This window comes from Sus scrofa, chromosome 16, assembly GCF_000003025.6.
Source record: "Sus scrofa isolate TJ Tabasco breed Duroc chromosome 16, Sscrofa11.1, whole genome shotgun sequence".
NCBI lineage: Eukaryota > Metazoa > Chordata > Mammalia > Artiodactyla > Suidae > Sus > Sus scrofa.
This window is the reverse complement of record NC_010458.4, coordinates 61433237-61577415: the sequence shown is the minus strand read 5'-3', so window position 1 is coordinate 61577415 and position 144179 is coordinate 61433237. Positions and strand designations below refer to the sequence as shown.

The 144179-nt window shown below is 36.0% G+C and overlaps 1 protein-coding gene across 3 annotated transcripts; it reads left to right on the top strand.

The window, feature by feature from the left end:
- Nucleotides 34041-135794, top strand: GABRG2 (gamma-aminobutyric acid type A receptor gamma2 subunit). Of its 3 annotated transcripts, none has more exons than XM_003134087.4 (10): nt 34041-34664; nt 63670-63821; nt 65334-65401; nt 70334-70554; nt 73606-73688; nt 75623-75760; nt 121891-122043; nt 129690-129895; nt 131943-131966; nt 133352-135794. In XM_003134087.4, the coding sequence occupies exons 1-10, from the start codon at nt 34558-34560 to the stop codon at nt 133625-133627; spliced, it is 1428 nt and encodes a 475-aa protein (XP_003134135.1). In that variant the 5' UTR covers nt 34041-34557; the 3' UTR covers nt 133628-135794. The 3 variants fall into 3 exon arrangements, with proteins under 3 accessions (XP_003134135.1, XP_003359873.1, XP_020932372.1); XM_021076713.1 differs by lacking the exon at nt 34041-34664 and adding an exon at nt 34687-34818; XM_003359825.4 differs by lacking the exon at nt 131943-131966.

Genomic DNA, 144179 nt, shown 5'->3' with positions numbered 1-144179 from the left:
AGCTTTTTACCAGTGATTAGTACTTTATTTTATGGATGCATCATAATTTAACTTTTCACCTACAAAAAGACAACTTGTTTTCATCTAGTTTTTGAAAATTATGGATATGATAAATATTCACATGTATATTTTATGTGGACATATATTTTCAAATCAGTTGGGTGTTTATGTGAGTGATTGCTGGAACATATGGTAAGACTATGTTTAACATTCTAAGAAAGCAGCAAACTGCTATCCAGAGTTATTGTATCATCTTGTATTTGCATCGGCAATGAATTAAAGATCCTAGAACTCTGAATCTTCACCAACAATTCGTATTGTTAATCTTGGATTTCAGCTGTTCTAATATGCATTGTGGTGACTCCTTGTTTGAACTATTGTTACCCTAGTGATGAATGAAGTTGAACCTCTTTTCATATGTTTATTTACCATCTTTATATCCTCTTTGATGAGAGGTCAGATCTGATGTTTTTCTTATTTTTAATATCTGGATGTTTATGTTCTTATTTTTGAGTTTTAAGAATTCTCAGCCTATTTTTGTGTCCAAATTCTTTATTGAATATATTTTGCAAATATTTTGTCAAATTAAGTGACTACATTTTATAACCATCTCTTCAATAGAGCAGAAAGTTTAATTTTACAAGATCCAACTTAGGTTTTTTTCTTTCCTGCAATTTGCTTTTGGTTTTAAATAAAAAAATTCATTTTGGAAGTTCCTGTTGTGGGTCAGTGGAAACAAACCCACTAGTATCCATGAGGATGCAGGTTCAATCCCTGGCTTACTCGGTGGGTGAAGGATCTGGTGTTGTGGTGAGCTGTAGTGTAGGTTACAGACACAGTTTAGATCTTGCATTGCTGTGGCTGTGGTGTAGGCCGGAGCTATAGCTTCATTTCAGCCCCTAACCTGGGACTTCCATATGCCACAGCTACAGACCTAAAAAAAAAAAAAAAAAGATAAATGATCACACCCAAGTTCACGTAGATTTTAACCTGTTTTCTCTCAGAATTTTATAGTGTTATATTTTATATTTAATTACATGATGCATTTTGACTTAAATTTTATGAAAGGTATAAAGTCTGTGCTGTTCAGGTCCATTTTTTTCATTGGGATATATAATTTTCAGACTGTTGAAAAGATTGTCCTTGCTCCATTAAATCATCTTATGCCTTTATCAGAGACCAGTTGACCATATTTGCATAGATTGTTGTATGTTAGGTTCTATTTTCTCTTGCAAAGATCTGTGTATTTATTGTTTTGTTAATATCACACTGTCTCAATTATAGTATCTTGTGGTAAATATTGAAATAAATGTACTTTCTTGAATGTTCTTATGATATGGGTTCTTAAATGATGTGGGTTATTCTAGTTCCTTTGTCTTTGCATATAAAGTACAGAATTAATATTCTAATTGCTAGAATTTTGATTGGGATTGTGTTTAATCTATAGATTATTCTGTGATAAATTGATATTTTAATAATACTGATTCCAATTTATGAACTAGAATAACTCCATTTATTTAGATCTTTAAGTGGTTTATAGTTTTCCATATGCAGACTACATATATTGTTTGATTTATACTTTAGTATCGCTTTTAGTTGTTACTATTATAAATGGCATTAACTTTTTAATTTTAAAATCCCATTGTTGTGGCGGTTTCTGTCATAGCTCAGTGGTTAACAAACCCGACTGGCATCCATGAGGATGCGGGTTTGATTCCTGGCCTCGCTCAGCGGGTTAAAGGAACCTGCATTGCCATGAGCTGTGGTGCAGGTCGCAGACATGGCTTGGATCCCACATTGCTGTGGCTGTGGTGTAGGCAGGCAGCTACAGCTCCGATTGGACCACTAGCCTAGGAACCTCCATATGCTGCAGGTGCGGCCCTAAAAAGACAAAATAAATAAATAATAAAATTCCATTGTTGGAGTTCCTGCCGTGGCTCAGCAGAAAAGAATCTGACTAGTATCCATGAGGATGCAGGTTTGGATCTCTCGCCTTGCTCAGTCAGTTAAGGATCTGGCATTGCCATGATCTGTTGTGTATGCCACAGACGTGGCTCAGATCTGGCATTGCTGTGGCGCTGGTATAGGCCAGTGGCTACAGTTCCGATTTGACCCCTAGACTGGGACCTTCCATATGCTGCAGGTATAGCCCTAAAAAGACCAAAAAATATAAATTAAAAAAATTCCATTGTTCATTGCCCACTTATAGAAAAGCACTTGATTTTTGTATATTAGCCTTTTATCCCACAACCTTATTTAAGCTTATTACTTCCAGGAGGTTTGTTTTGAATTTTTTGTTTTGTTTTTGTAGATTCTTTGTAATTTTCCACCTCTATACACATCATCTCTGAATAAAGACCAGCTTTATTTCTTCCTTTCATATATATTATATACATTTTATGTTTTTGTTACTGTGTCCTATTAGATAGGATTTCTAGAACTATGTTTGATTTGAGTAATGAAAAGGACACTTTTGCATTGCTCCTGATTAAGGTAAAATCATCTAGTCCCTCACGACTATGTTAGGCATAGCTTCCCTCTGCCTCTCTTTATCTGGAAGAGATTGCAGAAAATTAGTGTTATTTTTATTCCTTAAATTTTCAGTAAAATTCACCAGTGAAACCATTTGGGCCTGATACTTTACTGAAATGTTTTAATTGTTGATTTAATTTCTTTAGTAAATGTATGGCCATGGTGGTGTTGGTAGTATTCAGTTATTACCCTTTCATTGTTCATGGGATCAGAAACAACAATTCCTCTTTCATTTCTGATTTGGAGAATACTTTTAACTTCCTTTTGCCTTTGTTAGCCTGGCTAGAGATTTATGAATTTCATGGATTCTTTCAAAGTACCAGTCTTTGGTTTCATTTATTTTCTCTATTGTTTTCTTGTTTTTAATTTCATTGATAGCAGCATTAATTTTAAATATCCCTTTCTTCTACTTGCCTTAGGATTAAATTGCTCTTTTTTTCCTAGTTTTCTTAGGAAAAATTTAAATTCATTTTAGATATTTCCTCTTTCCTAATATATGTATTTAAATCTGTAAATGTCCCTCTAAGAATTATAGTCACTGCATTCTACAGTTTCATTAGTTATATTTTCATTTAGTTGGTTGAAAACTTTTTTTATTTTTTGGTGAGTTCTTCTTTGACTTACGCGTTACCTAGTACTCCATTTAATCTCCATATGTTTGGTGATTTTTCCGGCTCTTTTTTTTAAATTTTTTTAATTCAAATTTTGGTCTGGGAGCGTATTTTGTATGATAGGATTTCTCTCTCTCTCTCTCTCTCTTTTCTTTCTTTCTTTTTTTTTTTTTTTTTTTTTTTCAATTTTGGCTACCCCAGGGCATATGGAGTTGCTGGGCCGTGGGTCAGATCCAAGGAACATTTGCAACCTACCCCACAGCTGTGGCAACACCAGATCCTTTAGCCCTCTGTGCTGGGATGGGGATGGAACCTGCATCTTGGTGCTTCAGAGACACAGCTGATCCCTGTTGCACCACAGCAAGAACTCCTCTACTTGTTTTATTTGCTAATGTGTGTGATGCTGCCATACCAGAGCATCTGATATCCTGGTGGATATTCCACATGAGCTGGAGAGGAATGTTTATCCTGTTGTCGTGACCTGGAATACTGAGAATATTCCCAGCTGTCAATTATATTAACTCCATTGGTAGTATAGTATTAGTATAGTATTCAGTTTATCTATATCCTTACTAATTGTCTGCCTGCTTGATCCATGAACTACTGACAGAGTAGAGGCTGAAGGTTCCAAATGCATGAGTAGATTTGTCTATTTCTTTTTTCAGTTTTTTCGGTTTTTGCCTCATGTAGTTTGACATCTATTGCTAAGTGCCTGCACAGTTAGGACTGTTACATGTTTTTGAGAATTTACTTCTTTATTATATGCAATGTCCCTCTTGATGCCTGATAATTTTCCTTGTTCTAAAGTCTACATTGTCTAAAATTAACAGTGTTTCAGCTCTCTTTTGATGACAGTCAGCATAGCATATCTTCCTTTTCCCTTTTAACCTAGTTAAATCTTTACATTAAAAATGGGGTTTTATTAGACCATATATAATTGGACCGTTTTTTTAAACTCATTCTAACAACTTTTGTTTCCAGATCATTTGCATTTAAAGAGGTATTGCTCCAGGGAGTTGCCTTCATAGCTCAGCAGTTAATGAACATGACTAGGATCTATGAGGATGCAGGTCCAATCCCAGGCCAGGCTCAGTGGGTTAAGGATCTGGCATTGCCGTGAGCTGTGGTGTAGTCACAGATGAGGCTGAGATCCTGAGTTGCTGTGGCTGTGGTATAGGCCAGCAGCTGTAGCTCTGATTCTATCCCTAGCTTGGGAACTTCCATATGCTGTGGGTGTGGCCCTAAAAAGCCAAAACAAAAAGAGAGAGATACTGCTCTAGTTAGATTAAGGCCTACCATGTTTGAAACTGTTCTCTATCTTCGTCACTTTCTTTTTCATTTTTTATGCCTTTTCTGTTTTTAATTGAAAATTTCATGTGGTTCCAGTTATCTCCTCTCTTGGCATATCAATTATACTTTAAAAATTAATAAGGTCATATGATTTACAGTTTTAATGGAAGTCCTCTGATACACATTTAAAATGATAACTGATATAATTGTATTTACATCTATTTTTTTCCATTTTTCCCATAATTGTATTTTCCTTCGTTTATATTTTGTCACATATCTGTGAATTAATTTAGTATTTTAACTATTCCATTTTATGTCTTAGCTTTTACTAATGTTTTCTTCTGTTATTCATTTTATTCTTTTAGTGATTATAGATTAAAATATGTATCCTAGATTTATCGCATTATTTCTTGAAATAGAATGAGTTCATTACCGCTTCCTAAAGAATGAAGGAATCAGAGTTCGCTTCGTGGCTCAGCGGTTAACAAATCCAACTAGGAACCATGAGGTTTTGGGTTTGGTCCCTGGCCTTGCTCAGTGGGTTAAGGATCCAGCGTTGCCCTGAGCTGTGGTGTGGGTTGCAGACGCGGCTCAGATCCCTCATTGCTGTGGCTCTGGCATAGGCTGGCAGCTACAGTTCCAATTAGACCCCTAGCCTGGGAACCTCCATATGCCGCGGGAGCGGCCCTAGAAAAGGCAAAAAGACAAAAAAAAAAAAAAAAAAAAAAGAATGAAAGAAGCATAACATTTTATCTTTTTTTACTCTCTCATTCTTTCTGTGAAATATGATTTTAAATATATTATAAATTTCACAAAATATTATTTTATTAAGTAACTAATATTAATTCATATGTACTGTCATGTTTAACTTTCTAGTCCTTTTTCTTTATTTCTTAAAATTCTATGAGAATGGAAATTTGGGATCATTTTCCTTTTACCCGAACACACCTTTTTGCTAATTTCTGTAGTTTAGCCCTGCTAGCAATAAATACGGCAAACATATCACAGTTTTTTATATTAAAAAAAATTGTCCTTCACAATATTACTGGAGAATATTTTGTGTAGCAATTCTGAATTGGCAGTATTCGTCTTTGCTTTTTTACCCTGTAAAGTTTCTCTTTTGTTTTTATAGATTTTGTTAAAGTTTTGCCATCAGTCTCAGTTTTTTCTCCCTTTTGTACTATGTATTTTTCATCTGGCTATATTTATTTAAGATGTCTACTTTTTGGCTATCTCATGCTTAGGTTTGCTTCTTTGTAGCGATTATGTATAGGATTTGTTGAATTTCTTTAGAGTGTGGATTGATTTTTTTTTTTTAATCCTACTAGGAAAATTATTGGACAGTATTTCTTTAAATATTATTTCTGTCCTGTTATTACTCTTCTATTTTCTAAGACACTCAAAGTGTAAGTATGTTACAAATTTGGACTGTGCCTTACATATTTCTTAGAAATGATTTTTTTAAATCTTTTTCATTTTATATTCTACTTTGGATCTTTTCTGTTAATTCATCTTTTAATTCACAAATCTTGTTTTCTTCTGTCTCCAGTCTCCTCTTAAAAACCACAAAGAGTTCTTAAGTTCAAGTGCTATATTGTGTAGTCCTAGAATGCCCATTCAATGTTTTGAAATAATTTCTGTGTCCATTGAAATTATACATTTTTCCTTACTTTTCCATGTTTTTCTCAGTAGCCTTTAACATATAGTTATGCTGATGACTTTTTCTCCAATCGGTAATTTTTTTTTTTTTTTTTGGTCATTTTAGGGCTGCACCTGCAGCATATGGAAATTCCCAGGCTAGGGGTCAAATTGGAGCTACAGCTGACAGCCTAGCAATGTCAGATCTGAGCCAAGTCTGTGACCTACACCACAGCTCATGGCAACGCTGGATCCTTAACCCACTGAGCAAGGCCGGGGATCGAAGCCACGTCCTCATGTATAGTAGTTGAGTTCATTACCACTAACCTACAATGGGAACTCCTCCAGTCAGGATCTTGATCACCTCAGATTATGCTATGACAGAATCTTTTTCCCTCTTAATTACCCGTTACTTCTTTCTCTCCCACATTCTTTGATTTAACGTGCATTGGGCCTCCTGAAAAATATGTGGTGGTTTACACAAACTTTTGAAGCTCCTCTCTGCTACCCTCTTTTGGGGGGGCTAGTTTCCCAAATCCCAGCTGTCTGGGCAGTCCTTAGTTCCAACTCTGTGTTCTCTGCTGGATGAAACCACTACCCTCCGCTTAAAACCTTTTTCCTGGCACCACATTTTAGAATAAGGGTTGACAAAAATTTTAATCAGGGTGGTGGCTGTAGTTTGTTGATCCATGTTTACAATATCTTCTCAAGCAAAAGCCAAAGTAAAAGTGGAGTCTAACTTGTATGCATCCCTTCTCTGAATAACTTTCCCTGCCATCAAGAATACACAAAGCAGGGCGTTCCCGTCATGGGTCAGTGGTTAACGAATCCGACTAGTAACCATGAGGTTGTGGGTTCAATCCCTGGCCTTGCTCAGTGGGTTAAGGATCTGGCATTGCCATGAGCTGTGGTGTAGGCTGCAGACGCAGCTCAGACCCTGCATTGCCGTGGCTGTGGCGGAGGCCAGCTACTACAGCTCCGATTAGACCCCTAGCCTGGGAACCTCCATATGCTGTGGGTGCAGCCCTAGAAAAGACAAAAAAAAAAAAAGAATACATAAAGCAGTAAACAACTTATTTTTTAAAAAAATACCCTTTGCAGCTTTTATAGTCTATTCCTTATTTTTCAACAGTGAGATGTTCCAATGAGAGCTACATGACTTTGTCAGGATCAGTCTTCTCTTATTCTTACTTCCATTTGAAGTTTATAGTTCAAGTATAAAAAAGTAATTATCATTTATATTGTAATAGTAAGTTCTTTGTTGACCCCGTAGGCAAATTTGAGGCACCCTGTTGAGAGAGTAGGGGGTTGGGTCTAAATGAAAGCAAATTTTATAAGCAGTGAGGGTATCAGGCCCTGCCCAGGAATTTCCACATGCTGTGAGTGGAGCCCAAAAAAAAAGAAGAGGCAGCCTTCCCAGAGTGTAGTGCTTCAGGGCTTAAATAATAATGTTACTGGATAAGAAAAGTTCCTTAAAGCTTCTATCTTAAGATAGAAATCATTTTCCTTCCAGATGTTGTTTTCCAAACCTAACAAAAAGAAATTAAGTGATATTTGTCCTAAGCAGCAAGAAAGAAAGAAAGAAAAAAAAAAAAAACCTTAATTAGAGGCAGTACTTATGTCTCAAGGTCATGTCCAACTGTAATTCAATTCACATCCTTCTCTCCACTCTGGTGATGTTTGTGGATGTTAAAAATAAAGCCAAGTTACTTGTATTTACCAGAATTGCATTTGTACAATCACAAACTTATTGCAAGTAAATGTCCTTGATTTATCATTTACCTCCAGTGAGCTCAATCCAATATTAAATAAAGAATGCTAAATTGACACAAAGAGACATTCCTTTCTGTAACTGCCTGAGGTATTTTCATGCTTTGAAATATTTCCAAAATAGAGGTGGTTATATTGCCTCTAAGAAGAAAGTATTTAAAATCTCTCTAAGTATAGTGTCAACTCCTTACTTGTCATATAACTGATGTTCCCATTCTAAATACAAATTCTGACATGTAGAATTTAAAGGACATTGAGAAAAATTCTAGTTGACATTTGTTGCAATTGATGACCTCTGAACAAATGAATTTGCTTAGCACAGGAAGGAGCCCCACATAATCCTAATAGAAATCCTAAGAGCTAATACTTATCAGATACCTAATATAATATCAAATGCTTTTTATAGGTTATCTGTTTTAACTCCCTCAATATTTTATAAAGTATTATCCCTGTTATGTAGTGAATGAAACTGTGACCCCAAATATTTAGGTGATCCATCACAATTCTGAGAGATAGTCAGTGTCAAAGCAGTGTTCACCCCGTCTTCTTTTGGACCGGGAACTTAGGATCTCAATGTCTTTGCCGTTTTGCCTTCCAGCTAATATGATAGTAATGCAAATTTAATTCAAGAAGTTTGTGACTAGGAAACAAAATTATAAGTTCAGAGAGAGTGAAACCACTCTAATCTACTTCCACCTCTTGTGTGTTTTTTTGGTTGGTTGGTTGGTTGGTCGGTTGGTTTTTTGCTTTTTAGGGCCACAGCTGCAACAGCATATAGAAGTTTCCAGGCTAGGGGTCGAATTGGAGCTGCAGCCACCAGCCACAACTACATAGGATCCAAGCCACCTCTGCAACCCACACCACAGATCAAGGCAATGGCAGATCCTCAACCCACTGAATGGGGCCAGGGATCGAACCTACATCCTAATGGATACTAGTTAGGATCATTACCATTGAGCCACAACAGAAACTTCTTGCAGTTCATTTTCATTACTCTCTCATTCATTAACTCATTTAACAAATTTTTATTGAATGCAGTCCCCCTGAGCAGAAGAAATTTAAAACAAGTCAGACAACATTTCAGCATAGGAAATCACATTCTAGCAAGAAAGAGTGACAGTGAGCCTAGTAAGAAAAAATGAACAAGTAATAATTTCTAATGGTGATAAGTTCTATAGAAATTATGAAAGATAGTAGTTAGAAATGGAATGAAACTGAGCTAGCACTGTCAGGGGAGAGCTTTTCTGTGGAAGTAACATTGAATTTAATGACATGCACAACTCAGCTTCACCATTTGAAGCCTGAATTTCATATCTGTAAAGCCTTGAGTTTGGTTAATTCAAATTCAGATTTGCTCTCCATTTCTTTAATATTGCTTTGGAAGAAGAGTCATTGAGCTTCTCAGATGGAGATGTGTCCTATTGCTAATATTCTTTTTAATCATGGATATGGCTTTATAGTAAGGGCATTTTCTTAAAAGGATAATTGGCTCCTGTGGTAGTATAACTTCAAAGAAAAAAGTGATTATTTTTTTTTCTATGTCTTGTTCCTTACTATTTCAAAGAGCCTCTTTTGCCATTGTGAGTTTTGTGGAACATGGTTCTAACAGTAAGTGGAGAGCGATCTGCTCTAGTGGGAGGGGCGTGTCAATCTGTGAGTTGGCTGTAACTTTCTTTCTTCCCTAATATGTTAGGAATAGCAATAATCAACCAGGAGAATAGGGGAAATATAGTCAGAACACCATCAGTCATCTGGACACTGCCATTTAGTTGATTTTCCTGAGTTGAATTACTGTTGACAGTGTGTATGAACCAAACACTTCCTTGATGTTTACTTTATAATGTGGTTGTCAAGGGGGCGGGAGGAGTGGGATGGACTGGGAATTTGGGGTTAATAGATGTAAACCATTGCCTTTGGAATGTATAAGCAATGGGATCCTGCTGTATAGCACTGAGAACTATGTCTGGTCACTTGTGATGGAGCATTATAATGTGAGAAAAAAGAATGTATACATGTATGTGTGACTAGGTCACCTTGCTGTGCAGTAGAAAATTGACAGAACACTGTAAATCAGCTGTAATGGAAAAAATAAAAATGATTACAAAATTATAAAAAAATAAATTGGAGAAATATTTACAGGGAAAAAGAAAAAAATAATAATGTAATGAAAAACAATTCAGGCTAATTTTTTTAAAAAACAAGTCAATAGCCACAATATTCTCATCACCATGATTATAGCCTGTTATATTTATTGCCCGCTAACTTTACTAGGGTAACCTCTGGGTTAAATTTTCATTTGTAATGTTTCCTGAGAGCATCAAAAAATACTGTTATGTAGATACCATTAGAAACTTGTCATACATTGGGGGGAAATAGAACAGTGCCTTCAAGAATATTCTTTGGAGGGCGAATGAAGGCTTAATGTACCTATTAAACTCTGAAATAGCACTGTAACTTCTAATTACATATTGTTTTACTATGATTCAAGGAATATTTATACTCATATTACCAAAAGGGTACAGCACATTTTTTTCTTTTGCCTTCTATTAATTGAAGTGATATAATATCTGAAGGCAAGAGTAGAACCATCTGTTCTCTTTGCTTCCTTTAATTATTTTGTGTTAGCTTTGACAAGGTGTTATTGAAGATTTATTGCAAAGAATTTCATTTCACTGGAGCCTTATTGTGTAAGCATGGGCAAACCTGAGTTCTCTGTGGCCGGTGTACATAGTTTTGAAATAACTGTATTTCCAAAACAACGCTTAAAATGTGTAAAAGACCCAAGATGTGACAGGTTCCATATGCAATGAGCCTTTGCTGAAGGCAAGATTGAGTAACCAAAATTCTTTTTTTTTTTTTTAAGTCCTTAACATCCTGTTTGAACAAGCATTATGTCTTTGTGAATTTTTATCCCACAGATGTTTAGTCCTCTATTTCTCTAGCATCTTCTTTATAAAGTCCATCAGGGATGGTTATTTGAAGAACGTTTCCTGTTTTCCCCCACTTGCTTTCTCTTTGTAATGTTGTTAAATAGTAATGCTTTCTTGGCCAAGAATCTTCTCAGGATTAAGTGTGATTTTATTTGCCTACCAAGTAATTTGTGCTAATTTATTCAATTACCTGAGATCCCAAGACTTATTCAATATTCCAACATAATTTACAGGAAAACTCACCTCCTTGTATCCTAACTCTCTCCTTCCAAAACACATGTAAGCACTGGAATTTTGCAGTGGAGTATAGGCAAACCAGATAGCTTGATGCATCTGTAGTCTAACGTCTTACTCAGAATTGTCTCTCTACATTCCTGACCTCGTACCTCCCCACCTCCCCTAAAAAGAGAAACAAAATTGTGCACACACTCACAAATGGTATTGAAGCAAAACCACTGTGAATCTCAACCTTGTAGATACAGTGAGAAAATGAGGTATTTGTTTACATATTATTTAAATGCTTTATTTTCATTGGGGGGAAAAACCTTTATTTTCCTGTGGTTTCCAGATATGAGAAGTTACGAATTTTCTTATATTTAAATAAAATGATGTTGACACTGTTAGCTTGCTGCCCCAAATAACCTTATCCTATATCTCAAATGCCATCAGTGGTAATGAAAATTACTGCAACATTTTCTGGGTAATTGTAAGCAAGTCATTTTAAATACTTTAAAAGTACACTTCCTTTGACCTAACTAATAACACTAAGGGTCTATTTTATGGAAATAAAGTATAATATATATATATATTATAATTTACAAGTTAAATTTACAATAAATGCTAAATTGGCACAAAGAGACATTTCTTGCTGAAATTGCCAGAGTTATATTCATGAAGAAGAAAGCCTGAAATATTTTTAAAATATAGGTGGACTATATATTGTTTATATATATGTTCTTATATATATGTATATATATTCATTATAATTTAACTTTTAAATTGCAGGGGTTTGGGGGGCTTGAGTTTTTGTTGTTGTTATGTCTTTTTGCTTTATGTTTGCTTTTTAGTAAATGAATCACATGGGTGGTTATATAAATATTTATTTGCCCAGCTCCCATCAGTCAAATCTTCCAGCTGTCATTAGGTAGAAGGCATTACATTTCCTTGGTCTGAATTACATGTAGGTTGAAAGTTGTACACTCAAAATTAAATATTCTTAATGTACATTTTATGTTTTATAATAACAAGATGGATCTTTCCTTCAACAAGGAAAGATTATGTTATTTTTTTCCCATATGTTAGGTATACACGCTAGTTAAACTTGCATTTTCCTTTGTCATTTTGCCTTTTAATTTTGGCATAGTTAGGGATACATAATTGACTACATATCATCATTATACATAATAATCAAAAGTTAAACCATATCATAGACATTGGCTCACTTGTTCTCTTGACAATTTATATAGGAGTCTTCTGTGAGGAATGAGTATTGATGAATGTAAATGTTTCCTAAATGATAGGATAAGGATTATGTATTTAATCAAGGTTTAGAAATGATAAAGGTTATGTACTTAGTCACTGATTAAAGCCTGTAAAATAACTGTAATACATCTTTACAAAATCATAAATAGATGATATCAAATGCTTGTGACAGGGTTGAGATGCTGGGTTATATTGCTGATTGGAGGAAAAGTTGATATTATGACTTTGAAAAATAATCTAGCATTAACTGAAAAAAAATTGCACATACCTGAGGCCCACCAATTCCATTCCTAAGAAAATGTTTCATATGTTCTCAATTCTTATATATGTGCACCAGGAGAAATAGTCGAGAATGTTTATAAATGAATTGTTTGTAACTGAAAAAACAATAGAAAATCCAAATAACACCATTAGAAGAGGTAAATGAGTTGTGATATATTAATTCAACAGACTATTCCATGGCAGAAACAAAATTATTGTAACTACACAAAACAACATGAATGAATCACAAGATGTGAATTGAGTAAAAAATAAAGTTGAAGAATAAACAATATTGTTTCAGTAAGATACATTCCAAACAAAACAGGGCATTTATAAGTATATACACATAAACAGCTAAAGAAAAGCAAAGGAACAGTAAAGAAATTCAATATAGTAGCTACTCTCAGGGTGGAGATGGGAAAGGGATTGATTACATGGAGAACCTCAGGCTAAGAATTAATTAAACTGAGTGTTGTGCCCTTAGGGGGTCACCCTGTCTTTATTCTTTATGCTTTCCATGTATTTTATAAATAATCTTTTTAATCTACTGAATACTTAATTTAAAAATCATTTAATGAAGAATGAGACAAAATTTTGTGATATTTGTGTTTAAAAATAGGTATTTATTTTGATTAACTAAAAATTCAAACCCCAAACAAAACTAAAAAAAGATGGAACAAAAAAAACTGTATATGCTTGAGCTTCTTGACATCAGGCACTGTTTATCTATGTGTCACTGATGCTGTAATGAAGGTGAGGACTCAGGCTTTGGGTCTTATTTCTGGCAAATATTACATTAAAAAAAAACCTAATAACCAGAATTGCTGTAATTTTTATTATGACAGAGGCCAGGTTCTTAGCCGAGTTCTTAGTCTGCATTTTCTTGGAGGTATATATTTACATTTTGCATGTGTGTTTGTATGTGTGCGCATGTGCACAAGCTCTGAATCCAGATCATCCTTGCATATGCCCACTTCTTTAACAACTTCATCTGTTTGAGACGCCCTCTCCTTGGCAGGAACTATGAAGTATGTCTGAGTAATTGAATGGAATCTGATTGATGATGTTATCTTTGTTATTACTTTGTGAATTGTCCATCACAAGGGAAGTTGAGCTTTCAGGCCTCAAAAAAAAAAAAAAAGTTGTAGTAATTAGAAAGTATTACAATGAACTCACACAGGTTTCAGCCTCCTGTGTTTCATATCAAATGCCCACAGTTCACTTCAATCCTTCATTGCCCTTTTTCTAGCCAAGGCTGAAGGTTTCACACAGGCCCACTTCTTTTTTTCTTATTTTTATTAGAGTTGATTTACATTGTTCTGCGGTAGAGCAAAATGACCCAGTTATACATGCATTTACATACTCTCTTTTTCTCATGTTATCTTTCGTCATGTTCTATCACAAGTGATGGGATATAGTTTCCTGTGCTATATAGCTGGATCTCATTGCTTATCCATCCTAAGTGAATAACATGGCATGGTTCATGAATGTGTGTGTCATCTCTGCATGTGCGCACTTCTTCAACCACCAAAACATTGATTCCACCACACCAGTTCTGCCAATTATGTTTTCACCAGCAAATACATTTGGGAAATACATGGACAAAGGTAATGCCTTCCTTTACTCAAGAACATTTTAGAGGATGTAAAGTCCTGAACTGCATTTTGATTTTCCTCTAAATGGAAGACATCACACACACTGTTCCTCAAATTCGTTTGACTTTGATATTTTTCCCCCTTGGAGGATCATCTCATGGGATTAGTGATTCGTGTAATAGACTTTGAGAATATGTTCATGAAATTTATTCTATTTTATGCTCTATCCTTTCCTAAAAAGGTACAGTAATTCAAAAACTTAGGCTATTATCAGTGACTATTAGTATTATGGGGTGCCAGAATTAGAAAGAAGTAAACCAAAGTTAAATTGATATATACTTACAAATTTATATGTAATTTTTATATTCTTGATAGATATACTCCAAAAGTTAGAAAGCATTTTTATAAGTGTAGTTTTTATCTTTTGATCTCTCACGTTGTTATTAAATGCTCCCTTTGCCTTTAATATTTTTTCCTTTTCCTGTTGTACCTTTCTTTCTCTGTGATCTAGACCGTAAAATATTAATCTGGCCCTCTACAGTTTTTTTTTAATTTTTTTAAGGAATCTTTGGATAGATTTGCCTTCTCTTTAATCAGGCCAAAGAATTTTCACTTTAAATATAGAAGTATGTCTCACTCAGGTTTCTCTACAAATATCATGCGACCCACATCCTACTTGGTTGTTTTTAGATTCTTAGTCCTCATAAAAATATAAGACCAAGAGGTGAGAAAAGTCAGGTGAGTGTTCTGAATGAAAAGAAGTCAAAAAAAATTTTCAACACTCCATACGGAGCCATATTTTAAGTGTGAAATCGGGAGAAAAATAACCTATCATGTTGTTATAAACGCCTTACGGGCTTTCAGAATTTTCCAAGTAACTTTGCACATAGCATTTTCCTTTTATAAGTTTTTCAAAGTTGTGTGTTTATGGGATTACTATTTTTGTGTTTGTATGATGTCTAGAAAGGTGCAAGACACAGCAAATTTAGGTAACCTATGTAGTCACAGTAACATTCATAAAATGAGAGGGTTGGATTAAATGGACATTAGGGGTTGATTCCAAATTTAATTCTGTTGGATCCTGTACTGTGATAATGTACTTTCTAGTCACAGCTTTCTTCCAGTAACATCAAAGAAATAAGGCAACAGGGAATATAACCAAGGTTCTATCTCAGGAATAGTCTTGATACTTGATATTAACTACATTTATCACTTTGATCAGTTTCTATTTTACCTGTTCATCTTTTTATTTATTTTTTCCAGGCTGAACCTGTGTCATACAGAATTCCCATGCTAGGGGACCAATTGGAGCTGCTACAGCTGCCAGCCTATATCACAGCCACAGCAACGCAGGATCCGAGCTGCATCTGCAACCTAGACCACAGCTCCTGGCAACCCCAGATCCTCAACCTCTGAGTAAGGCCAGGCATCAAACCTGCATCCTCATGGATGCAAGTGGGGTTCATTGCCACTAAGCAACGATGGGAACTCCTGGCCATTCATCTTTGGGTCAGCTAGGGTAGCACATGCTGACTGACCGGGAGTTCACTGCTTGTTCCCCACTTGCCTTGGCATGGGAAGAAGGGTATTATAGCCCCTTTATCTATAATAGAAGATAGTGGAATCTGGCCTGCTAGTACATTAAAAAAAAATTAAAATGGCATTCAAAAGCTAGATAGATTAAATAAATTAAATATATGAACTAAGGCAGATAATGGAATACTTGAGTCCATAATTCCTGGTCTATTGGTTGGATGAGGTTTATAGTTTGGTCAAATTAGGAAACTCTCTCTCAAAATGGTCCCTCTGTATTTTATCCAGCTTCAGTCCAAGCTTGTGCTGTGAAGTCTGCAGAAAATGAAGGTTAGTGATAATTTCAGCTTTGGCTAATCTTCAATTGGCAAGTATATTTCACAGTGACTCTTAGCAACTTCCACGGGAATTGTTTGCACACATGAGCACAGGACAATCAGGTTTTGGTCAAAGTATCAGCCAATGTGTAGAAATCTCTAGGGAATGATACCTTCCATTCCTTATCTTGTTCTGAAAATGCTCTGCAGACTGAGAACTGGAAGCGAATCTTTTGTATAAATGGTATGTCTCAAAAAGTTTAGGTGAACTTTGACACTACAAAACTATAGGATAGTAAATTCTAGTATTTTTATTTTGAGTCTTTGCAATATTTCTTACAGGCTACTCTGATGAATATTTCCATTATATAAAACAAGAAGCCATATCTCAGATTCAGTAAATGAACCAAGATTAAAAAACTGGAAATGACAAATTCAGAATTCCAATTTAAATGTTTCTGACTCCAGCACTCCATGTCTTAAGCACAAAGGCATGCCGTCCCTAAAGAAATTAGTAGCATCATAAATGATGTAGAAGAGGGCTTTCCTGAAGTTTTCAAATAATATTACTGTGATCCCCCCTCTATGCAAGGCTGTTTGGGCATTAATTTGCATTAATCTCATCAGGAACAAATTCATCCGTATAAAGATGTAAAACTCAGGATGCTGGGATTCTTTTCTATCTGTAATGTCTTTTTAGGGCTGTACCCATGGCATATGGAAATTCCAGGCTAAGGGTCAAATCAGAGCCAAGCCACAGCCACAGCCACAGCCACACCAAATCCAAGCTGAGTCTGTGACCTACACCACAGCTCACAGCAACACCAGATCCTTAACCCACTGAGTGAGGCCAGGGATTGAACCTGTGTGTTCATGGATCCTAGTCATATTTATTTCCACTGAGCCATGGCAGGAACTCCTCTATCTGTAAGATCTGAGAAAAGTCAAGTCCCCTTTCAGAACTCAGTTTCCCTTTTATATAATGGAAATGTCGGAGTAGATGAGCTTTAAGATGATTGAATGCTGCTAAAAATTCCATCACAATTTTTCCTTTCTGCTAAGAATATGATTCAAAAACATGGTTAATAACACAATTATTTTGTAAAATAGGGTCATACAATAAATACATGAATAGATACAGATTGATTTAAATAGGTGGTTTGATAAACTTGTGTTGACATTGAGACTTTCCAACCTAAACATTACCAATTTACAGTTTAAAGTTGTGTAATGTTCCATAGAACTCCATAGTATTCTGTCATGAAATTCATTTTGTCACACATCTATGAAAAGGCCTTTCTATTATTTCCAGGGGTTTTATTTTTTGTTTAGTTTTTATTATTTTGTTTTTAGAAGTAAAGTTGTAAAATATATACTATATTTAAATTTGATGTATTACTAAGATTTCTAGTATTGCCAACTAGGACAATCAGAGGTAAACATTTAATTTGTTTAGTTATTTTCTTTTTTTTTTTTAAGTCTTTTTGCCTTTTGTAGGGCCACACCTGTGGCAGCATATGGAGGTTCCCAGGCTAGGAGTCTAACTGGATCTGTAGATGCCGGCCAGAGCCAGAGCCACAGCAACACGGGATCCCAGCCACGTCTGCAAACTACACCATAGCTCACACCAATGCCGGATCCTTAACCCACAGAGCAAGGCCAGGGATCAAACCCGAAACCTCATGGTTCCTAGTTGCATTCGTTAGCCACTGAGCCATGACGGGAACTCCTGTTTACAGTTATTTTCTGATGATTATCCAAATCTATTGCAAAGATTTATGTTACCATTGATAGTGTTTGACATATTATCAGGCTACTTTGGGTTGCAACAAATGGAAAGTATCTTTAATAAAGACTTGTGTTGTCTTGTATAACTGTAATTCTGAGGATGAAGGGGGGCACAGTCAGATAGCTTTTTTCTCCTCCTTTTCTGATCCCTGTCTAGCTCTCCAAGATGATTATAAAAGGCTGTGGCTCTTCCAGGTGTCTGTTCTAGACCCGACACTAGTCAGAGGCAGAAAAGGATTGCTTGATCTATTTTTTTAAATAGGGGGCAAATTTTCTGCAGAATTTTATCAGCAGATTTCTCTTCTTATTAGCCTGAGTTGCGTCAGAAATCCATGGTTAAACCAATCCACTAGAAACCAAATGATTCATCAGGATTGATCCCAGTAATTTGAAGGAGTGTCAGCATATGGTACAGAGTGTGGGTGTGCTGAGAAAGACAGAGAGCTGAACAAAAGTAGTTGCTTTTAGAAATAAAGTGGGGATTGGTTGTGGTTAAGCAATCAACAATGTCTGTCACTGATACTTTCCATGTTAGGGTAGAGGCTGCACAAATCAGATGGGTATAATAGTGTCACATGGTTATTTTAATCTAATTATCCTTGGTGACTAGTGTGGTTAATTCTTTTTTCTTGTATTTATTGGCCTTTTGCTGTTCTTCTTTCGCTGTTATATCCATCTCTCATTCTTTTGGAATGAAATTATCAATTTCTCTTTTAAGAATAATATATTAACATTTTTGAATCAAATATTTTTGAAAAAATTCATAGCCTATAGTTTGGCTTTGATTGCTTTTATAGTTCACTTCTGTCATGAAGATTTCTATTGCCTTCATCCTCCTTTATAGTCCTGAATTTTCATCTTAAACCATAAGATATAAAAAATATCTGCTTATGACTATGGAAGTTAACTCTAATGCATTTAATTTGATATTTTTTGATGTAAAGTGCTATGAGAAAGTGGGGGGGGTGTGGGAAGTTGTCATTAGGCACTTTTATATTAGAATAATTGATGCATTAGAAAGCAGAATTCAGATTTCCCTTTGTGGCGTAGTGGAAATGAATCCGACTAAAAACCATGAGGTTGTGGATTAGATCCCTGGCCTCACTCAGTGGGTTAAGGATCCTGCATTGTCCTGAGCTGAGGTTGTGGTCGCAGATGCTGCTCTGACCTGGTGTGGCTGTGGCGTAGGCTGGCAGCTGTAGCACCGAGTAGACCCCTAGCCTGGGAACCTCCATCTGCCTGCCATGGATGAGGCCCTAAAAAGACAAAGGGAAAAAAAAAAAAAGAAAGAAAGAAAGAAAAATTCATTAAGAACTAAATAAGGCCTTCCTTGAGCTCCATCTCAATAGAAACACATTCCCCATCCTGTTACTACTTCTCATTGCAACTTAGTTTCTGAATGATACTTAACTTCAATTATTAGTTTATATTCATTAGTGTGTGTGTGTTTTTTTAGTATCTATCTCCCCAACCAGAAAATGAGCTCAAAGAAGGACAGGACCCTTCCTGATTTATGCACTGGGGTGTCTTAGGACATCTAGAGCACATTGCTTGCACAGGATAGGTTTTCTATAGTGTATATTAAATTAACTGAGTAAAACAAGGTCAGGTAGGGAATTATCTCATGAAGAAAGAGGTCATGGGAACACTGAGGCTTCAGTTGTGGGGCAAGTGGAAGGAAGGAACTATTACACTGTACAGATGATTTCTAATGTTTGGTTGCTACTGCATTCCAACGGTTTGGCAATATTGATCAAAAAGCCAAGAATTATAAAAGTACCCATATCCTTGGACTCAACAATTCACTATTTAGAAATGATCCTAAGGAACTAAGTAGAGAGGCAATTAAGGATGTACGTACAAGAATATTCTAACTATTTGTAATGGTGGATATTTGAAAACAGTGTAGATGCCCATTGAGACTTGTTTTTTTTTTTTTTAATGGAATATAAACATAGGATGAAATATTTTTTATCTATTACAATTAAGATTTCAAAGACTATGTCATGATGAAGGAAACAGCCAGCATTAAAAGGGGAACTTCAAGTATTTTTTTTTCATATTTTTTATTTTTTCCAGACATTTCACCTATGCTTTGGAATCCTTCCCTAATCAGCAAAAAGTGAATATTATAAAAATATAAAGGCAACAGTTCTCAGAAATAACATTGGCAGTTTCTTCTAAGGCACAAAGGATTCATTAACTCCTTATGCATTTATTAATTAAGTATGCTTTAAAAGAAGTAGTCCCTTTAAGTAACTACAGAGCATATTGGAGTTTGAATTTTCCAAGAATTTTTCATTTCTTTAAAGACTGAATCCCAAACTCTGAAATAAAATGATAAATGACTAAATGATTTCTCCCCAGGCAGCTGGAGATGACAAGGTTAATTTGGTCTAAAGGTAAATGAGAAATGTTTGAAAGCCTGAGTTTTTATGTCAGAAAAGAACTTTTTTTTTCCATTTTCTTTGCTTATACTAAAAGCTTTATGCTAGCCTAGTTGAACACAGTTTCCTCAAATAGAAATAAAACTTACAGTGCCATTGCTGTAGATTTAAGCAATACAAAATAATTTTTTTCTTTTTTTTTGTCATTTTTCCATTTCTTGGGCCGCTCCCGCACATATGGAGGTTCCCAGGCTAGGGGTCGAATCGGAGCTGTAGCCACTGGCCTACGCCAGAGCCACAGCAACACAGGATGCGAGCCGTGTCTGCAACCTACACCACAGCTGACAGCAACGCCGGATCCTTAACCCACTGAGCAAGGGCAGAGATCGAACCCGCAACCTCATGGTTCCTAGTCGTATTTGTTAACCACTGCGCCACGACAGGAACTCCCAAAATAATTTTTAAAAAGTAACCAAAACAAAATAGTTGGTTGTCAGTGGGTAATTACCTGACTAGAATGGAGATTGCAAGAAAGAAATAAAGGGAGACTATCTGAAAGCAGAGTGGGAGGTTGAGACTGTTCCAGACTCTGATTCAAATCAAGGTCTGTCTTGAAACTAAACTCTTAGCCAACCAAAACTACCTAAATGCTCCCAACCCCCATCTAACAATAATAAGATTCTTTTCTTCTGTATCCCCAATATCAAAAATGATAACTGCTATTCATCTATACTGAAGAGTTAAGTGTCAGGACTAAAGAAGTAAACCCCTCTTTTAAGATAGGATTAAAGAATATAATATCCAGCACAAATGAACATCTCCTCAGAAAAGAAAATCATAGACTTGGAGAAAAGACTTGTGGCTGCCTGATGGAGGGGGAGGGAGTGGGAGGGATGGGGAGCTTGGGCTTATCAGACACAATTAAATAGATTACAGGAGATCCTGCTGAATAGCATTGAGAACTATGTCTAGATATCATGTGCAACAGAACAAAGGTGGGGAAAAAAATGTAATTGTAATGTATACACGTAAGGATAACTTGATCCCCTTGCTGTACAGTGGGAAAAAAAAAAAATTAAAAATAAATTAAAAAAAATAAAGAAACAAGGAACTTCACCCTTTTAAGACAGGATTAAAGAAATGAACAATCTCATATGTTGCAGAGTATTCAATAAGAACAACTGAAACAAAAGTATAGTGATTATCATCACCTTTGCCTTAGTCTACGAACTGAAATTGTTATCTTGAGGGAGGGGGTCACAGGTGCAGATGAGGCCTAACAGGCCTGTCCTGGCTCTATTACTAATTACCTGGGTAACTTTCGGTCAGGCATGAAACCTCTCTGGGCCTAATTTGTATTTCTTGCACAAAGAGAAGCTTTGGTTGGATATATTTTTATAGACTTTTTATTTATTTATATTTATTTATTTATTTATTTTTGCTTTTTAGGGCTGCACCCGGGGCATATGGAGATTCCCAGGCTAGGGTTCGACTCGGAGCTACAGCTGCCAGCCTATGCCACAGCCACAGCAAAGCTAGATCTGAGCCACGTCTGTGACCTACACTGTAGCTCATGGCAACACAGGATACTTAACCCACTGTTGGAGGCCAGGGATCGAACCTGCAACCTCATAGTTCCTAGTCAGATTCATTTCTGCTGCACCATGACAGGAACTCCTGTTAGATATTATCTAAAGTCAGTTTCAGGTCTGACATTACATTCCATAATTTTCGCTGGGTAATTAACTTGATACTGATTAATGGGATTGTCTGAAGTAATAAAATTTTAAGCTAATTTCACAAATAGAACATCAATGAACTACAGTAATTTCACAAAATTCTAGTTGAAATTCTACTCTCAAGTTCCCACAAGCAGCTCTGTGTAAATTCCCAGAAGGCCAACAATTTCACCATTAAATGATTTCACCATTAAATGATTTTTCCAAAATTTACATATGGTGCCTTCCTCATGAATTTGCTGGGGCTTGAGGACACAACTCATAGCTTATTCATCACTATAGCCTGGGCACCTGGTACAGTGTCTGACACTTTAGTTGACAGTTAACAGTATTTATTAAATGAATGAATGAATGAATTGATACACTGACTTGAAAGCATACTGGTTTGCCTAACTTTATGAAGAATTATGCTCAACTTTTTTTTTAGTTAAAATAGGATTAAAACAAGTGGGGAATAAATTTTATAAATAAGCAGCTGCTTTACTAATGTGAATTGAAGAGATGACATCAGAGGAATTCTCTCTCCTAGTTATTATCATAATATTGTATAACCATCCTGACCAACCATCTCTAGAACTCATTTCATCTTGTAAAACTGAGACTTTATACCCATTGTACAGTAACTCCCATTCCCCTCTCCTTGCTTACTCTGGCTGTTATATTTGTCTTTCAGATTTCAAATACTCCTATAAGTGGAGTCAAGCAATGTTTGTGTTTTTGTGACTGGCTTATTTCATTTAATAATGTCCCCAAGACCCATCTATTTTGTTGTATATGTGAGAACGTATTTCTTTTTAAGGCTGAAAAATACTGTATTGTACCTATGTATGTACCAGATTTTGCTTATTTGTTTATCTGTTGGATGCACAATGGGATTGCTTCTATTTTTTAGCTATTATGAATCCACCCCTCATTTTAAGCCACAGATTTGGAGTTCATGAGCGCTGCTCACAGCCCATGGAATGAGTTTCATGAGGAATTTGGAGGATGTAGGAATCTGTAATGATTCAGAGTTGTAACAGTCTAAAGGAAAGAGGCTGTGACTCCTGCTTTCTGGTAATAGGGGAAGAGATTGGCTACACTGGAAACAGTCTGCACTTTCAGAGCTTGGCAACAAAACTTTGTGATTTACATGAATCAGATGTGGCTCCTAGAAAAATGGCTCTGTGCCTATGTGCCATTTTGAAAGATCTCAGATGGAGGACTTTTGTTCAGTACAAAAAGACTGGGATCTACCCAGGGAGTCAGCAACAGAGGGAGATCATCACCAACACTCAAAGCATTTTCTACACTAAGAGTCTTCTTGGTGGCTCTTAATGAGTATCTCTTAGGAACTCTCAAAAATGCCTCATGGAAAGGAGAGAGTAATTGTGTAGCTAAGGTTCTGACACCAGATTTCAACACATCAATCAAGTGGAATCTCCTCTTTACCTCCCACCTCTTGTTGAAAAGCAACTACAGGCTTGTTTCTATGTTTGCATATGTACTTGTGGCTGTGTGGGCATGTCTCTGTGTTAGGGAAAAAGTGAGGGAAAAAGAGTATACCGATAAAAATCAGAAATGCCAATTAATCTTCTACTTCTCTTCTCAGATTGCTTTCTTTCTTTCTTCTTTCTTTCTTTCTTTCTTTTCACTGCCACAGTTCAGCAAAGTTCCAGGGCTAGGGGTTGGATTGGAGCTGCAGCTGCTGGCCTACATCACAGCATGGCACCAGATCTAAGCCACACCTACATCCTATGCCACAGCTTGCAGCAACACTGGATCATCCTTAACCCACTGAATGAGGACAGGGATAGAACCCACATCCTCACAAAGAGCAGGTTCTTAACCAACCAAGCCACAGTGGGAACTCTGTTTTTCAGATTTCTTATCCTGAAGTGAATCTTTGCAATGCAGCAGCAGTGTTTTCAATTACAAAATGTTTAGAATTTTAAGTTGAGTTGTACATGTTAATACCTGGTTAATACCTCTTCATTTATTAGCTACAGTGCGAGGGGAAGCTTGTGCTCGGTGCTTGGAATTTCACATAGAAGAAAGCAGGAGTTCACAGAGAGCCTGAAATAAGTTTTTGTGAGAAAGCCCTTATAAGAACATTTTTCTTAAGATACACAGAGTTTGTTGTTCTGGAGACTCTGAAGTGAATGGGTTGGATATTAATTTATGAAACACAGACTTGCATTGGTAAAGGGCTTACTTTGTGTTCCAGTGAGGGTGAGAATGGCATAAAAGGAAGTCACTGAATTGTAATCTCCTCAAGGGCAAGAAATGTGTATAATGCAACTCTATTTAATGTATAGATTGAGACCCATGACTATCAGGAACTAATACATTTTGATGAATGTTGTTGAATAACAGAAAACACATCACTGCCATCATCATCATCATTATCCAAGATAAAATTATTGAATATTTAATATGGACCAGAACTTATATAAATTGTTTCCATATATTAATTCATTTAGTCTAAATAACTCTATGAGCTTAGCATTATTATTTAACCATATGCAGATGAGACAAATGTAAAAAAAAATATTTATTAGTTGTAACACAGGCATGATAGTAACATTTCTGGTAAGACTTAAAACATAGATAATTTTTTCTTGCCGAAATCTCCCACTTTTTGATAAAGGTGTTAGAAATGTTTACATGTTTTCTCTAAGTTTAAAGAAGTCATGTTTTCTTTTAAGTACATATTTGAGATGCTGAAATTAGTTTCCTCAATAAAATAGTCTGACAATTTTAAGTGGAAAGTCTCCCTACAGTTTGACACACCCGTATTGTATTTTTAAAATTTTTACATCTCTTTTTCTTCTGATGTAAGCTGTGTCAAATAAATTGTGACAATTACAAAAATGATTTTATTTATATTATTGAATGAAATTTTTTAAGAAAAGAAATCAAGCATTTAGATCTGATGCACCTTTTAACTGGACCAAATATTTTAAAAAGGAAGTTAGTTAAGTAGGATTCCAAGAATGCCATATGTTTTGACTATAACCACTTGCTGTCATTTTCATTTGTCCTTTGTTTTTTCCCTGAAGTTTAACTTTTTTTTTTAATGAGATACTGTAGGGGATTCTGAAGCAAGTAGGGGAAAATTTCATACTATACTTCCAGGCCTATTTTTCCCACCAGTCTCATCCACTAATAGACACACTAAATGAGACCTTTGTGACTTAAAAATTTAAAAGTAAATCCCTGGGAAGCGTATCATTAGAAATGAGAGACATTAGCCTGAGAAAAGTCTTTTACTGTGTCATCATTGCCTAGAACATCTGAAAAGCATTACAAGATAATTCTCAGCATCATTCAAGTTCTTATAGCCTTACTGCGTCAAAGCTGAGAATGCCTAAGTTTTTTCAGACCTTGGTTTTGCTATAAAAAGATAATACATCCAATGACTTCAAAAGAATAGCCAAATATGCTTTCATACACTGTTACTGCAAACATAAACTGACACAATGTTTCAGAGAATTCTTTGAAATACTCAACTTTTAGATTTCAACCAGTATTCAATGAGCCCATACCATGTGCCAAGCCCTCTTCTAGATGCTGGGGAAAGAACATTGGATCAGGCAAGTAAATGTTCTGTTGTTATGAAGAACTGAAGTACTTACATGATTGCAGGAGCGTTATAAAAGGATGAAGATAGAAGTGAAGAGGCTCTTTGAGGCCCTGATTCAGAACTGACACATGTATACATTCCACTGGAGGAAGCATATCCTAAGGTCTGCTCAAATTCAAAGCAAGAGAAATAGACTAAGATTGATTCATTAATATCTTGAGCAATGAGTACTTTGACTCTTCCATGAGATATGAGAAGACTTAAGATTGAGATGACAGGGTCATATTTTTTTTCGGTTTATTTTAATGGCAATAACATGGACATGGACCCGATTAATGTCATGCTGGAATTAAAGGAGTTAACTTATTTGAAAGATCTCTAAATATTTCCTCCTACCTCACTCCCAAGGAAATGCTATTCAATTATAGGTCACTACATACTAGAACTGACAAGACCCTATGTATTACCTGTATAATTTATCATTTTATTGATGAGAAAATAAGACCTAGAGAAATGAAGTATTTTCCCTGAAGTCACAGAGGTAAGGACAGAATGAAGATTTCTGACTCTAGACTGTATGATCTTGTGTTACATCATGTTGCCTCTAAAGTTTTATTATAGCTCATGATTAAGGAAGTGAATTTTTTATTATCATAGTCAAGTTGTTGAAATACTGTATACAACCATGCTTAAGAATTTCAGTTTCCTAGATCACACTCTCTGGGTTTAAAATCAGCTCTGCCATAGACTATAAATACACCACAGGTTATCTTGGACAAGTAATTTAGCCTCTCTAAATGTTAATCTTCCTGTGTATAAGAATTTAATATTATCTGCCTTTTTTTTTTTAATGAGGATCAAATAAGTCCTGTCACACAGCGCTGTGCCTATCACAGTTTATGCTTATTGATAAGGATGATATTTATTTTATCAATAGAAATTTTATTAAGGTGAAATTATTATACTGTGAAATGATCAGATCTTAAGCGTGTAATTTTAGGAGTTTTATCAGCTTGTGTAATAACTTTCCTGATCAAGAATATTTCTCTTATTGGAGTTCCAATCATGGCTCAGTAGTTAATGAACCCAACTAGTATCCATGAAGATGCAAATTTGATCCCTGGTCTCACTCAGCGAATAAGGACCTGGCATTGCCATGAGCTGTGGTGTAGGTCACAGATGTGGCTCGGATCCCATTGCTCTAGTTGTGATGTAGGCCGGCAGCTACAGATCCAATTCAACCCCTACCTGGGAAGCTCCTTATATCACAGGAACGGCCCACAAAAGACAAAAAAAAAAAGAAAAAAAACCAAAAGAATATTTCTCGGAGTTCCTGTCATGGCACGGCAGAAACTTACCCAACTAGGAACCATGAGGTTGCAAGTTGATCCCTAGCCTCGATCAAGGTTAGGATTTACCTACTCAGTGGGTTAAGGATCTGGCATTGCCGTGAGCTGTGGTGTAGGTTGCAGACACGGCCCAGATCTGGTGTTTCTGTGTCTCTGACATAGGCCAGCAGCTACAGCTCCAATTTGACCCCTTGACTGGGAATCTCCATATGCCATGGGTGCAGCCCTAAAAAGACAAAAAAAAAAAAAATTCTCTTGTGCTTCAACCATTATAAGCCACATCTATGCTGATTTTAATCACATACATTTCTTTTGGTGCCATTGAAGGTCATATGCATGGCATCATATAATACATACTTGTGGTTGTCTGGTTTCTTTTAACATAATACTTTTACAATTCAACCATGTAGTTGAATATATGTAAGTATCTATGTATATTGTATATTTACATGTGTATATATGTATTTATGGGAATAAATGAGATTATTTCTAATATGGTTTTCCATTTTTGAAATATATATAGAATATGATTATCAATTTTTCTGTTGATGACATTTTGATTTCATCAATATTACACATTTGAATGAACCTACTTAATTCTTATACAGGGCTTTTGTGAGGTACTCATACTTTTATTTTTCTTTGATAAATATCTTGAAGTAGAATAACTTGGTCAGATGATAAGTGAATCTTTTTTTTTTTTTTTTTTTTTTTTTGTCTTTTTAGGGCCACTCCCGTGGCATATGGAGATTCCCAGGCTAGGGGTCTAATCAGAGCTGTAGATGTCGTCCTACGCCACAGCCACAGCAATGCTGGATCCTAGCTATGTCTGCAACCTACACCACAGCTCATGGCAATGCCAGATCCTTAACCCACTGAGCAAGGCCAGGGATCGAACCTGCAACCTCATGGTTCCTAGTCAGATTCGTTAACCACTGCGCCACGACGGGAACTCCAAGTGAATCTTTAATGTTGAAAGAAAATAATATCTTTTGCAACCAGATGTACTATTTACATACTTACCATGAGAAAACGTATGAGTTTTCATTGTTTTATACTCTCAAAAAATTTGATGTGCCAGTTTTGCCAATTGTACCCATTATGATGCATGTGAAAAGATCCAGTGATTTCAATTTGAATTTTCTTAATTAATGCTAATGATGAGAATCTCTTTATGTGTTTATTAGATGCACATAACTTTTTTCATAGAGTCTATTCAAACACTTCAACCATTTTTATTTGGTTGTTTACATTTTCATTATCAAGATATGGGATTTCTTTATGTATTCTGGATACAAGTCTTTTGCTAGATAATTATATTTTGATATTTTCCACCTGTATGTGATTTGCCTTTCATTTTTTAGTAGTCTTTTGATGAACAGATTTTATTTTTAGGAAGACCGATTTATCAAGTATATTATATATTTTATAACTTATTCCTTCTCTAAGAAATTTTTACTTGCCCTAAAATCATAAAGATAGTTTTTTTTTTCTTAAATTAATAGTATTAGCTTCGGCATATGGATGAAATAAAGGGCAAATGTCATTTTTTAAATATAATTTAGTCATTTATTCCAATGTCATTATTTTTGTTTTTTTTTTTTTTTTTTTTTTTTTTTTAGGGCTGCTCCCATGGCATATGGAGGTTCCCAGGCAAGGGGACTAATTGGAGCTACATCTTCTGGCCGACACCACAGTCACAGCAATGCCAGATCCCAGCCACCTCTGCAACCTACACCACAGCTCACATATATGTGTGTGTGTTTTGTGTGTGTGTGTGTGTGTTTAACTCCAAAATACAGTTATAGTTTTTACATTAAGAGGTCAGATGTTTTTTGGGAGTTCCGTCGTGACTCAATGGTTAACGAATCCGTCTAGGAACCATGAGGTTGTGAGTTCATCCTGGCCTTGCTCATTGGGTTAAAGATCCAGCATTGCCGTGAGCTGTGGTGTAGGTCGCATCTGACTAGAAGACATCTGACTTCTTTTTTTTTTTTTTTTGTCCTTCTGCCTTTTCTAGGGTTGCTCCTGTGGCATATGGAGGTTCCCAGGCTAGAGGTCGAATCGGAGCTGTAGCCACCAGCCTACGCCAGAGCCACAGCAATGCAGAATCTGAGCCACATCTGTGACCTACACCACCGCTCACGGCAACAACGGATCTTTAACCCACTGAGCAACACCAGGGATCAAACCCAAAACCTCATGGTTCCTAGCCAGATTCGTTAACCACTGCGCCATGATGGGAACTTCCAGATGTCTTTTAACAGAAACAATATATATATATAAATTATATCATTTCTTCACGTTAATCATTTCAAGATTTCAGGGCTCTTCATCTGTTGCAGATCTGGGTTCCCATCTGGCGTCAATTTTGTCAGACTGAAGAATTTACCTTAGCATTATCTGTATCTCATTTTGCTGGTGACAAATTCTCTCAACCTTCATTTATGTGAAAATGTATTTTTTTCCCTTTTCACTTCTGACAGATCTATGTACTAGATATATAACTCTATGTATAATTTATTTTCAGTACTTTAAATAGTCATCCACTGTTTCCTGAACCTCACTTTTAATCAGTCAACCATCATTATGGTATTAACCTCTAGTGATTGTAATATTTCATTTTTCTTTTTAAACTTTCAAAATTCTCATTTAATCTTTATTTATTAATTAATTATTTATTTATTTATTTTTGTCTTTTTGCTATTTCTTGGGCCGCTCCCACGGCATATGGAGATTCCCAGGCTAGGGGTCTAATCCGAGCCATAGCCTCCGCCCATGCCAGAGCCACAGCAATGAGGGATCCGAGTCGCATCTGCAACCTACACCACAGCTCACGGCAATGCGGGATCATTAACCCACTGAGCAAGGGCAGGGACCGAACCCGCAACCTCATGGTTCCTAGTCGGATTCGTTAACCACTGTGCCACAACGGGAACTCCTGTTTATTTATTTATTTATTTTTGTCTTTTTAAGGCCACACCATGGCACATGGAGATTTACAGGCTAGGGTTTGAATAGGAGCTGTAGCCGCTGGCCAATGCCACAGCCACGGCAATGTAACAGAATCGAGGCATGTCTCCAACCTACACCACAGCTAAGAGCAGCACTGGCTCCTTAACCCATGAGAGAGGCCAGGGTTCGAACCTGAATCTTCATGGATGCTAGTCATATTTGTTTCCACTGAGCCACAAGAGGAACTCATTCAAAGTTCTCATTTAATCTTCAATTTTTAGGTGTGTGATTCTGAAGTTCCCAGGTTTTCATTGTGTTTACCCTACTTGTTGTCTACTAAGTTTCTTGGATCTGTATGTAATATTTTCACCAGTTTTGGAAAAATCTTTGACTGTATTACTTTAAATATGTTCTGTCCATTCTTTCTGTCTTCTCTTTCTGCATTACTTTATCAGGAGGCTTTATACTGTCTTGGAATTTCCAGGAGCTCCATTTTTTTTCCTTCAATATGCTTCTCTGTGGTTTTTATATCAGATAATTTTTATTGACATGTTTTCAGTTTACCAATCATTACTTCTACTGTTATTATTCAATTGCCAATCTGATTTAAAACCCACATATGAATTTTTCTTTATAAAATTCAGCTCCAGAATTTCTATTTTGTTTTTTAAAACAATAATTTCCATTTCTCTTTTGCGAGTCCCTGCTGTGTACATATTGACCACGTAAGCATTATGTCCATGTTCAAGTTCTTGAAAAAAATTGATTTAATTCCTTATTTGCTAATTGCATCTCAGATTTGGTTGGTTTACATTAAATATTATTTTTAGATGTGTTTTATTACCCTATATTTTGTATATCTTTTGATTTTTTACTATGTATCAGCCATTTTATACATTTTTTATGTATTATCAACATTCTGATTTTTAACACTCCTTTGAAGAATGTTTATTTTTGTTCTATTAGGAGTTAAATTATTAACAAATTACCTGAATCTTGTGCAGGATTAGTTTTTTACTCTTTTCAGGTTAGTTTCAGTTTTGTCCTTAGGCTTAGAGCAAATTCTTAGTCTAGAACAGAAGTGTTATGGTCCTTCTAGGGTTTTCAAGGAAAGTCTGAAGTACTTCCTATGACTCTCACTTGATAGAGTTGGATTCCAACTCCAAACTCAGTATCCCCTTCAGGGAATGACATTTGAAATATTGGCTCAACTTTTTTCAGTCTTACATCATTTGTTTTCTTCTAGGCTTTTCTGCGTCTCTTAGCCCGTTCCATTCAAAAACAAATCTCTAAACAAATTTGCATATGGATCTGGAGTCTTATCTTTCTGTTGTTATTTTCTTTCTGTTATTTCTCCCTTAATTTGAGATACTGTGGCAGCTACAAGTCTCCCCTTAAATCTCAAACAGTAAGATTATTGCCTCCTGCGATTCTGACTGTTCTGTACCCTTGCAATTGAGGGTTTTCCTGGGATACAAGACTTTCCAACCTAAAACCAGGGAAGTTCCAGGCAAGTAAGGAGAAATTTTAAGTGTCATCAGGGAAAACCCCAAAATCCTAGATCTCATCCAGTTCAGTTTCTTCCTTTTATGGTCAGATTTTCAGTATTTTCTGCTTTTGGTAATCTTTAGTACCTTACATAGTTGTTTATTTAGTGTCTTAACCACCACTATAAATGGCTATAAATGTTATCTGCAGGTTAGTTAGTCTACTGTATCATTACCAGAACTAGAACCTAAGTAATTTATTTTAATTCTGCCAGTGATAGGAATTTTGGTACCAACAACCAAACTGATGTATCTTGTGAGCTTATAATATACTTCTGGGTATAGTAATTATAATAGTAGTGGTATTAGTAATAATAAAAATACAATATCAAAAGTAAAAAGTGAAACTTCATTGAGGGAAAATTAATCCACCAAAAAATTCACCAATATATTGACAATGCCTTGTTTGAATAAAAGGTTGCAGGTGGTAGTTTTTTCTTTCTACTTTTTAATAATTTTAAAATTTTCGTGTAAATATATAGGTGTATATATACAGACATTGCAATAAAAATCTGAACGTATTTGTCAAATAATAGTTATTTTAATATGAATCAAAACATATCTTCTTAAACAAGATTAAATATAGCTGAAAAGTGATTACAAAGGAAATTACTAGTTGAAATCTCTTAAAATACTAGTGAATACATGTGTGGCAAAATCTTAGAAAATATATTAAAACGCTCTTTTTTTTTTTTTTTTTTTTTAAGAGAACAGCCACCAGATAGGAAAGATGCAAGAAGCAAATTGAAACTTACTAGCCAGGAATAGCACGGTTTAAAATTGCACCCAGATACTATAAATAGTAAAAATTTCCTCTATTTCTTTTACTAAGCTAGGAGGTGTTCCATTATTGAAAGAGTTTAACTTACAAGGATCATTACAGATAGGAATTAGAATTTGAATTACTGCTTTATGAATATGATAGCATGGGGGGGAGAAGCTTACATTGGAAAATAGGAAATGTGTTCGTAGAAGACAAAATTGTCACATCAGTTTATATTTGCGACTTAATGGCCTGCATATTTGTCTGGTTTGGCCTCTTTTGTATTTTAAAAATTAGGACATTGCTCATAATTCATATTCCCATTTCCTCTGTCAACTCTGACTGGAACAGAGCAGTGTCGACTGCATTCAAATGGAATATAGTCACCCTACTGTGTGTGGTTTCCACCACTTTACACACTCACAACTAGCCCTTTTCTCTCATGTATCTCACTTGCTTAGTTTTTGTAGGCATGTCAACATGTAAGCCTTGGCCTCCAAAAATATGATAAAGTGTCTTCACTAAAAACCAATATACCATTGTTAACAACCTATGCTCTTTTTGGCATAAATAGAAGGGCTCAAATTCCTCACAATACAACAAAGAATAAAAAAATTATAGGGGCTCCCTGGTGGCTCGGAAGGTTAAGGATCCAGCATTGTCACTGCTGTGTTATATGTTCAATCCCTCTCCTAGGAACTTTGGTGAGCCAAAGGTGCAGCCAAAAAAAAAAAAAAAAAAAAAAAAATACAAAAACAGGGATTGGCTTTTGTTCCGCCTCTAATTTAATCACCAATGAAAGAAGCCAGCTGATGTAGCACATGAATTTTGTTTTAATTGGATTTTGTTCAAATGCCATAAAATAACTGCCCAAGTTCTGAAGGCATGCAGGTTTTCAGATGTGTCTGTTAGGCTGTTTTTGCTTCAATGTCAGAATATGTCTCTTCACCCTGAAGGAAACCACCAATATTTCTGTGTTCCTAAAGTGTATTTATGGTTGCAAATGAAGTGTGGACCTACTCATTCCATGCACTATTTCTATGCCTCCTGGACTCCTTACTCAAGTCCCTACCTGAAAGGCTTTGTTCTTGTAGAAAAGACACTGATTCTGAAATGGCACCATTATATTCCAGGAGGGGATCCAATTGGTCCTTTTCACCTGTACTTCTACGTGAGCATCTTTGCTGTGGTCCCAGTTCTGCAGGAACCTTGAAACACTCCTCCATTCTCGTCTTCATGATGAGGAAATGAGGTTTCTGCCACGGTGGATGAACTAGGTTGGCATAAAGGGATATCTCCCATGTGTCAGTATCCATGGTAACATTCTAGGCAAGAAAGCAGTATGCTAACACCACTCATCCACCCCAGAAACAACAGTCAGTAACAAGAGTCAAATCCTATAGAGGAAATAGAAATCTCTTTATATGGATAAATGTCCTCTTTACCCTCCTTTTGCCCAACCTCCCTTCAAAAAGCAGCCCCCTATCTTGTGGTCTGTAGCCTTTATTCATGCTGCTATTTCCATGTAGTTGTATTTTTCAACCTTCAGATACTTTGTATCTTTATATTTTCACTGGCAGTGGAGAGCAGAAAAGGGAAGAGTGAATTCTGGGGAGAATAGATTCTTCTTGTCTTTTAATTCTGTCAATGTTTTCTCCTTTCATTCAAAGTGAAAATTCATCAAAGCTGTTTTCTTACAGGATGGTTTACAGAGAAACAGCCACTCCTCCCCCACCAACTGCTCCCCCTCCCCCTGGGATGTAACCATGATTTCTGAGACTGCATGATTTTAAATAAGGGTTCTTGGACGACCTAAAGAGACAAACCTTCTGTCAATGGTGATATAGTAGATGAGCTTGCTAAAGCATCTCTTATCCCCGTGAAATGCAGCCCTAGCATTCTCTTGTGTGCAGTAAAGGGTTAAAAGGCTCTGGAAAGACACCACGCATGTGTTAATTCATGCTGCAGCAGCGGGCATCATTTCCACTTTGACCTCAGAGTTAATCTGCATGATAGTTAATCACGCAAAGACTCTAGTATTTCTTTCAAATACACACACACAAGCATATACGCACAAAACCCTCCGCTTTCTGAAAGAAAAATCAAAACAAGGCAAACAAATAAACCTAAAATGATGGACCTGGGGGAGTGTGTGTGAGTGTGAGGGGCATGAGTATGTGTATGAGTCTGCGGGAGGTTCCCTTTCCTTATTTGTCTCCCGCGCCTCTCTCAGTACCCTCCCTGCCTCAATTATATTATTCCCCCAGACTTAGAAGCTGCTCCCTGAGCTGACGCTTTGATGGTATCTGCAAGCGTTTGTGCTGATCTTATTTCTGCCCCCTGAATATTAATTCTCCCGAAGCTGGTAGCAGTACAGCTCCCCAGTGACGAGACCTACTAGAGACAGGAGGGGGGAGCCACCATCAGATCGTAAGCATAATAATAATACAAAGGGGAAGGATTCTTCAGCAACCTAGAGGCTAGAGGCGAGGGGAGAAAAAAAAAATGAGTTCGACAAATATATGGAGCACAGGAAGCTCAGTCTACTCGACTCCTGTATTTTCACAGAAAATGACGGTGTGGATTCTGCTCCTGCTATCGTTCTACCCAGGGTAAGAGATGCCCTTTTTGGTGTCGTTTTGTTCCAGAGATGTGGGGGGAGGGGTGGGGACAGAGGAACTAGGGAGACCACCCAGATTTAACATCCTCTTCTAGGATTTGGGGCTTTATAATTTAGAGGAATGTGAATATATGGAGCGGGAAAAGGTAAGAGGAAAGAGGAAGGTCACTTTCATTTATGTGTTTATTTATTGGGTTTTATTTACTTGTTTTAGAATGGTAAAGCCAACGTCGTAAAGATTTTGTGTTTGAGAAGTAGCGTTTTGATATTACTGCAACCTGATGTCTAGGTGGGCTGTGCTGATACATGCCGGCATTTGAGGCCATGTTGGAGGCGTTTTGGGTGGGGGTCTGGAGGAGAAAACTGCAAATGGGGTCCTGGCGCACAAGAGAGAGAGGTGTGTGGGGCGGAAGGGGGGAATCTGTTCCTGTAACCAAAGTATTGCTTGCTTCTGCATCTGGGCATTATTAAAATCAGTCAGCCAGGTTTTCTATTCAGCTCCACTGACCTGGCAGCAGACTCCCTGGTGGGCTAACATGGTTCAGCACCAGGGACAGCAGTCCTGTCAGGGCCAAATGGAAAGAGGTTTGTCTAACCCTATTGGGCAAATGTACATCTATACAGGACATCCATATAGTGCAGAGAGAAGGCCAGCGGAGCCAAGGAACACGAATGACGTCTGGGGACCCTGCTCTGAATATCCCTACCCCACCCCCCATGAGATAAGAGGGTAACCACTGGGCATGTGGTAGAGAATGTAGTTAATGCATGGAGGAATATATGTCTGGAAAAGATTGATTTTGTTGCACTGTTGAAAAATATGCTGAGCCAGGTGAATGTGATGCCAAAACTGTGAAGTTATACATTAATGTCTTAGAGCCTTGTTGCACTGAGTAGAAAAGATGGAAGGAGGAGTGATGGATTCCCCAAAACCCTGAGCAGGTGTGTGTTCTGAAGTGTTTTACACCCAAATATTTTGAACTTCGTTGCACCAGAAGTAGTAGGGAAATATCCCTTCACATGTAATTCATCATTTATCTACCCACCAAAACAATCCCCTCCCACAGTGCATGTCATCAGGAATTCCATCCAAAACCAAAGAGAAGTTAGAGGGCCATTTTACTTATACTACTTGTACTCTTCTGTAATGTCACTCTGAAATAAGTATCTAAAAATATTACCCCAAACCCCCTCCTCCAAAAAGAAGAAAGAAAAAGAAAAAGAAAGAAAAGAAAGTAAAAAGAGTAAGAAGGGAAGGAAAAAATCTAGCTAGAAAAGAAATCAAGCCATTGCCCTAAGGTTTTCCTGTGAGTAGGCACTCTTATGGAGTAGTTGTAACAAAGGGAGATAAAAGTAATAGGGGTTAAACTATTATTTCATTTTATTAAAAAAATTACTGTTAACTTCTCTGGTCCTCCTTTTCTAGGGTAGGTAATGGGAGGTAGAGATTTCTGATTTAAAAAAAGAAAAAAAAAAAAAAAGGGGGAGAGAGAGAGAGAGACCCAAGCAAGAGGAGTAGAAGCTTCTCTTTGTGTTTTCTAACTAGAGAGAAGGGCCAGCCTAATTATTCCATCACTTTTCATACCTTCTTCCTTTACCATAAAAATAGAATATAGTTTCTTTAAGAGTGTAAGATTAAGTAGGTTTCTCAGAAGAGAGCCTTTTATTGGAAATGATTGTGTACAATACATGTTAGTGGAATACTGCAAAAACAGTGCTTTAATTAAAATTAATAAACATTATTTCCTTATTTAATGCTGTATACAACTCTTGATTTGTTTCAGAAATTAGAGAGTTTACAACTGGTTATTGATAGAAAATATTTTCATGTTCCTAACATTTATGAAACCTGTGGATTAAAATTTACTCAATACATGGGGAAATACATCTTTCCCTCCTATTTATACTCATCTTAGTAAACAACATTATAACTGAATAGATGAGGACATTATTATATATTTTTATCCCTAGTGGTTTTATTTTAACCCAAAATATGCAATTCATTATTATTTAGAATAGTATCATGTTTAAGATGTCTTCTTGTTGCAAGTCTCACCTTTTCTTTCCCAGTATCACATAAAAAGTAAAATTATTGATACATTTTAATTTTCAATTTCTAACATAGTAGCATAATGAGCTTTTTAAATAGCTCTAAATAATGGGTGTTAAAGGTCATATAAACTCTCCAATAGGAAGATTTTTCCCAGTAATGACAGAGAATGGAGTCATTGCCGTTTGGTGCAGAGAATGTGATCTGAGTTTCTGTTTGCTGCACTCAAAAAAAAAAAAAAAATTTGAATGGCTGAATAGAGCTGGATGGAAATATGAGCTTTCATCTCTGAAGCTGATCCTGAAGAAGGACAAGTGACTAGAAAAACGTGGAATCCTAGGAGATATTTGAAAAAAGCTTATTGGATAAATAGTGGTAGTAGAACTACCTAGACAGTTGAAGGGAAATTAAACAAAAATAAAGAATATTAAAATTACTTTTCATTTACATAATTCCAAAGAATAATTTCCCCCCTCACTAAAATGACTAAATTCAGTAGAGTGTGTCTCTACAAAAGTAAAACAAAGAGTAATATGAAGCATTGAAATGAGAATATTAATAGTTTAACTATTCCACACATTAGAAGAGATATAATTTCTGAAATTCAAAATTATTCAAATTGCCACATGTCTTATATGTAATGCTGTCATATGAATCATTCGGGAAACTTGCTAAACTTGTATGATTATTAAATCGTGCAACCTTGTTACCTCCTGTCTTTCTAAATGGTGCACTTAGTTATATTAGAAAAAGTAAACTCAGCATATTTGATTGCTAAGTGATGGACATATTATTTCAGATAGCCTACCCTAAGGCAAATACCTATCTGGAAAAAAAAAGAAAAAGAAAAGAAAAATACTGTTTACCCATTGTTTTCCAGAATCCAGCTGGCTACCACCCCCTAGACAAAACATCTGGATTTTAGGCAGGAATTTGAAAAGCAGCTTTTAATTTAAATTAGTTACATAACTTACACACTCAATTTAGAATAGAAAATCTCAAAATAATTTAATTATAGAATATTTCATGGTAGAGATCTGTTCTACACAATTTAAAACTTCATGTCAAGGATTTCTGCTAAAATTGGAAGAATGTTAAAACTGACTTTAGAGACTTGATCTTTGTTGTAAATACTCTGTTACTAGGGCTGTGGTTACTTCTCACCATCACAACTTCCTAGTCATTCTAAGACATATTTTCTACAGTTTAAATACGAGTAGGCTTTACTGGAATGACACATACTTGTTGAAGAGGAACAGAATTTGCCATCCCAAAATATGCTTTTCTGGCATACAGATTATTTTAGGCTGATTATTTTTAAAAAACAGCAGACACACAAGAAGCTTGAAAACAGAGTGGAAGTTATCTTTTGTAAGAGATATTCATGTTTATGACGGAAATCTCCATTTTTAAGGTTAACTTTCTCCCTGTCCCAGAAAGAAGTGTTTGGCTAAATCTCTAGAAACTCAGTGATGAAGGCAGGGACTTAAATCTTTGTAACAACCACCCCCTCATTTATTATGCTTTACTTGATAACTCTCTGTACCTGGCTCCCCTGACTCCCCACATCTTTTGTTGTTTTTAGCTTGAGATAATACTTAAGGTAATGACTTGGGCAATTCGAAGGACTTTAGCTTTCCTGGGTATCTCCCATGTATACAGGAAATACACATGTGATTACATTTCTGCTTTTTTTCTCTTGTGAATCTGTCTTTTTATTACTAGAATGTCTAAACCAAGAACCTAGAAGAGTGAAAAGAAAATTATTTTTCCTCCCAAACACTGTGCTCCAAAGTACCTCTGCTAAATTCACTGATCACAGAAGACTGGTAAAAAGTTACAATTAGTGATGTTAAGGAATTGTTTGACTACCACAGGTGTCAGCATAGTTTAAATGCTTCAAGAGTCAGGATTTCCGTTGGGATGATCATATTACCTATTCAGGTAAATGTGAAAGAAAGAATTAATCCTTCTGCTACTGGGTTGTAAGAGATCCATGTGACATCCTCAAAGTCGCAATATAATAATACCAATTTCAGGCTTTCCTGAAATTCCTTGCACATATCATGGAACCAAGTTTTTAATATGTAAATAATATATAGTACAGATTTTAACTGAAGTATACAAAATTATATAATGTATGTAAAACCGTAACATATATTTATTATATATGATATATATACATATATGTGTGTGTGTGTATATACACACTTAATATTTACTAAAATTTCTGATGTAATTGTCATTTGCCAGACTTGGAAACCAAGATTGTAGAGAGATTAAATAACTTGCTTAAAAGAAACTGATGTTTAACAAAATGACAAATATATGTTTATGTATAGATATATAATTAGCACTACACATATTTATAAACACCCCTTACCATCCTGGGGTTCCTGTCCTATGTCCATTGGAGGGGTGCCCCAAAGGAACAAAGGCATGGCTCTAACTCCAGTTTGCAGCACTAGCTGGTAATAGTTAGCAGGGAGTCACTGTAAATGTACCCATGACCTGCCAACAATGTTGATGCAGAAGGAGATTTCTCCTCTTTGTGGACGCAATTGTGAAGAACTTACCCACTACTTCACTTTGTCCCAGACCCCTCTCCGCCAGCAGGATCTCAAGAAAGATTTTCATCTCCTTGCCTTGTTTCCTGGGCTATAGCTTCTTTGATCTTAGTGTGTCTTTTGCTTACCATACTCTTTCTTTACAAATAAAAGATAATTTGGAGTTCTCTCAAAATAACTTTTAAAGTGTGTGTATATATATATGATAATGGTAACTGGTTATATTTTAGATCTGTCACTAATTATCTTCTGAATTATATTTTGTTGTTTTCTGCTGAATTTTTTGATCAGTTTCATTTTGTCAACACTGTTTTCTGATAAGGGGAGTAACTAGTCTAGATTATTAAGATACTGATCTATTTTAATTTGTGTAATAATCTGATTCTAGTTGCCAACAATAGAAGCTAGAACCTTACATGTACTCAGCCCACTGAATAACTGAAAATAGTGAATCTTCATAGTAGTGTGATTTGAGTTCTTCAATCTAAATCAAAAACTCCATATTTAAATTTATTTTGATTGAAAGTTCTAAAGATATGCTTAGAAACAATCCACTATTAAGTTGTTTTGAGTTTAAGAACATATTAAATGACATTATTTAGACTTTAGAAAAAAATATGCTTAGAATATTTTCTTAATAATTATGAGTAAATAAGGCATAGTTTCATCTGCAATTCAGTCATTACCCAGAAACTTAACTGTTACTTGGGATCTCATTTTCAAAGAAGAGACCTTGTCCTCCATTGAGAAAATTTATAGGATAACTTGCTCAATATTGTCTCACAGTTTTCCTATAAAAATTCTTAGAAAAGGGAAAGATAATATTGAAACAGCTATAATAAGTATTAAAGTAGAAATAATGTATGTGGATATCTCTGTCTTCAAAATGTAAACATTTAAAGTTGACATTTTTTATCAGCTCAACCATAGAAGCAACAACTTCTATTAACTTTGGTATGTGGAAACAATAGCAAAGTGCTTACATTTTAATTTCTAGAGGAGTAAGAAGTAACCATTTCTAGAAACTGGCACTTTTTTTTCTGAGAATATTTGCATGCACACTTTTGTTCTCTCTATAGCCTTTAAGTTAGATGAGGAAGATTCTATTTGATCTTTCTAATAGCTGTTAAAGATGAAATATGGAGCAGTTAGGGGACTTGTCCAAGTCTTTTTGAAAGCAGGATTAAGACTTCTCTAGTTATATTCTTAGCGCAATACACCACACCACTCAAATGCAGTCACCCTTTTTCTTTGTAAAAATAAGAACATACTTGAATTGTTTTGAGATATAAAAGGCTTCACCAGTTTGCTTTTCTGGGAGGACTGTTTGCTATTTATTTCTTCCATATTCTAGAAAATATGTTTCTTTCAAAATGAAATAAAAACCTCCTTTTAAGTTTCATATTAGTGGCTTAGGGTAAAAATAAAACTTAACTCCAAATCGCATTAATATGTATAGTATTATATAATAAGAGGGCAAAATATGGTAATAATTCTATATCATTATAAAATCATTATGTAACTCTATAGATAAAGTACCATGTAAATGCTAAATAAATAGCACTGATATTACACTCTCCACCCATTCATAAAGAATACCATGTGAATGCCAAATAACATAATAGTGGGGAAAACAAAGAATGCTTTTTAAGTAAAGGTCCTTTGTGAAATTGAAACCCTGCCATGAACTCAAGTTTAGTAGTAGAATCAAAGGCTATGTAGTGAGACAGATATATGCTGATATCTAGAATGTATATAGGCATATTTAAATAAAATGGCCAAAAAAACCTGAATATAATTTGTCAATATAATTTTGGTAGGAAGAAATAAATGATTCTTACTTATGTTCTTTTTTGCAGGTTAACAATCCCTTTTTATAAATTGCTTCTGAAAACACATTTAAAGTACAAAAAGGGAAACAACTCCAGATATAAACTGTACCAATGAATTTTTAATTATTCATTAAATGAATCCATGCTAGAAACTGGGTATATAATTACATGAAAGCAGAAGCCATGATGTCTGCCATCATGGAGTTTGCAGTCTCACAGGGTGCCAGGCAATGAGCAGACAAGTGTGTACGTAATTATTAAATTTTAACTCAGATAAAGGCTACACAGGAAAGTCATGGTGCTATGACAGAATATTTCAGCTTTCTAACTTGGTGAAAGTATAGGGTGGAAAAAATGAGATCCACAAACTAGCTGAAACTGATCTCCAATCATCTAATTGGCTGGTTTTAATACTTCCAAATTCTTTTCTTGGTTATAATAGCCTTCACTATTTTTGCCTTTAGTTGGAGAGGTTTTCACTTGAAAATGAGTGGTATTTTTTGGAAGAAGAAAAGTGGTGAACATTTTTTTAATGTCACAAAAAACTATTTTTCTCTACTATTAAAAAATTGGATAATAGACAAGAACTATATTAAGAACAATAAAATACATTATTTTAACACAAACTATATTTACTGATCAATGGCCAGTTAATGTGTTTTTGCTACACTCCCGCCGCACAGTAGTTCAAGTTACATGTACATAAAATTATACATATTTTCCTACCATCACCTCCAACTGAGGTATCTTTTTTGATTCTTTGTCCATCCAACTATAGTCAAACAGGGAAAAATAAAATACATGACCATCTTAAATATACATACTAATTGTGAGCTTCAATTAATCTCAGACTTGGGTACAATACAATAAAAAAATACGTATATAGTATTTAGGGGATTTTTAGAATTTAATGAAAAATACATTGTATATGGCCTATAAAAAATGTGCACAAAAGATTTTAGAGCCTCAGTAAATTTTCATTTTTTATAAATTATTTTTTGGTAAGGGAATAGATGCTTACAATTTTATGTTAATAAATTATCAATTTTTTAAGTCTTATTTACCTATTTTCTTCTAGTATCCCTCTCATCTTGTTATTAAAATAAACAAGTGTGTGTTTAGTTCATTCTAATAGCAAGATGTCCCATTCTTATGCACATACAAATCTGTGGCCTTGGATAATTCCCTTATAATATCATAGAAGAATAATTTTTCCATCTTAGAAATTAAGTGAATATATATTCTTGTTAAATTATTCCAAATGAAAGAACAAATAAGGCCACTTTATTTTTTTTAATTTTTTATTTATTTTTTGTCTTTTTAGGGTTATACCTGTGACATATGGAAGTTCCCAGGCTGGGGGTTGAATTGGAGCTGCATCTGCTGGCCTAAGCCATAGCCACAGCAATTCGTGATCTCAGCTATGTCTGCACCCTACCATAGCTCAAGGCAATGCCAAATCCTTAACCCACTGAGCAAGGCCAAGGATCGAACCTGAATCCTCATGGATGCTAGTCAGGTTCATTAATGCAGAGCCGCAATGGGAACTCCAAATGTCACTTTAAGTGTGAGCTAGCATTGAGATATTTCCTGTTTTTAATAGAAAATTAACTTCCCCTAGTATTTTTTAGTAGGGAAAGTTTAAAGTGATAATTTTTAAAGCCTCTGACAACATCTTGATGATACAGGTAAAAATTATCATTAATCAAATCATTTCCTTTTTACAGATGTGATAAATTGAGTAATAAAAAAATCATCTCCTTTTAACTTAACATTTTAAATTCAATCTCCATTCTTTTTTTAAAATTAGTTCTTAATAATTTTCCAAAAAAACTCTTGAATTTAAAACGTGTACATTTGAAATTGATTATTACTCATTCACTTCCACAACAAATTAACTACTTAAATTATTTCAATAATTACCTCATAAACTTCATAAACCCCTACTTTATCAAGTTATTAGAAAGTATAAAAATTTAGACATTTTCAGTTTATTCTACACTCAGGTAATTTTTATAAACTAAACTATCTTAGGGAAGTCCCTTAAAACTATAACCACTCTTTGCTTTGTATCTAAAGACATTTCATTGATATTGGTATATTGTAACCTGTAATATTCACCCCTAAAAATGTGGAGAGTGAATGATAACAGAAATATACCTGCGTTCAGATGCAATTAGTAATTTAGCTATCTTTGTAGTTCCTGACTGTGGCACAACCGGAGAGGCAACATCTCGCGAGTTCTGGGATGCAGGCTCCATTCTCACCCAGCACAGTGGTTAAGGATCTGGGCATTGCCACAGCTGTGGCTTAGGTCACTACTGCGGCTCAGATCTGGATCTGATTCCTGACCCAGGATCTCCATATGCTGTGGGGCGGCCAAAAAGGAAAAAAAAATTTTACTCTTTAATTTTAATTGTATGCTTTCCATTGTGAAATGATACTTAAAATATGCTAGAATTTCACCCGATTTATTGAACATGCTTATTCTGGACTTAGATAGATATGGCCTAGAAATTATGTTTCTCTTTAAACCTCACCTGTTGAATCTCTCTTCCCCACACCTGGACAGTATACAAGGTAAATCCCATATATTTTCCCTTCATCAGAGTTTATAATGATCTCATTTTCAGGTAGTAGGACTCATCAAAATTGATTCCCCTACCTCTGATTCACTTGAAATTTTTTTCTGTTCTCTGATCAGGCCTGCCTAAGATTTCTACAGCCTACTTGACACTGTTTCTTCATTTTTTTGGTTTGTTTATTATTATGCTGCTTTTGGTTTTTTCAAGACTGGGGTGAAAGGAGAGAGGACAGAAAAATTTGCAAAAACATAGTACGTATCATACTTTCTGGATGACAAATGCCTAAATGCTGAGTCATTCTTTCATGGGATTGGTTGGGTTCTACGAAGACAAGCAGCTTCTTTTCTCTTCCTGGGGATCTTGAGAACTGCACAGTTCTCTAACAAATGTCCTGCTCTGTGGGGGCTGCTCCACTTCCCAAAGGTACATCCACCCTTTTTGCTCACATTGTCTTGCCAGGTAGTTTTTTCGAGATGATTTCAGCATGATTATATTTCTGACATCCATTTAGCTCAGGAGGAATGCATGAATAAAAGAATGAATGAATAAATAAAATTTATTTTATTTTCAGCGAAATTGCTTTTCAGGTTCAGAAAACGAAGGACTTTCTCTCACATTCACTCTTGGTTTGAACAATTGTTCAAACCAGCCTGTCACCTTTAGACTTTTTCTGGGAAAGAATCAGGCTACAGTCATCATTTGAACTGCTTAAATTGTGGAGAATACAGGTCAAATTAGGCTAAGAATTCTCTATCTACTCTGTTCAGACAGCAATAAGAAGCAGATGTGTAAGCGTTCTGCTTTGGGGCGAGATAGGCATTAAACACAATAGTCTCCCCTAGATAGTAGACATCTGTGAGGGGGTTTCTCGACTTCATTTTTCACTTGCCTTGAGGTAGAGTTGGAGCAAGTATCACTGTGAGGAGGGGATGTGAAACTGCACAGCTCTTTCTATGCTTCAGCCAATAACCTTCTTCCACAAGAACGTCTCTCATTGAACCCTTAAACTTCTGTTCTATGGCCCCGAAGTGGGAAGGAAAAAGAACCCAGGACTGGCTTTTCGCTTTCTCTATCAAGTTCTGCCTCTTCTTGGCAGTCTACTGCATTTCTGTTACATGAGAATGTAACACTTCTCACCTTTTATTCTCTCCTATCTGGGACATCAGTTATGATAGCAACAAGGAAAGTGTATTTAATATTAGCTTCCCTATGCAGTGTGTTTCTTCAAAATATCCACAGCTTAATCCACTTCCCTCAAGTCTTTGATCAAATGTCGCCTTCTCAATACCTCACTGGCATTTAATGTAATACTGTAATATATTGTAATATTGCAAATGTCCCTCAACCTGGCCTCACAATTCCTCTTATTCTCTCTATGTTTTACTTTTCCTTAGAATTTACAACCTCAGTAATTAAGTAGAAAAAAATTTGATGTAGCTCGCTGATGTATTACTTTCAATTTTTATTTTTCATCTTCCTCAGCTAGAATCCAGGATTGATGAGAGCAGAGATGCTGTTTTGTCCACTGCTACACCCCACGCTTTAGGGAAGTGCATTACCCCTAATAGATATTCAGTAATTACTGTTTAAATAAATACAAACCATATGTCCTTTTCCCTGAAATTTATCTTGTCTTAAAACAGGAAGAAGAACCATTGTATCTTTTCCATAGTATCTCTCTCTAAGTCTAGCATATATGGCTGCTGACCAAACCAGAAAAGCAAACAAGTCCTATAGTGTAGCTTAGTCCTAAGAGCATAAGCTATGGAGCCACATTTGACCAGAATTCATATTTCTGCCCCTGACCTTTTCTACTTGAAGGCCCTCAGTTAAATTTACTTAACTTCATCCATCCTCGGTCTCATCATATAAAAAAGCAAGGTTATTTTTCATTACTTCCTGGGATAGTCCTAGAGACACAAATAGCCTCTTCACCCATATTAAACTTGAAATTTGGGTAAAGTACGGGAGAGGGTTTTCTTACTAAAAATTCTGTAACCCTTCAGTCCCCTGCCTTAATTTGTATAAGATGAGAAAATTGAGTAGAGGTTCCTATGATTCTGGAATGTCTGTATTGTTCATTCTTTTTGGAATAATATTATAAACTTGATAATATTTCTAACACATGTGGATTATGTCCCAGTAACAATGAAATATAAGCTGACACATGGGGCTCTTTTCTGAAGACAACTTCTTTAACCATATGCAAAGAAAAGAGAACTGATATTTTTCTATTCAAGCTCATGACTTCATTTTGTGTGTGTGCTTTATGGATCTGATAATGGAGTAAAATTCAACATCATCTGTCACCTAGGTTACTGCATCAGCCACCTAAAGTTCCTTTCTGACGCCAGTTTTGCTGCCTTCTGATTCATACTCCACACAGTAGAGAGACTTTTTTCTAATAAATACTCTGTTAAATAAGGACATAATTGAGATTCAATAAACTGTTCAGAATTTAAGTGTACAGTTAGATTTTTTTCAAATGTATGCATTAGTATAACTACCACCCATATGTGCATATACATATATACATTAATTTCTGTCAACCTTGTAGGTTTTCCTGTCACTTTGAATTAATTACCCTGCTACTCCCCCTCCTTCCTTTCTCCTTGAATTCAGATTATAAATAATCTCCCAAGCAAATTCTTAATAGATGTTTAAGTATCAGTGAAATATTTCAGAGGAGTGCTGATGCACATAAAGGGGAAATTTGAAGATAGGGGCTTACACATTCTGATTTAGATGATCTGAATAGTGTCCTCAATTCCTAATTACTTGTGAATCACATTTTAATTCCCACCCATTGAGTTCCTGGCACTAGGTCACATGCAGAAGTTAGAGCATTAAACAATGCAAACAGTCCTTGATTTTGTGGAATGTATATTCTAAAATAAAGGCATGCTTTTAAAAACACTGTATTATACATACTATCATATATTGCAACCATACTTTTAAACATACTCTTGTAGGTAATGTTCTACCTTTATTTTATTTCACTTACTGCCTCTAATCTAAGGAAATTTGTATAACCAGATGCATATTTTACACTCAACCATTTTTTAAATCCACAATCCATTTGATTCTGTCCATTTTCCCTCTGAAACCAGCTAACATGGATTCTTGTTGAGCTCTAGTACACTATGTTACATGTGGAATGAGAAAAAAGGCAAAGTAGACAAACCTCCCCCTTCTTGCCTCCTACCTTCCTGCCATAAATAAATATGTATTGTGTTCTTATTGTGTACTTGTTTTGCACTGTACTAGGAAGTGGAGATAAAACAGTGAGAAAAACAGACATCCTCTTAGATGTTGCAGTCCAGGGACAGGCAGACAGTAAACAAATAAACAAATTTCAAATTGTTGTAAATAATGAAATTTCTAAGTGTGGTATGATGGAATTAAAAAAAAAAAAGAAAAATCAGGAAAGGTCATTTCTGAGTAATGGATAAGAAGTTGAGCTTATAAGATATTTTAAAAATTTAGCCATGGGCTTTCTCATCATAGGTAACAGAAGGCACAATGGTCCTAAACTGAGAATAAACTAGATGTGGTTGAGGTTCTTAGAAAAAAGTCCAAATGGCTGTAGGACAGTGACAAAGAATGAAAAGTCAGGATATAGGATTTGAAAGACAGAAAGCTGCTTCCTGTTGGATAGCCTCACAGCCATAGTGAATATTTTGGATTAGGGGGAGTACTTCATATAATAGTACCTTTAGTTTTACTCTTATGGAAGAACTGTGCCTCTGTGATTTGGATAATGGTAGCGGTTGCAATTTACCTATCAATTTTAAATTGCTTAGCAATTAACTAACCTGTTGACTTTGAACTTCTTCAGAGTTAAATATAGTGTTGTTCTACATCTTACTACAATTATTAGGATCAAGAATTATTAATTATGCTATTATGTCAAATTAATTGAAACAGTTATTTTTTGTAGTTTATTATGGATACCATAAAATTATGTCATTTCGAAATCATTGCACTATATTTACCTAATATATTTAAACATTTATTTTTATAGAGATAGATACCTTGCATCTAAAAATTGGTGAAGGTAATTTCTTAATTCCAAATTAACACATTTGGAAGCAGTTATTTCCCTGAGTGATTTTTAAATTTTAAGAGATTCTCTTAGAGAACATTAACAAATGTACACATATTCCCTGCCCATAAAATAGGGAAGGTAATATTCCTTTTAAGAGTCTGAAAGAGTTATAAAAATCTATGTATTAAAAAAGTACCATTTTATTAATAAAATTTTCTTTCTTCTCAGAAAATTTTTAATTTTTAGGTTCAGTTACCCTCATACTTTAGCATCAGGAAATTTCACAAAATTTTCATGTCAAAGAATATTTTGAAAAATTTCATTGATTTAGTTTACAGCATAAGAGTTTGTTTTTGTTATTAAGTTAACATCAAGCAAAACTGACCTTTATTGGTATACAGTTGTATGGATCATAGCATGCATGTAAATTCTTGTAATACAGTATCCCAAATCAGGATACTGAACAGTTCTATCAGCCCCACCCCCAAATCCCAAAGGCGCCCTCCCACTACTCGTTTGTACCCACACACTTTCCTCCACTTAACTCCTGGAAAACTGCTCTCTTATTCATCACTATACTTTTTCTTTTCAAGAACATTGTATTTGTAGAATCTTACCTCTCACTTAGCATAGTGCCTTTGAGCTTCATCTGTTAGGGAGATGTCAATAAGCACATGAAAAGAAGTTCGTCATTATCAGCCTTCAGGTAAATGCAAAAAAAAAAAAAAAAAAAAAAAAAAAAAAAAAAAAAAAAAAAAAAAAAAAAAAAAAAAAAAAAAGTTCATCATTATCAGCCTTCAGGTAAATGCAAATTAAACCACAAAATGATCCTACCGCCCACTGATCAGAATAGTAAAATAAAAACAATGCTGAAAGACCAAGTATTGATGAGGATGTAGAGCAACCAAAACTCTCATACATTGCCAGTGGAAATAAAAAAGGAGAAACAATTTGGCAACTTTGTGTAAGATTAAACATATCTCTAACATGTTACTGAACAATCTCACTCCTGTTTGCATGGGAGAATTGAAAACTTATATTCTGGAATAATAGCTTTTATACTTATCTGATTATTTTTCAGAAATGCTTACAAAATATGATCACATCAAATTTTCTGATAAAATGGTTTTATTTTGACTTGAGAGTGCACTCTTGATTGGATTAATCAGAAGTTTCTCATTGGTGGTGTGATCTGCTTTGATACATTGCTGGTCATGTACCTGAGGATATTGGAAAGACTGGAAGAATAATGATAGGGAAGTTGCGTGGAAAAGCATGGATTCTGTCTTAAGCTCATTTTTCCATTTGTGCAATAGGTTTGCCGTCTCTTCAAAAAAAGAAAATTTGTGAAAATATAAATGACGCAAACTGGCTTTTTTTCTATTATATAAACTTTCAATTTTTCTATGACAGCAGCACGCTGCTTTATTTTTTTATTTAAAAAATTATTTTGGAGTAAAGTTCATTTACAATGTTATATTAGTTTCAGATATTCAACAAAGTGAATCAGTTTTATGTATATATATATATATACACACACACACACACTGTATGTATATACGATACATAAACACACACATCCATTCATACATTCTTTTTTCCCATTTAAGTTATTGCAGAATATTGAGTAGATTTCCCTGTACCATACAGTAAGTCCTTATTATCTATTTTATATATGGTTGTGTGTATATGCTAATCCCATCCTCCTAATCTATCCCCTCCACACTGCCCCACACACAGGTTTCCTCCCTTTTAGTAATCATAAATTTGATTTTGAAATCTGTGAGTTCCTATTTTATAAATAAGTTATTTTATATCATTTTATTAGATTCCACATATAAGTGATATTGTGATATTTGTCTCTCTGTCAGACTTCACTTAGTATGATAATCTCTTGGTCCATCCATGTTGTTGGAATGGCATTAGTTCATTCTTTTTTGTGACTGAGTAATATTCCATTGTATGTATGTACCACATCTTCTTTATCTATTCCTCTGTTGATGAATATTTAGGTTGCTTCCATGTCTTGGCTATTGTAAATAGTGCTGTAGTGAACATAGCGGTGTGTGTATTTTTTCAAATTGTATTCTTTTCCAGGTAGATGCCCAGGAGTGAAATTGTTGGATCATATGATAGTTCTATTTTTAGTTTTTTAAGGAGTCTCCACACTGTCCTCCATAGTGGTTGAACCAATTTACATCCTTTTTCTCCACACCCTCTCCAGCATTTATTTGCAGACTTGTTAATAATGGCCATTTTGACTGGTGTGAGGTGATAACTCATTATAGTTTTGATTTGCATTTCTCTAATAATTAGTGATGTTGAGCATATTTTCATGTGTTTTTTGGCCAACTGTATGTCTTCTTTGGAGAAATGTCTATTTAGATCTTCAAACCAATTTTTAATTGTATTTTTTGTTTTTTTGATATAAAGCTGTATGAGATGTTTATGTATTTTGGAGATTAATCTCTTACTGGTCATTTCATTTGCAAATACTTTATCCCATTCTATGAGGTGTCTTTTGGGTTTTGTTTATGGTTTCCTTTGTTGTGCAAAAGCTTTTAAGTTTAATTAGGTCCCATTTGCTTATTTTTCTTTTTCTTTTCAATGCTCTAGGAAGAGGAGCAAAAAAGATATTGCGTGGTTTATGCCAGAGTGTTTCGAGTACAATTTTCTCTAGGAGTTTTATAGTATCTATCCAGTCTTATATTTAGGTCTTTTATCCATTTTGTGGATGGTATTAGAGAGTGTTCTAATTTCATTCTTTTAAACATACCTGTCCATTTTTCCCAACACCACTCTTTGAAGAAACTATTTTCTCCATTGTGTGTTCTTGCTTCCTTTGTCCTAGATTAGCAGCATGTTGATTTAAAATACCCTTAATATTAGGAGTTCCAATTTTGGCCCAACAGAAACAAACCCAACTAGTGTCCATGAGGATGCAGGTTTGATCCCTGGCTTCCCTCAGTGGGTCAAGGATGTGGCATTTCTGTGAGCTGTGGTGTAGTTTGCAGATGTGGCTCAGATCCTGCATTGCTGTGGCACAGGCTGGCAGCTACAGCTCCTATTTGACCCCTAGCTGGGGAACTTCCATATTCCAGGGCTGTGACCCTCACAGGCAAAATAAATAAATAAATAAACAAACACCCTTAATCTTTGAGTGAATTTAGAATGATTTCAAATTCCATTGGGAATTTCTTTAACATTGTTTCATAATTCTACAAAAAAAAGTAAATTTGGATTTTCTAAAATACATCTATAGAACAATTACACTCACTGCTTGTATAAAACTTAAAAAAAAATTTACCACATTTTCATAAGCCAAAACGTAATAATCCCAAATTCTAAGAATAGCATTTAGCTCATAGATATCTGTGAATAATCACATGTGAGTGGATAAATATTCAAATTCTATGATCTGAAGTATTCATAAATCCTAGTAATGTATATTTACATTACATGGAGATAAAGATAGATTATTCATGACATGAAGGTAGGGGGCATGAGGAGGAAGGAAAATTCCAACAAAACTGAGTTGAAACATAAGACTCGATTTACTTTTTAAGGTGATTGGTAAGACGTTGATTTTGAGAAAATATTTTTCCGGGAAGAGTCAAATAATGAAAATTTAAGAATAGCTTTCTAGAAATGTCCAGAATCACAGGGACAGATTTCAAATTTTTATGACTTGAAGCTAAAGACAATAGCTTAATTATTTTAATTTTTATTTCCCCAATATGATTTTTTTCTACTGTGTGGCATAGTGACCCATTTACACATACATGTATATATTCTATTTTATCACATTGTCATGTTCCATCATAAGTGACTAGACAGAGTTCCCAGTGCTACATAGTAGGATCTCATTGCTTATCCATTCCATAGGCATAGTTTGCATCTACTAACCCCAAGTTCCCAATCTATCCCACTCCCTCCCCTTCCCCTTTGACAACCACAAGTCTATTCTCCAAGTCCGTGATTTCCTTTTCTGTGGAAGGGTTCATTTGTGCCATATATTAGATTCCATATATAAATGATATCATATGGTATTTGTTTCTCTTTCTGACTTACTTCACTCAGTATGAGAGTCTCTAGTTCCATCCATGATGCTACAAATGGCATTATTTTGTTCTTTTTTTATGGCAGAGTAGTATTGCATTGTGTATGTATACCACATCTTCCTAATCCAATCATCTGTTAATGGACATTTGGGTTGTTTCCATGTCTTGTCTGTTGTAAATAGAGCTGCAGTGAACATGCGGGAACATGTGTCTTTTTTAAGGAAAGTTTTGTCCAGATATAAATGCCCAAGAGTGGGATTGCTGGGTCATATGGTAGTTCTATGTATAGATTTCTAAAGTATCTCCATACTGATCTCCATGGTGGTTGTACCAGCTTACATTCCCACCAACAGTTCAGGAGGGTTCCCTTTTCTCCACACCCCCTCCAGCATTTGTTGTTTGTGGCCATTCTGACTGGTGTGAGGTGGTATCTCATGGCAGTTTTGATTTGCATTTCTCTAATAATCAGGGATGTTGAGCATTTTTTCATGTGCTTGCTGGCCATCTGTACATCTTCCTTGGAAAAATGTCTATTCAGGTCTTTTGCCCATTTTTCAGTTGGGTTGTTGCCTTTTTTGCTGTTGAGTTGTATAAGTTGCTTGCATATTTTAGAGATTAAGCTCTTGTCAGTTGCATCATTTCAAAGTACTTTCTGGAGTTCCTGTCGTGGCGCAGTGGTTAACGAATCTGACTAGGAACCATGAGGTTGCGGGTTCGGTCCCTGCCCTTGCTCAGTGGGTTAATGATCCGGCGTTGCCGTGAGCTGTGGTGTAGATTGCAGATGCAGCTCAGATCCCGCGTTGCTGTGGCTCTGGTGTAGGCCGGTGGCTACAGCTCCGATTCGACCCCTAGCCTGGGAACCTCCATATGCCTCAGGAGAGGCCTGAAGAAATAGCGAAAAGACAAAAAAAAAAAAAAAAAAAAAAGAAAGAAATATTTTCTCCCATTCCATAAGTTGTCTTTTTGGTGTCTTTTTGGTTTCCTTTGCTGTGCAAAAGCTTGTTAGCTTGATTAGGTCGCATTGGTTTATTTTTGCTTTTTTTTCTGTTGCTCTGGGAGACTGACCTGAGAAAACATTTGTAAGGTTGATGTCAGAGGATGTTTAGCCTCTGTTCTCTTCCAGGAGTTTGATGGTGTCTTGTCTTATGTTTAAGTCTTTAAGCCATTTTGAGTTTATTTTCATGTATGGTGTGAGGGTGTGTTCTGGTTTCATTGCTTTTCATGCTGCTGTCCAGGTTGCCCAGCAATACTTGCTGAAAAGACTGTCTTTTCCCCATTTTATGTTCTTGCCTCCTTTGTCAAAAATAATTGACCATAGTTTTCTGGGTTTATTTCTGGGTTCTCTATTCTGTTCCATTGGTCTATTTTTGTACCAGTGCCACATTGTCTTGATCACTGTGGCTTTGTGATATTGCCTGAAGTCTGGGAGAGTTATGCCTCCTGCTTGGTTTTTGTTCCTCAGAATTTCTTTGGCAATTCTGGGTCTCCTGTGGTTCCATATAAATTTTTGAATTGTTTGTTCTAGTTCTGTGAAAAATGTCATGGGTAATTTGACAGGGATGGCATTGAATCTGTAGATTGCTTTGGGTAGTATGGCCATTTTTACAATATTAATTTTTCGAACCCAGGAGCATGGACTAGCTTTCCATTTCTTTACGTCTTCTTTAATTTCCTCGATTAATGTTTTATAGTTCTCAGCATATACATCCTTTACCTCCTTGGTCAGGTGTATTCCCAGGCATTTGATTTTTGGGGTGCAATTTTAAAAGGTATTGTATTTTGTATTCCTTTTCTAATATTTCATTGTTAGTATATAGAAATGCGACTGATTTCTGAATGTTAATCTTATATCCTGCTACTTTGCTGAATTTGTTGATCAGTTCAAGTAGTTTTGGGGTGAGTCCTTAGGGTTTTCTATATATAGTATCACGTCATTTGCATACAGTGGCTGTTTTACCTCTTCTCTTCCTATTTGAAAGCCGTTTCTTTCTTTTGTTTGTGTGATTGCAGTGGCTAGGACTTCCAGTACTATGTTTCAAAACAGTGGTGAGAGTGGACATCCTTGTCTTGTTCCAGAATTAGTGGGAAGGCTTTCAGCTTTTCTCCATTGAGTATTATATTTGCTGTGGGTTTATCATAAATGGCTTTGATTATGTTAAGGTATGTTCCCTCTATAACCACATTGGTAAGAGTTTTTATCATGAATGCATATTGGACTTTGTCAAATGCTTTCTCTGCCTCTATTGAGATGATCAGTGGTTTTTGACTTTTCTTTTGTTAATGTGTTGTATGGCGTTGATTGATTTGCATATGTTGAACCATCCTTGTGAACCTGGGATGAATCCCACCTGGTCATGTTGTATGATCTTTTTTATATGTTGTTGGATTTAGTTGCCTAAATTTTGTTGAGAATTTTTGTGTCTATATTCATCAAAGATATTGGCCTACAGTTTTCTTTTTTGGGGGTATCTTTGTCTGATATCTTTGTCTGGTATTGGAATTAGCATGATGATGGCATCATAGAATGTCTTTGGGAGTGTTCCTTCTTCTTCAGCCTTTTGAAAATTTTAAGGAGGTTGGGTATAAGTTCCTCTTTGTATGTTTGGTAAAATTCGCCTGTGAAGCCATCTGGTCCTGGACTTTTATTTGTATGGAGTGTTTTTATGACATATTCAATTTCATTCCTAGTGATTAGTCTGTTTAGTTTATCTATTTCTTCTTGATTCAGTTTTGGCAGACTAGAAGTCTCTAGAAAGTTTTCCATTTCTTCTAGGTTGTCAAATTTGTTAGTATACAATTGTTCAAAGTATTCTCTCATGCTTTTTTGTGTTTATGTAGTATCCATTGTGAATTCTCCCTTTTCATTTCATATTTTGTATAAAAAAAAGAATCAAGGAAAAGAAAAGAAAAAAGTAGAGAAAAATTCCCAGAATCATGGTCTCTCAGATATATACACACTGGTATAATTACTACATGAAAATGACAATGTAGTTAAATTTGAACAAATTTATTCCTTAGTTTCAAACATCTGAATATTTAAAAATTAGAATATTTCATTTCTTGCTATGATAGAGTAGAACCGACTATAGTGATAGGAATTTTCAATATATCTAAAGGACATTTGAATGTGATACTCTTGAATGTACTTCTGAATATATGTTCCTATGACATGCATAGAATCAGCCTTCCTTTTCATACTCTGATTCTCAATCACATTTATCCTAAATCTAGGACAGTTTCACCTTTCTTGTGGACCATGAGAAAGTATAGAGAAGTACTCCTACGTTTATATGTATTACCTTCTATTTTGCCTAGAAGAGGAACCAAGAGTTTTATTAGTTCCCCTAAAATATTTTATGCTCTAGATGAAAATATTCCTCTTATCCCAGAAACTGAGATTTGGAGCTAATTACAGAGGCACACTGATAGAAATAACCTTCATATTAAGTTGGAGGTACTGGCAGACAGAGCTAAGTCACATTCTATCAAGTGAAATTGTTTTTCTTCTTCCCTCAAACTGTTATTTAAGTGTTGTATTTTTTCTTGCTATTCAGGTACTTGTTTGTCTCCTCAAATAGATGGAAGGTGTTTTGATATCAGCATTGACTTTGTACTTCTTTCCATCTGCCCCTGTGCCTTGCACAGGAGTCTCAATCACAGGCTGATAACTGAAATCTGAATTCCCAAGGCATCATTTCCCAAATTCAACCACCTTCATTGTTTTTGCCACATTTTAGTGACACTTATTTTTACTTTACTTAAGTTATTTTTTTTACTTAATATTTTTTTACTTAATATTTTTTCTAAAGCCAATGTCTTTTATGTGGAATTTTTAAATAAACCTTTAAAAAGTAATTAAATCTGGAAAATCAGTTTCACTTTTCATAACAGAAGAAAACTGCAAAGTAAATACAATGAAGCCAGAACAATGATACATTTTAATTTATATTATTGTGTATCAGAGGTGCTAAGCTTATCGTTGCTCTTCTTAGAAAATAGGTTAGCATTGGAAAGCGTGGTTAAAGACAAATTACAAATAAACTGAGATTTTGTCTTTCATATTGACTGGATGAGGTGAAATAAAATTAAAAAGGAAAAGCTTTCTAATTATGTATTTCAGTGTCTTATAATGCTATGTTTATGTGACACTTAAAATTGTCTTGGGTACTAGGGGCAGGTGTCCCAGACTTTGGGATATACTGATATAAAATGATCTTAACAGGACGAAGGATCACAATTGTGGATGATGCTAATTTGACTTTCCAGTATACTTTGAAACATTTGAGTAAGGCATGTATTTGACTTGGCTTGAGAGCAGTTACCAAAGTGCTCTTTCCTGAAATAGAAAGTCCAGGTAGCTCTCTCACGATCTCTTGCAGTAACTCTTTGGCAGCTGCACCTTGGAATTAGCTGAATACCATGTCTTGGTCTCATCCTAGACCAATTAAATGAGTGCCCCTTTTTTTTTTTCTTTTTTTTCTTTTTGGGTTGCACCCACAGCATATGGGAGTTCCCAGGCTAGGGGTCAAATCAGAGCTGCAACTGCCAGCCTACACCACAGCTCACAGCAACACCAGATCCTTAACCCACTGAGCGAGGCCAGGGATCAAACCCTCATCCTCATGGATACTACTCAAGATTCATTACTGCTGAGCCACACCAGGAACTCCTAAGTTAGTGTCTTAAGAGGTAAGAGTTTAGCACTGGTATTTTTTTAAAGTCCTCTAGATAATTTTAACATGCAGTCAGGGTTAGAACAACTGGTTTGTATCCAGTATCACACATTCAGTGTGTGCTGGACATTTTCCTCCTTAATGAATCACAGTCATCAAATAAATGAAGAAATTCAAAGTATTTCCTTCTTGGAATATTTCTTGACCATAAATTATATTCTTCTCTGACATCAGCTTTATGGTTTGCATATCTTCGGTCGCTAAAATTGGTCTTAGATGTCAGTAGTCAGAAAATAGGAAGAAATGCAAACTTCAGGTGTGTGTCTAGAGTGAAGGAGAGTGGCCTCCAAAGTTGCGTTGATCTAGTTTGTCACCATGTTTGTCATAGTCCAATAACAACACAAGCATAATGCCAAAGTTCTGCCGCCTTACAGAAAAAAAAAAAAATACTGCATGACCCCAACAATCCTTAAGTCCCCACTTGAGGTTACTGCTTTTTAAAAATTCTGCATTGGTGTATATTGTGCAAGATGAGTTGCCTCGGTTTCCCCAAGAAAAGACGAGTTTTGAAGCCATGGCTTCCTATCTTTGGCTAAATGTAAACAAGGAGAAATTGAGTGTTTCTTTTCCTCCTTGAGTATTTTTCATTTCAGTAATTGTATTCTTCATCTGTCTGGTTGTTCTTTATATGTTCTCTTTGTTAAAAACTTCTAATTTCTCTGATTTTTTATTTTCCTCCTGAATTCTTTCATCATCTTTATAATCATTACTCTGAACTCTTTCTCAGGTAGATTGCCCATCTCCAACTCACTTAGTTGTTCTGTGGTTTTATCTTGTTCCTTCGTCTGGAGTATGTTACTCTGCAGCTTCATTTTGTCTAAGCTGCTGTTTGTATTTTCAAGTACATAGTAGGTTAGTTACATTTCCTGACCTTGGAGGAGTGGACCCCTGTAGGAGGCATCCCCTGTGTCCCAGTAACACACTCCCCTCAAATCACCCAAGCCATATGCTCTGGGGAACCACCCTAAGAGGGCTGCTTGCATCCTTCTGCTGTGGTGGTGGACTAAGTGGGTGGTCTAGTGGACTTGGTTGGTTCCTAGTCTGGTTGGTTGCCAAGCCCTGTCTTGTGTGGATGCTGCTGGCTGATGTTTAGTGGGGTCTGATCATCAGGCAGTGGGTTGCAGAACCCTAGTGGGCTTCAAGGCTAGTGCCGGTTCACAGTTGTGCAGACTCAGGGTCCAAAAGACTCTGGGCTGTTGTCCCTTCCCCCTCTTCCCCCACTGGTGGATGAAGCCAGATCCTTAGATTAATGCCAGACTCATGGCAGGCATAGCCAGGTTCTGGAATCCTTCTGGGACCTTTTAGAAAAGTAAACATCTAGAAGAGTTGATCTCTGTTTACATAGATGTAAATAAAGAAGCAAAGAGGGAAGGAGTTGTTAGTATCTTGTGACCAGTTAAACTATATCTGGGTTGAAGCAATTCCACAGAGGATATAAGGACAAACAGAAAGAATTTGAGTTTTTAAATACAGAGTTGAGAAGATGAATCAAAACACCATGAAGTTTATTCTACATTAGGCTTTAAAATTATTTATGCCAGTCCCTCCCACTTTACTTTGAACGTTCTGATACTTGCAATATACTTCATCTTAGCTAATAAAACCCCAAAGACACCTATTTGATATGAGTCACTGGTGACCAATAATAAACAGTTTGCATTTTATACATTAGAATATATACATCTGATAATTGACTCGGTCAACAGCTGTTAACGGAATTATCAAAACATGGAGGAAGTATGAGCTAAGGTAGTTATTTTATGTGGTACGATTCATACAGAGTCAATACTTAAGAATACTTACTTCCCCACTCTCTTCTACACATATATACACACCTGTGCATAGAGCACCCTTCCCAGCAGGCTCTTCATAGCTCTCTTATATGTTCTTACTGGAGGTATAGAATCCCACAGGCCCCTGAAGACCCTATATGAAAGAGCAACATGTACCCCAGTGCTCCCATTCACTCAACCACTATGTTTCTCAACAATTCCTGATCCTCCTGGACAGTACAGAGTGAAGTCTCCACCTCTAATGATCAGATTGTTTTTTCCCCCTAGGCCTTTATTTTCTTTTTATTCTGATTCTATTCCGATATGGATGGATTCTAATTCCCCTGTGTCCTCTGAGGATATATATTCACCTCCTATACCTGCTCTTAGCAAAGTCCTCCTTTTGCAGTGGCTGGAAGACATCCTTTGAAATGAGCTAGCTTATGCCTTACCCTTGCAGTGAGCATTGCTTTCCAAGCCTTGAGAGAGTTTAAGTGAGGTGGCCGATCACATCCATTAAGTTAAATTACGAGCTCTGCTTTCATTCCTCAGTGTGGGGAGATCAGATCATTTGTATCTATGGTGGCAAGCTTATGAAATTTGAACATTATTAACTTTGTGCTGAGGGTGCCATACTTTTATTGAACTCAGACATAAACTAATTTATCATCCTAAGGGAAAATGAACTTGAGCAACCATTTGTTTTGAATAATATTATTTTTTTGGTGAATGGACAGTAGCATATTCTTTGGCCCCAATTCCTTTTTCAAATCCTTGCTGTGTAATGGCTAAGCATTTTGGTTTTGGCAAACTAAAATGACTCTTAATAAATGTCATTGTTTTTCTGCATTTATAAAAATGGAGATTATTACAGGAATATCAGTGCTTTAAAGATTACCTGGGAGAATGTGTGTGAAGTCCTTAAAGTTATTCTTAGCACAGTGAATATTTAAGAGTAGCCATTGTTGGTATTTTTTTTTTTTAATCTTAGGAAAACTAGTTAATAAAAAAGGATTCTTTCTATACATTTTAATTATAAATTCTATGTCCTCATGGAATTTATAGTATACTAATGGAAACAGACAATAAGCAAATCTAGTAAACAGGCATTGTGACAAATGCTATAAAACAGTCAAGGAACTGGCTACACACAAAGTGTGTGGTGGGTGACAAAGTTGGATAAGACAGTAAGAGATGACCTTTATGAGAAGGTGGTTTTTGTCTTAAAAATGGAAAGGGAAGAAGGAATAAGTCATATAAGTTTGGGTAATGGAGAGAAGCAAAGATTGAAGGCAGAGAAAGAAAAGTATATATTCTGTGCTTATGATGCCAAGCACAAATGAAAAGAAAAATGTTTATTATTTCTCACCCATATGTTTGCTGCTATATCACCCTAGGAACATATAAAGGCTAGATTTTTCTTCCCATAGAACTTAGCACTTTATTGAATCTGTGGAAATCTGAAATATTTGAATTAAAATTTTAAATTGCATAAACTGCATGATTAATCTTCACACTGGCAAATATCCAAAATTTGTACCAGAATTCAAATATGTAAACTCTTCTATCTCATGAAGAATAAATTCTCAATGACATCTATTCAGTATTTCTTTTTAAAAGCAATTTTTTTCCCAAGTAACATTGATTTTTGTTCTGATTATAAACACAAACTCACTCCATGATTGTAATCATGCATAAATTCAAATCGTGCACAAAACCATAAAGATGAAAATAAATAATTTCATAAAAATTATTTTTAAAATTTCATAAAAATTAATAATCTAATTTACAACATAGAGATTGAGAGTCAGAAGAGATAAGTAAGAACCTGGGAATCTGGTTTTTTGTTTATTTGTTTTTTAAAGAGTCCACACCAACACATGCAAGCAAGCAAGAAAGCACCCCTGATTTAAATACTCTGTGACTGAGATTCTCATATTTTATATGCATATGAATCACCTGATGATCTTGTTAAAAATTCTGATTCAAGAGTGCAGGTGGGGTCCAGGGGTCTATATTTCTATAAATTTTCTAGGAGATTCTCATGCTGCTGGTCCAAGGCTCTTGGTCAAATGGCTTTTTAACAATTTTTCGAAAGTTTTCAAAGATGAAAACTTTGCAATATTTTTTAGCACTGTCTTTCTGAAATTATCACTCAGACTACAGAACTAGCATTTTCCATTACATGAATTAATTTAAAAGAGTAATATTAACTTTAGTCCTTTACCTTTATAAGATTATGTTTAGTCTGTAAAGGGCTCATGAAGGAGTAACCATTTCTAAAGACCATTATATTTAGATAGGTGCCTTTAGCTAGAAGTTGAAGTTTATGTTGGCTCTCAGCCCACTCAACTGTTAAGTCATTTTCTTGGATCATTATCAATCTGTTTCTGCCCTGACTTTCTTATGGAGTTCACATTTCTATGAAATGCCTTATCTAATGGTCAGATTCATTCCCTAGATCCTACACCTATAAGTGAGGAGGTCTTGGTGTAAAGAAACTTAGAGAAACACCCAATTTTGAATGAGAGAAGTTTTTTATTCTTAAAAAAAAATCTGGAAACAATCCCAGATTATTCCTCAACCCCATTAATTTAGACCTCAGCTGAGAACACTCTAGAGAATAGAAACTTCATTTATTTATAATGTAGGGGTTCATTATTTTTCTTCTTGGATAACATCTGTTTTTAGTTCATCTCAGCACTGTTAGATCAAAGCCTGGAAGCAGTTATCTGTAGACTGAGGTGGTAGTTATGAGGTTGGAGCTATTGTTAGCAATCTACCTTCAGGACTATGTGTCAATCACTGTGCTAAGTACCTAATAAGTATTATATTAATCTTGCATACAAGTGTGCTGTGAATACTAGTATTAACTCTATTTTAAAGATGCAAACTTTGTGAAACTTAGCAAGGTTAAATAACTCGCCCAAGGTCATAAAATAGTAAGTGAAACGGAAGATATCCAGAAGGCAAACCTGGTACTTTCTAACTCCCACGTGTATGCTTTTAATTTCTCTACTCTGTTTCCCCTCTTTGTGGCTAAGTAATCATTCTAAGTGTGTGACTAGGTGTGTCACACACTTTTATGGGAAACAATCTATTTGATTATTGTTTTGGCATCCAATAGATGATGACTCTAAGAGAATTACTGGTGCAATTCTGGAAAGTAATATTCCTTCGAAGACGTATCCCTTATCTTTTCACTTGATGTATTTTTCATCCTAGTCTGTCAAAAAACAGTAATAATGGTAATATGGAACCATCATCCTTGGATTATTTGTTAGTATGAGGACATCTATGAACAAGCATGCCAAATGATTTAATTTCTGTTTACTTTCTTTGAAGAAGTTTTAATAGGTTGCATTTGTTAGAGAGGAAGGGAAGTGGGGGCAGAGAGAGAGAAGAGAAAAAGAGGAGAAAAGGGGAGAAAGAAAGAAAGTGGGAGAGAAGAAAGAGGAAGGAAGAGCTTGAGGTGTTTTTGAAAAGGCATTTTTGCATAAACAAGTTAAACAGTGATGAAATTTCATTATGTGATATGCGGTGGGTCAAATACATTCTTTCCTCAATGAGTATTGGAGGAATTTGAAAATTTCTTTGTCAGAGAAGTTAACTCGTTTTTTTCTTTTTTTTTTTTTTTAATTCTTAAACTAGTAAGATTTAGGTCATAGGATTAGAACTCTATAATGCAGAGTTCATCAGTGCTCTAGATAAATGATGAATTGAGGCTTAAGAGGAATTTTCCTAGCAGAGAACTAGTCTCCGCCTGCACTGAAGTATTTCTCACTGAGAGATAGTTGAAGTTTTGTCCAGACCATCATACATACCCTCCATAGATACTTTATGAAATGCCTTTTTTTTAAGTTCTTATGCTATCTGAAGTGCAAGATGTAAGACTGGCTATGTTAGATTTTATGCCAGTATGGACTGAAATTTCATGTCTCCTATTCATAAAGATTTAAAGGAATAAAAAGATTACTTACTTATGAAGTCCATCTGTGCCAGAGATTGCTTTTAAAACTTCATCTATCATCCTCATTCTCAAACTAGATAAATCACATAATCAGCTTTCTTCTACAACATTTGGTCATCTATCTATTTATCTACATCTGTATATATATATGTAACTTTCTTGATGAATGAGTGTAATTGAAGAAAGGTGATAAATATGGTTTGAGAACATGATATATATTCAGAGAATCTGGCAATGATTTGATTACTGAAAAGATTCATTCTTACCGTACCTTTAAGAAAATAAACTGGAGATGAGAATGAGAAACTTTATATGTGAAGTTTGTACTTTTTATTTCACTGCATACTGCAAAAGTAACCGGTATTTACTGAGTAATGATAAAAATGAAAATGGCAGCTTTTGTAAGACTTAGCATTGCCGCTAGATCTGGAAAATATATCATTTTCATGTGTATAAGAAGGGGGAGGGGTTGGAATTTGGGGCAAGGGAGAGGCAAACTAGGAATTTCAATATCCTTCCAGGATCAGCCTTAGCTTCTGGTCCAGTTGTGGGGTTTTCTGACAGGTTTTGGACTAGAAAACTGAATAACAGAATATTTTATGTTGCTTTCTGATCACTGAGAATAGATAATTTCACTTTCTTTGATTGTAGTATATTTACTATTAGGATGAATTTCTAGTTTAGGAACTTTTTGCTATGATAAACAGTGGTATAACATCTACAACTACATCTTTCTTCATAGTACCAGCTTCTTAACAATCAAAGATAAATGAACCGCCCTGGCTTTCAGTGCATGTGAGGGGAAAAATACAATACACATACACACACCCTGGAGGAAGAAAAGGAAGTGAGACTGAGCTCTCCTTACTAGTTCAACTGAGGGGGGGAGAGGCTTGCCTGGCGGTTTGTGGGAGTGAATCTAATTATCAGTCTCTTGCTTTCATTAATAGGTTGGAGCAAGTTAACTTCTCAAAGGAGGAGGAGGTAGACATTATGTCTGAACTCCTATACTAGATTATGATCATTTAAGCATGCTTTCACCAAAAAAAAATTTTTTTTAAAGTCCTTTAGAAAGATAGGCATGTGGATAGGAAGAGTGTCAGTACAGAAAGGCAAAAATAACTGGTAAAACATGGTATACTTATAGATGGGGAGACAGAGCATTCTGGAAAACTGAAGAGTATGGTTTAATAGATTTTACTCTACATCTGTGAAGTTTGATTACCTTACTAATCCTCAGCTGAGAATCTTCACTGCAATCCATTGTACTGCATTCTTGCAATCTTATTTCATTTTTCCTTTTCCACTAGGGGTCTGTGAGTGAAAGTGAACTTGGAAGGCATCTATATGTTTCTTGACCAATATTTTTATTTTCTTAGCCTCACTAGCCAAAAATCTGATGATGACTATGAAGATTATGCTTCTAACAAAACATGGGTCTTGACTCCAAAAGTTCCGGAGGGTGATGTCACTGTTATCTTAAACAACCTTCTGGAAGGTTATGACAATAAACTTCGACCTGATATAGGAGGTATGTTAAAACCTTTTGTAATGTGACCTAGATAGAAACAAACATGCTCAGAACATTAGAAGAAAACATCACATTTCAATAACCAGAAGGATGTAAGTGAGACTTATATTGTATGTTGTAAAAATAAAGAATGTAAAAAATAGCATTCAGGTCTGAGGGTTGATGGAATATGGGTAAGTCCAAAATGAAAAAAGATGATGTTCAAGTCAGCTTGAGAGATAGAAATTTAAATTTTCATAGATATCTCTGACAAAGACTATAGGGAGAAAGTGACAGCTTCTGTATGAAATAACCAAGAATAAATACTTAAATCATGGTTTTTGGTACATAAAGAAAGGACATACTGATACCTATAGCTGTGTAACAGCAACCACAAAATCTGAGTCATATATAGTAATAAGCATTTATTTGGCATTTTGCTGGAGGTGGTATAATCTAAGTTCAACCTGGGTTAGGGCCGCTCTTTTAGGAAAGTTCTACTCTCATTGCACTCCTGGGACCAGCTGACTAGCTAGGAATATCCTTCTCCTAATTCACATGATGATAGCAAACAGCAAGAGAGAAAATAGAGGCTCATAAGGCTTAATGTTGGAATTAGAACTAGCACATTCACTTGCATCCATATATTATAGCCAAGTCAAGTCAAATGGCTAAGCACAAAGTTCCAAGGCAGAGAAGTAGCCTAACTGATATGAAGGCAAGGGTATGGATGCAAGGAGTGGTGAAGTAGCCAGTCCACAGAGGATTAGAGCATGACACCTGATGGAAGATGGATAAAGATGAGAGAAATGTACTTGTTGAATTGAAGCCCAGAATCATGAATCCTTGTTCATTAAATGTTAAATGAAAATGGAGCACATTCATTAGGTCATGGATGTTGTACTACATGATTTTTAATATCCGTCCTTTTTGACAAATAGGTGTGTATTGGGTTTCCATATGGTTTCCTCATATTATTTGATGACTCACAGAATTCATTAAATCATTGAGGAAGATTGATTTTGTGTTGGCCAGTGATGGATAAAGTCATAAAAGGAACCAACAGGGAGAAATGTTTCAAACACAACTCATAATACTTGTTGCTTTTTATGTCTACTTCAGGTTTCTAATGCATTTTCTAGGTCACTAAATAGTTATTTTTTTCTATATAGGCTAAGTCAGATTACAATTCCCACATAGATTCTAGAGCTTGAAGGAAAAAATAATAAAATTCAGGATATCTGAGAGAGATGTAGAAAATCTGAGCAGTTTTTTCATATTTATTCATTTTTATATAGCCTTAAAATATAATCATTTTCAAAATTCTGCTATGCTTGGTTATTGCATCTAAGTGCTTAAAAGGAGAAGTACTTTGAAAACAAATAGTATTTAAATGTAGCAAATTAGTCACTAGCATCAAATTAGTTGTGAATAAATCACTTCTAATGTAGTAAAATCTCTTTAGAATAAGGACTAAAACATTAAAACATTGTGCTTCTTCATATGCATATGTTTATATGTTTTTCTTCACAGTGAAACCAACATTAATTCACACAGACATGTATGTGAATAGCATTGGTCCTGTGAACGCTATCAATATGGTAAGTTTCTAATTTTTTGTCTATTTTATTAACAGAGAAGAAATGTGGTAATGTGAAACTAGCAAGAATATCCCATAAAAAAATGAAAGAGGGTATATTTTAGATCCTTTTTTCTCTGTTATAATTATTTTTTATGATTTATCATAATAATTAAATAGGATCCTTTGTATAAAATATTGTTCTATACATATGTGTTTTTAAATGTAATCTTAAAATTCAGCAGTCATTGCTTATTTAGTAGGTACTGCTTACTGCAAAATAAAAAGTAGGGCTTGATTACTTTTTAGAATATTGATGGTATGGAGAGGTCATAGTTTGCTTCAAATCAGAATTGCTACTCAGAGCAAATGGTGTTATTAGATGTAACAATAAATGTAACTTTGTTCTTTTATAAAGCTTTCTATCCAAATTTGAAATAATAAATTAGATTGGAGGGAGTTCTCTGATGGCCTAGCGGGTTGAGGCTCCTGCGTTCTCACCGCTGTGGCTCTGGTTGCTGCTGTGCGGCGTAGGTTCAATCCCTGGCCCAGGAATTCCCACATACTGCCTGTGTGGCAAAAAAGAAAAAAAAAATACAAAAAAAACCAAGAGATAACCTGAAATAAACGTTGCAACTCTCATTTAAAAAAAAAAAAAAAGAAATTAGATTGGAGCTTAAATAGAGTAGAATGGAACATACTATGGTGTAGCATAGCATAGCATAACGTAACGACACTAAAACTTTAAAATAGTGTTTACCAAGCAAGCAGTCAGGACACTCTGCTGAATCAGAAAGAGAGAGATGAAGAACTTACATTGCTTTCAACTGAAATGATTAAAAAAAAAAAAAAAAAAACACAGCACCTGCATATTCCATGCAAGCAAGTTTGCCTGCGTAACCATTAAACAAATGCCAACATGTTTCTTCTTTGCTGTTAAAATTCTCAGAATATTGTAATGAAAATGGAGCACATTCATTAGGTCATGGATGTGATATTACATGATTTTTAATATCTGTCCTTTTTGACAAATAGGTGTGTATTGGGTTTGTACTTATGTGTATTTGTACTGATACAAATTGTAAATATCTAAGAAGAATCAGCCACATATGCAGTTTATTTAGACGTAGAATTTTTAATTTCAGGAGTTCTAGTGCCCAGAACTTCTCTCTCAGGATAATAGTTTATGAAATGCTGGTTAAAAGAATTCTAAAACTGTGTGTGTGTGTGTTTGCCAAGATGTAGATCAGAAATGATTGAGTTAATCTATTGGCACATCATTGCTTAGTTGACAAAGAATTTCACAGAATGGGTTCCTCTCTTGTTACTTATGGACTGCAAATATGGAATTAAATAGTAAACAAAGTGGTATGACTTATGTCAGTGGAATTGGAGCCAATTCCACTGAGATATACAGGCAGGAGGTACAAGGACTTAATCCAGAACAATGCACATGAGGCAAAAGAAGATTCTTGTCTGATCCTGACAGACTGCATTTCTTGGGCAAAATCATAAGTGGGTGTAGATTGTAGGAAATTGACTAAGCTATGCGGATGCCTCCCATCCCCCAATTGTCCTACTTTCAGAACACTGGGGATCATGTTTTAAGAACACTGAGGGTTGTTTTCCTTTATTTTCTCATCCATAATCATGATTAAATTTGAGTTATAAAGTAATGTTAAATAATATTTAAATATGATAACCAAATTAGATCTTGGGTGATACGACTCAAGGTCTAATTCATATCACACTATCTTTTCTTTGACTAAAGTCAATCATTTGCCACTTTAGTGATATATACATATGTGAGAGTAATCATTACAGCCATTTGTTATCCTAGAACTATGTGAATATCTTTGTGATAAAGACTAGCACTGTAGTAAAGATTATCTTTTATTTTGGTTTTTTGTCTTTTGTATTTTTAGGACTTCACCCACGGTATATGGAGGGTCCCAGGCTAGGGGTCCAATCCGAGTTGTAGCTGCCAGCCTACACCACAACCACAGCAATGCAGGATCTGAGCCATGTCTGTGACCTACACTGCAACTCACGGCAATGCTGGATCCTTAACCCACTAAGCGAGGCCAGGGATCGAACCCACAACCTCATGGTTCCTAGTCGGATTCATTAACCACTGAGCCATGATGGGAACTCCCTGAATATCTTTTAACTGGTTCATTTCTTCTTCTTTAGAAAAAAAAAAGAACAACAACTGCAATAGTAAAAATATAAAAATAGTTACCTGAGTTTTTGCTATCTGCCACACAGGGCACAATGTTCTTTCCTATCTTTACACTGCCTAACAGGATGGATTCCTTAGGATCCTCACTTTATTATGAGGCAACTGAGCCTCCAGCACATGCCAGTCTAGGACTATAATTTAGAGTATTCTGGTCATTTATAGCAGTGGTTCTGACCTGGGTGTTTAATTTCCTCAGGAGACAACTGGCAATGTCTGGAGATATTTTTAGTTGTCACAACTTGGAGGTGAGGTTTGTTGTTGATGCTACTGGGACCTAGTAGGTAGAGGCTACGAATGTGAGTAAACATCCTATATATACAAGTCAGCCCCCACAACAGAGAATTATCTGGCATAAAATAACGTCAGAAACTCTGCACTACGAAAACTGTTACAGCTCATCCATGAATTTGGCAAAGTCGCAGAATACAAAATTAATACACAGAAATTGACGGCATTTCTAATTTCTATACACTAACAATGAAAAAGCAGAAAGAGAAATTAGGAAAGCAATCCCATTTACCATCGCATCCAAAAGAATAAAATACCTAGGAGTAAACCTACCTAAAGAGACAAGAGACCTGTACTCTGAAAACTATAAGACACTGATGAAAGAAATCAAAGATGACACAAATAGATGGAAAGACATCCATGCCCTTGGATTGGAAGAGTCAATGTTATCAAAATGACTATGCTACCCAAGGTAATCTACAGATTCAATGCAATCTCTATCAAATGACCAAGGTCATTTTTTGCAGAACTCGATCAAAATATTTTCATGTTTGTTTGGAAGCACAAAAGACCCAGAATAGCCAAAGACATCCTGAAAAAGAAAAATGGAGCTGGAAGAATCAGGCGCCTGGACTTCAGACTATACTACAAAGCAACAATTATCAAAACTGCATGGTACTGGCACAAAGACAGAAATATAGATCAGTGGAACAGGATAGAAAGCCCAGAATTAAACCCATGCACCTACAGCCAACTCATCTATGACAAAGGAGGCAAGAATATACAATGGAGAAAGGACAGCTTGTTCAATAAGTGGTGCTGGGAAAACAGGACAGTCACATGGAAAAGAATGATGTTAGAACACTTCCTAACACCATACACAAAAATAAACTCCAAATCGATTAAAGACCTAGATATAAGACCAGACACTATGAAACTCTTAGAGGAAAACAAAGGCCAAACACTCTCTGACATAAACGACAGCAACATCTTCTCAGATCCACCTCTTAGAATATTGACAATAAAAACAAAAATAAACAAATGTGACCTAATCAAACTTCAAAGTTTCTGCACAGCAAAGGAAACCCTAAACAAAACAAAAAGACAACCCACAGAATGGGACAAAATCTTTGCAAGTGAATCTACTGACAAGGGATTAATCTCTCCAAAATTTATAAACACCTTCTGCAGCTCCATATCAAAAAAACAAACTCCATAAAAAATATGGGCAGAAGATCTAAACAGACAGTTCTCCAAAGAAGACATACAGATGGCCAAAAAACACATGGAAAGATGTTCAGCATCACTCATTATTAGAGAAATGCAAGTCAAAACCACTCTGAGGTGCCACCTTACACCAGCCAGAATGGCCATCATCAAAAAGCCTACAAACAATAAGTGCTAGAGATGGTGTGGAGAAAAAGGAACCCTAGTACACTGTTGGTGGGATTGTAAATTGGTGCAACCACTGTGGAAAACAGTGTAGAGATTCCTCAGAAAACTATAAATAGAACTACCATTTGATCCAGCAGTCCCACTCCTGGGCATCCATCCAGAGAAAACCACGACTTGCAAAGACACATGTATTCCAATGTTCACTGCAGCACTATTTGCAATAGCCAAGACATGGAAACAATCTAAATGTCCATCAACAGAGGAGTGGATCAAGAAGAGTTGGTACATATACACAATGGAATATTACTCAGCCATTGAAAGGAACAAAATACCAGCATTTTTAGCAACATGGATGGACCTAGAAATGATCATGCTAAGTGAAGTCAGCCATACAATGAGACACCAACATCCAATGCTTTCACTGACATGTGGAATCTGAAAAAAGGACAGACTGAACTTCTTTGCAGAACAGATGCTGACTCACGGACATTGAAAAGCTTATGGTCTACAGAGGAGACAGTTTGGGGGATGGGAGGATGTGCTTGGGTTATGGGATGGAAATCCTGTGAAATTGGATTGTGATGATCATTATACAACTACAGATGTGATAAATTCATTTGAGTAATAAAAAAAAACCACCATAATATTTTTTAAAAAATGGCTTAAAGACTTAATGTAAGACACCATCAAACTCCTAGAAGAGAACATAGGCAAAACCTTCTCTGACATCAACCTTACAAATGTTTTCTCAGGTCTGTCTCCCAAGGCAACAGAAATAAAAGCAAAACTACGTGTTAAAAAAAAAAAGAAAGAAATTCTTCACTATGAATACCAAATGCAAACGACTGTGTCAGGGCTATAATCTTTTGCCAGAATTTGTTAGACGGGCCCATTTCTTCATAATATATTGACTTGTCTACAAAAGATGACTGAATCTCCCTAGCAAAGCTTTTGCTTTCTTTTGGACTATTCAAAGCCAAAGTAGCTTGGCTTTGCATTGTCAATGAGGATAATAAATATAAACAAATGCTGTGTAGTATAATCCTGCTATATTAAAGATGCTCTGTTTCATTGTTTCCTTTAAAACAGGAATATACAATTGATATATTTTTTGCCCAAACGTGGTATGACAGACGTCTGAAATTTAACAGCACCATTAAAGTCCTTCGATTGAATAGCAACATGGTGGGGAAAATCTGGATTCCAGACACTTTCTTCAGAAATTCAAAAAAGGCTGATGCACACTGGATCACCACTCCCAATAGGATGCTGAGGATTTGGAATGATGGCCGAGTGCTCTACACCTTAAGGTATTCTTTTGGAGATGTAAAGGAGTCATTGCTGGGATAAAACAAAGACCAACCATATTCTCTTAAAACAAAAAGAATGAAAGGTGTGAAGCCTATGTCAGGATTGGCATGTTTGATCGAAGTGGTTTGTGACACTACGAAATTAGTTTTTCTTCCTGTTATCACTGAGCCTTTTCAAAGGACGTACACATAGGTAAAACATCTCCTATGACTGATATGAGAACTCTGTGTTCTCACAGGGACATGAAATTTCCCTTGTCTTTGTAATACCTTCTGTTCTTGGCTTTTGTGTGTGTGTCCTGCTACTTTAAAATGTGGACACTAAAACACAGTCATTCATCCTTAGGAGTTGTGAGGCTTGGAAGTATTTCCATTTCCAAGGATAGAATTTTTGATGATGAAATGTCTTGTATATCCTTCTCTTTGAGCTACACAATGTCGATTAACTAGGATGAATTCCATCTCCCATCCCCCACTCACCACTTCAAGGGTAGCCTGTGTGACTAAAATTTTTTACTATTTGGAGAATAGATATTTGGGGGGAGGGATTTGAAGGAGGTATCATTTATTTTCTGAACAAATATAAGTAACATTTTAAAGATTTTCTACTTAATTTTTGCTATTATCTTAGCACTTCATAATTACATGCATTTGCAATATTTTTACATTGAAGTTTCTCATGGTGAGAGTTCGTTATTAAATCAGCGTAATAGATAAGTACATAGATTTAAGAATCAGACAGGTCTGGCTTTGATTATTCACTCTATATTATATTATCTCTATGTATTATGGTATTTTCTCCAGGGAGGAAACTCCAGAAAACATATTGAATACAAGACTTAGGGGCAGCTATTTGGTAGCAGGGGTCTGGGTGCTACACATATCTCCAAGTTTAATTTTTATAGTAAGAGATTGTTTGTTTTTACTCGTTTACATTTTGATTTAGAGGAATTAGGTGAGAATTGATGGAGATTATTGGCAAAGAAGGCATTACCACCCCGATATGTGCCCCTGCCCAAGAACTCCATGGTACTACACCTGAGCACTTACCCATCATTTTCTAAATTTCTACAAAATAGAATTAATGATTCTTACCTTACAGAGTTGTTATAATGCCTAAATGGGGTGATAAGTAAAGTTCTTAACATAAAGCCTAATTAAAAAGTAAGCACAATGGATATTTAAATTATGTATTTTCAGTAATAGACATGAATAATATGATTCTTCTATACCATAATACCCAGGAACTTGTAGCTTCAAAATAGTTCATGTTAGATGCACTTAGACATGTATTTTATGCCATATGTAATAATCAAGATATAAAACATACTACTTTAAATTGGATTGAAACTCTTTGTCATCAGTTGTATCAGTTACTAGGAAAAATAGCCACAGTTACAGAAGAAATTCATTGTATGTATTATATATTTTGATTTCATCATGTTTTTTTATTAAATTAGAGGTAAGGTAATAATTGGATTTAGAATCTAGTGGAAATCAAATTTGTCTAAGTAAGAGCTTATTCTAACTTTTGAAGTGTTAAGTAAAATCACACTATTTCAAGTACCTTTATTGTCCTCATAACAGCATAGTCATTTTTCCACTTCTGTTAGCTTGCAGAATCACTATACAATATTTAATTATGGAAGCCGCCTCAAAAATGTCACTCATGAGATTCATTCAACATGCGAATGAATTGCCAATCTAAATAGAGAGATGATTTTATTCTTGTTGCTTATCTATAATGAGTTATGAATGTGTATATGTGTCTAGATAGATATCTATGTGCCTATCTACAGTCGATATTATTTTCAATTTTGACAATTCCAGCTTAATTTGGAGAAATAATTCTGATAAAGCAGCAAATTCAATTATAATTTCACTTCTGAATAAAATGAATCTTTTCTTTGAAAGATCATATCATTATTGAGTGACAATAATTAAAACTTCCAGCTGTGGAGATACAATCTTAGGTTCAAATCTTAACTGTACCACTATCTTTGGGACTTTGGACAAATTCAAGTACAATAAAGTCATCATAACACTTATTTAAATGGGAGAAAAATTCACCTCACCCAGTGCTGTGTAGATAATCAAGGGTTCAATGAGTGCTATATCTTAAGATCAGTAATTCCCTCTCACAGCATAGAAAAATAAAATATCCCCAGTTAAAAATTACTCAAAAATGTAAAATCTTTCAATATAAAAATTTTATAAAATAACGCCTTTATTACTTTAAGATATCTGTACATTGTGAAATACAGCTAAGGAATATGAAATTTTCAAAAGCGTCAATCCATCACCATTACAATTCTTCCCCAAACGTGGTCAAAACATTAGGACTCCTTTGCATTTTCTCCCTCCTAGAGTCTCAGCCTGTATCTGTATGTTTAATAAGCACCCCAGATGCAAACTAATTGAGACTCATTGGCAAACATTTTTCTAATATGTCTGCATATGTATATTTAGCATTTTTTGATTGCCATTAGATACTCTTCTGCTCCGTAACATCCTATTTAACGGCTTCATAGGGTTGCTTCATAAAATGCATAATGCTCCGTTGTGAAACACAGGTGTTTTTAAACTCACATATAGTAATTTAAAACTAACAGCTAACAAGTACTTACAAACAGAGGGTTCTGCTTTAATTAGCAGATAAGATCTGAGAATTATCTGCATTCATTTACATGCAAACAGTAAATGAGCTTAAGTTCTCACAATGGTTTGTTCTACTAAATTAAGTACATTCACTGAGCAATCTCATGTGTGCAATTAATTTGCTAAAAAAATCATGGGATTGTAAGTATTGAATATATAGAGTTGAGGTCAATGAGATCGTCTTGTTTGGTCTGTGAAAATAAATGGACTACATTCAGTCTTAAATAATTTTCTCCTGGACTTGGTGGATTTCTTTAGTGAGGGTCACCTTGTGTTATCAATAAGGATAGGTGACATAATCTCCAGGAATAAAGCAAATGCTCATTAGAAATTGCACTAATGTACATTTTTTTAATTGTCTAAAATATTTGTGTTTTATGTCTTTCTATTTAGGTTGACAATTGATGCTGAGTGCCAATTACAGTTGCACAATTTTCCAATGGATGAACACTCCTGCCCCTTGGAATTCTCCAGTTGTAAGTAATACTCATTCTGTATCCTGTGTTCCCTCTAACCAGTATTCTTTCTGATTTCAGCATCAATTAATTGGGAGACTTTAGGGAATGCAAAATTGCATTAAACAATGTTGGTGATGTTGAATATTTTGACAATTTTTTTCTCATAAAAAAGGACCTATTTTATCAGGAATTACAAATACATTTCATTGGCACATAAACTTTTAATAAATTGGCAGTGGTTGCCTTGAGCCCTTGGTTGAGAAGGATTGGAAAGCCAGGCCTGGTCTCAAGAGAAGGTCGTAATTGTGGGTGATCCATCTCCACTCCCCCCATAAGCCCAGGAAGAGAGAGTAGCAGGACATTTGCTTGCTGTTTGCCTTTACATATCAGGACATACAGAGATCCAACAATGTTGTTGGCTCATTCCAGTTTTGATATACCTGCTAAAGATAATAAAATCAAAAATACTACATCCACTTGGAATTCTAGTAATATCTAGAACTCGCTATCCACCCGTGAACAAAAGACTGATTTTTGGTGTCTTGTGGATCCAATTCAAATTATAACTCTATTACTATAGACTTGAGCAAATCCCTGAATATCTTGGTGAGTCCATAACACAGGTGCCCAATAGAGATATAAGACTCTCCTCATCTAAACATTGTTTTGTTGATATAATATATGTAAAAGACTTGGTATGCTACCTGACACATAATAAGATTCAATCAAAAGCCCTCTTATTTTATTAATTATTATTATTGTTGGATAATAGACTATAGCAAGAAGATCCATGATGATTTTTTTTTGTCTTTTTGTCCTTTTTTTTTTCTTTTAAGGCCACACCCGCGGCATAGGAGGTTCCCAGGCTAGAGGTCTAATCAGAGCTGTAGCTGCCAGCCTACCCCAGAGCCACAGCAACACCAGATCTGAGCCTCGCCTGCAACCTACACCACAGCTTATGGCAACGCCAGATCCTTAACCCACTGAGCAGGCCAGGAATCAAACCTGCAACCTCATGGTTCCTAGTCGGATTTGTTTCAGCTGCACCATGAGGGGAGCTATTCATAATGATTCTAATATGAATTAAGCATTAATAACCTTCACAGATATTTCCTGCCTGAATCGAAAACAAGCCTCAGTTTCCCCCACATGTTTGCCTCACTGTTGGTTGTGAATTTGTGTTAGATTGCTCACTTCCTTCTTATTTTTGGTCTGTCAATTGTGCTGACTTCCTTTGACCATGAAACAATATCTTGCATATGTACTATTTACTATATATTGGCCACTTTTTATATCTTACCCCATAAAACAGAAAGTATATATATAGGAGTTCCTGTCATGGCACAGTGGTTAACGAATCTGACTAGGAACCATGAGGTTGCGGGTTCGATCCCTGGCCTTGCTCAGCGGGTTAAGGATCCGGCGTTGCTGTGAGCTGTGGTGGCAGGTTTGATCCCTGGCCTTGCTCAGTGGGTTAAGGATCCGGTGTTGCTGTGAGCTGTAGCGTAGGTCACAGACGTGGCTCAGATCCTGCATTCCTGTGGCTCTGGCATAGGCCGGCAGCTACAGCTCCAGTTAGACCCGTAGCCTGGGAACCTCCATATGCCATGGGAAGTGGCCCTACAAAAGGCAAAAAGACAAAAAAAAAAAAAAAAAAAAAAAAAAAAAGAAAATATACATATAATATATACAAAACCTTATATAGTATACCATCTATGCAAATGAAGTACTTTTATTAATTTGGATGTCATGACTTTTTAATGTACCTTCCTGTTAGGATGTGATGTAATTATAGTTATTTCCTCTGCTGTAATGCTCTTTAATCCAGGATCCTCATCTAAGTCATCACTTGATCTCTCTTGGTAGTTACCTCAGTGTCTTGTTTGTAGAAAGTGGTTGCTACATATGCTAATTTTTAATCATTTTCCATGTACTTTCCCATCTCATGGCAGATGGCTATCCACGTGAAGAAATTGTCTATCAGTGGAAGCGTAGTTCTGTTGAAGTGGGTGACACACGGTCTTGGAGGCTTTACCAATTTTCATTTGTTGGACTGAGAAATACCACTGAAGTAGTGAAGACAACTTCTGGTAAGATGCACTTAAAAAGAATATTGAGTGACCCTTCTAGAGTTTAAATTCTGGCATATATTATTCGGAAGGTTGCAATAGTTGTCTACCAGTGATACTCAGAACATTAAATGAAGTGTTTTAATTTACTAGAGAAAATTATAATGGTTTTCTAATATAATACATAAATACAAATGGATTCTATCCACTTAAAGCAAATTATTTCCTTAATTCTCTTAAGTAAAAATGAGTAACAGTTATTAAAAAAAAGAAATATCTGTTAGGCATAGGTATAATATTTCTTTTAAGAAAAATGTTTCATAACATATTGAAACAGCAGCATTTAAAGTATCACATGGGAAAGCTTGACATTCCAAAAATTCAGAAAAGTAACCATAATGGCTATGGACTAATTCTATGTTCAGTAATTAGATATTTTGAACTGGCTTCATCAGTCAACAAGGGACTGGATTTTGGTGTTAGACAGGCTGAGTTCAAATCCCAAATCCATGAGTTACCAGCTACATATTTTAAGAAATTTCTGAATTTCTCAGGGAATCAGTTCTCCCAGATAACCATTTTGGACAAAAAGATCTGCATGACAGACATACTGTATTTATGAAAAAAAATAAGATAAAATGCTTAGAATACCTGGCACTTAGCATTTAGTAAGTAGTAGTGCTTAACAATATTAAAATCTATATTTTTATATCAAATATAATAATGTTAGTATTATTTGAACTGATTTAAAAAACAATGTTGGACAAGAGAAACATATTTCCAGACTAGTTCTGTCTCTGGAGTTGCTGTAGGTTTATCCAAATCCTCCGCCATGCTGAGTACATGCTCCATATAGGTTTTTTTTTGTTGTTGTTGTTGTTTTTTTTGTCTTTTTGCCATTTCCTGGGCCGTTCCCACGCATATGGAGGTTCCCAGGCTAGGGGTCTAATCAGAGCGGTAACTGCCAGCCTACGCCAGAGCCACAGCAATGCGCATATAGGTTTTTTAAGCTACTCTTTATTAAAGTTATGTGCATTTAAACACATCCTAATTTCATATATAAACATTGTGTTCACAGCTTACCACTATTAAGATGTATCTTTTTGTATTTATTTCCATGAGTTAATATGCTTTCTGTTGATTGATTTACATATAATTTCCCCCCTGACATTCATAAGACATATGTTTGAGTTGACTAATTTAGAAAAAGGGCTTGGTCTGTTGCACAAAGAGAAACAAATTAAGGACCTACACAAATATGGAAATTTAAGATTCTTCCTTCAAAAACACCATCCTCTAAATCAAAGAGCTATCTGGCCCTAGTATTTTTAGCATTTGCAGATTTCTTAAAAGAAAATAAAAAGAATGTTGCAAAAAGAATCTGAAAGAAAATCAAAGAAATGCTCTAGTCTATTTTTAAAATGTGGCCTTATGTTCTCTTATGCACTAGAAATACTGACCATCGAGTATTAGAGCAATCTTTCTTTGGGTCCTCCAAAAAGACTCAAGACTGCCTTAGAACTGGTCTTCCATCTGTGAAAGAACATATGTAAAAATAATCTCTAAGTCTCTCTGCTTCCAGAATGAGAAATCGGGCATTAAGTTCTGTTGTACATTCATATTTCTGCAATGATTCCAGCACCCTAAAACAGAACTCACAAAGTCATGACTAGCAGAGCTTTTATTTTAGTCATTGGAGCCTAGAGTAGCATTAAAACCAGATGGTGGTGAGGGAAGGGTTGGCTTTATAGCATAGGGTCTAACATCTTCCTCATCCCAAGGTTTCATGTTGAGAACAGTCTAGAGTATTTACTAATCGTTTCAAAAGAAAATGATCTACTTGCTTAAAGCATGTCAAGAAAATTTATCAAGGTGTCACAAGACTATTTATCTTCCTGGAGAAATCAAAGCAAAAGTGTATTGATAACACATTTGATATTGAGTAGCACCTATAATTGATTATATCAACTCCTCGTGACTTTTAATATGAGAATTGCCTCCACCTTTGTCTTCTAGTCCACTCTCTGCTCTCCCTGGTTTGTTTTGTGGTACTGTTTCAGTTGCCTCTGTGATGAGAAAGGGCTGACTTGAAACTTAACACCAATGCTGAGAGGCAACTATTCTTGGGATAGTTGATATTGGATTCATTGGTAGTTCTGTATGAACTTGCCATTCTTATTGTCTTCAAACATAGCTCCATAACTAGTTATTTTTACAGGGAAGTTATATTAAAATTCTTGGGAAATTATCAGTAGGTGAAAACCATATCCTTTCTTGAATCTTGGCCATTATAACAATGTGATTTTCTCCTAAACTTAGAGTAAATATATCTCCCTTTGAGAAGTGTCTGTCAAAACTAGGCAAGAGTATTGCCTAAAATTTGCCTAGCTTACTTCAGGGATTTCTAACCTTCATTCACTGAATTTACCTTTCGTGACTTTCTTATATCCCAGTGTTGACTGTTGTGGGTTCCTTAGTGCTTTTTTTCTTTAAATTGATTCATTGTTATTAGTAAAATTAATTTTTTTTGTCTTTTTGCTATTTCTTGGGCCACTCCCGTGGCATATGGAGGTTCCCAGGCTAGGGGTCCAGTCGGAGCTGTGGCCACCGGCCTTCGCCAGAGCCACAGCAACGCAGGAACCGAGCCGCATCTGCAACCTACACCGCATGCAGCTCACGGCAACGCCAGATTGTTAACCCACTGAGCAAGGGCAGGGACCGAACCCACAACCTCACGGTTTCTAGTCGGATTCGTTAACCACTGCGCCATGCCAGGAACTCCAGTAAAATTAATTTTTAAAGGAAAGTTCATATTAAGACCATGATTAGAAAACCAGAAGTATTTGACATAAATAGAAATTGGTATAAAAATATAATAAGAAATAAACTGTTCTTAAAGTTTAAGTGCATATATTTGTGTTCTCCAGACTCTGAGTGTGTTGAAAAAGAAAAAAAGAGATATTAGAGAAAAGGGAGAGGACAACTAACACCAAATAAAACCCTGATTTAAACAGAAAGGGTATGCCACAGAAAGGAATTCTTGTACCATGTAATCAGTGCTATGTGATAATCCTGCATATACCACCTGAATCTCTTTGTCACCATTAGTATCTGTGTCATTCTTGAGAAAAATATTGTCTTGGTGATAGATTGGTAAGACCTGAAGGATATCTTTAATCCATGGTCAATACGTCAAAACAGATTCTGGGTCCACGATTTTTCCTTCAAACCACCGTCTTTTCCTGATTGCTCTGTATCTGGTAATAGCATCGTCATTGTCCCAGTGAGCCAGGCATGAACACTCAGAGGGTCACATGTCTGCCTCCCACATCTAATGAATCATGAAGGCACTTATGCCTCTGAAATATCTTGTGTAACTGTCCTCTTTTCAGGTGCCACTGCCACTGTCCTAGTTCATGGTTTTTTCTTCTCATCTGGACGGTGTTGGTAGCCTATTAAGCTCCATCCTGCTGTCAGTCTCTTTCTACAGTCTGTCCTTTATACATTAATCATAAAAGCTAGCACTTACGGAACACTAACTACATGTACCATGCAAACATTTTATATAAATGACCTACTTTAATTCTCATGGCTACAGTCATATTTAGCATCATTAACACTGAGGGCATCACCGAATATGAGGAAACAGACTTTTGGGGTTCATTTGTTTACAGGGATTAGATATGGAAGCTGGGACATGAATGTCAGTGGTTTGCTTTCAGACTCATGTGCTTAATCACTGCACTATTTTTATTCCCACTGTTGCCCCATGAGTCTTCCTGAACCACAACTTTGCTCACGTCCCAAGAATTAAAGAGATTCAATTAAGCACAAGCTATTGTTCCTGTTATATAAACCCCTGATGTCAGGAACTTTCCAGCTCGTTTTCTGTAATTTCCCAGCTTATAACAAAACCACTCTGTTAATATTTTCCTGAAAATATAAATAGCCAATCCTTTTGCACTCCTTGAATTTCAGTCTTCTTTCTCTTTTGAATGGATTGTCAACTCCTACTACCTTGTCTTTAAAACATAAACAAACAGTTTCTCTTCAATGAGATCTTTACAAACGTTAATGCCAAAACAACTTGGAACAATTTTTAAGAATGTGCATTCTGGGACCCAGGCAACTCTGGTCTGAATACTGGTTTGTACACCTTGTTAATCTATCTGTACTCAATATCACCAGTGTAACAAATGTTACAGGGTTACTCTAGGATTAAGTAAGAAATTCCATTAAAAATGCTTAAAACTGTGTCTGACATAGAGTAAGGATTCAGTAAACAGAAGACACCGTGATTGTCATCATCAGACTCCCCTCATGGCATTTCCTTTCACCTTATGAAAACATAATTTCTTCCTTATATTGTTTGGGCACTTATTTCCTCTCTTCTGCCTTCTCACTCCAGTAAGTCATAAACTTCCCAGTGGAAGACTTCTTTTAATCATCTTTGTATCCCCAATGCTGGTAGCCTGTCAGCTTGCTTATAGTTTTTGATTAGTGGATAATTATAATGGATTGCTTGTGGAGTTTCTTGTGGTCCAGTGGGTTAAGGATCCATCATTGTCAATGCATTGGCTTGAGTTGCTGCTGTGGTGCAGTTTCAATCCCTGGTTTGGGGTCTGGTGTGGCCAAAAAAAAAAAAAAAAAAAAAAAGTCTTATAAAAGTAAATAAAATGGATTGCTTGTAACAATTACATTGATAAAACCATAATTTCTTCCTCAAATAAGCAATGTGGAATTCTATTATATATTTTTCCATTACTTATGTTTGCTTTGAGGTAGAAGATTTTGTTCTTTCTAATCATGTTCATGCTGCCATAGCCAGTTTACCATATTATCTATGTTATTTTTGGCATCAAGCAGAGCTTTGTTCCCTCATGTTCTCATCCTGAAATGTGGCTAGAAAAAAATAGGCAAATGAGCTTTTTAGGGAAACCTACATTCTTGGGGTTCTATTGCCATCATTATAAATCCAAAAGCAAGATGTTTTTCCAAATTAGAAAAATGTTAAATATTTTTTCTTCCAGTTTTATTGAGTACGATACATACAACAGTATATGAATTTAAGGAATACAGCATGATTTGATGTAAATATATCATGAAATGATTACCACAATAAGTTCAGTGGACATCAGTCTTCTCATGCAGATACTAAATTAAAGAAATATACAATTTTTTCTCCTTGTGATAAGAACTCAGGGATTTACTCTCAACTTTTATATAAAACGTATTGCAGTGTTAATTATATTTGACATGTCATACTTTACATGCCTAGTACTTCTTTACCTTATAGCCAGAAGTTTGTACCTTTTGGCTACATTCATCCAATTCTCCCTTCCTCTAGTAACCACAAATCAGAACTCTTTTTCTATGAGTTAGTTTGTTTTTGAACTACAGTTAATCTAAAACACTATCTTGCTTCCTCATACACAACATAGTGATTTGATATTTCTATACATTTCTTTTTTTTCTTTTTTTTTTTATTTTCCCACTGTACAGCAAGGGGGTCAGGTTATCCTTACATGTATACATTACAATTACATTTTTTCCCCCACCCTTTGTTCTGTTGCAACATGAGTATTAGACATAGTTCTCAATGCTATTCAGCAGGATCTCCTTGTAAATCTATTCTAGGTTGTGTCTGATAAGCCCAAGCTCCAATCCCTCCCATCCCTCCCCCTCCCATCAGGCAACCACAAGTCTCTTCTCCAAGTCCATGATTTTCTTTTCTGAGATGTTCATTTGTGCTGGATATTAGATTCCAGTTATAAGTGATATCATATGGTATTTGTCTTTGTCTTTCTGGCTCATTTCACTCAGGATGAGATTCTCTAGTTCCATCCATGTTGCTGCAAATGGCATTATGTCATTCTTTTTTATGGCTGAGTAGTATTCCATTGTGTATATAGACCACCTCTTCCGAATCCAATCATCTGTCGATGGACATTTGGGTTGTTTCCATGTCCTGGCTATTGTGAATAGTGCTGCAATGAACATGCGGGTGCATGTGTCTCTTTTAAGTAGAGTTTTGTCCGGATAGATGCCCAAGAGTGGGATTGCGGGGTCTTATGGAAGTTCTATGTATAGATTTCTAAGGTATCTCCAAACTGTTCTCCATAGTGGCTGCACCAGTTGACATTCCCACCAACAGTGCAGGAGGGTTCCCTTTTCTCCACAGCCCCTCCAGCACTTGTTATTTGTCGATTTATTAATGATGGCCATTCTGACTGGTGTGAGGTGGTATCTCATGGTGGTTTTGATTTGCATTTCTCTTATAATCAGCGATGTTGAGCATTTTTTCATGTGTTTGTTGGCAATCTGTATATCTTCTTTGGAGAAATGTCTATTCAGGTCTTTTGCCCATTTTTCCATTGATTGATTGGTTTTTTTGCTGTTGTCTATACATTTCAAAATCATCACCATGGTAAGTCCAGAAAACCACTAAGTCATATATATTGTGTTTAGCAATGTATACATCAGGGTTTCATAATTTTTTGGCATTCTTATGTATATTGACTATTATTTACTTTCTTTCTATCTTGAACCTACCTTTTTGGTTTAGATCCCATGTGCAAATTACACTTTCCTGATTTCTATTACAAGGAATTCATAAACACTAAAATAAAAAATTTATGTACTGCTTAACTCATCTTACTTCTCAACAGTGGTGTGCACACTGCAGTTTTAGAAACACCTGCTCTGCAGATAAAGTCCATGTTCATTGCTTGATTTCTAAAATATAGAGCATTTACCTTAGATCTTCAAACATTGCTCATTATTCTCCCAGCATGCTCTTTATTTTCCCTAAGATTTTTTTTTGGATAGTTTGCACCTATTTCGGATTTTTGTGCTCTGTTTTTCTTAAGACTAAGCTCAAGTTCAACCTTTTTTTGTCTCTGTTAGTATATGTGTACTGTCAAATACTTCTTCAAATAAAAAAAGGAAAAAAAAAAGAAAGTAAAAGCTCCCACTGTCTAGGCTGTGTTCTAATTTATATGTCAAATATGTGTAAGTTAATGGTAATTTTTTCATTGAAGAGGTTGGAATGAAAATCACTGATAAACCTAAATGATAGAAGATAAATAAACAAGGGTAGCCCCAGGACTACAGTTTCTGGTTACTTGTGAGTCACAGTAAGTTGTGAGCTTATTTTAGTCCATAATCAACTTTTCAAATCACTTGAAGCAAAGTAATATCTTAAATTAAATCAGTGTGAAAGACTGTACAGTAATAGATTTTTTATTTTATTTTTTAAGATTCAATTTAGAAAAATTAACTTTGTTTTCTGGAGTGGAAAATGTATGAATTATGTAAAGAGCAGGGCCAGGAACAGCTATGGGAAAGTCTTTTGCCCTTTCTGGAATGAAAGTTCCTTATTTATAAAGTGAATGCATTTGACTTCATGCTTCTTTAAAGTCCTTGTCCTTAGACTTATTTATAATCTCTGATGTAACCAAAGCTACAGTAAAAATGTCTCAAAATGTAGGAGCAAGTTTCTTTACAAATTAATGTTTTTCTGGAATGTTTTTCTTCGAAGATTTCAACATTTTCAAAGCAAGTCAAATGCAAAAGTTAATTCCTTTAGGCTTTTAACTTAAAAAGAAGGGCAGTCACACTCTGTTTTTTACATCTTTTTATTATTAGCGTTATGACATTATATATATCTTAGAATATTCATATACTAAACTTAAAAATCCCACATGAAATTTTAAATTCCAAGATTACTCTGACATTAGCTAGTGGGGAGATAGGCTTTAGAAGTAGAGAGGGGTTGCATAGAGAATTCATAGGAATTCTAAGGAAAACTGTTTGGTTTCAAGGTAACACACTGAAATTCTGCTTTCATTCCATTGGTAAGAATTAGCTGCATGTTCCTGGGGAGAGAAAAATGGGGCTAGGAAGTGTAGCTCTGTATAATTGGAAGGAACAATGGATTGTATGACTTTCTAGTGTCTATGCAACATATTTCTCACAAGCTTTTGAGAGAGGTATTATTTTTCCATTTGACAGATGAACCAACTTAAGTTTAGAGATGCTAAGTAATTTGTTCAAGGCTATTCCATTGGCTTATTTACCCGTATCTCACATTTTTACCTCACTGCCTCTCAAAAACACATTAGGTAAAGAGATGATTTCACTAAAATTAAAAATATGTATATTCTTAAGGTTGATACTAGCTAATTTTACAGGGGCAAAAATGATGTGATAGCACTTAATATGTTAACTGTATACATGTATCAACAAAATGTTAACCTGTAGGAATAGCAATTATATTTACAGAGGGCAATAACATCAAGTGAGAAACAATTTAGCCACAGTATCTTTTCTTTTTTCAGATACACATTTATTGCTCATAATATATTGCTATTCATTTGCTAAGTGAGTAAATGTACTACCATGCAAACTAGCCTTAACTGAGAAACTCTTGGATCCAATATTTCTATAAATGTATTACTTGCAGAAAAAACTCATTAGAAAGAAAGTATAATAAAATGATTGCTTGCCTACTATTTACAGTAATTTTGAGGACTCATATCTTATCTTGACCCTCTATCAAAACCAACCAGGTCAAAACAACAGTCATTTTTATCCAGTTATATAGTAGTTCATTAGTGAGACTGGTATAATAATAGAGCGCTCTTATCTAGCTGCTGTACCCAAATAAATGTAAAACATCAAATAATTTTTAAAAATACAAAAGTCTGAGGTGATGGAGAGTGAATGTACAGACATTGTGCTCTATACACAGGCTCACGAGGGTTCCTTTCACTCTCTTTGATGCAATCATAACTTCTTCCTCTGATTTTTGCATTTTTAGAAAACAGTGCTATCCAGGATTGCACATATGCAAATTTAAGCATGTCAGAGACTGAAAAGGGCATCAAATAGCAATGGAGAAAATAATGCGCGATTTTTTTGTATTTTTTTTTAACATTTAACTTTCTTTTCTTCAAAAGGAGGTTACTATGAGAGCCAAAGTGTATTGCAGCACGTAATAGCCCAAAAAAGAATTTTTGGGTATACAAGCTGGGGCTGACCAGAATTTGTTGACTATTCTCACCTACCACTCCTGTAATCTATCTTGATTAGAGAATCAAGAAGAGTTCATTTTATTTATTCCAGAAGAGCAGAAAGAGATCAGAAAAGCCTAAGGACTAGAGATGTTAAGCATATTAAACATGACTCAGTATATTATTTTCAGTTTACTCTTATAGATGTGTGTCTGCTATTCAATGAACTGACAATGCTTCATATTTAACATATAAACCACATCATAACTGTTTAATTTTTCACAATTGTCTCCCAGTTTATCGACTCCTAAATTAACTACTCCTTGTTATACATCATCTATCAGAATAATGACAAGAAGAAATACTAAAAAATAACATTTTCTCTATTTCTTCCCCCATACCCACCACAAACCTAATTATTTTGCCCAATAAGCATTTCTCTATCAGCCCTGTAAGATATCTTTATTTATGAATTCTGAAGTACAATAAATGACATTATCGATAAGATGAAAGCATCAATTAGATAACTGAGTTTACTGGAATAGTTTCCAAATGTGATTTCTAATATGCCTATACTCATAGGATTTACAGCACCACACCTTGGTTTTCATCATTACATGTATTGTTCACTGCTAAATGGTGAAGAGCTTTGTAATATAAAAGACAATATGTAATTCATGAGCTGTGTAATGACTCCTTGCTAAAGAGATAATACAATCACGAACTATAATTGTAACCGCCTACTGGTTATACTTTCTTAGTTGGTGATTTCTTGTTACCAATATACTGAGAGTAAAATTACAGTGATAGAAAATTAAAATTTTAGAGCTAAGTATCAAAGATTAAGGCCAATTGTGATTTTACTTACGGTTAATTGCTCTGAAGAGGTAAAAGCACTGTTTGCAAATTGGTAGCCAGTTATGTGACTCCAGCCTAGAGCAGAGATCATTAGACATGAGAGGTAAACTTTTATTTCAGTTGATGTGGAACAATAGAGAAATGTCATATGAAAATCTTAAATGTCTTAACATCTTAAATATCTGGGTTGTCATTTGCATTTGAAAATGATTGGGGGAGGAGGAAAGGAATCTGACTAGCATCCATAAGGATACAGGTTCTATCCCTGGCCTCATTCAGTGGGTTAGGATCAACTATTGCGGTGAGCTGTGGTGAAGTTTGCAGATGTGGCTCGGATCTGGCATTGCAGTGACTGTGGTGTAGACAAGCGGCTACAGCTCTGATTTGACCCCTAGCCTGGGAACCTCATATGCTGCATGTGCAGTCCTAAAAAAAAAAAAAAAAAAAAAAAAAAAAGAAAGAAAGAAAATGATTGGGTAGAGTCAAATTCTCACCTGTCCCAATGGGAGAGGCACAAAATCACATTTACCAAAATTCCTAACACCTCCTGTTGTGTTTTCAACACTATATGATTTTCTTCTTGAATCACTGTTTATTTATTCTAGAAAACTATATGCATGTATATCTCAGTCAAAATCAGAGAAAATGAAGGATTAACGATTCTCAAATGAGAAGCACATATATATCTGCGGAAATGAGTATATTCATTTACTTTTAATAGGTAGAGAGAATTTCTGTCATGAAACAACACTCTAAGAAATGAGAGTGAAAATTATTTCTTAATCAAGGTTTTCCTGAGAATAGATGAGAGTTGCAGAGAAGTGCCAGAACCTAGTCAAGCTAGTTCTACCTTCCTTTTTTACATTTTAGAATTGTGTTTATCACAAATATCTAAAATATTCAATGCGTATCAACTTTAAGTTCATTCAGTTTAGCTCTATGACCTGCTTTCATGGAAGATGGATTTTAATTAAAGAGGGTTGTGAAGTTCTTTGTATGGATGTCTGTGCATCTAGTCTTCTCTGTGTTATTTCTCCCTTCCTTCCTTCCTCCTTTTCTCCTTCCTTCTTACCTTTTCTTTTCTTTTTTCTTTCTTTCTTCCTTTCTTTCTTTCTTTCTTTCTTTCTTTCTTTCTTTCTTTCTTTCTTTCTTTTTCTTTCTTTCCTTTCTTTCTCTCTCACATCTAAGCAGCTGAAAGCTGTGTCACAATTTTCCTCCACATTACTGATTAGCAGTCTTGCAGAGCCAATTAATACCTTTCCCTTCATCTTCTTTGATAAAGTGTATACTTGGATATAGCACAAAAAAACAGTGATTGCCTTTGAAAGTTGCCTTTGTGTTTGTGCTGCCATATAGTTGAATGACATTGAACAAGTCATTTTCTCTTTTGACCCTAAATTTCTTCATCTCAAAATAAAAAATCAGATTAGATTTACCATGAAGGTCCTTTTCACCCATAAAATGCTGTTCTTTAATGCTGATATTTAGCAGCTCTGTCATAAAGCAAACTTCTGATGGGTATTTAGGTTTTCTACATTCCTATGAGTTCCTAACAGAAATTTCTTCATGTTTTCTTATTCAGTAAAGTTCAGAAATTAATAGATCTATTTTATCTGTCACATACAGAGAATTCTGGTAGTAACTATGGAGCAAATGGCTCAGGGTGTTGTCATAGGGATAGCTGGTAAATTAAGTTCTGAAAAAATGTATTTGGCCTGGGAAAAACAAGCTCACTGTGGGTGTGAAGAGCAAGGGTGGAATTTAATTGAATCCCCTGTGAATGATAAACTGGGAGCAGGCAAAGCTAGACAATGGCTGTGACATAGCTTTCAGAGAGGAGAGAGAATATATTGCTTGGTATCTGCAAACAGAAAGAATACTTGCAATTAAGAGTGCACAATATGACATTAATTTGTTATTTTATTTTTAATAATATAGGTTGGGCTGCTGCAAAATGGCAGTCAATTAAAACAGTACTGATACTACTGACTATAATAATAATTACACTCTATAATAATGATAAGAAGAATATAATGTGCTAACATTTCTAAGCCCTTTATATATACATTATCTCATTCACTTTTCACAGTAATTCTATAATGTGATGCTCATTTTCCAGGTGAGATTGTGATGTACAAACAATCTTGTAGAAAAGTATCCAGAAAAGGTAAATACCTTTTCCAGGACCCTAGCGTAAGATACTAAACAGACACCCATGTTCCCTGACCGAGAGGCTGATTTTCCAAGTGTTGACTAAAGCTGTTTTTGAATTTGTATTTGCAGAAAGATTTGTATATATGTGTGTGTGTGTGTGTATGTATTTGTCTAACATGTAATTTTTTTCTCTTTATTGTTATGGCTTCTATCTATATCTATCTATCTACTATCTGTATATCTAAAATTGCATACACGTAAGGCAGAATCAGACCACCTGTACTGGTCTGGTTAAGCTAGACTAGGTTATGGTAGAATATAGCCCTCAAATCTCAGTGGTTTAAAACTAATACATATAAAATTATATATGTACACACACACACATATACACTGCATGTATTGCTTTTCCCTGTGCTTTTTCATTCTGTGGCATGCCATTCTCAGAGCTAAAGGGTGAAAAAATAAAAGAATAAAATGATTCTTCAAGTTTCTGCTTTGATAGGAATAAGTCATTGGGTCTACTTGCCAAAACAAGTCACATGAGCAAGCCTGATGTTTATAGGGTGGGATGTATGCTTCTCTTACACAAAGGGCCACCACTGAAGGCCTCTATAGGGCTGGACTTGGTAGAAAATGATAGCAGATATTTAGAACTACAAAACTGTAATGAAAACTTACTATTAGTATAATCCTTCCATTACACATGGCCTACCTACCTGGTCATGTCAGCACCTATAGCTGGAGATGACCTGTCAGGATAAGCCCCCCACTAAGGGAAAGAAATTACTTACTCTTGAGGGAAACAGAGCCCAGGCATAAAACTGTCTCTTACTCTGAAAATTCTCCTCTTGGAAAGAAACTATTCTTCATCAAGCCTACTTCACTCTGTCAGTGACTTAGAGCTATGATTTCCTGTTGAGGTAAAATTGCTTCAGAGGGAGCTAGTAAGAAGACACAATATTAACATGAAAATTATTGCAAGGTGATGGGAACCGTCATGTTGTATAAACCTGGGCAAGATTTCTCCTGCTGCTTCTGGGATAGCATTATTAATTATAATAGAAAACAAGCCTATAAATATTGGTCCCATACTAAATTCAATTTTACAAATATTAGGCAGTGGTAACTTCTAAAAAACAATAAAACCAGAATCATCCTCTTGTCAGAAGGAGGAAGTAATTGAACATGGTTTAATAATGAATGACCACAAAATAATGAAAAGGTCAAGCTTTCTTGATTACCATTCCCTTTTTTCATGACAAAAAGGATCCACAATATCTCTAATAAGTCTTGTGTAAGAAAAGTTCAGAGTAGTTTCAAGTAAAACTTGGCCACTACTTAAGACTAAACTGACATAAAAAGAAATTTTCATTTCACTGGCTGATACTGAATTAGTAGGAGATATTCTCTTCCTAAAAATGTACTACTATTAATTGACATAGAAATAGTGTGTTGATGATGATATGAGGAGGAGGAGGAAGCATACGTTAAAGCCAGCTTCTATTGGGCATTTTGTATACACCAGGCACCATGCTAAGCACTTTACAAGATCTGTGTAAATTTGTAGCAACTTTAGAAGGTAGCTCTTATTGATATTTCCATGATAACATAGGTGGTAAGTGACAGTGCTAGAATTTGAACCTGTGCTCTGATGTAGGGCCATGGTGCTTTTGTTGGGTCTCATTTGTAGGAAGTAGTGATTTCCTTTCCATTAGGGAATAGGTGGTGGTGGGGGGTGTGTGTGTGTGTGTGTGTGTGTGTGTGTGTGTGTGTGTGTGTGTGTTATACATAAAAAACACGTGTTTTCAAGGAAGCTTAAGAGATTTGCATATTGTAACATGATACATTCTGTTATTCAAGTGATGGCAGTATTCAGATTTTTGAATAACTGTTTCTAATCTGATATGTCCAGTTTTCTTTTTACAAAGATAAGAATGAGGAAGTGATACGAGTGTCTTGAACAAGGCTAGTTAAAATGTTTCCTATTACTAGAAGCATTATCTATGACTCAAAGGGAAACCCTGGATAAAATTACACAGACACAATATTAGTAAAATATCACTTTCAGTAAAATTTGAAGGGAAAAAATCTTCGGCTAGGGGTGAGAGGATATGGTCTTAAGTCCTTGCAGATGCTTATTTGCTAACAGGTGCATACATCTGGGCAAGTCATTTAACATTTGGACCTCACTTTGCTTACCTGTAAAATCAAAGAATTATAATTGCCCTACCTCAGTTCCTATGAGACTTAACTGAGGTAAGTATATGAAATGCTTAGGAAATTGTGCAGAGCCTTAGATAGATGACAATGTTATCATAATATAATTGTGTGTTCTCCTCTTTCTTACTCCTTTCTCTAACTCTTAAAATTAAAAAAAAAATTCTGCATGAAAAATCCAGGCATATTTAATGACTCTGAGAAAAGTGATTTATAATTTCTTGAAAGTTTGTCGAAGGTAGAGATTGGTGTGATGATCCACTCCTGCTTGATTCATGACCTTCCATTTGAACCAAAGAAAGGAAGAAAGCTGAATTATGTCCAAAAGGGCAGAAGTGTGAGTGTGAGTGCCCTTTTAATAGCTAGACCATAAAGTGGATTTTGAAAGGAAAGATCCTGAGGATTTGGGAAATTGATAATATGCCTGACCTTGACTAGCTTGAAGTGTCCAACACATGCACGTGCATGTGCACACGCACGCATGAACACACAAACACTTTGCTAGATGCATCAGAAGAGTTCATTATTTTTCACTCCACGTTACTAACAATACTCTGTGCTATAGTTATGCACTAAAGACAAAAACACACCTGTCAAAGAAACCCCAGACTTGGCCAGTCAAGTTGTTTTATTTCTTAGATTAAAAAAAATGACGTTCAGAGAAGTGAAACAGCTTGCCTAAGGTCTCTCAGCTCATCTGACAGGAAATGAAGCATCTAATAATTGGTTTTCAGAACTCATTCAAGCCTCTCTAAGTTCTCTATCTCGAAAGTTTACTTCGGCACCTCCTCTCTTGCATCAGATACTGAAATAAAATAGAAGAAAAATACAAATCAAAGAGAAAAAATGACTGAGTTAACAAGGTGACCTATTTCTACTTTCTCTGCTGGAAGATATTGGCAATCATTGCTTTCTGAGGAGCAAGTTCCATGCAGCTTAGCTTTTTGATGCTGTTTGTAATTCTGTATAGTATTTGTTGAAATACCACAGAGTGGTGAAAGGGAAGCTAGAGTGGAGATTCTTAAAACCCAGGTTTTCTTCCAGGACTGCTTCTAACATGCTAATTAATCCTTGATCAAATCCCTCTGTGAATCAGTTTCTCATCAGTAAGATGTATATGACATGAGCTGGAGTCCTTTCTCAGAAAAGTACAGACAGAATCAAGTGATAGAGTCCTGTCATGGCTCAGCAGTTAACAAACCTGACTAGCATCCTTGAGGACACAGGTTCTATCCCTGGCCTCGCTCAGTGGGTTGAGGATCTGGCATTGCCGTGAGCTATGGTGTAGGTCGTAGACTCGGCTCAGATCCCGTATTGCTGTGGCTCTGGTGTAGGCCAGCGGCTACAGCTCCAATTGGACCCTTAGCCTGGGAACCTCCATATGCCCCAGATGCAGCCCTAAAAAAAAGAATCAAATGAAACAATGGATATGAAAATGCTTTATAACATGTTGGAATTACAGCACTAGCAAAGCATCATCATCATTGCTTTAATAATTATCCCCCTCAGATCTGAAGTTCTAAAGTCATGCCTTGGATTTGAGATCTATATTTATCTATATGTCAGTAAGGAAAATGAGACATGAAAAAAAAAAAAAAAAAAAAAAAAAAACAATCATTTATCCCAGCTCCAGAAGGAGCCAGTCTAGAAGTGTGACTCATTTTCCTGCTTCTCACTCCTGGGTTCCTGTGATCAGATTTTGTCAGCAGGGCTTAATAAGGATGACAAGCTGACAACAATCAAGCATATTGTTAAAGCAACACAAAAGGCAAAAATCTGGCTTTTTTTTTTTTTTGGTATACTTTTGGTGGAGAAATTGTTATTAAAAGATCAAGGCTAAATGTGGAAATAAAAGGATGAAGAGTTAGACTCAGAGGAAGACAGAGAAAGATGGAATTTGATAGCCTCAGGCTGAATGCATTTTCTCCTAAAGCCAATAAAGGATCTGTAGCATTTGACAGTTTTGAACCCCTATGGGGGTTTGAGGACCAGCAGAGAAGGGTAAACTCAGTCCTTTAGCTTTCCTGAGAATTGAAAGTTAAAAAATACTTTTTTGCTATTGGAATTATTGATTCCTCATAGCAATGGTATTTATTCTCTCAACTAGTCCATGCACAGAATATTCATACAGCCATTTTGCAAATAAAATGAAAACGCAGGATAAATAACTTGCCTGAGGTCACATGGCTAATAGGTGGAAGATCCAGGATCCAGGCCTAGTCCAGACCACAAAGCCTGCCTGTGTACACGTGTGCAACACTGCCTAACTCTCCTAGCAGTGACTCAAAGCTCTGGTTTAGCTCCTTTTTTGATGTCGCCTAAATTCAGTTCCTTGGTTATTTATTCAGGACCTCCTGTGTTCCAAGCATCATTAATAGGGTTCAAGACTGTCAATTAGACACAGTTCTCGGCCTCAAGCAGCTCACAGTTCGGTGGAATGACAATGAGCCAGATCTAACCGAATTTTCGATAATTTTTACTTGAGCCTCTATGTGACAAGCCTGATGAAGCATCTCACAGAAAAATCCATACTTTTTACTATACCAGAGCACATTAATATACATATGCTTCAAAAGCACGTCTTTTTTTTTTTTTTTTTTTGGTCTTTTGTCTTTTTAGAGCTGCACCCGCAGCATATGGAGATTCCCAGGCTCGGGGGCTAGGGGTCTAATGGGAGCTACGCCAGAGCCACAGCAATGCTGGATCCGAGCTGCATCTACGACCTACACCACAGCTCACAGCAATGCCAGATCCTTTACCCACTGGGTGAGGCCAGGGATCCAACCTTCAATCTCTTGGTTCCTAGTTGGATTCACTTCCACTGCACCACAATGGGAACTCCAAGCATGTCATCTTTACTTATTTTTTTGAATAGGAAGCCATTATCCCCAAAATATCTCAAATTCTTAAAATACCTTAGTATGTGTTTGGAGTATAATTTGAAAGTATTGGTACAGTCATTACCCAGTTTAAGTGCTATTGTAGTTCTTAATTATGACTGCGCCAGGGCTTATTTTAGTGAGTTGCCTACCTCCACCCACCCTTCTTTCTGGAAGTCAGGATGCTCGCCCCCATGCCTACAATGCTTGGTGCCTCCCAGAGAGAGGTGGTGGGAGAGAGGTGTCTGTAGAGACCAACAGGCAGCCCAGCCCTCTGAAAACTGAAGTTTGCTTGGGAAGCTTTTGCTAAAACAGCAGCCAGTGTGGCATTTCTACAGCTGTGTCAGCTTAATCTTGAATGAGATGCTACATGGTTTTTGCCTTCCCCTAGCTTTTGAATTCTATTTTTTGGCCCATGGAAGTATCAGCATGAGCTCTGTATCCAGACAAACCTCATCTGTCTGTCACTCTAGATACAATAGTCATTTGATATTGAATCCAAACTTTAAATCTTTCCTCTGTCCCTCAGGAGTCTTTTCCATGACTGAGGAGAATATTATAGATCACAGTCAAGAACAGTATTGAGATCTGTTTGTGATCCATGGCTCGAGTGCTGCAGTTTCATGTCTAAACCTGAAATTATACTGACTAGAGTTTTCTTTAGAATGGAGATATTAGGAAATTAACAGTTAGCATTCCAGCTCTGTAGCTTTTACTTGAATAATGCATCTTTTTGGCCTAAGAGGTAGACTTGGGAGAATTTTAGATGAGGAGTCAGATAAATGGAGCTCTGGTTCCATCTCTGCAAGCAGCATTGACTTGAGCAGGTTTCTAGCCCTTCTGAGCTACTGGGAGTTGCCTGTCTGAGTCATGGTTTCCATGCATTGCGAGATTATCATGGGATGCCCAGGGACTCACTGTACGACCCGTTGTAGGACACACTGCAGGCAATGGGCCCTGCCCTGAAGGTGACAGCTGACGTGATGGAGTGGTATCCACTTCTCCTCTACTGTCCCACAACTAGTCTATCTCCTCTCCTTGAGACACTCGATTTTTGTCTCTGTGGCTAAATCACACACAGCTGTCAAACCCAAGATCTAGTGACACTGTGGGTATGTGATCTTTTCCCTATCTTCACATGTATTGCTTCATTCAACAGTTCTATTGTACTGACAATTCACCACCATACAGCTAGCACTAGTGTTTCTTTAATTATTGTGCATATGTTTCTTGCTTCTCCAAATAGATTTTAAATACACTGAAAACACAAAGGCATTAAAGCACCCCTCTTGTGGCATGATTTTGAGTGGATACTTGGCAGAAGCTCAGGGCACTGGGGGGAAAGGTTTAAAAGCCTAGTTGGTTACTGGGCCTCTTTTTTTTTTGTTTTTTGTTTTTGTCTTTTTGCTATTTCTTTGGGCCTCTCCCGTGACATATGGAGATTCCCAGGCTAGGGGCTGAATCGGAGCTGTAGCCGCCGGCCTACGCCAGAGCCACAGCAATGTGGGATCCGAGCCGCGTCTGCAACCTACATCACAGCTCATGGCAACGCCGGATCGTTAACCCACTGAGCAAGGGCAGGGACCGAACCTGCAACCTCATGGTTCCTCGTTGGATTCATTAACCACTGCGCCATGACGGGAACTCCTGGGCCTCTTCTTGATAAAACACAGTTAACATTTTTCAAGTTATATAAAGATACTTATATTCCTTTTGTCTTAAAAGTAGTTCAAGTAAAATTTACTTTTAGAAGCAAAATGTGTCAGACAGGATTATTTAAGTCACGGATATCAGATTTGGTAACTGATATTCAAAGATCTGGCTTCGCTCCATGTATTTCATCTTTTATCAGTGGTATTGGCTTTCTCCTAACACTCTGTACAGGACCACCATGGAGAACTAACTTCTCCTTTCCAATTGCTGAGAAAGGAGAAGAGTAAGTTTCCCAAAGGAAATTTAGGGTACTTGGGTCAAAGAAGGATGGGAGGAGCTCGTGCGTAAATGACCTGTTAATATCCATTACATTAGTGTTCTTTCTCTTAAGCCTAGAGAATATGAGAATGAAATCTCAGTTATAAGAAGAAAATAAACAAGAAGAAACATCCATTTAAACATATGTTAACCTCAAATTTACCATTTCTCATTTAATATTAAGCCTAGAGCCTAAGAGCAGTCTTCAGTGTCAAACTTAAGCAGAATAATTTACCATTTCTCATTTAATATTAAGCCTAGAGCCTAAGAGCAGTCTTCAGTGTCAAACTTAAGCAGAATATATTTTCTTTTATTCCTTTAACAATGTTTTGTGGGTAGAAATGGCCCAGGGTAGGAAACACTGGTATTGTCAATAGCAAAATTATTACACGATGTTATTAACTGATGTTTACTTTGGTCACTTTATAGATCAGGAACAGAAACTGAAGCCAATAATTTAAACACAAAGCAAGAGAGCTGGGCAACAGCAGATTGTGAGCGCTACATCAGCCTGTGAGATGATGTTACAGTAGCAATAACATGACCACATCTAACTTCCTAGGGGATGAATGAGTGGTTTCCTACCATGCTCCAAACAGAAAGGAGAATGGAAATATTTGTGAACTGTATGAAGAACTACACAAAAGCATAACACACACTTAGTAAAATATTTTAGTAATTAATGTAAAAAGATTTTCAGGTTGTATTTATATTACCTCTGAAGCACATTTTTATGTCTTATTTCAGTTGTGAAGAGAGGACTTTTGAGCCAGGCAGTATAGCATGATATAAAGAATATTATTAAAGTCAGATCTGCCATGTTCTCTTCCTGGCTCTGCCACTCACCAGCCTGTCCTTGAGCAAATCGCTTTAACCTTCTGGGCCTCAGTTTTTCCTCGTCTTTACAATAAGACCAATAAGATATTTTTCATGTGAATACTGTGAAAAATAACAGTAACAAAAAATCATGTTATGGACAATGCCAGGCAAATATTAAATAACCAATAAACTATACCTTTTAAGATCCATAGTATCTCATCCATAGTGTTTGATCTCAAGTTACAGTATTAATTTGAAAATTAGAATTTTTTTCATTATCATAAAATATGACTTGTTCTCAAAATTCATTTGGCAGGAAGAGCTGACTAAAAAGACAGAAAGCTTGCCGTAGATTTCATCTCATTTAAAGTACGAGAACCCATACATTCTCTTGCGGAGACATAAACAAGCAGATTATGGCTACTGCTCCAGACCCTTCTGAATTGTCCCATAACCTTGCCATATGAATAGAGTTACTTTTGTACTGTATTTTTAGAAAATTGCTTCAAAAACACGTCTATCCCCAAGGAGCTGTGGGATAAGGAGTTAAATCTCCACTTAAATCTCTGCAATTGATTCAAATGATTGCGTTACCACTCAAGTCAGTCATTAAAATGACTTATAGAGACAATTGATTCTTTTCCCCTTTATAGCAGTAAAAGGGCTTTGAAATAAAAAGAGGTAGGATTGGAATCATTCAGCTGTTGCTTTATTCCAGACCTTTGTTAATTAGTCCTTTACCCCTGTGATTTTTTTTTTTGGGGGTATGAATTCTCAGTGTTTTATGGGTACTCCAGCACCACCTCCGCTACTTTGTCAAAATAAAGATTTCCAGACTGCTCCCCCCTCCACCCCATATCTGCAGAATTAGAATCTCCAGAGGTGTGGTCTTAGAAACAGCATTTTAAACAGGGTCCCAAGGTGATTCTTAGGCATAATAAAGTTTGAGAAGTGCTGCCTCAGATCCTCAGCATAAGCTGGCCTTCTTTTTTCCTCTTGCATAAGTGATTCAGTCTTCCCTCAACAAACTTCTTCCTACATTTCCCTGTGTAATGCTGTCTTCATTCCTACTTTCAGGAATATCATTGAAGTCCTTTCTATTGTATTTGATATGTTTTTTAGTCCCCTGGTATATTTAGCTACACCTTTCTTATTGCCAGTCATTGCCACCTGGGCTTTCTACGTGGAGGTCTTGGAACAGCTCCTGGAAAAAGAGTACATTAACCTTCTTCAGAAAATTAATCCAGAGAAAGCAGGGCATGCTAAGGTAACTTCCGTTCTCCTTTTAGAAATGGCCAGAGTGTAACAAAAGGAATGCTTTCTTTTTACTACAGCATCTGACCAAAGATATTAAGAACTATTTGATAATATAGGGGTCTCTATAGTCAGACAGCACCACGTAGCTTCAAATAGTTCAAAGGAAGCACTTAAGTAAACATTACTCTATACCATAGAATCATAAACTTCCAGCTGGCCACAGCTCTTTAAACAAGCATGGGAAAAACACGGCTCAGTAATTGGAAAAATGGAGTTTTAAACCACAAACCCACCATTGACCAGTTTAGTGCATCACTTATGCTATTTATCTTACATGGATATTTCTTCATCTATAAAATGAAGAAAATAATATGCACCTTAAAGTTTACTTGGAATAAATGAATAATATAGAGGGCAAAATACACTTCATGGCATTTAGTGTTTTGTGTGACAGAGTATATTCATCTCTTTCTAGAATTAAATTATTTTCTTAAGAATATGGCTGCAGAGAGACAGGAAAATCAAGACGTGCTTGGGAGCACCCTCATACACAGCACAAGTGGAAATTACTAGACCCAAGAAAATGAGACTGTTTGCTGAACAATTTTTGAGTAACCTCTGTGGGTGTCAGTGACAGCATGAATGGCAAAGTGAAGATAAATATAGCCTAAGAGTTATAAAACTGTTCACCCAGCTGGCTATTTGTAAACGCCACTGAGATCAACAACACATATAGCAAAATATAGATGAGCATGAGCTAAGAAGTATAAAATAAGGATCCTTCAAAAGAAATTCCAAAAATAATTCTAAATGTTGCTCATGTGTGTCTTCTTGTGAGCATGTTATGGTATATATTTTGAATTCTTAGACTGAAAGCCCCAGCTGTTCAGTAGAGATGGGGAAGTTGAGGCCCAATGAACCAGACAGCACTTCTAAAACACCAGGTTTCATAATGGCAGAGCTAGGGTTAAAAATAATATGCCTTGGAGTTCCTGCTGTGGCTCAGCAGATTAAGGACCCGATAGTATGCATGAAGTTGTGGGTTTGATCCCTGGCTTCTCTCAGTGAGTTAAGGATCCGGAATGGCAGCAAGCTACGGCATTGGTCACAGATGCAGCTTGGATCCTGCGTTGCTGTGGCTGTGGTGCAGGCCTGCAGTTGCAGATTTGATTCAACCCCTAACACAGGAACTACCATATGCTACTACAAGTACAGCCATAAACAGAAAAGGAAAAACAAAACAAAACATGCCCTGACTGCCATGAAATCCAGTGTTTGGCTCACTATAGGGATCATAGTATGGATGAACCTTTCATCATACATATAATATTCAAAATATTTTATGGGTCTATTCTTTGCTTCCCCATCCACAATTCATCATATACTTTGTCTCATTTTCATTAGTGGCATTACAGACCTCAGCAATAAAGCTGAGAAAAAATACTGACAATTTATTGTAAGAACTATGAAATTCCATGGTATGAAAATGACCTCAGTGAATGGCATTTTATAACCTCTTGGAATATGAATCAGAGAAGCCAAGTAGCAATTAAACAGATCTTTCTAGATACTGTTTACAGACTAAAATTGTGCTTAATATGACTTTTCCCAATGTAGCAGTATTTTACTTCGTTTAATGAACATTTTTAGTGTAGCATAACATAGAGAAAAGTACAAAAAAACATATTTTCAGCTCAGTGAATTTTTAACAAAGTGAACACACCCATGTTGTCATTAGTCAGATAAAAATATAGACTATTATTAATAGCACCACAGAGGGCTCCCTAACAAACCTTCTTAGTCAATACCCACTTAACCACTACCCCCATCATTATTCTGTTTTTAATTTTCTTAGATAATTTTATTAGCTTTAAAATTTACATGAATGGGATATATGGTGTGTATAACTTTTCAACTGATAGCTTAGATTTGGTGAATTTATCCATGTTGTTTCAGCAGCAAGTTTATTTTCACTGATGTATAATATGCAATTTCCTGAATATGTCACAAGTATTTATTCTATTCCTGATGAACATTGTGGTTGTTTTAGTTTTGACAACGTAAATAATGTCGCTATAAACATTCACAATCATGTCTTATGGTGTATTTACATTTTTTTTGCAGGGGGGGCGGCACACACCCGCAGCATATGGAAATTCCCAGGCTAGGGGTCAAATTGGAGCTGCAGCTGCTAGCCCACATTACAGCAACACCAGTTTCGAGCCACGTCTGCAATCTACACCACAGCTCACAGGAACGCTGTATTCTTAACTCACTGAGTGGGGCCAGGGATGGAACCCATATCCTCATGGATACCAGTCAAATTCATTACTGCTTGAGCCATAACAGGAACTCTGATGCATTTCTTGTAGTTATATACCCATTAGTGAAATTTCTGGATCATGAAGTATGCAGATATGCAGGTTTTGTAGAAACTACTAGTTTCTCAAGGTGACTCTATCAATTTACACTCCCACTACAAGCTTCTGATATTCTACAATTTAGTCAACAGAGGAAGTTCCGGTGTCTTTTTTAGAATTTAATTAACATTTCTTTTGCCATCTGATAGATGAATGGTTGTATTTCATTAACGAACAGAAGCTCTTAAATTTAAAGCAATAGAGTTTTGTTTTGTTTTTTAATTTTAGCGGTAGGTTTTTTGTATCTTGCTCAAGAAATGTGTGTCTACCCCAGTGTCTTGAAGAAATTTTCCTGTGCTATATTCTAGAAGTCACAGTTTATTGTTAGACCTCTCATATCCATGTTCCATCTGGAAATGTTTTTGTGTAGGAATAATACAGCAATCGCAAAACAAGTTTTACCAGATGTATATTCAATGATGTATCAGTATTTTTTGAAGACTATCCTTTCACAATGCATTTCAGTGGCAACCTTGTAATAAGTTGAGTGACTATATGTATGTTTCTAAGACTAAATCTAGTCTGATTTTCCATCTTTGTGCCAGGGTCATATTTTCTCAGTTACTCCGAGTTCATAAATATTTTGCTATTTAGTCATATAATTCCTCAGCTTTATTCTTTCTCTGGGCTATCACTGGTTCTTTGTGTTTTTATATTAATTTAAAAACAGTCTTATCAAGTTTAAAAGCATCTGAAGTTATGATTGACACTGCATTGAATCTGTAAATTAGATTATGGAGAATGATATTTTTACAATATTGAGCCTTCCATGAACAGGGTCTATACCTCCATTTATTTAGAGTTTCTTTAATTTTTTTCTCAATCATACTTTCTAGTTTGTGTGTGTACCCACATGTGCATTTATACATGCATGAATTTGTCCTGCACATTTTTCATTAGACGTCATAATAGACAAAGGCATTATAAGGCAAGAGGAAGGACAAGAAGGAGGTGAAGGAGAAAGAGGAGGAAAGGAAGAAGGGAAGAAAGAGGAGAAAGAGGAGGAGGGAAGGGGGGAGGAGAAAAGACAAGAAGAATAGGAGCAAGCAAAACAAAAGCAAGAGCAGCAACAACAAAGAAGGAGAAAAGTGAGAAAAAGAACAAGAAAAAAGAAAAGGCCAGTCTTACTCATGAACTTGGAGGTAAAATTATAAAAGTGTTAGAAATCTACTCCAATGTTATATTAAAAGGTTGGTGGTTCTTGACCAAGTAGTTTTATTGCAGGGATGTCCTAATACACAAATCAACAATATATGTCAAATTCATCATAGTCAGATAATAAAAAGGGAAAGGCATTCAATAATCTTTCCAGATGCAGAAAATTCATTTGGAATACTTACATCCCATTAATGATAAAAACTACTAGTAAAATGGGAGTAAAAAGAAAATTTCCTAATATGATAATTAGTATCTAAAGTAAAAACCTACTGCAAACATTATACATTGTGGTAAAATATTGGAAGATTTCCCACTAGAATAAAAATTTACAAGTCTGCTAAATCAAGTGTCAATAGAAAAATCATTTCTATTTCTCTATACTGGAAACAATAATTATAAAATCAAATGAAAGCATAGTTTTTTTTTCCCAGAACCCCCTTTCTCTGTCTATCTTGGAACTCTATTTTTTAATTATCAGAGCACACAAAAACTGCTGAATCAAAAATTACCTCGAGTGACCACAGTTTTCTTCTTTCTCGCATTTTGAGAAAGGGTCTAGATGTCTCTTTTGTTCCCCGATGTCTTAAAGCAGTATGCTTTCATGTCCTTTTTTGAAAAGAATTTTCCAGCTTTTATAGTGTTATCTCATCAGGAGGTTTGGTGAAATATAAGCTTCTCCTTTATAGTCTGAAGTGGAAGTCAGACTCTTTTTTTTTTTTTTACTCTGATCATTATTAGAATCCATTAAATTTTTATTTTTGATTTTTTCTTTAATTGCAGTTAAGTCAAAATTAGCTATGAATAAAAATTTTGATAAAGATCTTTGATGCTTTTAAGTCCTGACTTTATTTTTCACACATAAAATCAATGTTATCTTGAACTGCCTATCAAGCAGATAGATTCTGGCACAATAAAGACAGTGCCGATATTAAAACACCTTAGAACACATTGGACATGATAATCATTATATATTTGAAAACAAAATTAGTCAAGGATAACTAATTAAATGTTTGGATATTCTACGAAGACATAATTGTCTTTGAGAAAAGATGCGCATAGATACAAAGTCTGAAAATCATCTTTCTGATATATCCTTTCTAAATTCTGTTCCTTCTTGCTTTAAACCTGAATTGAAAGTAAAGGGTGTGTTTATTTGAAATTATTAATTGATTGGATATAGTCATCTTTATTGAACTCTTTGAAGATTTTCTATATGAAACTCCTCTTTATCCATTGTTTAACTATTTTGTATAATTATGAGATTTTCATAGAGTACTTGTCTATATTTAAAATTTTCCTATAGAACTTTATGGGCCTTAAGCAATAAATTAAATTACGTATTTTCAAAACAGATACAAAATATCCAGATTAATTCAGTCTGTCTTGGGAGTTACATCAAAAATGAAAAGGAACATATACATGCATGTGTGTGTCTGTGCACACAGATATATTTAAAAAGAGTAATTGTAACAATCATTTATTGGGTATTGACTAGGTTAGAGGTAAGCTGTATTTTTATGGTATTGCTCATTTTATTGTTATAGTAACTATGAAGGGTTAAATTAGTATTATTCTACAGATGAGAAACAGATCTAGAGTGGTTAAGAGCCAAGCTAAGACTTGAAAATGGACCTCACTGCAAAGAATATACTCACAATCATTGTTAATCTTTCGTTTGTGCACGATACATTTGAAATAACTCCCACTGTACAAGCAATGTCTTCAGACAACAGTCATCACAAAGTCTAGGAGAAAAGTAGATTTCTTATGGCCACATGAGCAAAACAGAGCAGGAAGTGGCAAGTCCAAGATTAGAACTAACTAGAGTTAAAGCAATGTCCAGTATAGGCACAGAGATGTTTAATAAACCAAAGCAGCCCCCCCCCCCCAGGAAATAGAGTGCTTGAGTTCATTTTGAAGTGAAATTTTGATGGGCCGAAGAAGGAAGAGAAGGATTTAGGGAAGGATAATAGCACAAATAAAGGCTGAGAAATAGGGAACACCAATTTATTCAAGCAATGGCGAATGCTGAGTGTTTAAGGGAGACCAATTAGTAACACCTCATTTTTGTCTCTTGTGTTCAAAAACAACTGGAAAATTAAACGAGTCAGTGGGAAGAGAACAAGCTATCCTCTTTATTATTGGAAAAGCTGATATTGAAAAATCTCATATATACTTGTGAGAGAGTGAACTTTATAATATTAAACCCCAGAACTAGAATTATCTACTCAGAGGAATTAAGATTGCCCATGCCTAGAAAATTAGAGTAGGACAGCTATGCCCTGTAAGGCTCTCACTTTGAAGATGGAGGAGGAACAAGAAGGAATTTGGCAATGAATGTCCAGTTTATCCTTCTAAAGCTCATTACTCATCCCAGTAACTTAGTTTTCCCTGGGGTGGACTAAACGGATGCAGAGAGGCTAACAGTATTACTCTAGTAGAGCTCTTTGATAGGACAGGAAACATCCGGAGTGAATAGGAAAGCATCCCTCCACTGTGACTAATTTGAAAATCTATACCTAAAATCACGCCCAATTGGTTATTTTTCTTAATTTCCTACCTGGCACACAATAGTAGAGAGCTACTCCTTCATTCTTAGCGCCTCTTGAATATTCCCAGTAGCAATTAAATAAAACTGAAACACTCCTCTGCAGAAAGGCACAAGGAACTGAAAAGGAGCATTTCCTGAACATAAGCAGTCTTGAAATAAATAAGATACACTGTCCTCTGTTCCTTTTGGAATGGAGGGACACCTTTGCATATTTTCACACCAGGCTGCGAAAAAACTGCATGGAAGGCAAGGTTTTCCACTTTTGGGTCATGCTATCTTTTCAGCCATACCTCCTCTGTGTTCAATAGTTCAAATAATTAAATCTGAAAAGATGAGACTTGGGGATAAATATTCTTTATCCTGAGATGACAAAGACATTCACTTTCTGGTAAAGAAACAACTAAATTAGGAATCTATTGTCTGTATTTTTTTAAACTTTCTTAATTCCAAGGATTTATATTTTCTTGCTAAAATTTGAACCTTTTGGCTAACTATATTTGATATTGGAATCCTTCTTAATCCTCTGGATATTCACTGTTACCTTGCTATCTCCTTGTGTACCCTTTCTGTTGTTAGTGTCTTTTAAAATTTTTTTTAAATGTTATTGAAATAGAGTTGGTTTACAATGTGATGTTAGTTTCAGGTATACAGCAAAGTGACACAGTTATACATATTTATTTATTCTTTTTTTAGATTCTTTTCCATTACAGGTTATTAGAAGATACCGAGTATAGTTACCTGCACTATTGTAATAAACCATTTTAAACTTTGTCATGAAGTTATAAGAAAATCAATGATGTCAAATTTTAGTGACATGGACACTGACAAGACCTCAGTGCAAATGTATGCAGCAGCTGTACTTTAAAGCCTGACATTGTAAGATTTGTTAGAGTCCTGTAACATTTTTGGAGAGTTAAGATTCCCAGATTTCTAGACACTATCTGGAAAGTACTGTAAAATTACTGGGGCAAAAGGATACCTGCATTGTCTAAGTAATAGCAAGAAGGTCATTTGGGTTTGAAGTAGGCATCAAGCACAAGGAAACGTGGGTTTAACCAAGGTGATGGTTCTGTCAGATGAATCTGATGAATGGCAATAGCATTGAGAGAGTGTAAAATAGTGGCTGGAATGATCAAGGAATTTACACACCATAAGGAGAGAGCGACAACATTGATGGGGTGAGGGAGAGTAAGAAATTATAGAAACATTGGATTAAAAGTCCCTGCTAGGTCAAAAATTTTGGAGACCAGAGTACATGAGGGCGTTAACTAGAAACAAAGAGATGTTAGTCACCGAGCAAGATTCATAAAATAGATATTATGGAAAAGTTGCAGTTATTACTTTTTTAAAGTGGTGGAAACTTATAGGACAGGGTTTGGTAGTGATCATACAGCAGAGATTAAATCTAGAATTTATGTCAGACATGTCAGAGAGTGTGACACTGAGCCAGGAGTTAAAATCTTCAAGTAACTGGGAGTAAAGATCTGGGAATATTATGAGTAGACATGGTAGATTCAAGGTAGCTAAGTTTTTTGGGTTTTTTTGTTTTTGGTTTTTTTTGGTTTTTTTTTTTTTTTTTTGGCTTATTAGGGCCACACCTGTTGGGCATATGGAGTTTCCCAGGCTAGGGGTTGAATTGGAGCCACAGCCACAGTGCCAGATCGGAGCTGCATCTGCAACCTACACCACAGCTCACAGCAACACCATATCCTTAATCCACTGAGCAAGGCCAGGGATTGAACCTGCATCGTCATGGATATTCGTCGGGTTCATTACCACTGAGCCATGACAGGAATGCCTCAAGGTAGCTAATGTTGATGTGGTGGTTGAGGATATGGCTGGGGAGGAGTTATCTGCAACTCAGTCTTCCCCTACAAATGAGGAAAGGCATTCTGGAGAAACAGATGTTTTTCCCAGAGTGTGATCCAGCCCCCTATCTGAGTTGATCCCTGATGACTGGAAAAGCCTAGAGAGTCACTGTGCATTGACTCACCCTTGATCTCTGTTGGGGAGGATGGGATTATACTAAATGGGAGACTCCATGTGACACCTTTCAATAAAGATGAAGCCTCAGGAAAGCTTTACATTGCTCTCAGGACTAATTCCAACTTTCTGAGCATGACATACATGAAACACAGTACATAATTCTTCAAGCTTTCCTTCTCCACCTTCCTGTTCACTTAATCCTAACACTCTACATCACAGTGACAGTAACTGTCTGTAATACTGAATGTGTCAGTCTTTCACAGGCCTTAGGGAATTTGCACTTGCTGCTTGCTCTGCATAGAATGTTCTTTTTGTGTTCTTCACTTGACAACTGCTTTCGCCTCCATCATGCAGTTAAGATGATGCCTCCTCTGAGAATGTTTGCAGCCCTCTTCCCTTTTTATCTTCTTTCATGATACCTGCTACGAATTGCCTTTCCCTGAAGTATCCAAGTGGCACTTTTTTTGCTGGGGTATTCTTGTTTACCCTTGTAGCTTCACTTTGAACCACTGGGAATGGCTTACAGTAGGTCATCCATAAACACTGGTTTAATACTACAAGTGTGTTTAATTCACAGTAGTAGCTGATCTTCCTGAATATTTTTATCTTCATAATTTCAAAATTCCATAGGTGATTCCCGGACATCATTACCATGAAAATATACCTCATAGAATTCAACAGTCGCACTCTTAACAGGTAACAGGAAAAAAATCTTAAATTAGACACATAAGTGATGGAGACTAAGATACCAGGACTGCCTGAATCTCTTGGACTCTTGTTAAGAGTTGTTTTTAGCAAAGTCATTCAATCACACACTGACAAACCAATGTAGTTTGAATATAAATGTAATTTTTAGCATGAAAATCATCTTTTCACTATTGTCTATACTTTGGATATTTGAAATATATATAGATTTTCCCCCAAATTAAAATGATGCTAAAAACAAGAGTTCCCATTGTGGCTCAGTGGTTAACGAATCTGACTAGGAACCATGAGGTTGAGGGTTCGATCCCTGGCCTTGCTCAGTGGGTTAAGGATCCAGATTACTGTGAGCTGTGGTGTAGGTCGCAGATGCGGCTCGGATCCCGCGTTGCTATGGCCCTGGTATAGGCCGACGGCTACAGCTCCGATTAGACCCTAGCCTGAGAACCGCCACATGCCATGGGAGCAGCCCAAGAAATGGCAAAAAGAGCAAAAAAAAAAAAAAAAAAATGCTAAAAACATTCAGATTATTCTAAGTTTTTATTAGATTTTTATTAGAATGTTTTTAGTCTATTGTCTCTATCTAATCACCTGTATGATTTGCTTTAGAGTTTATGACTAAACCTAAGCATTTTGTAAGGCTACAGAATTGGAATCTCCTTATTTATCATGTAGCCCAACCAGTGGAAGCTTGCATCTCAGAGACGAAGAATATTGAGGTTTGGCTTAATGGTGGATTAGACAGTCTTTTCATTGTGTGGTTTTGGTGGCTCTGGCTCTGGATATAATTCTAGACTCACAGGTGTCGTGACACCAGAGATCCCAATATTGAATTTTGTCCACTGAGTTAAAGCATTGTGTCTACAGGTGTTCCTCTAAAAATGCAATGTTGCTAGGAAAGACAGTCATTAGATATTAGACATATAGTCTATCATGTCTCCTTTCTACCAGATCAGCCAGAAGGAGGGGAATGTAACACAGAAGAGAGTTAAGTGTAGATATGAAGAAACAGGTTTCAGAGAGCTAAGTAGTTATCTCACGTTTTTACCTAGTAAGAACTATATTCAGGGGACAGATTAAGATTTGGACTCAGCCATAAAAAAGAACGACATAATGCCATTTGCAGAACATGGATGGAACTAGAGAATCTCATACTGAGTGAAATGAGCCAGAAAGACAAAGGCAAATATCGTATGATATCACTTATAACTGGAATCTAATAACCAGCACAAATGAACATCTCCTCAGAAAAGAAAATCATGGACTTGGAGAAAGACTTGTGGCTGCCTGATGGGAGGGGAGGGAGTGGGAGGGATCGGGAGCTTGGGCTTATCAGACACAACTTAATAGATTTACAAGGAGATCCTGCTGAGTAGCATTGAGAACTATAGATACTCATGTTGCAACAGACAAAGGGTGGGGGAAAAAAATGTAATTGTAATGTACACATGTAAGGATAACTTGATCCCCTTGCTGTACATTGGAAAAAAAAAAAAAAAAAAAAAAAAGATTTGGACTCAGACCGTTTTCATGGCATAAATATGAGAGAACAGTGTTGTTCAGAGGAAGCAGATCAGAAAGCCATTGCGTGAAATTAGGCAGTGGTTGGAAAGAAGATCCTCAGTCACATAGGATAGAGCATCAAAAGGAAAGGACCAGAAAAACAGAAAAACATGAGACATGATTCCAGCCTTATCATGCTTCTGTTTAGATCCTTGGAATTAAGCAGAAAAACAGAAGACAGCTTTGTCCTAACTGCTGGTCCAACATCCCGAATGCCCTTCTTTCCTGGGGATTAGTGAACAGGGTTACATGGCAAGCCAAGTATCTCTTCTGCTTAGCTATCCCAAATATCTTCCCTGGCTGAGATACAGCGAAGAGGTATATTGATTACAGCTCAGATTTTTATCTGGGTCACTCAATCTGCATTCCGCTGGTGGCATTCTTTTATTCCTGGAGGTAGAGAGACACTGTCAGTCCCTCCCTGGAGGACAGTTGACTAAGTATAGTGAGACTGTTTGTTGGCATCCCTTCCCTTGTCTGGATTTATTTTACATAACAGCATGCCACAGTTCTTCAAGGAACAATACTAGAAACGGTCCTGGCTTCCCTTCTCATGACATATAGGAAGGAAACATCAGCACTTGCAAAGTACTCCTGCTCCCAGGCCAGCTCTCAGCAGGCAGAAAATCAATTTTTCCCTAAGCCAAACTCTTCTCTCTACTCTCCCCACCCTCTTCTGCCATATTACATGAGGTAACCTAAGACAGAGCAGGAACAGAGAGCTTCAGTCCTCTAGGAGGAAGGTTGGGGAGTGTGGGTCCTCTCTTCCTTACCTTATTTCTGAGATGACGGAATTGAACATGTTGGTGTCTAAAATGGTCTGTTTCTATGGTTTTTGTTATTGTGTTATTATTTCAGTGTCGTGAACTCCAAAATCAGTGCAATGCTCTTAATGGAAAGTTGCCATGAAAAAATTTCAGAATTGAGAATCAAGCTACTGAAATTTTATATCTTAGATCTGATAATATGTGTCCCTAGATGTATAACTCTAAGTCTCTGAGCTTCAGTTACAGGTGGACTAGATGATGCTTGAGATTCCTTCTAATTCTTAATACTCTAAGCTATATGCTAGCTCTTGTCCTATTAATATATTTTTAACTTACTCTGAAGTGATAGTGATTTAAAGGAATGATTTTAGAACTAGGAACAAAGGGGGGGGTCTTTTATATTCTATTCTTTATTTATCAATTTCTTTTCTTATTATTAAGAACAATGGCCTGACTATATAGGAGAACTATGAGGGAATACAGGGAATGTTTACATTAGCACAGATTTTTTTTAGTCTCACTACAAAATATGAACAACACATAAGCTTGGTGAACCTGATATTGGAGTAAATTACAAGCTGTCCACTAAGGCTGACACACAGCAAGGAAGAAAAGGGAGGAAACTTCTCTTTACAGACACTGGTCTTAAAACATCACCAAGGGTATCTTGCCTACCTTTGAAGAAGTTAAAATACTAATTTTCATTTGTTTTGTTTTGTTTTTTATTTGAATTTAGTTAATGTACAGTGTATCAATTTCTGCTGTACAGCATAGTGATCCAGCCATACATATATGTATATACATTCTTTTTTTCATACTATCTTCCATCATGTTTTATCCCATGAGAGCACAGGGAACTATATCCAATCTCTTGGGAAGATACTACTTGGGGAAGATGTTTAACTCAAGGCAGCTACTTTCAATTCTGTAATGTCGTATACTTACAAACCACTTTCTACAAATGAGTCTCACTGCTACTTTCATGCCACAAAAATCAGTAGGTTTTTACAGAATTTACCACATATTAATATTAATCAGTTTTATGAACTGCACGTCCTATAGAAACTGCTAGAATAGAAAGAATGAGATTTTCCCTTCCAGCAGGGAAGTCTCCAGAGGAGAAGAAAGGGACTTCCATTTGCTACTTAAACACCATATTCCAGGTGGGCTATGATTTCATTAATGACAAAACCAAATCCCCCTGGGGAAATGTCTCCTGATCAACTACCTGAGAAGTTGCTGCCTCTCTCCAGGACAACAATAGGGCTCAGCAAATAATGTAGCTCTCTAAAATTAAGGATTATTATTTTTTACTTCTTATTCTTTGCAAATCATAAAAACAGTTACTCCATAGTGAGAATTGGTTGACTCTGAAATTTATTTAAGAGCTCAAGCCTGGGAAAAGAGAGGGGAAATTTAATTAAATTTTGCATGCATAAAACTATAGTTCAATTTTACAACTTATAGTTGAGTTACTTAAATGACAGTATTAATGAAATTGAAAAATGCTTGGGGTAAGTAGAGAGACTTGGCTTGTGGTGCAGGTTCCACGGTGTGAACCCTGACCTCTAGCAAAGCCCCTGAACTCCTCAAAGCCCTACTTTCTCTTGTGTAACATGAAGAAACTGGCCTGAACTCTAAACAGTCCTTTATCTCTGACACTGTAGGATCACATCCAAGTTCTAATTCAGCAATGAAAGCACTGAAAACTCCCTATGTAATGAGGCCAAAGCAGTTTTGGTTTTGGTGAACAGAGCATTATACCATTGTTCTTGATGCTGATTAGACACAGAATACCATCTGTGAAAATAAAGCAAGTGCCAACTCAGAAAAAAAAAAAAAAAGAAAAGAAAACATGGATTTGGAGGGCTTCTGACAATCTCTTACATCACTCCTGCCATAGCAGAAGTCAGACAGAAAGCAAATACCATGTACCATAATTCACACAGTCCTTCCTTCCGAGCAGTTGTCCCCAGATATAATTTGAAAATGGATGTGGTTGCCTGCTTTTCTCAAGTTTTCATATTATTTTCTTTTATCACACTATCATGTCCACATCAAGGGTGTTCTGATGAATAGAAGGAGGTGATTCTGCTACCCTACCCATGGAGTAGAGGCAGGACAGATGTCATTTCTTCAGCTCTGAAATGGATTCTTCTGGTCCACAAAGACTCACATGTAGAGCATGAGGCCTGCTGCCCTCCAGCAGGGAGTCTTCTTAAATCATGGCTTTCTCCTGTTTTCATCTGTAAAGGAGTCTTGTCAGGGGGAGGAAGAGAATGAATTATTCTGCTCTCTTGTCTTTTACCCCAGTGCAAAAGAAGAGGCCCTGGCAAGTGTAGAACTATAGTATCTTTAGGTTTAAAGCCAGAGGAGGAAGGAATGAGAATAACCTCTTGACTTTCTGACAGAAAAATAGAAATATATGTATTGTAAATATAAATCAAAACAACAGCTTTGAGGAGTTCTCTTGTGATGCAGCTGGTTAAGGAGCCAGCACTGTCACTTCAGTGGCTCAGGTTGCTGCTGTGGTGCAGGTTTGATCCTTGGCCCAGGAACTTCTGCATGCTGAAGGCAGGTCCAAAAAGAAAAAAAAAAAAAAAAAAAAAAAAAACCCAAATCAAACAAAATGAACAGCTCCAATTTACAACTAAATTGTCAAGGTCATAAGATCCTCTGAATTATGTAAAAACTTTTCAATAAGGAAAACAAATGGTAATAACATTCAGGAACACTTATTAAACACATACTTTATCTCAGTCTCCGTTATAAATACTACATGAATCATTCTACTTAATTCTCATCACAACTATGTGATTTAAAGATGTCTGTCATCTCTGTTTTTCCATGTGTGCAAACTGAGACCAGAGAGGTTAAATAAACTGCTCAAGGTTATGGAGCAAATGAATGTCCAAAGAAAGCTAGGTTTCTGTTTTTGTTTTTGTTTTTTAGGGTCAGGGGGAGAGAGAGGAGATGTCTCATTCCTTCGCTTTTGAATAAATTTTAAAACTCCCATTAGTGAAATCTGGAGATATATATATATATAGATAGATAGATAGATTTAAAATATGCAGATTGAAATAACATCACTAATACTGATTTTTAAATATTAAAGTAATACTTAACATTTGGCATAGGATTTCCACCTGATCCATTGTCTAACTGAATTAGTTATATTTTGTAAAGAAGACAGAACCAGAAAAGAGAAGAGATTTAGCTAAGATCATACAACAAGGTCATGACCGCACAGGAATTAGAAAACGGGTCTGCTTACTGAATCCAGTGCTTTTCCCAAAAGATAAATTTTCAGGTTTCAGATATGTTGAGCTCTTTTAGAACAAACTCTGTGTAGTAGATATAATTTACATGTATTTTTTATATTCACAATTATCTTTGACAGACATCTTAAAAATTACTTGAATATCACAAAATGCAAAACCTCCTGGGTAAGAAAATTCTAGCAGGAAGGGAAAAAAAAAGAAAAAATAAGACTTTAAAATGAAGTGCTTAGACACAGAGCAAAGAATACGTGAGGTCAAGTTTTCAAGCCTACAATTTTGCAGAGTATCCCCAGGAGTGATTTGACATCTTGGGGAACATTTTGTGATTTGACCTTTTGCAACCATTGCTTGCAATTGCCTGAATTTGGATGTTCTTTCACCAGCTGCTTTCAAAGCCATTTTAGAAAGCTTGGTATTCTGGTAACATTAGGTTTCTCAACCTCTGTGGAGTCTTTTCTTTAAGAAAATGTCAGTGCTTGGGTTAGACTAATCAGGTCTGGTTTCAAAGGCGAAGTTATGCCAGACGCATTGAAAGAGTAAAAAGAAAAAAGGAGAAAATAAAGTGGTTTTGCCAACATGCTTGCTTCTCCAGAAGAATATTCTGGATTTTGAGTTATTAACATTTCTCTCTCTGCCTCCTGACTGTGGAACCATTTGTGAGATGTATTCATAAATTCAGCAGAGTTCAAATACCATCTTCATTGCTGGTAGCATTGGTTTAGAAGATGAACTTGTAGTAACAGTTGGAATTCTTACTATATCTCATTCAAATGATCCAAAAACCTAATCTTTGGTTTTAACCAACTCACAGCAGAGTTGGGTATGCCAGACCAACGTTCTTGTTTAGCAGGTTAGCTCCGAGCCCTTATAGTGGGGACTAAGTAAGGCCGAGCTCTAGATTATTAAAAATTAGTCCATGGCTTGACTCAGGAGAGCCAACCAAATGGAGAACAGTCACAAGAGATTATTAGATCCATCCAGTAGGGAAATTGGCCAAGTGTCCCAATTTCATTGTTCAGATAACACAGAATGAATACACTGGAGAGAAGTCAGAGGGAATCTTTTCTTTCCAGCTCTGAAACAGTGCAAGTTCCTATTTAATAGGTCAGCAGAGAGTGAGAGAAGATGGAGGGAAATGTGGCTGCTCATGGCTAAAGGCTTCATTTTCCAGAGACTGAATTGTGAACCAGGCCTTTTCTGACTGGGAAGTCTTGCTTCTTTCCAAAGATCACAAACAGGATTTCTGCTCCTTTTCTGAGAAATACAGTCTCATCATTCCTAGGCCAAAATTACACAATATAACATATTGGCCCTTTTTCTATGGTCCTGGGATTATAGCTGTGACAAATCAATTATCATTTCTAATTACAAGGAACATAAAGTGCTTCCTCAACTAGCAAACACCTATGGTGGACTGAAAGTAAATGATGGCTATCTTTCTCAGGGTTTCTCAGATTTCCACTGAAACCTCCACTGAGCCAGTCTAATTTTATTTTCAAAGTTAACAGACAGATATAACTGTAGAATGGTGCGTGTTCCTTATTGGTATCTCTCATTGAGCTCTTGAAAATATTCCAAGTTGGTAACTTAAAGCCAGAAGAACTGAATGTGAATATCAATTCACATTTTAACATTTCCCTTGAATATGGGACTTCTCAGAGAGATAAATAATGGGGTCTGGTGTCACCACAGTAATACTCTACAATACATACAAGGAGTAACCACACATAAAAGGACATTTTGTTACCTTCACTACCAAGCTATGTTGATAAGGAATTAGTCTGTATTTCAGAGTCCAAGCTGAATAGAAAAGAATGTGTAATTTTTGTGACATGAATCTGTGAACTATATTAAAATTATGGCATTAATAATTTTCATGGATACATTGATGGTCATATAAACAAGAACAAGGCTGACTACTTTACTATTATTCTAGACAGTCAAAGGTAGCCTTTTCACATAGTCTAAACAAAACAAAACAACACAAAAAACATTGGACAGGAAGCTTATCCTACCAAAGTCATAGAAGCTATTTTGCAAAACAACTGTTCTTAGGAAGCCATGTGTACCAACTCATCTGTACATTGTCTCTGAAAGGTTACAAAATGTTTTCCTTGCCATCAGAAAATATGGTTTTCACCACAGCCTTAGGTGTGCTTATCCCTATCTTCCTAGGAGAATTTGAACAACTTATCCAAATCCCTGCACCTTCTTAATAACATCATGGGATTAGATCCTGTATATCTTCTGCTATGGTAAACTACTCTGCCCCTATATAAAACATATTTGAGTATCTGATCAGTTGCTTGTAGGAGTGAGATTTAATTATACTGGGAAACTACATTTCCTTTGGATGGATAAAAATAGCAAATGCATTCTTTTGTACCTTCAGCTTTAGGTCTCTGAGCCAGAGTTGTTTTATTTATCTAAATGAAATTTATTTTATGAATTCATTTGCTACATTGTTGGAATTTGATAATGGGCTCAAAATTACAAAAACCACTTTGAGCTAAGAATTAGTGGTGGTTTTTCAGAGGGTGAGGAAGAGAAGCTATTACACTAATAAATATTGAGCTAGAAATAAAAAAGTTTTCTCTGTGTTTGGGTTCCCAGTCATTCAAACCAGATGGCTGTATTAACCTTCTCTGAATGTTCGGTAGCATTTCTTCTATGCTTGTATGTGCCAGAATGGTTTTGATTATATTACATGGATTATACTACTTTGTAATAATAGCTGGCATTAATGGGCCTTTTACTGTGTGCCATGAACTGATCAAGCACATTACATGTAGTTATTCTTTGTATGTTCATTATAACCCTATGAGATATGGTCTCTTATCATCCTTGCTTTACAGATAAGATGACTCAGAGCTTTAAGACACTTCTCCCAAATCATATAACCAATGGGTGACAGGACTAGAACTTTTGAACACAGCCTGATACCACAGTCCTTTCATTGGACACTTTTGATGTCCCCTCCTTTCCCATCACCATTTTTATCTGGTGCACCCATCCCCCAGGTGCTGCTGACGGTACATCAGTGGTCCCTTCTCTAGAGAACTGCCTTTGACCAAAATAGAACCATCTGAACTAAGAGGTCAGGAAAACCCCACACAGCCTCCAGAACACAAGTGAATGCTACTCTTGCCTCAAGGTGGGACTAACTCTGTGGTGCAGTTTGTTCCAGAACCTCCTGGAAGCTCTCCTCCTTAGGCTGAAGGAAATCCATGCTTAGCTTTTTTTTTCTATTGCTCTTGCCTTCTTCCCTCATTCCTCATTGTCTCCCATCCAAGTACTAACCAGGCCGGACTCGGCTTAGCTTCGGAGATCAGATGATTGGGCACCTTCAGGGTGGCATGGCTGTAGACTCAGTCCCCATTTTCTAATGGCTAAACCCCACAAGTCACCCTTGCAGGAATTCTGGATTATTCCACCTTGCCTCTTGGAACTCCAACTTGAAGCAGCCCCTGTTCTTCACGGCTACTCTGTGCTCCCTTTCCTCAGTGGAGAAGACAGAGGGAATCTTGAAAAGATGGATTTAGCCTGGAAAAAAATTATAAATTACACTTAATATTTTTCATTGTATTTTTCCCAATTGCTAGTTTGTTCTTTTTTCATCACCAAATGATCTTTAACAAACAGCAGATGAAATAATAATGGTGAAGTTTTGAAATGAAAACACACACATTAACCTTAACCTGGAAGACTGTCATGGCTGATTCAGCAGCCACGCCCTTTTGTCCTCTTCCCTCCCTAATTGCATCTAGTTGAGAAGCTCAAATCACCAATCGATTCTTTAATAAGCATCGTGCAGCCATTCTGATGCAGCTGATTTTCCTTTTTCATTTTTCTTGGCAAGCAGCTAAGACTGCTAATAGCTCACTGTGACCTTATATCTACACTTTGGGGATTAAGTTCAGCAAGGTATCCAGTAAAAAATATTTCCAGAGGCAAATTTCTAAAGTAAAGTTTAATATTTTAAAAGCCCATGTATTGGTCTAAAATGCTTTGGGTGTATAGTTCACCCAGGATTTTATTCATGGCCATTGGAGCTAAAGCATTTATTCATTTAACAAATAATTGTTGTATTCCTTCTGTGTACCAGGCAATGTACTAGATGCTGAGAATAAAATACCTAAATAGGTGTAGCTGCTTCCATCATGGAGCTTATGGTAAGGAACTGCAAGAACACTAGCTGGAGTGTAAAGAAATACTATTTATGATGAAGCTAAAGAGTAGTGAAGGAAAAGACCAACTGAGCTTTACATAATGAGGAAACTTTTATAATCTATGCTATTACAGTACCATACTCACTGGCTGTAAATAGCTTTGAACACTTGAAATGAGGCTCGATCAACTGAAGAAATAAATTTTTAAATTTTGCTTAAAATGGCTACCACTAGTCACAGTACAGGGTATGCATATGTGGAGGTGGTGTTGGAAAGTTGAAAAGGATTGAGAATAAGCTGGGCATCTGGGAGAGAAATGTTGGCAGGAAAAATAAGGATAAAAAATCAAGGAAGCGTGAAATGAAAATATTTAACTTACTTTGTCTAGGGCTTAGAGAACATGAGAGGAATAATGAGAGGGAGAGTGACCTAGATCAAATTCAAATTATAGGCAGCCTTGCACATCACATTAAGGCGTTTGGACTTTCTGTGAAGAGGAGCATAGATCTCTTCAGGGTTTGCAAAGATTGACGTCTAAGCAGAACTTTCAGATATGTGCTTGCTTCATCTACTCAGGGTGTGTAAGGTAAATTAGCATCTATATGTTTTATCAGAGTCCTTGTCCCATTGAATAGTGACACAACATTCATGTCTTTCTTAGCCTAAGGACTCCTTGATAGCAAGGACTACAGTTTAGCTGTTTTACCTTCTCTTGACCTCTGAGGACCTAATTGTTGGAAAAATGTTGAACGTAATTCCAAACTGGGTTGAGAGCCTAAGCCATCGCTGGGAATGGTGGGCAGGTGATGAATACAGAAACTCTTGAGGGCGGCATGCAAAGAAGCTAGCAGCTGATTCCATTTGAATGTCTTTTCTCCACCCCAGTGCTCTAGGCATGTAAGCTCAAGAGACTGGGATTCTGTCCAAGGACTGGGTATTATACACATATTTTTGGACACACAGCAAACCTTGAGAAAAGCTTTGGTGCCAACTGAAAGGCAATATTTAAAAGGCATTTTTTTTTTCCTTCAGTGCTTATTCCAAATAATCTAGAAGTAAAATAGATTTTTATATGCTTCCAGATTAACTTCTAGTTTGTCAGTGTACACCCCTACCAAAAGTTGTACACTCTATTCTTTGTCCATATTTTGTTAGAATTGGAAATTACCAGTTTATTTTTTTCCAAATATGATGGCTAAAAATGAAAGCCTCTTATTTTACTTTGCATTTCCCTGATCACTCCTGAAGTTGAGACTCTTTTCTTACATTTAGTATCTATGATTTGTCCATTCATTTATTTTCAGCCTAATTAAAAATATAGGTCTTTTTTCTCAATAATTAATGGGAATTATTTATGTATTTTGTGATCTTAGCCATTAATTTCTTATTTATTTTGGAAATATTTTCTTCAAATGTGGTATTTTGCCTTCTAAATTTATTTAAAGGAAAATTATCTCTAATACAGAAGTTCTAAGTTTTACATGGTAAACCTGTGATTTTTTTTTCTTTATGCTATTTATTCTATTTTTTCCTTCATGTTGTACTTGACAAAGCCTTTTCCACACTGAGATTATGAAGACATCCTAATATATAGTATTTATATCCATGCTTAATTTGTACCTTTGATACATCTTAAATTTATTGTTTGTTAGGGTAGATATAGATCTAATTTCAGAAAACCGTTTTTCCAAATGAAGTTGCAGCCAATACACTCTGCTACCTGTGTGTGGTCAAAACCAACCTTGTGGAATTATACCTCAGATTTAAATAGAGTAATAAAGGTAGATCTGCTGCATTGTTTCAGGTCTCCCTGAGCTGTAGGAAGAGACAAAATAACCTTGTTCTCATTTAATCCATCCAATTAAGTTTTCAAAATTTAGTTTCAGAGTAGTTTTTGTTTTTATCCATTTAATTTAGAATCAGTTGTGAATCCAGAAATCTTAATCTCCATAGTACTTAATATAGTGCTCTGTTAACAGTGATGAAAAATATTTGTTGACAGGAGGTTCCTTGTGGCACAGTAGGTTAAGTATCCAGCATTTTCACTGTAGCAGCTCTGGTCACTGCTGTGGCATAGGTTCGATCCCTGGACAGGGACCTTCCACATGCTTGGGTACCATCAAAAAAAATTTTTTTTTAATATTTATTGAGGAGTTTCCGTCATGGCTCAGTGGTAATGAACCTGACTAGTATCCATGAGGATGCAGGTTCGATCCCTGGCCTCGCTCAGTGAGTTAAGGATCTGGTGTTGCTGTGAGCTGTGGTGTAGGTCAGAGGCATGGCCTAGATCCCACGTTGCTGTGGTTGTGGTGTAGGCCAGCAGCTTTTGCTCTGATTAGACCTTAACCTGGGAATTTCCACGTGCTGCAGGTGTGGCCCTAAAAACAAAACAAAACAAATTTGTTGACCAATAAAAAAGAGACCAGAGAGAGGAATGTAAAGAAGAGTATATTAATGTTAATTTTGCCTTCAAAGTTAACCTAGCAGAGTAATATATCTGCTATATTTAAGTGGATTAAGAATTTGGGAAGAGGAATAAGGTGAAGTCTTAGTTTTTCACCATCCTGACAAAATGTTTTGGAGATTTAAAGATAATATATGTAATCCATTCAGCCCAGTGTATGTACATAGCAGGTGCTCATTACTGATAACTAGAAAATAATTATTTTGATTATTTCAGGCATTCTATTGAAGGGAAGATGTCTTTATCATGGAATCTTTGAGTTTTTAAGAGGAGATACATTCATGTATGAAATAGGAGCTTAAAAACTCCAAACATGTGAATGTTAAAGCTTTCAAATGGTTAACATCACAACTAAAAATACAACAATTGAAGTTCATTTTTCACTGATGTTGATGGTCTCTTCCTAAAACTGGACAGAAGACTCTTAATGAAAAATAAAGGATGGATATTAATAGGTGTTATTCAAATTGTATGTCTTCTCTGTTCAATCACAGCTTGTATATATTCTAAATTAGGACAAAAAACAGGGAGCCAAACTAATTTATAAAATCCTATGACTTTAAATAGCATATGTTAGGATAAATCAATAGAATAAATTTGAAGCAGCTGAGATAACCACCTTTGACTTGGTTGGCATTTAAACCTTTTGGGCTTGGGAAAATCACTGATGCGGCACTTTCAGGAGATTTGGTTTTATAGGCTCCTCAGCCCAAGAGTTTTAAAAAATACAAAAAGTGATGTGGCCTTGGAGATAAGACAGGCATCAGGCTGCCACTGTGAATCTGCTTTGCTTTTAAATGGCCTGTTCCCAAGTTTGAATTCATAATCTGGTGATAGAAAAGCTTTGGACTTGCTGGCAAAGATGAAAGATCCTTAGAAGCTATTACCTTAAAATAGAAATTGATAGATAAATAGGCTGTGGAAGTTTAGATTCTGACCTAAAGGGAAGTAGAGAATTGAATTGAGATAATTATCTGTTAACTTGAGGCAAAATTAAAGTTCACCTTTAAAAGAGATCATTAACGCCAAAGTATAGATTTTCATTCACTTACAGGAAAGAAGTTACTAAAATTGTCTAGATTTATTTAAAACATTATAATTCATAAAGTTTCACTTAAGCACATGTTTAAAATATGCAGACAGTTCTCAAGGACTTAGAAAATACGGGGAAAAGGTGCTCCTGAATATCATTATTTAAAAAGAAAACTTCTCTTTCTTTGTGTTTCCTAAATCATATAAGAAACTTACATTTGCCTCTGGTATTGCAATCAAAGAAAGAGGAAAGAAAAAGATGGATTTTAATAGGGATCATCTCAATTAAATGTCTTTATTCTCAATCACAGCCTGTGTCTATTATATTCTAAATTAGAACAAAAGCAGAGACCAAACTAATTTATGAAATGCTCTGACTCTTAAATAGCTTAAGTCAGGATAAATCAACACAGAGAAGAATTATCTCAGGGAACTAATCAAAATCTACTTATCATCAATAAGAAAATTCCTACCTTTAACTTTTCAGGGCGAATTGCTAAATAATTGCTAATTACTGTTCTCCTAGAGGAAAGTGATGTTCTAGCAGGAGCTTAATTCCCTAATTAGTGTCTAGGTTACTATCGCTGCCTTAACCAGGCCTGACTCAGAGAAGTAATGGTATAGCAATCCACCAAAGGCAAAGTTAGGACTAGTCATTCCTAAGTACACTTAGGGAACACTGTCGGATTAGGGGAAAGCCTTTACTCCCTCAAAGAGTGAGTACAAATGGCATTATTTTGTTCTTTTTTATGGCTGAGTAGTATTCCATTGTGTATATATACCACATCTTCTTAATCAAATCATCTGTTGATGGACATTTAGGTTGTTTCCATGTCTTGGCTATTGTGACTATTGCTGCAATTTGCAGCAACATGGATGGAATTAAAGAGTCTTATACAAGTGAAGTCAGAAAGAGAAAGACAAATACAATATGCTATCACTTATACCTGGAATCTAATATACATCACAGATGAACCTTTCCACAGAAAAGAAAATCATGGACATGGAGAACAGACTTGTAGTTGCCAATGAGGAGGAGGAGGGAGTAGGATGGGTTGGAAATTTGGGGTTAATATATGCAAACTATTGCCTTTGAAATAGATAAGCAATGAGTGTAGCACTGGGAATTATGGTCACTTATAATGGAGCATGATAATGTGAGAAAAAAAGCATGTAAACGCGTATATGTAACTGGGTCACCATGCTGTACAGTAGAAAATTGACAGAACACTGTAAACCAGCTATAATGGAAAAAATAAAAATCATTATAAATGAAAAAAAAAAGAGTACTCAGTGACAGGTTTTCTCTCAGCAGCTTAGAAGGGTGTGGAATAAAGCTTGAGAGAGGGAAGGAAGAAGTGCACTGAGTAATAATAACTCACTATACTCAGTCAATCTTCTCCACATGAGGCTTCTAAAGAACCTTATTTTCAAATCCCATCAAAGTCATGTAAGGAAGGAAAGAAACACAGATGCAAAGCCAAGTAATTCAACTAAAACACATGATTTGGATTTCATTGTCCATGCACTTTATGATAAATCATAATTTGGTAGAAAAAGAGAAGCAGCATTTGAAAAGTGGTATCATGTTCATTCTTATTAATGAGACCAGATAATGGTCTTTGAAAGTGATGCTAACAGTAGTACAAAGAAACATCTAGCAACTTGGATAATTACCGAGAGTATATTTTCTAACTTCAAAAAATAAAATTTCATAAAATTTCACATGGGGTCATATAAAATGAATGACATGGAATTTTAAAAATAACACATGCATCATGATTTTAAGAAATCAGAGACTTGGGATTGTGTCACATTAAATAGTTCTCAAGCATAGCTATCCGGTTATTCTTGAATTCCTTGATTATGCTACGTTCTGGTTTATTTACATAAACTCCCTTTTAACTCAAATGTTTCAGAATACAACTTCTTGGTTTTGTTTTTTCCTCTATATTTAAATACATAAATATATTCATATAATTATTTCCTCAACAAATGTTACCGAATGCCTACTTGGGATGAAACAGGATCCTATCTATGTACTGGTAAATGCAATACTGGGCTAAAGTAGGCACAGTCCATGAACTCATGCAGATAAAGTCTGAGAGGTGAGAAAGATATAAAAATAAACACACAAATGAATGAGAAATTATGAACTGAAGTAAATGCTATAAATGAAAATCACATAATTCAATGAAAGCATGAGAAAATGTCTCAGCATAGGAATTTGGTTATACACTGAGTAAAATAGTAATTTATTAGTAAAGCGTCATTTATTAGATTTATTATTTATCAGGACATGACTCTTGTTTTTATGAAGAAAAGTCCCAGGAACTAGAGGAAATTCTTACAGACTTTAGGATTCATTACAGGCAAGAGAGGAACAGTGTAAAAATACTGCTCCCTTCTCTGTCAACCAAATAAAAATGTTTACTCTGTATGTTTTAAGTAGGCAGAGAAGGCACTGTCAAAATCACCTGAAAGAAGAAAATAAAAGCAATATGCTGGGAGTTCCCTTTGTGGCTCACCGGTAACATACCCAAATAGTATCCATGAGGATAAGAGTTTGATCCCTGGCCTCACTCAGTGGGTTAAAGATCCCGTGTGGCTTAGGCCAGCAGCTGCAGCCTTGATTCCACCCCTAACCTGTGAACTTCCATGTGCCAAGTGTGCAGCCCTTAAAAAAAAGAGCAATTGCTCAGAAATGTTTCCTAGCATCTAGTAGTCACATTGCTTCTAGAAAGATAAGAACTCAAATAGGTTGAATTTTGCTTTTCACGCTAGTGGGTTCAAACTTTCAAGTGCATATGAGGGTTAAATACATGCTTATTTTCAAATGCTTTCCCATTTTGCTAAGGATTTTCATGGTCTATCTTGGTTCTATTCTAGGAGATTATGTGGTTATGACTGTCTATTTTGACCTGAGCAGAAGAATGGGATACTTCACCATCCAGACCTATATCCCCTGCACACTCATCGTTGTCTTATCCTGGGTGTCTTTCTGGATCAATAAGGATGCTGTTCCAGCCAGAACTTCCTTAGGTGAGACACAGTTCTTTGTGTTGTAGTATCATAGGTAAGTACTCAATATCACTAATCTTTATTCTCCTTCCTATATTGATTTGCTTTTGATTCAGTCAGCAGTTACACAGAAATGTCCTTTGTTTCATTTTAAACTAGCGTATTAGAAAAAAAGTGTTTAAAGTTTCCTAGTTCTGCTTTGCTAAATTACCACCACAGGCTGTCTTTAGTAAATTGTTAAATAATCTTAAATTAACTGAGGGAAATAAAACTTCTCTTTGTCGTAGAATTTTTGTTGTGGTCTCTGGACAGGTAGATATATGAGAGCTGATCATATTTATCTTTTCCCAGCATATGTTCATGGATGTTACTTTGATGGCTTGAACCCAAGGGAAAACTATTTAACACCATGAAAACAGGCAAACACTAAACATCAAGGGTACCTTTTTTTAGAGAAAGAAATTGTTATACATTTACTAGCACACCACTGGCTATTGATTGATTCCATTGTGAATAATTATGTGATGACATTTGAAAACATACATACACAATAATTAGCTCTTTATAGAAGAACCATTGAAAAGTTGAAAGGATTATTTGGGGAAAACACAATTACCTGTGAAATGTTGGGAACTCCTCCGCCACGTTTAAGATTATCTGCAGCAGTTTTCTTGCTCTATTGTATTGATAATTATTTGGAATTTCACATCTTTTTACTCACATGAGGAAAAGGACTCACATAAATCATGACAAAGCCACAGACTGACAGAGATATTGGAGGCTAGGTCCATGACCAGCCTAGGCTAGATCTAAGACTACATAAAATTTCCTAAAGACTTAAATGAAAGTAAAACTATTGCAAAATGAATTATAAACCACTGTTCTCTTTCATCATCTATGTAAAACAGAGAACCACATCTCCTGCTCACTTTTTTTGCTAGAGAGGCAATTTCATGCAATAGCAAAGAGCTTGGATTTTGAAGTCCAACATACGTGGATTTCAACTTAACACATATGTTAAGGCCTTGGAAATGCCCTTTAGTTTCTACAAATCATATTTCATTCACATGTAAAACATATATGATTTTCTGTACCTATCTGTGGAGTTTCATTAGGTTAAATAAGGAAGTCCATGAAAAGTGCACAAAACATATTACGGCTTCAAAATGTTGGCAGTTACAGTCATTTCCTGATAAAATGATCTGTAGGGGTTATTCAAACTGAGGGCAAAAATGATTACTAGAAAAAGAGATTCCATTTGCATATTTGTCTTCCTCCAAACCTAATTTAGTCTCCCATCTGTTTCAAAATAAAGTTATTTTGATTTCTGTTATATGCAGTACTTTATGTTACAGCTCCTATTTAACAATTATATCTTGACTAATGCTAAATGTATTAAAACATAACCAAAATGTGTTGAGTTTATTACTTCAGGACTATTGCTTAACATGGTGAATAGAATGTATTGTATTACATGTCTGTATGTCTGTTCCTTATATCGACACCACATAAATGTCTTTTTCATAATAGTGCCTGGCACATAGCTGGTACATCACTTATGAATGGATGGAGCAAATGCATTAATGCATCCCAAAAATGTTTTCGGGAAAAGATTTCAAATCAGTCTCCTTTCTTGAAGTCTAGCTTCCTGCTGGTCAAAATTTCTCTTAAAGACACTCTAGTAGTTCATTTCCACTACTCATTCAATGACTACTCATTGGCCAAAGACCATGGTGGGAGAAGGGATCAGGTGAGTGGCTGAGGAATGAGGAGTGAGGGATGGAACCGAGCAAATAGCAGGTAGGTGCTCCTCCTATATGCTGATCATTTACTATAACTCAGCCATCGTCTCTATGGTCCCTATACTGTTTCTACTCTTCACAACAACTGCATGTAACATTTTTAATGATACTAAAAATTAGTTATCACATTTTTCAGAGCTAAGGAAGCAGAGGTGCTGCAAGGTTCAATGACATCCACAAGGTTACACAGCCAGCAGGTAGTAGATCTGCACCTTGGCTGATGAGATTTGCCCTGGGTGGGAGGCCTTGCGGAAGGCCACTTGTGGGAAAGGCAGGGTGCTGAGCTGAGCCATTTTTCTATCTTAGCTTTGCTGTCTCACTTCTTTAGATCAGTGCTTCTTAAATTAACTGCATATTTAACTTACTAGGAGGCTTTTAAAAGTATAGCTACTTTAATCCAACCCCATGAGATGCTTATTTAATTTGTTGAGAGCATGGACTGGGTGTCTGGATTAAAAAAAAAAAAATTCCCTAGGAGATTCTAATGTGTGAGCAGGTTTAAGAACACAGACATAGATTTCATTGTGTCCAATTACCTTTTCTAATGTTGACAATAAAGAGTTAAACCAGATGGCATTAAACACCTGTGGACTTAAAGTTTATCAGCACAGAACAGTTAGAGAGCCACACTGTTTGATGAGTGAAATAAATAAACCTACATGACTCAGAGATTGTTTTCTAAGCTCAGATCACCACAGCCCAGGGAATGGTTATTTTGGAGCTTGTAACACTTGAATCTAGTCTGGTACACAGGTGGTAGCTGGTGAGGTTTAATCCTGGTGTAAGGATGATGGATGAAACAAGGAAAATACCAACTGGTATTTTTCATCCAAGTAATGGGAGGTAAGGAAACGTTGTCTGTAGTGCTTACGTCATGCCCAGACTGGAAGAGTTGAAAAAAAGCTATGGATGTTTTTCATCTGTTCCAGGTAAGAGAAGTAAGTAAGCTCAGTAAAAAAATGGACCTAAAAACCACATCACGGTAACTTGCTGTTAGTTGGTAAATTAGTAAATGCTTCCAACTGTCTATTCCTCATTATTCTCTTCTCTTTGGCTGCAGGCAGACCTGAAAATATCATGAAGCAATTATTCAAGGTTTTTCTTTGACATGGCTGTGATGAACTTCCATGCAGCCCAGTAATATCTTCCCACTTTGCTAGATATGTGTTTAACTCACATGTTGGACATGCCAAATTTTCTTAAGCGAGTTTATTTATGGCATCTACTATGAATACTGACATTTTCACTTCTCATAGGTCAAGTGTGGTTTGAGGCCTAAATATGAAGACCAAGATGTCAATTTAGTTTTGAAATTTCCCCACAAAAATATCATCTGTGTTTAGGTATAATCAAGAACTTCTACAGGAATTAATGCATAGATAACATAAATGAAGATTTTTAAGTTTGAAAAGCCCATCTTTCTTCTCTAAAATAAATGATAGTAGTATCTTATATTTATTGAGACTTTACTAGAAATTTTCACTGTATGTGCATTTTTAATTTAATATTCACAAGAGCCCTATGTGAAGTTCCACCAGTCACTACCATCCCCAGTTTGTAACTGGGTAACTTGACCATTCTTATGTTTCTGTCACACATGGAAGACCCACAGATCAAAATCATATACCAAAAATTAGGAATTTACAATAGCACCCAAGCATGTGGTGCTTTATCCAGTATATTATGGACCTATTCTTGGAAAGGAAGTATAACAGTATGGTTCAGAGCATTGCATTGAAATCAGACTTGTTAGGCTTATATTTAAGCTATATTGTTTACTGGTTTTTTTTTTTTTTTTTTTTTTTTTTTTTTTTTTTAATACCTGCAAAGAAAGGTAACAGTGCCTACCTCATTATTTTGGGATTTTGTGGGGTAATTTTAGAAGTACTTGGATAGTACTCACCCAAAGGAAAAGCTTTTTTTGACTATAATTTCTTTTTTTAAAACTTCTATTAAAATACAGTTGATTAACAATGTTGCATTGGTTTCAGGTATATAGCAAAGTGGCTCAGTTTGTGTGTGTGTGTGTATAATTGTTTAGATTCTATTCCATTATAGGTTATTACAAGATACTGAATATAGTTCCAATACTGTAGAGTAGATCCTTATTGGTAACCTCTTTTATAAATAGGATGATGTGTATTATAATCCCAGACTCCTAATTTATCTCTCCCCACCCTGCCACCTTTCCCCTTTGGTAACCATAGGTTTGTTTTCTATGTCTGTGAATCTGTTTCTAAGTTCATTTGTATCACTTTTTTTTTAGATTCCGCATATAAGCAATACCGTATAATAATTGTATTTGGCTTACTTCATATGATAATCTGTAGGTCCACCCATATTTCTGCAATAGCATTATTTCATTCTTTTATATTACTAAATATTCTATTGTATATATGTACACATCTCCTTTATCCATTCATATGTCAATGGACATTTAGATTGCTTTTATGTCTTGGCTATTGTGAATAGTGGAATAGTGCTGCAAAGAACACTTCTGTGCATGTATCATTTTGAATTACGTGGTTTTTTTTTTTTTTTTTTTTTTTGCTGTATAAATACCCAGGAGTCAGATTGCTGGATTATTTGTTAGTTTTATTTAAGTTTTTGTTTGTTTGTTTGTTTGTCTTTTTGCCTTTTCTAGGGTCGCAGCCGTGGCGGCCTATGGAGATTTACAAGCTAGGGGTCTAATTGGAGCCATAGCGACCAGCCTACGCCAGAGCCACTGAGAAAAGCCAGTGATGGAACCTGCAACCTCATGGTTCCTAGTCGGATTCATTAACCACTGCGCCAAGACGGGAACTCCTATTTTAAGTTTTTTAAGGGACTCCATACTGTTCTCCATAGTGGTTGCACCTATTTACATTCCCACCAACAATGTAGGAAGGTTCCTTTTTTCCCTGCACCCTCTCCAGCATTTATTTGTAGACTTTTTGATGATGGTTAGTCTGACTGGTGTGAGGGGATACCTCACTGTAGTTTTGATGTGTTTCTCTAATAATTAGTGATGTTGAACATCTTTTCATGGTTCCTAGTCGGGTTTGTTAACCACTGCACCACGATGGGAATTCCTCTAGTAGTATCTTTAGGATTTTCTATGTATAATATGTCATCTGCAAAAAATGAAAGTTTTCCTTCTTCTTTTCCAATCTATAGTCCTTTTATTTCTTTTTCTTCTCTGACTGCCATGGGTAGGACTTCCAAAACTATGTTGAATAAAAATGATGACAGTGGACAACCTTTTCTTGATCCTGATCTTAGTGTAAATGTTTTCAGCTTTTCACTATAGAATATAATGTAGCTGTGGGTTTGTCACCTATGGCCTTTATTACATTGAGGTAGGTTCCCTCTATGCCCTTCAAAAGAAGAGATTCTTAAATGTTAGTTACTGTTATGCACATTTAAAACTATCTTCCTCAAGTCATCAATATTGATTCCTTTTTCAAATGTAGGTTAAGTCTCTTTGATCTCTTATATATACACTATTCTTTGTTTTATTTATTCTTTAAGCAGCTATTCATTGAGTTCTAGCACTATATTCAAAAGTATAAAGGACATAAAGATAGATGTCTCATTTGTTGTCACAAAGTATATACACTAAACAGGGAGATGGATTACTCCATAATCACTAACAATGGAATTGGAAAGGGGCTTTGATTTCATAACTAGAATTCCCTTGAGGAGGGCCTCGATTGAAGGCAACTTTTTTTCTTTGAAGTTCTTTGACCAAGACTAAACTTTCCCTTCTGTAGAATTTCATAATACAAAATATGCTGAATAACCTTGATATAAGCTAAGATTTAATGACCCCAGCAAGCCACATTGTTCTTAGAAACCAAACTAAACCCTTTAAAAATGGCTCTGACAAAAACCTGAGTGATAAGGAAGAAATAAGTCAATGTTAATCATTGGTTAACTCTTCTTCAAGAATGTTTGGCTCCACTTGGCCATTTTTTCTACATTCTATGCCAGCAACCCACATCTTAGAGATTGAAAAAAATCTTATTTCTCTCTTTCTGTGTGATAATACTGCCCTCTACTCTGTAGCTTCCTTGTCTCGCTCATCAGTACTCCTAGGTATGATTCCTTCTAAGTTTCCAAGCACTGCCATTTGAGGCAGGGGTGATGATTATCTTTTGGAAGTCTCTTAGTCCCAGTAAGTCAGAATTTATATACAACATTAGAGGATGGAAACTCCCCTCTCTCCTGCCTCCATCAGAAATGTGAGTCACAAAGCTATAGATACTTAAGTCTTAGGGAGACCACTTTTGGCATAGAGAAAGTTACATCCGTTCATGATAAGAAATGCTAAATTAAAATTATAGCATAGGAAGAAATAGTGATAGTCCAATAGTTGCAGAAAGTGAAACTAGACTGTTGAAGTGACTTAAGTTCCTATAGCTAGAACATTTTCAAATACTAAGTCCATGTTGCTTTTGTTATAAATAACACAGCTGTTACTGAAAGAAAGCCCCTGATCATTCCCTGGCTGATACTTTTGGTTGTCTTAACTTTGTTCCTGTTATTAAACAGTTATTGGGGAGAACTATTTTGCTGAGGCACTGTTGTACAATGGGTAAAAAGAAGTGTTTTAAAATGTCTGCTTTTTTTAGTTTTCAAAGTTTCACTGAAGTATGGTTGATTTACAATGGTGTGATAATTTCTGCTGTGTAACAAAGTGACATGTATACATATCCATTCTCTTTCAGATTCTTTTCCCATACAGATTATCACAGAACACTGGGTAGAGGTCTCTCTGCAATACATCATGTCCCCCCATTGGCCAGTCATTCCATATACATAGTGTACATATGCCAATCCCAAACCCTCAGTCCATTCCCACCTCCTACTTGTCTCCTTTGGTAACCATACATTTTTTGAAGTCTGTGAGTCTTTCTGTTCTGTAAATAAGTTTATTTCTATCCTTTTCTTAAGATTCCACATATAAATGGTATCATATGAGTTTTGTCTTTCACCATCTGACCAACTTCACTTAGTATGATAATCTTTAGATCCATCTGTGTTGCTGCAAATGACATTATTTTGATGGAATATTACTCAGCCATAAAAAATAATGCAATACAATGTTTTTAAGTCAGACATATAATTTTTCTGTTAAAATCCTTCTGCTACTTTAAGAGCTATCTGACATAGAGCTGGTCATTTAGCCTCCTTTACTTTAACTACAAAATCAAAATGAAAGAATCTTCTGTAAAGATTCAAAGAGAGAATACATACCAAATGCTTTTTAGAGTGCCTGGCATGAGGATGTTTTCAGTAAATATTACTTATTATTTCTGAGATATTTTTTCTTTGTTAAGTCTTTAAAGAATTTGTCCATCAGAACATACCACTCACACACAACCCACCTCCTCTATTTAACATATTTAAATGATTTCTCCTTGCACTTTGAATAAAATGCAAACTCCTGTGCATGTTCTGCATGATCTAACGTCTATTTATTTCCCTAGCATCACCTTGATTCCCCCACCCATCCCAAGATGCCAGGTATTCTAAAAATTCAAAAACAAGTAGGTTTCCCTTTGTCAGAATTTCCCTTTAATTTATTTAGTGCTAATTGTCCAAAGATTGGTTTCTTCTAATTTCATAGCTTTGCCTCTCACTAAAATATAAGAGACATATGGACAGGGACCATGTCTATTTTATTTCTCAGCACATATTCAGCACATTTCCCAGCATACACAGTAAATGATACATGGTAGGCAGACAATATGTATTCGTGGACAAAGTGAAAGGAGTTATGCCTCCTTTCCTGACACCGAGGTTGCCTCTTAGATGTTGCAAAACACGTCATCTGATTTGCTGATGTGGTCACATGATCTGTTTTATTGTGCCTTCCTCCAGGGATAACCACTGTCCTGACAATGACCACCCTCAGCACCATTGCCCGGAAGTCGCTCCCCAAGGTCTCCTATGTCACAGCGATGGATCTCTTTGTATCTGTTTGCTTCATCTTTGTCTTCTCCGCTTTGGTGGAGTATGGCACCCTGCATTATTTTGTCAGCAACCGGAAACCAAGCAAGGACAAAGACAAAAAGAAGAAAAACCCTGTATGTATCACTTCTCACTGGGACCTTTGAAATTTTTATGCAGAAAGATCACCTGATTTTGTTTTGTTTTGGTCTTGCTTAGCCAGTCTATAGGCTGAGCTTTAAAACCTTGGGCCCCATGATGAAATTGGAATGTGTGAGTTTGGCCAGGCCATTATGGATTCAATATAGCCATCAGTTACTTGGAAATTACTTGTTATTCATTAAGGCAGACTCTTTCCCTTTGTATTTCATTGGGAATAGAAAAATGGCTGAAAAATGCATTCATATTCTGATCAATATTATTTTAGGTTTCATTGATTTTCATCTTTCTGCATCTTTACTAAAATATTTTTAAATTATTGATGATTCAAATTATGTTTTTCCAAGGCTTTCCATTAGGAAGCCACAGGTTCTTAAAGTTTCAGAGATCACAATTTGCAAATAACTTAATGTGTGGGTGTGTGCTACCATAGGACTTCTACTGGTTTTATACTCAAAATGCATTTTTTAAATAATGGTTTACATACTGTTTGGGCAAGTTACTTAGTCTCCCTGTGTTTTCATTTTCACATATATAAAATGAGTATTATAAAAATATGTTCTTTTACGAGGTTGCTGTGAGAAATAAATGTAGCAATGTATGTAAAAAGCATTATACACTACCTTTCATTTATAGTTGATAATGACTGTTGATGATTTATACAGTTACCAACCTGGATTGATTTCAGTGATTTGGAGACAGGTAGGATGACTTCACCTTGCCACAGCACTTTTCATAGTGATGACGAAGCACAAATATAAATGCCTAAAGTAATGGTCTTTTATTACGCATATTGAAAAGAGCATGTAGCTATCCATTGAATAGTGTTTGGTTCATAGGAGGACTTGTGAAAGTTTAGGTCCATTTCTTTCTAAGCGAAAAGGAATTCACCCCACCCCTCTGAATGTAGAGTCTTTGCTGGTCTTCTGCTCTAAAGGCTGTGAGGACCATGATAGGGGCTGGCTATCTGACCCACAGACTTTGAGAGGCTGAACTAAATACCAGGGAATCCAGCTAATTCTAGCTTGCATCCTGATGCATCTTCAGAAACCCAGGTAAAATCCTACAAATTGCACATGTTTGCTTGAGCATAAGACATTATAAAAGGTAAAGCAAAAAGCATTACTGTTCTTGATGATTAATAAAGAAATGCTTAATTTCCCAAATATTCACTATACTTTATGCAGCCCTTTCTTTCTCTGTATTGCCTCTCTCTGCCTTTGCATTTTCTCTATCCTTAGTTTATTTTCCTTGTTGTGTTGTTTTTTGTTTTCTCCCCCTCCTTCACTTGCCATTTCATTTTTCTCCCAAAAGATGGTTCTATTGACACTCAGCATTACTTGCCAGTAGTAACAAGGCAGTGAGGACTGACTTTCTAACAAGTCTGAAGAGTCTGCTAGACAGAGTCCCCTGGCCCTCTCTAACATCAATGCCATTACAGAGTGGATTTTGTTGCAGAGATAGAAAAACTGGAATTCTTTAAGCCAGGGTCATGAAGAAGGCAGAAGAGAAATGGGATTAAATAAGGAATTACCTGAAAACATCATGCATTTTCCTGTTTTAAGCCAATTAGATGACTTTTCAGAACTAGCAGGGGCCTAACCTGTGAATGAGAAGTGAAATTTCATTTTCCTGTGTAAGAGACCCTTGGGTTCATTATGTCAAGACTCTGCTGCTAACCACCTTGATGATAATTAGAATATAACATCAGTATTTCTGTATAGGGAAAATGGCAATAGAAAGCTTCCTCAAAAGTGAACAATACTGGCTTTTGCAGTTAGATAATTGAGGATTAATTTATTGAGGATTTCACTAACAATCACCAAATTTCATTTTCCAACTTTAGGCACAAACTTTATTCCAAGCTCAGAACTGTCCCTCCGTGTTTATAATTTCAGTTCATTTCACTTGCTATGTTTTCAAAATGTATTTTTAATTTATCTTATTTTGTCTCTCTTTTTTTTCTTTTTTCTTCTTTTAATTAAAAAAAAAATGCTATTCTGTTTTCTGTCTACAAACCCAAAGCTTCTTCGGATGTTTTCCTTCAAGGTATAATGTTTTTGGAATGGAAATTCACTGCATGCAACTGCTGAATTTAACTATTAATGCTTACATGGTGTTTCATTTATTTTTTTAAGAATAGACATTTAAGAATTCTATTAGAGATAACACATTTAAGATGGAGAAATTTCTGTAGATTTCTAGAGTTGATTCAGCAGGTTTTGACCTGACATGGTAAAAAGCTGTAAGCTCTGAGATGTCAGTAAAGAGGGCCTCGTTAAACATCAGAGCCAAAACTTACCCTCTTTTCTCAGATAGAAATGGAATCCATTTTCACTGGTAGTACCTACCACATACTATATAGATCGTATGTGCCCTAAAATTTACCTCTGTAAATCTTAATTCAAAACCGGATTGTTTTTTGATAAGCAAATGTAATAACCTCCATTGGCCTGAACTCTACTTGTCAGTTCTATGAAAATAATACTGTCATTGAAATACTTTAAGTTAAAACACCCATCCCTTCCTTCCAGGGTGAGTCAGAGGCCTTTTGGCTCTCTATCATGCAATATTCAATGAGATTTCTATTCCCAGCTGAATTCTGACAGCTGATTCAGAGACCCTAGGATCTGTATTTATGTTGTCCTAAAAATAAATCATCCAAATTAACATTAAATTTTTGAGTTTTTAAGCTATTTTATAATTGGCCCAGAAGGAAAGATGATTAATATTTAACCAGTAGTAGTTTCTTCTCAAATTCTAAAAAAAATGTTTGATAGGTAGTAACAGTTTTTAAAAAATTCGCTGACATATAGGTAAATACTGCTGATGTTCTGATGCTTCTAGATGGTGAATATAATATAAAGCATTATAGTCCTTTAAAACATAAGTCATCCCATGTAGTATAAACTCAGGGAATCTCTCTATATATATCTTAACATTTTCTATTAAAAGCATTGAATATAACTGCTCAGTATAATGAGGTTTACTGTTTGCCTATATAGATAAGCATGACACAAAATGTGATTTCACAATTGATGCCTTTTTATTTCTCTGTCCTACTCACATGCAACACCATTAAATGCCTTCATGTAACCAACCTCACATCTAATACTTACTAGAATAAGATTCCATGTAGTTGTTTGATTTAAATCTTCAAACTTTGAGTTCTTTTGGTGTTCAATCTTCTTGCTATAGCACTTAGCTTGGTGGTATTATTTTCAGCTGCACTGCTTAAGCTCAAAATTTGAAATCTGCAAATGTGCTATTCTTCTAAGTTCAATTTTCCCATTGTAGATCATGATATCACAGCAATTCCCAGAGTACTCATTTTCAGATTCATCATTCCCATTGGTGACATTGTGGAGAAATCACACTAGGATTTATCATGTGTGACTAACTTCCACCCCTCTCCTTGCCCACCCTTATCTCAGGCCCCGACCATTGACATCCGCCCACGGTCAGCAACCATTCAAATGAACAATGCCACACACCTTCAAGAGAGAGATGAAGAATACGGGTATGAGTGTCTGGATGGCAAGGACTGTGCCAGCTTTTTCTGCTGTTTTGAAGACTGCCGAACAGGGGCCTGGAGACACGGGAGGATACATATTCGCATCGCCAAGATGGACTCCTACGCGCGGATCTTCTTCCCCACTGCCTTCTGCTTGTTCAATCTGGTTTACTGGGTCTCCTACCTTTACCTGTAAAGAGGTATGAGTGTTACTGATATGGGTCGTACTCACCAAATCTCATGGAAAGAAGACGTCCTAAATCCACTTACATAATCCCCTGTGTGGCTTCTAATGATCTTAATTTGTTTCTATGTTCTAACCTGGTAAATTGTACTCATGTCATATTGTTTGCGCCCAACTCTCCTCTGGTAAGTGTAATTTGAATTATAATGTTGGTTGCATCTCAGACCTACAAGGCAAAGTGAAATCACAGCAAGAACACTGAAACCAAACAGGACTTTTTTTTCCAGCTATAGTAACTGAAGTAGTGAAAGCCATGACTTGTTATTTATGGTGGTGGTATCCTTACTCAATTCAAAATATACTTAGAAACAAAAAGTCCAAAACTGCACCTTATGTTCTTTTGGGGTAAAGTGGTGATCAATTTGATCCCAATCAGTTACCTCCCTTATTTGAGAAAAATCATATCCCGATTCAAATATAAGCCTAGAATAGAAATTTATCACATCTATATCCCAAGATAGGAAGAAAATTTCCTCCACATCACATGTACAATGATGTAAATATTTCAGTAATGTAGAATGCTTCAAGTTTAATGCATGCATCTCTTTAGAGCCAAAACAAATGAATTGAAGTTAACATCATAAAGTATTGTCTTTTATTCTGTGTCTTTGGGCTATAAAAGAATCATGAATGTAATTATAAGGGTCTGGGTTTGGAACTGGAGGGAGGAATTTTCTTGACTTTCTCCGTCATGCATGAAGACTCAAACATCTTATTTTTGTTTCTGTATGACATATTAAAACACTTTAAGTAAAACAGAGATTGAATAATTGACATTTGCCACCTCAAAATATGCCCAATTTCATAGAGTATAAAGTAATTGTATGTGCTTGCTGCTATTTTTTCTTCCTTTTAGGATGATAAGTCATAAAGAACTTACTCTCCATCTCAAGATCTGCTTCTAGTGATTGTGAGTGCCTTGTGGGCAGAATCTTTGTCATTTCCTCTTTGGGTCCTTAGAACATCATACAGTGCTTGGCACACAGTTGGTGCTTCGTTGGTTTGAAGTGAAGTAGCTTCCTATGCTCCTGGTGAATATCTCTGAGCTGGCCTGGAACGAGTGATTCATTTTTCCACATAGGCATTATCTAGTGGTATTGGATCTGGTAGAAATAAACAGAAGCTCCAAAGAATTTTGGCTTTTTTGTTCATTATCAAACATTTACTTTAGGCAAGGTCCATACTCCTTTTAAAACAACATTTAAGTCCTCTGTTTATGTACAAAAATGAGTCTACTAGGGCATAATTAGAATTTGGGTATTACTGTTCCAGGTTTGGAGATGAGTCAGCTCTGACCCACCGACCATTTCACTCGAGGACATATGACAGGCCTAAGTAGGATTCATACATGACTGGTGTTCAGGATGTAGGATACTATGCTCTGTGAAAGACACAAAAATGGACTAAAATTTATATTTAAAATAAATGAAAGAACAAATGAAAGACTTACATGGAGGCTGAGCCTATGACTGTGTCCTCATTCAACAATATTGTAATCCCATGAAGTGGCTGTTCCAGACTTCAGACATGATGAGTTGAACTCCATTTTCATGAACTCAATCCTGAATCCTTATTTTTCTAAAATAGCACGCTTTGTCAGTTCTTCCTTTTGGCAATCATTACTCTAAGTCAGAATTCAGTCATAGCTATAGATAATCTAGAAAGAGTAGAAAAGAAGAGAAAGTGGCATTGTTCATAGAAAACCATGTAAGGTTATCATCAAGTCATCTGGATGAATCTTGAAACACATTTAGCTGCCAATTTTACAAGCCTTTACTGTATCAGTGCTCTAGTATATAACCTCAAACACGTGTAAATAGAATTATTTTCTCGTTTTGAATTGCTGACATATCAAATGTTGACTATTTGGGAGAGTTGTTGGCACCATTTCAATGACAAGAAACATGTTAGTATTGTCCACTTGAAATGTATTCCGTAATGGGGTCATTCAAAAAAGCTAGCTTTCTAATGTGTGCATAGTATTGGCAATATGAATATATATTATATATACTTCTTAATTATCAGCTGCTCTTTGTCTATGTATTTGAAAACCTTTTCACAAAGGGAACTGCCTATTCAAATGTGGACTTTTACAATAAAAATGCTGCATTCTAATCCATGGTTTCATGTCAGTGGTCTGGTTAGACTTGTCTTAAAGATTGTGACACCCCCTTCCCCTGTCTCATTCCCCCAATACTGCCTTCCCTTTATATGAACTTTATTTGTGAGCAATGTGTCCTGTTTTGCATAATAGTGTCCTCACTTCAAAGAAAATAAGAGATGTATTTGGGGTGTGGAGTAGAGAGCGAAGATAGAAATGGCATGAAGTGGGTGAAATTCAAGACTTCTATACCTGAAACTTGGGTGTGGTTAAAAAAAAGGACACTGGTATCAGACATCATTGAGATCCCAACTCCACTGTCAACCAGTTGTTTGACAACTGTCATTTCAGCCTTTATAAGCCTCCATTTTACCAGCTATTAGGTATAATAAAGCTACCCCATGTGGTGACAACCGACAAATGGTCAGAAGTCCCCTCCCTCACTGCCAATGCCTCCAGTGTTGTGCTGCCGTGCTCCTCCCACTACCACTGAATCAGCTCTCTGAAAGAATTCAGCACTATGCATATGTCTGTTAACCATGGCTCTGTAGCATGGTGTTTTAAAGAGTACTCGAATTGCAAACCTTCCTTTAAACTATAGGCTGTAAATCCAAGTCTCTTGTTGAAAAAAATCGCATATATTAGATTATTTTCAAGGCCAAAGAACTTTCTCTATACCCCTCAAAATTAAAAATATAGGGATCCAAGCTCCAGAGACAGTACCGTATTTTTTTTTCCAGTCCTTTGAAGATCTCAAAACAACAGAGTTAGCATAATCCTTTACAAACAGCTTTGCCCTAACCTCCCTTTAGCTGGCATTCTTTTGGTGCCATGTGGCTTCCTGTATCCAGTTTAAACATCTATTTCTCACCTTCCAGATGTAAAAAATTGAGTTTTTACTTAGGTCTTATCTTCTAACACAATGCCTTATGTTTAGCTAAATACATATATATTGGTTCCCTTCATTCCCTTTTTAAAGTCTCAGTATTATTCTGACTAGTAGCAACAATTTTTGTCTGTGATGAAGGTCAAATTAAATTTAACCAAATGATGCGGTCATTGGGGATTATGTCAAAAATTGCTATCTTTATGCCTTGTCACTTTGGATTTTTGTTAAACATGTGGGAGAAAGGGAGAGTGACCTAGACCAAGAGCTCCACTATATATTTTTAATGCTCGTTGAACTGCCAAAGGTCACACAGCAAGTTAATGACAAGCCCAGAAAGATCCACCCAAGCATGGCTTTTCTACTGCCCGTCATAGTAGTGCTTCAGGATTTGGAAGTAAAATCCCTGAATACATTATCTTCCTGTTAATGCTTTAGGATCTGCCAAACTTACAGATGACTTCTCTCTTTGATCTTGACCTTACTTTGATTATTTGCATTACAATGAGATTGAAGATTTAAAATATGTAGCAATAGAGATGTTAATGGATTTTGCATTTATTTTATTCTCTAATATAATTAATGATCAATATTCAGTGTTAACCATGGCTTTTAGAAATCTGTTTAAAAGAAGGCATCTCTACTCATCTGAAAGATTCTAGACCCAGAGTTGACCTTTGTCCCTCAGGGCTTGAAACAACAGAAAGCTTGATTTTCCTACAGCTGATCCCTACAGGCTCATTCTTTTGACTATCAGAAAAGTGGTAGGAATGCTCTATTATAACTCTGTCTGAGGTTAGAAATCATAGATCAATTATAACATGCAACTGTGACTTTCTTTTTTGTATTTGCATTAATAAAGGCTTTCTTTTATTAGTATTTATATAACAAAATGGAAAAGCAGAGGCTCTTCAGATTATACAGGTTCAATATTGGCCCAGTTAAGACTTATTATCCAACTTTTCTCTCAAAAATTTCTTCACCTCAAAAATAGAGATAATAAAGGCTCATATTCATAATTTTGTTCTAAAGATTAACCAAGTTAACACCAATGAATGACTGGATTGTTAGTAATTTTCTTCAGCACAGAAATGAAGCGTCAGCAAAGAAAGGACACAAGGATTGTAGTCTGCTTAATAATGACTATCACTTATGAAATTAATCACTACATATTTCCACCTTGTGGATACAATAAACATATTTACTGGCATCATGCCATACTGAAGAAATTCATGTACAAAAACAAAATTATAGGGAATTACCATTGTGGCTCAACAGGTTACAAACCCAGCTAGTATCTATGAGGATGTGGATTTGGTCCCTGGTCTTGTTTAGAGGGTTAAGTTTCTGGTGTTACCATGAGCTGTGGTATAGATTGCAGATATGGTTTGGATCCCATGTTGCTGTGGCTGTGGTGTGGGCCAGTGACTGCAGCTCCGATTTGACCCCTAGCTTGGGAACTTCCATATGCTGCAGGTGTGGCCCTAAAAAAGCAAAAAAGGAAGGAAGGAAGGACGGAAAGAGAAAGAAAGTAAGGAAGGAAGGAAGGAAGAAAGAGAGAGAGAGAGAGAGAGAGAGAGAGAGAAAGAAAGAAAGAAAGAAAGAAAAAAGAAAGAAAGAAAGAAAGAAAGAAAGAGAGAAAGAAAAGAAAAAGGAAAGAAGGAAAGAAAATTATAGAGCTAAATATTGGTAAGTAACCATTCCCAAGTGGAACAGTGTATGATTTAAAACACACAATATGATATACATTAAGACGCAAATGTAGATATCTTTGAAAAGTAAATATGACAATTTCTCTCAAAAATTATAGAAATACCTAGTAGGATTGCTACATAAACATGAGTAACATTATCAATAAATATGGAGTTCTGTCTTTTTCTTTCCTTTTTCAGTTGCACCCTCAGCATATGGAAGTTCCCATGCCAGGAATGGAACTTGAGCTACAGCTGTGACCTATGTTATAGCCACAGTAATGTCCGTTAATCCTAACCCTAACCCTAACCCACTATTAAGCAGACTACAATCCTTGTGTCCTTTCTTTGCTGACACTTCATTTCTGTGCTGAAGAAAATTACTAACAATCCAGTCATTCATTGGTGTTAACTCAGTTAACCCTAACCCACTGCGCAGACTGGGGATCAAACCACACCACCACAGAGACAACTGCCGGATCCTTAGCCTGCTGTGCCACAGTGGGATCTCCCTGTGGTTCTACCTTAATATACATCTTCATATATAGGTTTTTGTTTTTTTTTTGCAATATAACTAAGTCAAGTACATTATCTTGTAGCTAAGTTTTAAAAATCCTAAATGAAATGAATATGAAGACTCTTATTAATCATTACTGAGGACTCTTCCCATAAAAAAAGGAAAAAAAATGTCACTGGACCAGAGGTAGAGACTTTAGTCTGAAGGTTTTCCATATATTCCTATCTTGGGAGACTCAGTCTCTCATATGCAGATGAAAAGGTTCAGTCCCTTCTCCTGCCAACAGTCCTCTGCTATTTATTATGGTATTATATTAATACCATCTGACACCCAGACTCCTTGCAACTCTGTCACATCTCCACATAGCAGTCTTGACTCATGTTCCCTATTTCCTCCTTGAGTCTTCTCCAAATAGTGCCATATTCCTAGACTACCTTTTTCTGCTCAACACACTGAATAGTCACTAATTAAATATTCTGTCTGGTCCGTGAAATCTTTCTAGTATGACTGAAGTATAATAGGCTATTTCCTTTCATCTCCCCAGTACTTGATATGATTTTTGAATAGTTTAATCCTAAAGTTTATCTTAGTTAAGTACTTACATTCATCTAATCCTCTTAGTAAACACATTTTAAATGAACAATTCTGTGACAAGAATATGATATAAATAATTCACTATCCATTTGCATCTTAAATCAGGTTGTTTATCTTCTATCTCCCTGTTACATAAATTTGCCTCACAGGTTTTTTTTTTTTCCTATTGCTTTTATTTTTGTGGGTCTGCAAATAAGTCCCTCATCAGGAAGTTTTGATTAAGCATCTATAAATTCAATTTAATATAAAGCTTTCAGTAAACACATATTGCAAGCCTTGTGAGTGCAGGAAGAAATTAATTTTGGAATATTCTCTCCTTCAGAAAGCCCACAATCAGACAGAACACAAGTAATTGTAATGAAGTGGTACAAAATAGTTGTAGGGAGAAGACATTGTTCTAACTGTGAGTGAAACCAGAAAAGACTTCCTCTGCATTACAAAGTGTCCACCACATTTGCGGATGACTCACTACTGCTTTAAAACTTTCTTTCTGACTACTAATCAAAGCCTTGTAGAAAATTTGAAAAATATGAAAATGACAAAGAAAAAATATTATCTTTTATCTACCAGCAAGAGTTAAGTACTAAAAGCATCATTTACTTTCCCCTTTTCAGTTTTCTTTCTATATTTAAACAGATAAATGACAGACAGATACAAGTATAGATACAGATATAGTTATAGGTAAAATATATATAGATATAGATATGTTTTGTAGCCTTATATTTTTGTAGAATTTTGTGTGTGTGTGTGTGCATATGTAACAAACAAAACTTTCTGGCATTCTATTATTATATCATGTAGCTAAACTATATTTAGCCAGTCCCTATTGCTTATTTTAGTTGTTATAAATCATACTACAATCATTATCTGCATATATTTCAGGTAATGTATATGTCCATAGAACAAATACCTAAAAGTGGCTTTACTGGATAAAAAGGTCTAAGCATTTAACAGAGCCCTGACAGAAATCAGATGGTACACTCGGGGAGATAAATGAAGAAAAATTAATGAACAGGTTATTTGCAAAGATGTGGGGAAGGCTAAGAGCCACCAATAAAAGGATGGTGTAGTAGTAACATGGGTCTAACAACAGTGGAAAACTATTATATTAATTAGTTTCCTATTGCCTGTATCAAATTACTACAAACTTGGTGACTCAGAACAGCACAAATTCATCCCGTCTGAAAGTTGGAAGTCTCACTGGCTAAAATAAACATGTCTGCTGAGTTGAGTTCCTTCTGGATGCACTAAGGGAGAATCTGCTCTCTGCTTTTTCAAATTTTGAGAGGCTTCCTGCATTCCTTGCCTAGTGGCCCTCTTCCATCTTCAAAGCCAGCAATCACATCAGTCCAACCTCTTTTTTCTTCATCATATCTCCAATTCTAGCTCTGACCTCTCATAGGAACCATTATAATTACACTGGGCACGCCCACATAATCTGGGTAATCTGTTCATCTGCAGACCCTTAATCACATCTGCAAAATTCCTTTTACTGAGTAAGGTATAGTCACAGGTTCTGAGGATTAGACCACGGGCATTTTTCGGGGACCAACATTCTGCCTGTCACACCACTCTAGTCCTGAAAGTGCAAGAGGAAGGACCTAGGGAATGGCACCTAGAAAATGCAGTAGAACAGAAGCCTCCTAACAGGAGCTGTGGCTTTAGAAAGATGATACAGGCACTGCCAAACAGTGGTCAGGTAGGGAGGGAGGGGGTAGGTAATTATCCAGGATTCTCTCTTCCCCTTCATAAAGCTCCCCATTGGTCAAACCAAATAGAAACTAGAAGGCAAGGCAACCCACCCACATAGCATGGGTGGCAGAGGTCAGCCTCATGGAGCATACTGCATAGTGAGGAAGGTAGAGGACGAATCTAGAGAAATGAAGGGAAATAATCGAGCACACCTCCCCCCAAATCAGCACATGTCATTCATGATAGCCTCTTTATTTGCCCTCTAGTAAAGAAAACTCTAATGAGAAAGGTGAAATTTAGATCATTTCAATGGATTCCTATTCCATGAAAAAAAAAGTAATCTTTAAAAGGAATTACGCTGGAATACCTGAGACTCATATTTTATACCAAGTATTCTATTCAGCAAAATAACTTTCCAATCTTCTTTACAACAGTCAAGCAAACACCTTCAGAAAACTGCTTCCTGGAGCTAATGAGGGTTAATAGCCATGGCCCTCTGGTCAGCCCCATGGAACAGATGCCGAGTCCGGCAGTGATTTGCAGTCCAAAGCAGCCTGGAGCTGTTTTAACAAAGGGAGGACCTTCTGATCCAGTATTTCTCACCTACTATTGCTCAGTTTAAAAAAAGACAAGGCTTCTGATTCAGTGAGAACCCAAGGGTACAATTCTAGACTGGGTTCAAGACTAAAAATGTTGATGCCAGAGTCCTATTTCTATAAACAAAATGACTATAGGAAAATTAAAACTTAGTTGGCACAACTTAACTGAAAGTGACGACAGCCAAACCATTTGGATACCAGGTAAATTCAGCAGACACTCTGAACATGGCATCCACCCCAGTATAAGACTATGATCTTCTCACTGAGAAGCAGCCCCCACACCCCTGAGAGTCACATGAGGAGGTAAGTCCTCATTAGAACCAGATTTGAACCCTGAAAAACAGAAAAATAGGGCAAATTTACTTGGTACTTAAATTTAGTTCCTCTCCTCCTCTAAGCCTCTGCTGACTGTCTCTCTTCTTTCACTCTTTCACTTCACTTTTTCCCCCATAAAGACTTGATGCTGTTGTAAGGCAATGAAACTATGATTCAGTTCATTAAGTATGTTGAGCATCTACCATTTGCCAAACACTCCTCTATACTTTGGAGCTATCTTGATAAAAACTATCGGCACAGGCCTTGAACTTCATAGAGCTTACAGTATAATGCCAAAAAAGTATTACATTAGAAATTCGGTGGGTGGTGACAATTATTCATGCATAAGTAACAATCTGATTACAAAATGCCTACCCCTTCCCAATCCTATATTTATATGGGATTTATATATTTATACATAGGATTGGGGAAGGGGTAAAAAAAAAAATACACATATGTATGGGAGGTTGCCATGGGGAACAATATAAAGGATTTTGATAGAAAATCAAATAAATTTTATCCTAGCTCTGTTTTCACAACTAACAAGCATTGTGACCTCACAGGGGAAACAAAAGCAGGCTTATTGTTTTCTAAAACAATCTTCATTGTTCACATGAATTAATCTTACAACCAGAAAATGGATATGTTTTTAAATTTAAAAATTGCTATGATAAAAATCTGGATCAGTTTAGAAAATAACTTTCTAAAAGAACGGGAAATCCTAGCAAAGCAGAGCACAGTGCAACATACACTATACATAGACACATAGACACACACACACATTCACACAAGACAAAAAGATTTTTTGAAATGTTAAGTGTTCTAAAAACCAGAAGTTGAGTGCATTCACTTTCTGTTTTTGCTTAAACACATTCCCTTTGTCCTTTCCTCTAAGCCCTCCTGTCTCAGGTGGCCTTTTAGGAACCTATTTGGAGACAGCCCCTCCCACACCCAAACCTCCACTCATATTCTTTTCTTTTTGAAAAATACAAAAAGTGAAGCACCAGGGTAACAGCTCAGGATATTGTAGTTCTCTTTAACTTCCATTATTCAGGGAGCTCATGCGGCAATAGTCAATCTATGTTCTACCATCCCAGTGTGTGGTTTTAAATGTTTCTAAAGTGATAGGGCCCCAAAACTGGGCCATGGTGGCCCTCCTCCAATTAGTCATAGCCACTCTGCTGTGAGGCTGATGAAAGAGTGTTGCAACATTCCTCTCCCCTAATGTGGACTAGTTAGGAATGATTAAATCCTGATTTTGCTCTCCACGGTAGCCACACAGAGATAGTTAAGTGATGTGTTTAAAGGACACTGTGGAAGGTCCATATCGATTTCTATTTAATATTATGGGATCTCACAGCTTACAAGGACCTTGAAGATCATCCTTCATACAGTGAGACCTTTATCAATTATTCATTCATCCAAAATATTTACTAAGCATTTACTAAGTGGTAGAAATGGTGTTCCATGCTGACAATAAAGTCACAGATAACTCACTTCTTCTTTTTTAGAAAAACATTATTACCTTATTTAATAAATATTTTTGAGTAGCTACTGTATATGAGACACTGTGAGGCATTAAGTCTAGAACAGTAAACAAACCCATAGCAAATGTAGAAACCCATACCCAATGTGTACTTACACACCTTCAATGGCCAGCTCCTAAATTTCTTTGCCTGGGGGCTTTTGGATTTCCAGAGTTAATTTTGCTTTCTACAAGCACATTACAAGTGTCAGAAAATTAATATGTCTTCCAGCCACCTGTTATCCCCTTAGTTGTCTTCAACTACTTACTGATGGGAGCTGTCAATAGAGTGATTAACAATTTAGTCTGCTTCCCCTGGGATGAAGGGGCTATGCAGTGCTAAAAGTGAAAGTTTCAGCCCAATCAGGATAGCCATGTGAACGAACGTGCCCACCCTGTCCTAGCATGGGCTAAGGCTGAGGAACAGATTTTACACTGGCTCACAGAATCCTTCAGCGTAGTAAACTCCACTTACCCAGAGCGGTAATGCACTCAAGCTCTTCACTGATTATTTCCCTTCCCTGTCTCACTTCCTTAAATATGCCTCCAGTTTCCAGAGATCGCCTCCAAAATTATCTGCATTT

Bases quoted from the DNA above. Each gene is read 5' to 3' on its own strand.
- GABRG2 (XM_003134087.4), top strand. From the start codon at position 34,558: ATGAGTTCGACAAATATATGGAGCACAGGAAGCTCAGTCTACTCGACT. The intron at 63,822-65,333 runs GTATGTTAAAAC...TTTTCTTCACAG, and splicing joins ACTTCGACCTGATATAGGAG to TGAAACCAACATTAATTCAC. The intron at 70,555-73,605 runs GTATTCTTTTGG...CTTTCTATTTAG, and splicing joins CGAGTGCTCTACACCTTAAG to GTTGACAATTGATGCTGAGT.